The sequence below is a fragment of the Schistocerca gregaria genome, chromosome X (assembly GCF_023897955.1).
Source record: "Schistocerca gregaria isolate iqSchGreg1 chromosome X, iqSchGreg1.2, whole genome shotgun sequence".
Lineage (NCBI taxonomy): Eukaryota > Metazoa > Arthropoda > Insecta > Orthoptera > Acrididae > Schistocerca > Schistocerca gregaria.
The window spans coordinates 386,028,252-386,172,430 of record NC_064931.1 but is presented as its reverse complement, the minus strand read 5'-3'; the positions used below and the strand labels follow the sequence as shown (position 1 = coordinate 386,172,430).

The window sequence follows — 144,179 nt, the reverse complement described above, 5'->3', positions numbered from 1 at the left end:
TTTCAGAGGATCATTCTCAGCCTTCAAGGTCTGGGCAATCGCAGAGGGTGGGCTTATTGGTAGTTGGGAGCTCCAATGTTAGGCGCGTAATGGGGCCCCTTTAGGATATGGCGGCTAAGGAGGGAAAGAAATCCAGGGTGCACTCCGCGTGCATTCCGGGAGGACTCATTCCTGATGTGGAAAGGGTCCTTCCGGATGCCATGAAGAGCACAGGGTGCAGCCAGCTGCAGGTGGTGGCACTAATGACGTGTGTCGCTTTGGATCTGAAGAAATTCTCTCTGGATTCCAGCGGCTATCAGATTTGGTGAAGGCTGCCGGTCTTGCTTTCGAGATAAAGGCAGAGCTCACCATCTGCAGCATCGTCGACAGAACCGACTGCGGACATTTGGTGCAGAGCCGGGTGGAGGGTCTGAATCAGAGGCTCAGACGGTTTTGCGACCGTGTTGGCTGCGATTCCTTGACTTGCGCCATAGGGTGGTGGGGTTTCGGGTTACGCTGAATAGGTCAGGAGTTCACTACACTCAGCTGGCGGCTACACGGGTAGCGGAGGCTGTGTGGCGTGGACTGGGCGGTTTTTTAGATTAGAAGGCCTCGGGAAAGTACGGGGTGGGCTGCAATGTCAAAGGGTGCATGGCAAATACAGGACGTGCTTGGATCAAGGAACAGTCGGAATTATAGTTGTAAATTGTTGTAGTTGTGCTGGGAAAGTCCCTGAGCTTCAAGCGCTAATAGAAAGCACAGAAGCTGATATCGTTATAGGTACAGAAAGCTGGCTAAAGCCTGAAATAAGTTCTGCAGAAATTTTTACGAAGTCTCAGACGGTGTTCAGGAAAGATGGATTAGGCAGAATTGGTGGTGGAGTGTTTGTGTCTGTTAGTAGTGGTTTATCTTGTAGTGAAGTCGAAGTAGATACTCCGTGCGAATTGGTATGGGTGGAGGTTATACTTAACAGCCGAACTAAGTTAATAATTGGCTCCTTCTACCGACCCCCAGACTCCGATGATACAGTTGCGGAACAGTTCAGAGAAAGTTTGAGTCTCGTAGCAAATAAATACCCCACTCATACGGTTATAGTTGGTGGGGACTTCAACCTTCCCTCGATATGTTGGCAAAAATACTTGTTCAAAACCGGTGGTAGGCAGAAAACATCTTCCGAGATTGTTCTAAATGCTTTCTCCGAAAATTATTTCGAGCAGTTAGTCAACGAACCCACGCGAATTGTAAATGGTTGCGAAAACACACTTGACCTCATAGCCACAAACAATCCAGAGCTGATAGAGAGCATCATGACTGATACAGGGATTAGTGATCACAAGGTCGTTGTAGCTAGGTTCAATACGGTTTCTTCCAAATCCATCAGAAACAAACGCAAAATTATTTTATTTAAAAAAGCGGATAAAGTGTCACTAGAAGCCTTCCTAAAAGACAATCTCCATTCCTTCTGAACTGACTATGCAAATGTAAATGAGCTGTGGCTCAAATTCAAAGATATAGTAGCAACAGCAATTGAGAGATTCATACCTCATAAGTTGGTAAGAGATGGAACGGATCCCCCGTGGTACACAAAACAGGTCCGAACGCTGTTGCAGAGGCAACGGAAAAAGCATGCGAAGTTCAGAAGAACGCGAAATCCCGAAGATTGGCTAAAATTTACAGACTCGCGAAATTTGGCACGGACTTCGATGCGAGATGCCTTTAATAGGTTCCACAACGAAACATTGTCTCGAAATTTGGTAGAAAACCCGAAGAAATTCTGGTCGTATGTAAAGTACACAAGCGGCAAGACGCAGTCAATACCTTCGCTGCGCAGTGCCGATGGTACTGTTACCGACGACTGTGCCGCTAAAGCCAAGTTATTGAACGCAGTTTTTCCGAAATTCCTTCACCAGGGAAGACGAATGGAATTTTCCAGAATTTGAAACACGAACAGCTGCTAGCATGAGTTTCTTAGAAGTAGATACCTTAGGGGTTGCGAAGCAACTCAAATCGCTTGATACGGGAAAGTCTTCAGGTCCAGATTGTATACCGATTAGGTTCCTTTCAGATTACGCTGATACAATAGCTCCCTACTTAGCACTCATATACAACCGCTCGCTCACCTATAGATCTGTACCTACAGATTGGAAAATTGCGCAGGTCGCACCAGTGTTCAAGAAGGGTAGTAGGAGTAATCCATTTAACTACAGACCTATATCATTGACGTCGGTTTGCAGTAGGATTTTGGAGCATATACTGTATTCAAACATTATGAATCACCTCGAAGGGAACGATCTATTGATACGTAATCAGCATGGCTTCAGAAAACATCGCTCTTGTGCAACGCAGCTAGCTCTTTATTCGCACGAAGTAATGGCCGCTATCGACAGGGGATCTCAAGTTGATTCCGTATTTCTAGATTTCCGGAAAGCTTTTGACACCGTTCCTCACAAGCGACTTCTAATCAAGCAGCGGGCCTATGGGATATCGTCTCAGTTGTGCGACTGGATTCGTGATTTCCTGTCAGGAAGGTCGCAGTTCGTAGTAATAGACGGCAAATCATCGAGTAAAACTGAAGCGATATCAGGTGTTCCCCAGGGAAGCATCCTGGTACCTCTGCTGTTCCTGATCTATATAAATGACCTGGGTGACAATCTGAGCAGTTCTCTTAGGTTGTTCGCAGATGATGCTGTAATTTACCGTCTAGTAAGGTCATCCGAAGACCAGTATCAGTTGCAAAGCGATTTAGAAAAGATTGCTGTATGGTGTGGCAGGTGGCAGTTGACGCTAAATAACGAAAAGTGTGAGGTGATCCACATGAGTTCCAAAAGAAATCCGTTGGAATTCGATTACTCGATAAATAGTACAATTCTCAAGGCTGTCAATTCAACTAAGTACCTGGGTGTTACAATTACGAACAACTTCAGTTGGAAAGACCACATAGATAATATTATGGGGAAGGCGAGTCAAAGGTTGCGTTTCATTGGCGGGACACTTAGAAGATGCAACAAGTCCACTAAAGAGACAGCTTACACTACACTCGTTCGTCCTCTGTTAGAATATTGCTGCGCGGTGTGGGATCCTCACCAGGTGGGACTGACGGAGGACACCGAAAGGGTGCAAAAAAGGGCAGCTCGTTTTGTATTATCACGTAATGCGGGAGAGAGTGTGGCAGATATGATACGCGAATTGGGATGGAAGTCATTACAGCAAAGACGTTTTTCGTCGCGGCGAGATCTGTTTACGAAATTTCAGTCACCAACTTTCTCTTCCGAATGTGAAAATATTTTGTTGAGCCCAACCTACATAGGTAGGAATGATCATCAGAATAAAATAAGAGAAATTAGAGCTCGAACAGAAAGGTTTAGTTGTTCGTTTTTCCCGCGCGCTGTTAGGGAGTGGAATAGTAGAGAGATAGTATGATTGTGGTTCGATGAACCCTCTGCCAAGCACTTAAATGTGAATTGCAGAGTAGTCATGTAGATATATTTGTAGATGTAGATACATCCACAGATCCCTTCACTGCAATAACTTAAATTAGTTGATAACTATATAAAATATACTTTACTTTCGCCGCAGTGTCGCCCTAACTGCCGTCTGCTTCACGTCTGCTGTGCAGCGAGCTACCTTAATTTAAGTATTGACTGTATTTTTCTTACTTGTTACTTCTTCTTCCGTGTATTTTTGCTTTTAGGAAGCTTTAATAGTCGAGTGCTAGTAATAGTGTTCCATAGATTTCGTGTTTGTTTTGAATACAGTCAGAGAGATTCCCTTTAGTCAGTCATAGTGCCAGTAGTGCTAGTGTTTGTTTTGAATACAGTCCAGAGACAGGTAGTGCTATTTTCATTGTTTTCTACAAGAAGTGGTGAGCAATCACAGTTTAGTCAATAATCACCGCCTTTAGTGAATTAGCAGTCTAGTTAAAAGTTGATTAAGTCTCTTCAGTAAATTGATTCCTTAGGATGGATAGGATGTGTGACTGCTGTGTACGGACGCAGGAGGAGCTGGCCACTCTTCGCGAACAGTTGAGCGTGTTGATGGCCATGGCGAGATCTTTTTACGAAATTTCAGTTTCCAACTTTCTCTTCCGAATGTGAAAATATTCAGGCTGCTGCCTCGGAGTGTAGCGGCAGTGGGGAGTCTGGTGCGTCGCAAGGTACACCCCAGGTGTTACATGCTTCACCCACTGTCCCTGCTGTCGAGACATCTTCGCGGGTACCTGGCGCGGTTGGGCCACCCTCTCCCCAAGGGGAGTGGCGGGTTCAGCGGCGTTCGCGGCGCACGAGGCGGAGGGTAAATGTGGAGGCTGGCCGTGTGGCATCGCCCGCTCTGCCTGTGAGTGGACATGTGGCCACTCCTTCAGCACGGTCCGAGCAGGCACACGGGGGAGGGGTTTATTAGTTATTGGGAGCTCCAACGTTAGGCGGGTGATGGAGCCCCTTAGGGAAATAGCGGAAAGGTCGGGGAAGAAGGCCAGTGTTCACTCCGTCTGCTTGCCGGGGGTCTCATCCGAGATGTGGAGGAGGCCCTACAGGCGGCGATAGAAGGCACTGGGTGCATCCGACTGCAAATTGTTGCTCATGTCGGCACCAATGACTCCTGCCGTCTGGGTTCAGAGGTCATCCTCAGTTCGTACAGGCGGTTGGCGCAATTGGTGAAGGCGGAAAGCCTCGCTCGCGGGGTGGAATCAGAGCTAACTATTTGTAGTATCGTTCCCAGAACCGATCTGCGGTCCTCTGTTTTGGAGCCGAATGGAAGGATTAAACCAGAGGCTCAGACGATTCTGCGGAGAGCTGGGGTGCAAATTTCTCGACCTCCGCTAGCGGGTGGAGAAATGTAGGGTCCCCCTGAATGGGTCAGGCGTGCACTACACGCCGGAAGCGGCTACAAGGGTAGTGGAGTACGTGTGGAGTGCACATGGGGGTTTTTTAGGTTAGAGAATTCACTCCCTAGGCCCGACAAGACGCCTCCTGAGACGCAGCAAGGTAGGAGTTGGCAAAATGCAACAGGGAATAACAACATTAATGTGCTAATAGTAAACTGCAGGAGCGTCTATAGAAAGGTCCCAGAACTGCTCTCATTAATAAACGGTCACAACGCCCATATAGTACTAGGGACAGAAAGTTGGCTGAAACCAGATGTAAACAGTAATGAAATCCTAAACTCACATTGGAATGTATACCGCAGAGACAAGCTGGACAGTGAAGAGGGAGGCGTGTTTATAGCGATAAGAAGTGCAATAGTATCGAAGGAAATTCACGGAGATCCGAATTGTGAAATGATTTGGGTGAAGGTCACGGTTAAAGCAGGCTCAGACATGGTAATTGGATGTCTCTATAGGCCCCCGGGCTCAGCAGCTGTTGTGGCTGAGCACATGAAGAATAATTTGGAAAATATTTAGAGTAGATTTCCCCACCATGTTATAGTTCTGGGTGGAGATTTTAATTTGCCGGATATAGACTGGGAGACTGAAACGTTCATAATGGGTGGCAGGGAAAAAGAATCCAGTGAAATTTTTTTAAGTGCTTTATCTGAAAACTACCTTGAGCAGTTAAACAGAGAACCGACTCGTGGCGATAACATATTAAACCATCTGGTGACAAACAGACCCGAACTATTTGAATCAGTTAATGCAGAACAGGGAGTCAGCGATCATAAAGCGGTTACTACATCGATGATTTCAGCCGTAAATAGAAATATTAAAAAAGGTAGGAAGCTTTTTCGGTTTAGCAAAAGTGACAAAAAGCAGATTTCAGAGTACTTGATGGCTCAACACAAAAGTTTTGTCTCAAGTACAGATAGCGTTGAGGATCAGTGGATAAAGTTCAAAACCATCGTACAATATGCGTTAGATGAGTATGTGCCAAGCAAGATCGTAAAAGATGGAAAAGAGCCGCCGTGGTACAACAACCGAGTTAGAAAACTGCTGCGGAAGCAAAGGGAACCTCACAGCAAACATAAACATAGCCAAAGCCTTGCAGACAAACAAAAATTACGCGAAGCGAAATGTAGTGTGAGGAGGGCTATGCGAGAGGCGTTCAGTGAATTCGAAAGTAAAGTTCTATGTACTGACTTGGCAGAAAATCCTAAGAAATATTGGTCCTATGTCAAAGTGGTAGGTGGATCTAAACAAAATGTCCAGAAACTCTGTGACCAAAATGGTACTGAAACAGAGGATGACAGACTAAAGGCCGAAATACTAAATGTCTTCTTCCAAAGCTGTTTCACAGAGGAAGACTGGGCTGTAGTTCCTTTTCTAGATTGTCGCACAGATGACAAAATGGTAAATATCGAAATAGATGACAGAGGATAGAGAAACAATTAAAATCGCTCAAAAGAGAAAAGGCCGCTGGACCAGATGGGATACCAGTTCGATTTTACACAGAGTACGCGAAGGAACTTGCCCCCCTTCTTGCAGCGGTGTACCGTAGGTCTCTAGAAGAGCGTAGCGCTCCAAAGGATTGGAAAAGGGCACAGGTCATCCCCGTTTTCAAGAAGGGGCGTCGAACAGATGTGCAGAACTATAGACCTATATCTCTAACGTCGATCAGTTGTAGAATTTTGGAGCACGTATTATGTTCGAGTATAATGACTTTTCTGGAGACTAGAAATCTACTCCTTAGGAATCAGCGTGGGTTTCGAAAAAGACGGTCGTGTGAAACCCAGCTCGCGCTATTCGTCCACGAGACTCAGAGGGCCATAGACACGGGTTTCCAGGTAGATGCCGTGTTTCTTGACTTCCGCAAGGCGTTTGACACAGTTCCCCACAGTCGTATAATGAACAAAGTAGGAGCATACGGACTATCAGACTAATTGTGTGATTGGATTGAAGAGTTCCTAGATAACAGAACGAAGCATGTCATTCTCAATGGAGAGAAGTCTTCCGAAGTAAGAGTGATTTCAGGTGTGCCGCAAGGGAGTGTCATAGGACCGTTGCTATTCACAATATACATAAATGACCTTGTGGATGACATCGGAAGTTCACTGAGGCTATTTGCAGATGATGCTATGTTGTATCGAGAGGTTGCAACAATGAAAAATTGTACTGAAGTGCAGGAGGATCTGCAGCGAATTGACGCATGGTGCAGGGAATGGCAATTGAATCTCAATGTAGACAAGTGTAATGTGCTGCGAATACATAGAAAGATAGATCCCTTATCATTTAGCTACAAAATAGCAGGTCAGCAACTGGAAGCAGTTAATTCCATAAATTATCTGGGAGTACGCATTAGGAGTGATTTAAAATGGAGTGATCATATAAAGTTGATCGTCGGTAAAGCAGATACCAGACTGAGATTCATTGGAAGAATCCTAAGGAAATGCAATCCAAAAACAAAGGAAGTAGGTTACAGTACGCTTGTTCGCCCACTGCTTGAATACTGCTCATCAGTGTGGGATCCGTACCAGATAGGGTTGATAGAAGAGATAGAGAAGATCCAACGGAGAGCAGCGTGCTTCGTTACAGGATCATTTAGTAATCGCGAAAGCGTTACAGAGATGATAGATAAACTCCAGTGGAAGACTCTGCAGGAGAGACGCTCAGTAGCTCGGTACGGGCTTTTGTTAAAGTTTCGAGAACATACCTTCACCGAAGAGTCAAGCAGTATATGCTCCCTCCTACGTATATCTCGCGAAGAGACCATGAGGATAAAATCAGAGAGATTAGAGCCCACACAGAAGCATACCGCCAATCCTTCTTTCCGCTAACAATACGAGACTGGAATAGAAGGGAGAACCGATAGAGGTACTCAGGGTACCCTCCGCCACACACCGTCAGGTGGCTTGCGGAGTATGGATGTAGATGTAGATACTAGGTCCTTTAATTCTTCCTACTTGTTCTCTGTCATTTTGCCATACTCTCCCAGGATTAGGTGGCCTAATTTATATTGATTGTTCCCGATTCCTGTTGTTATCCATTCCACCCTATCCTTCGTCATACCGTTGACGAGTTTCTCTATTGTCGCCCCATGATGCGCTATTACTTTGTGGCTCCCATCTTCGTTCATTTTGTTGCCTAGTACATTGTTCCCATTAAGATATCTGTGGTCCATATTTTGGTGAGGCGGCCTATTTACATTGTCTTGCCAATTATGGCCTCCATTATTCTCTCCGCTGTTCTCCCTTCTTTCACTTTGTACATCTTTCTGCCTACGTTTTTCTCTCGCCTGATGCTCGTTGGAAGCGAGCTCCAACTCTCTTACGATACCCTTGAATCCTACATCATTTCAACATCGGGTGACGAGCGTTTGCTGGTAGAAAATTGGCAGCTTCATGTAACACAATCTTATGATCTCAGCCGGTGTGTATGGGTCGTCCAGATATTGATTTTTCTTGGTCAAGTTTTCGAAATACTTCACCAGACTACGGAACCCTAAACCAGTCCTGTGTCTCCGTGGACCAGTATTTGCTTAAAAATGCGCCATGAAACTCTTCGTATGACGTGCACGTTTTTGCCATGTTCCGCATCCATTCGGCAGATGTTCCCTCGACATGTGAACATAAGAAAACCAGTTTGTACATCAGAGGCCAGTGAGGAGGTAATGATAAATCAAATTGTCCAATAAAAGTTTTTGTGTATAAAACATTACCCTCGCCCTTGTAATGCTGTAATTTTCGTACAGAGATAAAATACTTAAAATCGAAAATTTCATTAGAATTTCTTCCCGCTGAGCCTACCACATTCTCACTTGGCTCTAACGTTTCTTGTCAACCGTTACCTTGGGCATCCTCCCTTCTACTCCCTGTCACGTTTTCATCACTGGAAAAGTGTTCCGTGGTGCGCATTATCGGGCAACAATAATGCATATGAAATATCGCATTGCTGTTCTCCGTATTCGCAATTTGCGACCCAGTTGTGCCCTGTGTAGACGTGGGGGCCATATCTCTACCGATATTTCGTTGCTCCGTTGCTGTCAGGGAAGACATCAAGCATGGAGGTGTGCAGGCGGTCCGCAGTAATGTTTACGTAATCCATAGTTGTCAGTCGATTACAAGCAGAGGTCGCATGGAAGCGCAGGATAACGTCCCCACCTACTTGCAACCTTGGCACAGCTCATATTTCGAGCAGTCGTTCGCCTGAATGACGGCGTATCCAGACACGACTATTTACAGGATGTAACAAGAAACAAGATTCCTTGGTTTCCCCACATCGCTTAAGCCAAATCCTGGGGCGGTTCCTTTGAAAAGAACACCGCAGATTTTCTTCCCTATTTCTTCACAATCCGATATTGCACTCCGTCTCTAACTACCTTGTCGTCGACAGGTCATTAATCCCTAAACTCTATTGAGATACGCTAAATATCTTTTCGGAATTAGATGTGTTAATAGCTCAAACAACAAAAAACATTTTCTTGTTTTGGTGACTAAGCAATGCCGAAGAGTTTTATCTAGTATGTACCACAGTGGTTGACACACTAGACACGCATTGGGAACACTTGAGGTCCACATCAGCGTTCGGCCATCCAAATTTAGGTTTTCCATGTTTAATCTTAGTAGCTTAAAACACATGCTGTGATGGCTACTTTCGAAAGGACACAGCGTTTTTCTTCCCCGTCCTTCCCCAAAGCACAGCATGTGCCTTTTCCCTAATGACCCTCTCAACGACGAGGCATTAACCCACAATCTCCCTTCATTTCAAGGAGATTTTCTGCTAAAACTACTATTTGACTGCAACGACAGTGGTTCTGTGTCAACACCGACAGTGAACAGAGAAATGTTCGCAAGACGTATGAAGCTGTGGCCGTGTCTAAATCCCCGGTGTTGAATGACCAACACAATCATTTGGGATAATGTTATCACTATTTCTCTATGTCTATTTAAACTACAAGAGGAAGACGTAAGTCGTATAAGAACCCTGCCAGACAATTGTAAAATCCATTCAAAATAAACGGTTTTCTGGTCGATCTGGGACAGTAACCTGAAATTAGAGCCACTACTGAGTCCTTCTTGGAAATGCGGGTCAAACTAAGGTGCAGTAGATGCGTCTTAAAAGATTGAATGTTTAAGTCCAGCGAAAAAGGCATGTGCGATGTCGTTATCAATCTTTCTCAGTTCGTGTCGCTGAGATAACACGTTTTTACTATAGTCTACTCTCTCTTGGGTTTCGAAATATCTCTGATGCATCAATAATTATAACACCGACATTTTTAGAGTGGATGCACCAAATAGCTGCTTGTATTTACGACAGACTGTTTCGGCTTTATAGCCATTTTCAAGCTTCTAGATTGATGGACTGTTTTATAACTGTCACTGCTTTAGTAAGATGGTAAATTATGTCAAGATGTTGAAAATAAAATGTTAATTACGACGTGACAATCTTTGTAAACATACAGCGTCGTAAGAGTAGAACTGTTAAATTGCTGCCACGTCGTAATTAACATTTTATTTTCAACATCTTGACATCATTTACCATCTTATTAAAGCAATGACATTTACGAAACAGTCCAATAATGACGTAATATGGATGCCAGATCAATCTAGACGTACCTCAAAGTGGTGATAAAGCCGAAACAGTCTATCGTAAATAAAGATTACTTATTATAAGCAGCTATTTGGTACATCTACTCAAATAATAATGTCGTTATCAGACATATATTATACTGCTGACCCTAAAGAAGAAAAACAACAATTAGAGTTAAATCTTTCCCAAGTGTACTAAATTTTTGTGTATGTGAGACGATTTCTCAACAAGAAGGTATGTTCGTAATAAGAACTATGAGCTTTCTGGCTGCACAAAACTGCAGCAAAGGCTCAATAAACTATTTTTAATTAGGTTCACCTAATCACTCATTCAACACACAATTTCACTTTATCCTCTAGAAAGTAAGTTATAGAGCCCAAACATTAAGATCGGATTTAAAATGAACAAAATATATACTGAAGCGCTAAAGAAACTAGTATAGGCATGCGTATTCAAATACAAAAATGGTTCAAACGGCTCTGAGCACTATGGGACTTAACGTCTGAGGTCATCAGTCCCCTAGAACTTAGAACTGCTTAAACCTAACTAACCTAAGGACATCACACACATCCATGCCCGAGGCAGGATTCGAACCTGCGACCGTAGTGGTCGCGCGGTTCCAGGCTGAAGCGCCTAGAACCGCTCCGCTACACTGGCCGGCATTCAAATACCAAGATATGTAAACAGGCAGAACACGGCGCTGCGGTCGGCAACGCCTATATAAGATAAGTGTCTGACGCAGTTGTCACATCGGTTACTGCTGCTACAGTGGCAAGTTATCAAGATTTAAGTGATTTTGAACGTGGGGACACAGCATCTCCGAGGTAGCGATGGAGCGGGGATTTTCCCGTACGACCGTTTCACTAGTGCACTCTGAATATCAGGAATCCGGTAAAATAAGAAATCTCAGAAATCGCTGTGGCCGGAGAAAGATCCTGCAAAAACGGGACTTGTGCAAGTCTTCCGCAAATTGCTGCAGATTTGAAGGCTGGGCCGTCAACAAGTGACAGCGTGCGAACCTTTCAACGAAACATCATCGATGTGGGCTTTCAGAGTCGAAGACCAACCCGTGTACCCTTGATGACTGCACGACAGAAAGCTTTACGCCTCCCTTGGGTCCGTCAACACCGACATTGGGCTATTGATGACTGGAATCATGTTGCATGCTCGGACGAATCTCGCTTCAAATTGTATCAAGTCGATGGACGTGTACGGTTACGGAGACAACCTCATGAATCCATGGACCCTGCATATCAGCAGGGGACTGTTCAAGCTGGTGGAGACTCTGTAATGGTGTGGGGCGTGTGCAATTGGAGTGATGTGGAACCCCCGATACGTCTAGGTACGACTCCGACAGTTGAAATGTATGTAAGCATCCTGTCTGATCACTTGCATCCACTCATGTCCATTGTGAATTCCGACGAACTTGGGCAATTCCAGCAGGACAATCCGACATCCTACACGTCCAGAATTGCTACAGAGTGGCTCCAGGAACACCCTTCTGAGTTTAAACACTTCCGCTTGTCACCAAACTTCCCAGACATGAACATTATTGAGCATATCTGGGATTATTGCAACGTGCTGTTCAGAAGAGATCTCCACCTCCCCGTACTCTTACCGATTTATGGACAGCCCTGCACGATTCATGGTATCAGTTCCCTCCAGCACTACTTCCGACATCAGTCGAGTCCATGCCACGCCGTGTTGCGCACCTCTGTGTGCTCGCGGGGGTCCTACACGATGTTAGTCAGGTGTACCAGTTTCTTTGGCTCTTTAGTGTAGAGCCTGACAACACCATCGATGGTTAAAACGTTTGCGTTTATTCATTGACTGTATGTTCACATTACAATGTCCACCAGGAATTCATGCAAATGTGAAGGAACAGACTGTTCTGACTATTAAGGCTGTGGTAAATATCACCAAATAACATTTAGGTTTACCATGGTTCCACTAAAAGGCTTCCAGCGAATGCAGGGTATAAAACCGAGTTCCCATACGCAACTGAAGTGACGCTACAGCTCTTGATATTCTGTAGTGGCAACATGGGGTACCGTTCACACAGGATGTCACAAATGGTATGTAGTTTCACAGCTTTCAGCACGGTGTCAGCTGAAATCATGTTATAGTGCAGGTTATGACACTAAGTAAGGGGAAAACTAAGCGCAAAAGTTGGACCTGAAATAAATTTCGCGCTGGAATAAAATGAGGGCACCAAACAGATTTATAAAAGAAATAACACTGTAAGATGAAAATGCTGTCTGCTGTGGAAAGCCAACCAAACTTTAGCGTACAGTAGGCATTTAGGATACGGAACCACGCAGCAGCCACATCACAATCGGGGCCTATTACCTACATACAATCCATAATTTATGCAGTGCTTGGTCTCTCAAACAGAGCAGTTTATAAGGTTCGTTTTGTGATTACATATTCAGTTTATTTATTGATTCATCTAAGAATCTTTCAAGGCTGTGGGATACGTCATTTGTTTGCAAATATTGTGCACACACACACACACACACACACACACACACACACACACAGTTACTGCAACTGAGAATTTAACAGCACTACCAAGTTGTTCTTATTGCAATTCCAGAAGATGCGAAAGTGTACCTTCCGCCCACTGTTTCAACTTTTCTTTTCAGTAAGAAAATGAAATCGCACTACAATCGAAAAGAGTACAGCAGAAATCATTCCACGAAAACTACGACAGAATTCTGGTGTTTCGAAATATAGCCACCAGAAGGCAGTCGAATATTGCTATTCAGTGGTGGGGGAAGGCTGGTGGATTAACAAAGTACAACAGAGTTGAACTTTTTGTGGTATGACCAAAGTTACGTCACTTGACTGACGCCATTAAAAACGGGGTGTTCACATATGCAAGTGCAGTGCCACTGCAGTATGCTACTATTTAGGGTGTCACTTTAGTTGCATGTGTGAACACTGCTTAAGGGTACAGATATCGATCCTACCTCGGTCGTATCCAATCTACCCTTACGCACTTTTAATCCAACGTGTTAGCATGGCTGACAGGGAAGCGACATTGTACTACAAGGATACTGTTTGGGGTCTGCAGTTGGCGACGCGTGAATGTGTCTGTCCTCCCCGAGACTTATTAAAGAAAGAATTGCGAGTGTGCGCGAGGTACGCGGTCAGCAATAAAAGTCTTTAAGTTCTGGAACTAAAATTATTAAGACAGTCAGGGAATGATTACCGTATATTATTGACGATCGTAAGGAACTTACCGGCAAACTCGATTCAAAAAGTAAATGCATGAATGCGACTGCAGAGCGAGTGGGATTAGACTCGTGTGAATATTCTTTCTTGTGATTAAAGTACAATAAATCGAGTGATACCAAATCACTGTGAACTGCATTTAACGCGCTCATTCTAACAATAGTATTGTGATGGGAGTTTTGATTAAAATTATAGGAATTGTAGATAGGACACGATGTCAACAGGAACACGGCTAGACTAGCTCCTTTGATTTGGGAGTAAGTTCGCTCTCCATGCTGTGGTGACCATGAAGTCCAATTCGCTATTAACATTCAGACGGCCAAAATACGCGAGTTAGTTCGTCTATAATAATCCCCAGTATCGCCAGGATGCTAAACTCTAAACTTCCTTCTTCATACTTTTGTTTCCTGATTGATGCATAATGTGTCGGAGCTGTTTTACACTGAGGTAACTTGAAAACAAATATAGTGGTGTGCACCTAAGAATGTGGGTAGTGGGGCGAAGCCAATGGCAAGTTCCGGTGTACCACCTGACGCTCTAGCCAGAAGGATTATTCTGCCAAGTCTAATTGGAGCGTGTACTTCAGGGTGTACATAGAGCATTTACTGTTGATTTTCATCTTACTTTAGGTATAGTGAAGGAACTTAGCTACTGTACTGTTCATAATAGCTGGCAGAAAGCAAACATTACAAGTATTAGATTAATAAGTAACAGCAGTAGTTTTCCGAACAGATAAATTTATCTATGGAGAGTCCGAAGCAGAAATAGAGGCGAAATATGGCGCTTGCCAGTTACTATTGATGTTAGGCAACGGAGACTGTGGCTTGGGACAAAGAGAGAACACTGGTGGCGCCGTAAAGTGTGCTCCGTCCTTCCCTGCACACAACGCACATGCGCCCGCCGTCCTACTTGCACACCACTATAAAAATAGGTGTGCGTGTGTGTGGAAGGGGTTGAGTAAGTCAGACACGCACATGTCGTATATAGCAACAAGCATGAGCGTTAAAGTCAGCTATTTTGTTGGAGATAGTATCTCTTTTTTCGTGGAGAATATAATAATTGAGCGTGTTACATAGGTGGAAGGGTATTCCAAGTCCTAGTTTGTGCAGATACTTTTCCTTTCAGATACATCACATTAAAGGTTACAGTTAATACCTCGAGTGGAGAAAAAACCCCACTGCAAGAGGTAACTGCAGTAGCCAACAACATGTTAACGGTAGGGGTCGCCACCACAACATCCAGAACCTCCTTCCCACTATGGGACATACTAGTTGTTCACTTTAACAGGATACTCGGCACCATGTCCGACGGCAGTGACTGTACCAACAGAAGTCAAGTGGCCGGAGTCGCAGCTTTCTTGGCGTTGTGAACCCAGTCATCTTCAGCTAGCAGACGACAATGTGTTCAGTGTGTCTACAAACGCAAAATGAAAGCAAGAATATCACATGTAGCTAAAAATCACAGAACTTATTTAAATTTGCTTACATGTTTAGTAAAAATTCAATTTGCACCCAGTATTGAAAGCTAAGTTTGATAGCAAACGTAAACAACTATTTATCGGTCTGATGTCACACCGTCTTCTCACTTCTGTCAAAACAGCCCCTATGCTCAGACTCTTCATAGAGTGAACGATTAAGCCACAGCACCACTGGTGTCCCTTTGCTCATTGCGTGTCTCAGAACATTTCGTAATACACTATTGAGAAAATTTAGCGAACAGGCATTTCCAGCTGACTGCAGAACGATTCTGCTGCGGCCAATGTGCATTTCGCGCAAACACCAAGAAGACAATATAAAATGGTTCAAATGGCTCTAAGCACTATCGGACTTAACATCTGAGGTCATCAGTTCCCTGGACTTAGAACTACTTAACCTAAGGACATCACACACATCCATACCCGAGGCAGGATTCGAACTTGTGACCGTAGCAGCAGCGCGGTTCCGTACTGAAGCGCCTAGAACCGCGGCCGGCAGACAACATAAGAAATGTTAAAATGTGCGTGAATTCCTAAGAGACCAAACTGCTGAGGTCATCGGTCCCTAGACTTACACACTACTTAAACTAACTTATGCTAAGAACAACACACACACCCATGCCCGAGGAAGGATTCGAACCTCCGGCGGGAGGGGCAGCGCAATTCGTGGAATGGCGCCGTAAACCTCGCGGCCACTCCGAGTGGGACATAAGAAAAGTAGGGCTCGTCCAGACGCATATAGACATTTGTTTTTCTCTCACTCCGTTTGCAAGTGGAATAGGAAAGTAACTGGCGAGCAGTGGTACCGTATATGTAGAGCTGGCAGATGTCCCGGATTTCCAGGACAGTTCCGGTTTCACATTACAAAACAGGTGTCCCGAAAAATACTTTCGGGACGGCAGTTTGTCTCAGAGAAATATTCTCATACTATCTATTTTTTCTCCAGAGTCTTGCATCGATCTGCATTTCAACTCCAGCTTAAGTATTTCAGCTCCAGCTGTTAAGCTAATTACTGAAAGTTTTTATTAACGCACCTCACTGAATCCTTTAAGGAGCGCAGTAACGCTGCCGAGTTTCCGTTATTGACCCTTATCTCAGTTCACTTCAAGCTTTGCACCAAAGTGGTTCTCCATTTCTCTGTCTGAGTCGTATCGAGGTTAATTTGTTATTAAAGTATTTGATTGTTTCAAATGAACTCAGAATGTCAAAGCAGAAGTGTTCATTCCAAGAAATAAATTCAGAAAAATTATTCTTCATAAAAGGAGAGAGAAGTGCCTGTGAAGTAGAACGTGTAATTTGTGCTATGTTTCCGTTGCACATGGGGGAAGAGCAGATAGTAATGATCATTTGGCTAGTGTAAAGCATAAATCAAAAGTGTACTCTGCAGACACTTATTAAAACGGTAAGTTATTTTGTTTCAAGTTCATTTAAACAAGGCAAATTAGTGACGGCAGTGGAATTAGCAATGTTCTATGATACCGCTAAACATCATATGCCTTTGAAATCAGGCAATTTTCAAAATTGTTTAATAAATCTGAAGCAGGAAAAAATGTTGTGTTGGACACAACAGAATCAAGAGCAGTTGTGAAATCAGTGACAGACGGTAGTAATCATAAAGCCGAGAAAATATTTGCATTAACTAATTCACTTTTTTAAGCTTAAGAGAAGTGTCCCAGTTTCTGCTTCCAAATTACGTCCGTTTTAGTCAATTTAAGAAAATTGTCCCGGTTTGTCAGACAGAAATTATGGCAACCTCAGTATGGTATCCTCAGTATGAAGATGGAGACGTAGACACAGAAGTTAGTATGAGTGCAGAGGAGTACAGACGCATAGCTGTGCAGCGACTACAGGCGCATAGCTGTGCAGCATGCACTTTTCTCGGCTGCGGGGCGGAAGAGAGGCGGCCCTCGTATTAGGTAGCGAAAGTTCCCGAGGATGACCAATACTACTTCGCGTAATAACACGGCCGCACGGATGGAGCACGTGGCCACACAGTGCTCACTCGGCTGTGCCAGCTTGCACATAGATTGCGAACTCGCAGAATGTACACTCGTGCAGGCACGATGCGCTTCATTTACTTCGTGTTGGGTTGTCACATAGCTCACCGCTGTTTCCTTAGCCTGTTGGGTCGCACTTGACGGGTGCTCACTCGCGTAATGGAGTGAGGCCAATCCTGAGCGGTCCATTCGGCATGTTGTTGGGCCCATCTGTACCGCGCTGCATGGTGTCGTGGTTGCAAAGATGGACCTCGCCATGGACGTCGGGAGTGAAGTTGCGCATCATGCAGCCCATTGCGCACAGTTTGAGTCGTAACACGACTTTCTGTGGCTGCACGAAACGTTATTGAACATGGTGGCATTGCTGTCAGGATTCCTCCGAGACATAATTTGTAGGTAGCGGTCATCCACTGCAGTAGAAGCTCTTGGGCGGCCTGAGCGAGGCATGTCTTCGATAGTTCCTGTCTCGCTGTATCTCCTCCATATCCGAACAACGTCGCTTTGGTTTACTCCGAGGCGTCTGGACACTTCCCTTGTCGAGAGCCCTTCCTGGCACAAAGTTACAACGCGGACGCCATCAAACCGCGGTATTGGCCGTCTAGGCAACACGAGCCGTGTACCTGCTTCCTGGTGGAATGACTGGAACTGGTCGGCTGTCGGACCCCTCCGTCTAACAAGCGCTGCTCATGCAATCTATGTTTACATCTTTGGGCGGGTTTAGTGACATCTCTGAAAATTCAAAGGGACTGTGTCTGTGATACAATATCCACAGTCAACGTCTATTTTCAGGAGTTCTGGGAACTGGGGTAATGCAAAAGTATTTTGATGTGTGTACTTTAGAGCTGTTTATGTAACATGTTGACAGTTAACACTTAACTTCGTCGGTCGTGTACCATCTTGTCCCTTGAAAACAGAAGAAGGTCATATACAATGGAACACACATCTATTTTTATCGCGACGTTCCTAAAATTCACAAAGTGCCAATCTTGGTTAAATTCAAACACTGAAGCGAGAACACTTACCAGCCCTCACAGCACCTTAGTCGGATCCCCATCGCCGCGAAAAACTCTGCGTCTCTTAGCAGTCTGCATGTTGTCAACGACGGAGCATCTATCTACTCTTCACAAGCCTCAGTTTCTTAATTTATACCTGTGCAGCCTCGGACATCGAATGTCTTCTCCATCAAAATCGGTCCATGAACACTTTCTGAACTTTTCGTCTCTCTAATTCTGGAGTCTCCCCAAAATGACAACCTGCATCAGCCAACCAGGGCTCATGGTTATTTTTTGAGCTATCAGAGAAGGGAAAATAATCCAATCCTCTCTTCTGATGAGTGCCAGAGAAGTCCTTGGCTATGTACTAGCCGTCAGTCGATGCTCTAGTCTTGTCTTTAGCCTACGAGATAAGAGGAAATGCTGGAGACTCCCAGTTCCATTCGGAATATTTTCGAAACATCTTAACTGTGTCAAGAAGAAGAGCGCGCATACCCATGGGTCAGAGGCAACCGCCACCGAGGCAGACGTGGGAGGTATCCCAGCGTCAATCACAAGGCTGTCTTCTCTAGCGCATTTTATCGTGACGGACTACTGCCATACCTGAAAGGAGTGAGCGAGCAACCGTCCGACTCAGTGTTGCCTGTATACACTATGTGAAGGGAGTCACTACTGTCTGAGAAACACACAGGCCGTTCTGCTCAGGAGACACACGTCTCCAGTGAGAACCTTATCAGGCGAAGAATTACTCCAGACGAAAATACTATTATTTTAATAAAATCTTATCTGTTTATTGCTTACCATGTTTAGATTACCATCGAATTAGATATATATAAATGGGGCTGAAAAGGGATCTAGCTACTGAAACTAGATTAAGCTCCGTCCGAAGAAGCCGCGGAAGGCCACACGGTACCGACCGACCAACGTGTCATCCTCAGCCGATAGAAGTCACTGGATGCGGTTATGGTCAGCACACCGCTCTCCCAGCCATTGTTAGTTTTCGTGACTGGAGCCACCACTTGTGACTCAAGTGGCTCCTCGATTGACCTCATAAGGGCTGAGTGTAGTCCGCTTAACAACAGCACTCGGCAGACCCGCATAGTGGCCCGCCCAAGTGTTAGCCAAGCCCGACAGCGCTTAACTTCGGTAATCTCACGGGAACCGGTGTTCCGCTGCGGCATCGTTATTAGCACTTCTACTATGCTGATCGCAATTACTTCTACACTACTTACACTTACGTTGAAATAACTGGCGGAAATTTAACAACTTTTCATTACCGTAGGGGTAAGTGTCACTCGAAATAGTGGGACATACTCCAGCATCTTTCTATGTCCCCTATTTAATTATTTATCTCTTTCTTATCTGTTTTCCGAATGAATTTCCTTATTAGCTGGCTCGCGAAAGGAGTAAGGGCCCCCATCATTCTTTCTTTATCATGAAAACCTAGAGGCGAAAGTTTGAAAAGTGTACCAAGGTGCAACACTCTCTCCTACTAAGGAAACGAGTCATACGCTGTATATCATAAATCGGTATCATGGGGTTGGTAATAATGACGGGAAGTTTGATCCTAAAGGTAACGTAATCCAGTGGTATTCATACAGAAATGTAGGCGTTGGGTACTAAGTAATTATACAGAACCGGAAAAAAATTCGCCTGTTTGAGCAGAGTCTTGCTGGAGGTGCTCGAGGTTGGGCAGTTAAAGCACTGGAAGGATGCGATACTTTCAAAGAGTAAGTTAAGCTGTTTAAACCTAAAAACTTGTCGAAAGATCGAAAAAGAAAGGAACGAAATACTCGCGATTCCACGAGGGAATATTGTGTTAGATTGAGTAGCATTTTGGATCTCATTGACCGACCGATGTATGAGGAAGATTTAATTTGTTCCATACACCAAAGGTTACCAAGAAAAATGCAAAAACACGTTAGTGTAACATACATTGGCTTTCATCCGTTTTTGAGTCGAGTAAACGGGGTAGATACGTGGTATAGTAAGGAACAAAACCGGCATTATTGGGAAGGAGAAAAGAGCCAGAGACTGGAGACAGGATAATGAGTTTGCAATAAGATCAGTTTAGATGACTAGAGGGTGTTGTACTGAAATGAGAGGATAAAGAGGTCGAGGATATGACAGGTGGTAGAGAATACAACGCGGAAAACAATTCATCGGTAAGGGGCTCAACTGGGGCAGAAATCCACCAGTGGCCTAGTAATGTTTACAGCCAATGTGTTCTGATAAATAGAAGGAGCAGGTCAAAAAATCCCAACACCAAGAAATAATTAACGTAGAGTAATGAAATTTCAGGAATACATCTGTCTGGGCAACATATTTCAGTGATCTACGCTGCAAGATTATAGGTTCATGTAAGCGCGAGAAAATCCATTGCAAATGTGAAATGGTGGCATATTAATAACAGGTGTAAAAGCCAACATGTTGAATGCAAGCATGCAAACGTGCATGTATTGTGTCATACAGGTGCGGATGTTAGTTTGTGGGATAGCGTTCCATGCCTGTTGCACTTGGTCGGTCAGTACAGGGACGGTTAATGCTGCTTGTGGATGACTGGAGGTTCGTTGGATGATGTCCCATACGAGATTGATTGGAGAAAGATCTGCTGATCGGTCAGGCCAAGGCACCATGTCGACACACTGTAGAGCATGTTGACTCGCAACAGTGGTACGTAGAAAGCTGTTCATGAATGGCAGCACAACAGGTAGAATCACCAGAATGACGTACAGATTTGTTGTCAGTGTGCGTGAGAGAACAACGAGAGTGCTCCTGCTGTGATACGAAATCGCACCCCAGACCTTAGCTCCGGATGTAGGCCCAATGTGTCTAGGCCGCCGACAAGTCGGTCGCATGCGCGCGCCTGGCCTCCTTCCCACCACCACACGACCGTCACTAGCACCGAGGCAGAGCTGACTTTCATCCGAAAACTCAACAGACCTCCGCTCCACCCTACAATGAACTCTCGCTTGATTCCACTGAAGTTGCAAGAGGACCGTAGGTTGACACCATGAGAGGGAAAAATTGGAGAGGTTTGGAAATTATCAAACAAACAAGAGTACTGAGAGATCAAGTCGTACAAAGGAATCATGAGGAAATGTCCCTAGTGCAGAGATAAATGAAAGTAATCGATATGAGATGTTAGAAAAGGAAATTATGGAGGAAGAGCTGAATATATGTCTACCCATAATACAAAGGTATACAGCAAAGCAGACCATGAGTTAGTCGACTCAGCTAGTGAAATATCAAATATTCAGGACCTCTCTATGAAATTTTGAAAGACGAAGCAAACTTAACAGAAATGCTGGTAATCAATATCATCGTCGCGGGGGTGACAGGAAAATTCAGTAAGCCCATTATGAACAAAATGGTTCAAATGGCTCTGAGCACTATGGGATTTAACATCTTAGGTCATCAGTCCCCTAGACCTTAGAACTACTTAAACCTAACTAACCTAAGGACATCACACACATCCATGCCCGATGCAGGATTCGAACCTGCGACCGTAGCGGTCGCGCGGTTCCAGACTGAAACGCCTAGAACCGTTCGGCCACACCGGCCGGCCCGCCAAAGAGCCGCAGCGAACGTTGCTGGCGAGCCCAAGTACGGGTACAAAATTATTATCCACCAGCAGACAGGTAATCTCATGCTAGAGCCTAATAGTGCATAATGAAAATTTTAGTGCCGGGTGAGCATTCGAACCCATTCACGCGCAATATGTAGTCGAGCTGTGTTGTCACAAAGGGATCAAATTCCGCGTTAATGGCGGTCTGAGTTGCTTTCCAAGTTCAGAACCAATTTTCAAAAAATGGTTCAAATGCCTCTGAACACTCTATGGGACTTAACATCTGTCGTCGTCAGTCCCCTAGAACTACTTAAACCTAACTAATCTAAGAACATAACACACATCCATGCCCGAGGCAGGATTCGAACCTGCGACCGTAGCGGTCCCGCGGTTCCGGACTGAAGCGCCTAGAACCGCACGGCCACCACGTCCGGCCATTATGAATAGATATTGCTGGAGTTTGGACTAGGAGAACTTAGTTTTTAGCGTGAATTTTTAGTCATCCCTCTGTTGAATATGAATGTTACGTTAGGAAAGAACTGGATGCTCAGTACAAAGCACAAATTAACTGTGAGATCGGTTGTTTACAAGTTAAAGAGAAGGAAGGAGTAGCTGGGTGGATTTTAACTAAATAATAGTAAAAACAGAAGAATGAAAAAGAGTACAGTCGTTGAAATTATTGTCCATAAATTGAGGAAATGAAGATGTTTTAGAGTCGAAAAAAATTAAACCTCTGCTCGATCCCACGAGCAATACTAGAGTCGAAGGCTGGGGTTCATCACTTAAAGGATCTCTCATTGCAACACCCAAGTCAGGAGCCAGAACCTAACTGACCTAAGGACATCACACACATCCATGCCCGATGCAGGATTCGAACCTGCGACCGTAGCGGTCGCGCGGTTCCAGAATGTAGCGCCTAGAACCGCTCGGTCACTCCGGCCGGCGGCCAGAACCAACAATCAACTATACCAAATAAACCATTCACCCTTTACCGTTTTGGAAGACTAGAGATTATATGTATTTCACCACGTACTTAGAAATGCATCCCTGGTCAATTTCAAATACGCTGAAGCATAACCTCATATGGAGACCAAGAACTACATACAGCAAGTGACCCGCTTTAACCATCACCGGATGTATCAGGCATTAGCTCCACCTCAATTTAGAATTGTATTAGGGCCTTAAACATGAAGTGCGCCACCACTGCTATGTTAAAAAGCGAAAAACAATCGCAACAATACTAACACTACAACATACGTCATCTCTAGCTGGATACACCAGTGACTGTCCTGCTTAACAACTTCGAAAACTAGTGATCTACAGATAAAACTAACTGGAAAGCCACTGAAGCACAAATAATTACTCCAACTTAGTGATAAAACAATAAATATGAACAGCTGAACCTAGTGATGTATTAGAAAAATTTGGTGAACTAAGCCCACTCAATTCTGCGTGTGCTGCAATATAACACAGAGAAATGTTACCCTATTAATGTTTACTAACATGCTATTTAAGAAAATACTTGCGACCAAAGGCAAACCCCTTCAATGGATGTACTTATACAGGAATTGAGCCCGATTTTCATGAATATTTCTAACACCAAGATGGACTCATACATGGTAAAATGATGATGACGTATCATCAGCACACCACACTTGATATGTACCAGGATAATCGGTACAGCACTTAAAACAATATAAATATTTAAATAACAACTATACTAATGCAAACCATAGATTAACAAATAACAAAAGAATTCCTCTCAAGGAAAAATACACAAGCACAACAACATATCACCAAGAGTGACAAATTATTAGAACAACATCTAACGCCAACAGAAAAACATAAGTTCATTGAACTCACAAACTTCAATGGCTGGAAGCTAAATAAGGCAGTCAGCGATCTCTAACTACACAGTTCTTCAAGACCATCAACCAAAAAAACGAAACCACTTGTAGCAACTCTCACGACGATGGCCTACCACACGTACCACTGCAAAGGCTCCGTCGAACTTAACTGGCTCCACGGCAGGCCCCCGCCAGGGCTCCCCTGATTATTGCTAGAGGGTTTGAGAGGTGGCATGAGCCGCCTCTCATATTTCTATCTTCTCTGAGTAATTCGATTTTCCTCTCTAAATGCATGCGGTGAAAAGTTGCTATTCCTTCACACGCGGACTTCCCACACAGCGTCTCTCGTCACCCAGGTGGTCCGGTGACAGGCTGGTTCTGCTGATCATGAAAGGGTTAAGCCGACAGGTGTGAGGGAGTTGGGTGGATGCTTTCCAGACGCTGACATTGTCATAAGAGCGGGGGTGACATGCCCACAGAGGCCTGACGGAGCGGCTGGGCTAGAGACTCCGTCACTTCGCAGAAACTTAGTGAAAACACTTTCTGGCGGGCTACCAACGAGGCGTGGGAATGACTTGTGTTCCCAGGCAGTCTTGGCGGGCAAAATCATGACCGTGATTGGCTTGCTCAGGGGATAGCTCCGTGACGTAGCAAAATCAGCGCAGAAATTAGCGCCAAGTATCTCCATTGGTGGCATAGTAGTGCGTCGGCAATAGAGTGGAATTTTCCGCCGGTTTTCGAATTGCTGATTGGAACGTTTAACCACGGCCATTGTCGTGGGGGCGGGAATATTCTGTGTTCGGCTTGTACGGGTGCCCTTGAGGGTGTCGGCTCTCGCCTTTCGGTCGGAGTAGGTTACAAGACTGAGCTCTCGCTGCTCTGGACAGCCTGCCTTCCGTTGGCTGTCTAATATACTTTCATTTAATTATTACTGTTTGACGGAGTTGCTTAGGTTTTGACTTCAACGTAACTTTCCGAGTACAGTTGGCAATTGAGTGTTCTGCGTACAAGCGGACTATGTTGTCTGTCTTGAGCAGTTTTGGCTAAAGTTGACTGTATCGGAGTTGCTGTGTGACTTTGCTTGTTAAAATCAATCACTGTGCCGTCAGTGATTGTGTGGCGAGCCTTCTTCTTCTCCCTCAAAGGTGCATTTGTATTGAAAGGAAGTCTTTAGTCTGGAACAACCAGACCAGGATAATTTGTTTCAGGCTATACTCATGACATTGTTATCACCATGACTGGACGTCGAAGCAACCAGCAATCGCTTCTGGTACGCCAGTCGTGTCCTTGCAGTTAAGAAGACAGCTTGGTAATGTATGTCCGCAGCACCGGCGGATTAGGGAATTTTGCTCTGTGATAATCAGAGCTCAGCAGAGCGCGATTGTTCCCGTCTTTTCTTACGTGGTTCTGTCTTGGGTGTTCATTGTCTGAGTTCTCACTACTGTAACAGCAATTAATGTTGGGTTGGCTGGGTGTTTCTCTTAAGATTTGAGTTGCAAGGAATTGGCTCCACATACCACTTGGTCATAAACGTCACAAGCTAGTTTACGGACAACTTCACCTTCACAGCATTTATTTGAGTATCCAGTTTGACGTATTGTAAATGTTTCATGTGTTGTGTTTATTACTTTGAGTTTAGCCATAATAAATCAAATTGTTATGTTGGACAGAACTTCCATTCTGTAGATCGGTAGAGCAACCATTTCATTTCTCACCACGTTAATGAAACTTATTTATCAAATTAATTTCCATCAAATTAAATTACTGCAGGTGGCAAACTCTTTTTTACTCCACTTGCAGGTTTTTTTCTTAATCCATGTGCAACAGCAAAAGTCGTAGTTAGAAAAGGGCGGCTTAGAGCATCATTTCTATATGAATATTCTAGAAGAATTTAGTGTTAAATACACTGCTAGCCCCTTCACCTCGCAGGTTTTGCCTTCTTACCTGTTACACAAGATGTTGAAGCAGTAGGAAACACGTCATCTAGGACAGCCGGCACGGTAGCTCAGCGTGTTCAGTCAGAGGGTTAGGTACCCCCTGTAATAAAAGACAGAGTGAACGGCTTAACGAAGAACCTGAACGCATGTCATCGGAAGTCCGCCCTGAACAAATTCAACGATCAATGTAGAACAAAATGAGATGAAAAAAATGGATTGCGTCTTTGATTCATAATCAAAAAGTCTTCGGTCCCGGGTCGAATCCCATCGGGGTTTACATTTTGATTAATAATCAGCACTGGCGGCCGGAGACTTCCGGAATAAGAAGTCACCCTCAGACTCTGTCAACGGCGTTGCCAAAGAGCGCGGAGGAGTGGTCAGGGGTTCAGAGCACTCTCTTGTCCGACGGGTGGCAAATCAGCAATGATCAACGGCATGAGGATTCAGCAGGCAATGGAAACCACTGCATTAACGTGTATCCACAGGACATGTGGCCTGTAAGAGACGAACTGCCATGATGTTCCCTCCATTGGCAAAAGATTCCGGAATAGTGCCCCATTCGGATCTCCGGGAGGGGACTGCCAAGGAGGAGGTTACCATGTAGAAAAAGACTGAATAATCAACGGGAGCTTGGGCGTGGTAGGGAAACTAGAAAATCTGAAAAGGGAAACGCAAAGACTCGATCTAGATATAGTAGGGGTCAGTGAAGTGGAAAGAAGACAAGGATTTCTCGTCAGATGAGTATAGGGTAATATCAACAGCAGCAGAAAATGGTGTAACAGGAGTAGGATTCGTTATGAATAGGAAGGTAGGTCAGAGAATGTGTTTCTGTGAACATTTCAGCAAACCAACACTGACAACGATAGATCAGGTATATATGCCGACGTCGCAAGCTGAAGATGAAGAGATAGAGAAAGTGTATGATGATACTTAAAGGGTAATACTACATCGTAGTTCATTACATGGCCACGGTGGCGCGTCGAGTAGTCCCCCGTTCGAAATGCCGGAGCATTACATTGTTGCCAATTGGGTTTTCAATTACAAGTTATGAAATATTATCCTGTCCTACCCTCGCAGCATGGCAGTGGGGTCCCTCGTGCCACTGGATATTGAAGGACCATTGAGTAGCGTGTCGTAAATTATTATTGTGTACACATTTCCTCTAATTACAGCGCCATCTGTGGTGTAACGAAGAAAATGCTCCAGACAAAACGCATGTACATTTTGTCATAGAATCGTAATCTGCAATAAAAAACGGGGATTCTCATTGAAGATTTCAAAGTTGCCCTCCTCCAACCACGGACGGGGTGGGATGGGTGGGTAGAGTGTGGTATCGTATTTTCTCCTCCGAGACAAACAAATTAGAATTATAACTATTTTTGATCTGATGTGTAGTTTTCAGTGCCTTCAGTTAAAATAAACACCCTGTATAAGTAGTCTATCTGGTTCCAGCCTAGTAGCCTGTATGAAGATGTATGAAAGCAACGATTAATTTCTTTACTTAATCAAGAGACAGTTTCCAATTAATAAGTGAAATCTTAAAATTTTTTATAGAATTTACCACTAAAGCAGTGACATGCGAAAACTCATAAAATAATGTCATAATATATGGACAGCATATGAGCTTCTATGTAACATACGGCATGATACGCTGTGTTACATGGTGCCATCAGCAAAACAGACAGTATATATGTATGTGTAGATTTACATTTATTAGTTCAAATGATGATAATTGTTCTAACAATAGTACTTATATAATTCTTCGTGTGACCAGTAGATGATTCATCGTGTTAGAATCACATGCCTATGTGGGACGTGAATCATCCATAGTGTAACTGATAAACAGATGACAGAGCCGGCCGAGCGGTTATAGGCGTTATAGTCCGGAACCGCGCGACCACTACGGTCGCAGGTTCGAATCCTGCCTCGAGCATGGATGTGTGTGATGTCCGTAGGTTAGTTAGGTTTAAGTAGTTGTAAGTTCTAGGGGACTGATGACCTCAGAAGTTAAGTCCCATAGTGCTCAGAGCCATCTGAACATATGACAGAGTAATACTCAGTACAGGCGTTCCTTGAGCCTGCGGGTGCATCTCTTCGTACATGTTTTGAATTTTTCATCTCATACTTTGTTAGCGGTAGGACGTGTCATATTACTGGTGAGATGAAAACAATGAAACAATGATGTCCTAAGTATTACTACATGACCAGAACAGTGGTCAAATCTGTAAGTATTAGGGAAGTGTTCATAAAGATAAGACACAGGGCCATACAGATCGAAAATAAAAAATTATATTTTGTTCACAAGGAATTTTGCAAATAATATGAATACATCTATTCACAAAAGATCCGTAGGGGCAGAAGATACAATATTCGTTCCCATGTGAAATGAAAATGCGGGACGTGAAATAAAACGCTAAATATGTGCGATGAGAATCCAGTGGTAAAGTAACAAAATGTTCAAATGTGTGTGAAGTCTTAAGGGACTTAACTGCGAAGGTCATTAGTCCCTAAGCTTACAGACTACTTAATCTAAATTATCCTAAGGACAAACACACACACCCATGCCTGGGGGAGGGCTCAAACCTCCGACGGGACCAGCTAAAGTAACAGTACCGGTGTTTACTGAACTGGACAGTTGAGGTCGTATCACGAACGATATTAACAAGTCGACGTGATACGTAATCTTTGAACATAAGAAAGGGAGCCATTTACCTTACTCAAGCTTCGCTTGCAGTGTAGTCGTGTGATTCATCCAATGACAGCCTCTGCTTTGGATGAACTCGGGATACTCTATAACACACGAGCATATGTAAACACGAGACAGTGAACGAACTCAGCAGTTGATCCCTTAGGTGTGCCACAGTACCAGCTGCATCACACTTAATTGTCGTCTCCAAAAAACTGTATGCATGTGTTCCACAAAAATTTCAAAAAGTGTGATGAAACAACTAATGACTAGCTCTTCAGAGACATGTGTAATGAGCATTTAATTTCACCGAGCGAGGTGGTGCAGTGATAAGCACACTGGCCTCGCGTTCGGGAGGACGACGGTTCAAATCCGCGTCCGGCCATCGTGGTTTAGGTTTTCCGTGATTTCCCTAAATCACTTCAGACAAATTCCGGGATGGTTCCTTTGAAAGGACACGGCAGTCTTCCTTCCCCATCCTTTCCTAAATCGATGGGACCGATGACCTCGCTGATTGGTCCCCTCCTCCAAACCAACCAACCATTAAATTTCATGAAAACGTGCGAATGGACTGGGTAAAATGACACAGAAGTGAAAGACAGTTACGTTGACATGTTACATCCGATTTTAAAGCTGGCGCACAATAAGCAATCCTGGCAAATGAAGTAGGAATGCAAATAAAGTCCCCCAGTCTAACAAGGATGTGTCTAATATGCATGATAATTAAGTCATTTTTAATGTATTTCATAGAAAGTTGAACATAATAACAAATATTTATTTCAGAACCATTTAGATTAAGCTAAATATTATGCATCCCTGATGTTGTTGGAAAAATTTTTCCTGTACACTGCTGATGAGCTGCCTGACGTCACTATGAATTTTCTACAACCCTGTCCTCCACTAGCGTATGCATCGCCTAGAGCCACGCCCTTCCATCGGGGGTCCTGAGATCGATTACCATCGCCAGCTCTCGCCGTATGTTCACCTCACCTCATCACACCTAACACCACATGTCGGCAGCAGCCAAAAAATGATTTCAATACATTGTTAAATAGCACTCATTTTAAATAAGCTGCGAAGTATTTATTGTGAAATTAAGCATTTTTTATGAATTTCTTTATCCACAAAACTCTGTACATGAACATGAAAGCTTTTATAAATTGTATCAATGAACTATCAACACCAACAAAGAAATATACTTTTACCATATCTATTTCAATACATATAATACAATACTGGCCATTAAAATTGCTACACCACGAAGATGACGTGCTACAGAAGCGAAATTTAACCGACAGGAAGAAGATGCTGTGATATGCAAATGGTTTGATTTTCAGAGCATTCGCACAAGGTTGGTGCCGGTGGCGACACCTAAAACGCTCTCACATGAGGAAAGTTGCCAACCGATTTCTTATACACAAACAGCAGTTGACCGGCGTTGCCTGGTGAAACGTTGTTGTGATGCCTCCTGTAAGGAGGAGAAATGCGTACCATCACATTTCCGACTTTGATAAAGGTCGGATTGTAGCCTATCGCCATTGCGGTTTATCGTATCGCGACATTGCTGCTCGCGTTGGTAGAGATCCAATTACTGTTAGCAGAATATGGAATCGGTGGGTTCAGGAGGGTAATACGGAACGCCGTGCTGGATCCCAACGGCCTCGTATCACTAGCAGTCGAGATGACAGGCATCTTATCCGCATGGCTGTAACGGATCGTGCAGCCACGTCTCGATCCCTGAGTCAACAGATGGGGACGTTTGCAAGACAACAACCATCTGCACGAACAGTTCGACGACGTTTGCAGCAGTATGGACTATCAGCTCGGAGACCATGGCTGCGGTTATCCTTGACACTGCATCACTGACAGGAGCGCCTGCGATGGTGTACTCAACGACGAACCTGGGTGCAAGAATGGCAAAACGTCATTTTTTCGGATGGACCCAGGTTCTGTTTACAGCATCATGATGGTCGCATCCGTTGTTTGGTGACATCGCGGTGAACGCACATTGGAAGCGTGTATTCGTCATCGCCATACTGGCGTATCATCCGGCGTGATGGTATGGGGTGCCATTTGTTACATGTCTCGGTCACCTCTTGTTCGCATTGACGGCACTTTGCACTGTGGACGTTACATTTCAGATGTGTTACGACCCGTGGCTCTACCCTCCATTCGATCCCTGCGAAACCCTACATTTCAGCAGGATAAATTCACGACCGCATGTTGCAGGTCCTGTACGGGCGTTTCTGGATACAGAAAATGTTCGACTGCTGCCCTGGCCAGCACATTCTCCAGATCTCTCACCAGTTGAAAACGTCTGGTCAATGGTGGCCGAGCAACTGGCTCGTCGCAATACGCCGGTCACCACTCTAGATGAACTGTGGTATCGTGTTGAAACAGCATGGGCAGGTGTACCTGTACACACCATCCAAGCTCTGTTTTACTCAATGCCCAGGCGTATTAAGGCCATTATTACGGCCAGAGGAAGTTGTTCTGGGTACTGATTTCTCAGGATCTATGCACCCAAATTGCGTGAAAATGTAATCACATGTCAGTTCTAGTATAATATATTTGTCCAATGAATATCCGTTCATCATCTGCATTTCTTCTTAGTGTAGCAAAGTTAATGGCCAGTAGTGTAATTAATTCGATAAACATTAATTCAAAGTTGTACAAATGTTCATCCAGTGTATATCAGTTCCGCCATAGCCAATCCCAAGCCCGGATGAGAAAGGAGGTGGTAGAGGTGTAAAACCTCGTTAAAAAACCTTGTCTCACATGGACCAGGTGATAGTACCTCGTGAGGGACCGTTGCCGGGCTAACGGTGAAGACCTCAACGGCAGTGAAGACGAGGTTGAATATCATCGGTACGGCGGATCTGGAGGATGAGGCAACTTTGCAATCCAAGGTCCACGTCATAGGGGGTGGTCAGCTGGCGAACTGGGTAGGCTGGTAACGCACAGCAGCGAGCATCAGTATCGACTTGATGCACAGAGCAAATGATACTTTAGATGGATTAAGATCGAAAACTCATAGGCGAAACCAATCTTAGACTGGTTCTTCGGCCGTGATACAGCGATGTGGAAAGGAAATGTAAATACTACCACATTATTATATTTCCTGAACGTCGAAAGACAGAGAATGATAATGGCAGTTCCTGGAATAAAAAATTCCGGAGGAAAAGCTATGACAAATGTCCACGAGAGGCGCCCTATATCCGGTGGCCAGTAAGCGATTGCCGAGTTAGCAGACGCGCACCCAGGTGCGTACGTGAGACGCAGCTCGGTGCACCGCCACTATTACGCCGTTCGGCTCTCCACGTGGGGAATGTCATCAAAAGAGATATCTATTTTAGCATCTCCAGGTGGGGAGTACTTCAGCCGATGTCATCAAAAGAGATAGCTATTTTAATTTTGGGATCGGGTCACGGAACGTTAAAAACACTTCGAACAGCAGGAAAACTGGAAAATCTGAAGAGACAAATGGACAAATGTGAAGTGAACATAATGGGTTTAAGTGAAGTAAGGTTGGCAGATAGTTGTAAATGGTGTTAGGTAATTACGCAGTGTTTTATTCCAGCACAAAAAGTTTTGAATGTGGGGTAGGAATAGCGATGGGAAATCATGTAGTTCAAAGTGTGACTAAAGTTGGGTGCCATGTTTGTGAAAATAATTGCAGAACCAGTGGACTTTGTGATAGTTCAAGTGTACGGGGCAACATCAGACCATGATGACGAAGAAGTGGAGAAAATGTACGATGAAATAGAAGACATCATCCACTCTGAAGGCAGAGGAAGATAATTGCGGGCGACTGGAATTGTGTGCTTTGACAAGGCAGTCAAGCAAACATTGTGGGTCAATATGGGTCAGGAAGAAGAAACGGCAGAGGAGGGATGATAGTGGAAGTCTCTCAGCGAAGTAAATTGGTGCTAATGAACATTTGGTTCAAGAAAAGGAAGTGTAACTTGTACACATGGAAGAGTCCAGGAAACATTAACAGATATCAGGTAGACCACATACTCGTGAAACAGAGATTTAGGGGCAGCGTGAAAGATGCAACCTTTTGGCTGCACACATCAGTACAAGCCTGAAGAAGATCCAACATTATGAGAGAAGAAAGCAGGGACGGGACATGGAAAAGCTAAGCGAGAACAATGAGGCAGCACGAGAGTTCTTGGAGCAACAATTAAGTGAACTGAGAGATGAGTGGAGTTGGGAGGGAACCAAAGAGAGCGTGGAAACCCTGGATCACCAATGAGATGCTGGAGAAGATGGGAGAAAGAAGAAACTGTAAAAATGTTAATGAAGAAGAATACAAAAGAGTTAACAACGCATTCAGGAGAGAAACAGACAAAGTGAAGGAAAAGTACATAGAATAAATGTGCTAGGAAATAGAGGAACTAAAGAGAAGAGAGAGATAGGACCTCGTGTACCAGAAAACGAAGGAACTGGGAGGGAGAGGGAACAAAGGAGTAAGGCCCTTTGGAATAGAGGACTCTAGAGAACAAAAGGTTACTGAGCAGGCGGAGGTGCTGAAAATATGGAAATAATACGTAAAGGAATTCTACGATAAGGAACAACGTCCGCAATCCATCGAATTAGAGATAGAGGAGACTATGGACAAAGACGAACATACTGACAATGGAAGTAGAGAAGGGGGGGGGGGCTTATGGACGCTCGACATCGAGGTCATCAGCGAGTAGAGAAGGCGATCAAGGGCGTGAAGAGGAGGAAAGCTACCGGAGACTATGAGGTACCGGTGGCTTTGCTGAAAGGAATCGGAAACGAAGGTTTGAAGACGTTCACGCCACTCATCAACACAGTCTACGAAACTGGAGAATGGCCTAAGGACTTTTTGAACGTCACAATGGTTGTTCTTGCAAAGAAACAACAAGCCAAGAAATTTTGTGATTGCAGAACAGTTAGTCTTATCTCTCATGTGGCGAAGCTCATCGCAAGAATACTCAACAGACGGCTGGAACACAAAACTGAAGAAGTAATGAGAGAGGACGAATTTGGTTTTAGGAAGGAAAGGAAAAGGAACCAGAGTAGCCAACGGCATGCTGAAGATTTTGTCGGAGAGAGTTTTGGTTGTTAACGAAGAAATTTGGGCTCGTTTTAGAGACTGGCAGAAGGCTTTCGACATTTGGACAGAATTGATGAATGATGAATATCCTCAAGGAGATAAGAATCAACAGGAGAGAGCGGAGACTAAGTCTCAGCTTGTACCCGGGACAAGAGTAAAGGCGCGGTTGAAATACGGAGACAAAAACAGCGTGGAAACAGAACGAGGCTAAGGATGTTGTCTATCGCTGAGCCTTTTCAACCTGTATCGAGAATGGATGGCGAGAGAAGCTTTGAAAGGATGCGGAAACTTCGTGATAGATGGACAAATCAACAACGCCATCGTAGATGACCTGGTACTGCTTGCCAAAAATCAAAGACAACTGAAACACCTGATGAACTCGTTGGTGGAAACTGGAAGGAAATATGGCATGGAAATCAAAATTGAGAAATCAAAAGTGATGCAGATACCAAACCAAGAAAAACCGATGAGATAACGGTCGGCAATCGAGAACTGGACAGTGTGACGCAAGCTTACTGAGAAAGGATACTCACCGCAAAAACGAAATTCGAGCAAGAATCGCCTTAGACCAGGCTCATCCAAGGCGCGGGCGCAAGACAGTGTAGTTCAGCACCCCGTCCGCGACCGTGTGTCGCTAGTGTCGCCATAGGAGCGAGAGAGAGCTGCGGAGTGAGTGAGACCGCGCAGCACTGCTCTGCGCTGGACTGTCCCACGGTCAGATCCAACGTAAACAAGCTATTCTTTTTTTAGGATTAATTTTATGTAACTGATACAGAGTTTCATTCTTACTGTTAGTAGTTACAAGTAAGTATTTTTTGTTATGCTTCGTGCTACAATTTTTTATATCCTTTCAGAGATTAGAAATCCGATCCTTAGTTTGCAGTTTTGTACGTAATAATTTTAACTGACCAAGTTTGAAAACTTACTAAAATAGAATTAAGGTTATAAAGCTCTTTAATTCTTACAGTCAACATTGTTAAAGAAGACAATTAACATTTTACACGTTTTTCTTTTCCGAGGAAACGATTTTATCTAGACTTGGTACTATATTCCGTGAGACTGCTAACCTCAAGGAATTGGTCTAATTTTTATCGTCAATGAATGAACGGTTCTTAGTTTTAGCAAGCTTTAAAAGAGAGAAAAAAGGCTCACAAATATATGTGGAAGCAAACATTAAGAGAACTTTGGCCGCTTGCTTGTGCAAAAGAGGCTATTTATCTCGTGGAAGACAGCTGTAAAAGTCATGCAAAGTTTTACACATAAGAAAGCGGTCCTTCAGGTGGATATGGCACTGTAGGTCAATCAGTTCTAGTTGAAGCACTTGTGAGACGTCCTCTACCCGAAGGGAAAACAGGCGAACAAATATATCTATCGGATAGCCTTCGGGCGGTCCGCACGGCCAGCTAAGCGGCACGGCTCGGCCACTGCAGCAACACACGAATTCGCCCGGGGTGCTGGCCGCGGGCGATCGCGGGCGCTAGCGCCCCAGGGGCACAGTTTGGACAAGCCTGCCTTAGACAAAGCCGTATTCAACAGCAAGAAGACTCTGCTGACCAGTAAGTTGAGCTTGGAATTACGGAAGAAACTGGTGAAGTGTTGTATCTGGAGTGTTGCACTATACGGAGCAGAGACGTGGACCAAGATGAAAATAGAGAAAAAATACCTGGAAAGGCAACATGTTCTCAGTCAACAGTCCAATGTCGGTGATGATGGGCCCAGGCGAGGCGTAAAGTTTTGTGTCGTGCAGTCATCAAGCGTACACGAGTGGGCCTTCGGCCCCGAAAGCCCATGTCGATTATGTTTCGTTGAATGTTTCGCACGCTGACACTTGTAAATGGCTCAGCACTGAAATCTGCAGCTATTTGCAGAAGGGCTGCACTTCTGTCACGCTGAACTATTTTCTTCAGTCGTCGTTTGTTCCGTTCTCGCAGAATCTTTTTCCGGTCGCAGCGATGTGGGAGATTTGATGTTTTACCTGATTCCTGAGACTCACGGTTCACTCGTGAAATGGTCGTACGGGAAAATTCCCGCTTCAACGCTACCTCAGACATGCTGTGTCCCTTCGCTCGTGCGCCGACTATAACGCCACGTTCAGACTCACTTCAATCTCGATAACCTGCCATTGTAGCAGCAGTAGCCGATCTAACAACTGCGCCAGACACTTGTCTTATACAAGCGTTGCCGACCGAAGCGCCGTATTCTGACTGTTTACGTATCTCTGTATTTGAATACGCACGCCTATACCAGTTTTTTTTTGCGCTTCGATGTAATTTGAATGATTTTAGGGGCCTTTGTAACACTTATGTTCATGCCAAAAGAATTTTTTTGAGAATTTTAGTGATGTTGTGCAATAAGGGGTCAAGGGGCCAAAACTTGATGTCTTAGTTGCAGTGGTGTCGTGCACCAAGGCCGGGGGGGAAAAGTCAGCCCTGGTAACAAGCAAGAGGACAGTCAGTGGTGGAAAGGTAGTGATGGAGTTTTAGATAGCATGTATCTAAAGTTACTAAGGAGCACTTATAATGTTGGCCGGGCGGTTCTAGGCGCTACAGTCTGGAACAGCACGACCCCCACGGTCGCAAGTTCGAATCCTGCCTCGGGTATGGATGTGTGTGATGTCCTTAGATTAGTTAGGTTTAAGTAATTCTAAGTTCCAGGGGACTGTTGACCTCAGCAGTTAAGTCCCATAGTGCTCAGAGCCATTTGATTTTAATACTGACTAAGAGGGAAAAAGTAGATACTAATCTAAAATGGTAAATATGGAGTGTAAATTATTTCATAAACAAAGCAAGCTTACATATATTAGAAAAACGGGCGGCCAAAACAACTAACCAATGAACTGGTGGGGGAAGTCTTGGAGGAAGCGACGTACGGTCGGCGCTAGTGAGAGAACTGCTGCGGAAATGCTGGTGGAATGTTGACAGTGTTATCTTCATGTTAGAAGGTGAGCGACATGGGGTAGCGATGGACACTTCAGAGGGCTGCTACCATTCATCTCGACCTCTAACAGAATGGTCCATAACGCAGTCATCAGCCGCCACCATTGGCTAAACGTCAGCTTTCAGGTTAGGAGACTCTAGCCAGAAGCATGAGAGAAATCAGCTCAAGGCATACAGCCTGAATAAGAAAGCATTTCAGCCATAAAATGGTCAGCAGTTTATTCCAGCATAACTTCTTGTTGTTGGAAAAAGGGCAGTAATTCCAGAGAATTGCTGGGACATAATCTAATAACAGCCATTAACAGTGCAATGTCTTGCTTTGGTGTTATTTTTTCAATTAATGGAGAATATGGTGCTCAGAATTGGTATCTTGAACTAATATATTTTATGTCCTCAACACTTTCTTATAGTATTAATAACCGCTTCAGCTGTATTTAGACCTTTATTATTGGGTCACAACAGTTTTCGTGGCACCAAAAGCCACATATTCACTGCCACGAAACCGGTTGTGATCCAGTAGTAAAGGATTAAATGCAGCTGAAGCGGTTATTAATACCCAAGATGAATACTAATAGCTGTGGTTGCCCCCTGCCCCCCTTCCCTCTCTTCAAGGTTGTCCGTACTTTCTCGTGGAATTTTGCTTGGGGCACAAAACAGGAGCAGGTAGAACATAGCCTGGTTTGCTGCATTGAGAGCTTCACCCTCAAGCTGACGAAAAGTAAGCAGACACTAACCTTCCTATATCTGCAGTCAGTTTCTTTCACTTCTACAATTCTCTTTCTGATGTGGCTTGCTGATGGAGCCGTCATTACTCTCGTTGGCCTTTTTCTCAGCACTGATAGTACTGTAAAAACCAGTATATGCTATTAGTATATTTGACTCTTAGTGCACAAGTTGGGCTTGACTTCTTCTGTAGAGTCAAGATTGGTGTTATGGCGTTACTATTCTGCCAATAGTGTACATCATTATTGCAGAGAATCAGAAGTGGCGGTTTTGCATGCAAGAAATTATGTGTTGCAGGTTAGCGGGGACAGGCCGGAAATATTTTAACGCTGTAAGAAAGTGAGAGTGTTCTGGCTGACTGTCTACGGACATACAGTGAGGTAGCTGTACCATTTTACAGCTCTGAGCGGATGGGCGAGGCACACGACATGCCGGCTATTCGGAAATGGGTACTGAGAGTCGCAATGTAGGCGACAAATGCGCTATGGTGGGAAAATGAAAGAAGGTTCAAATAGATCGAAACATTAGGAGTGAAGAACCAAATCAGCCACTAATTTTGATAGAATACTTTGTTGGTATGTCGACCAGGCTCCCACACAGGTCAAAAGAAGAGCATACAAAGTTACTGTGGATAGACCGGTGGATCCTGGTTTGACTTTTACAGAGGAGAAACAATGAATAACTTACGTACTCATGTAATCATAACGGAAGATTGTAATTGTATTCAACTTTGAGATGATCAGACGTAAAACTTAGATTACTGTGAGGTAGTCCAAACGTTAACTCAAGGACTAAAACTGGTCGATACTATCCAATATATGAGTAAAACGTGACACCATACGTGCACGTAACGGTAATGACAGCAAGTAGGCTCCACATGGTATGTGTACGAGAAGATCTCAAACTTATCGTAGGAGACCGCCAACTGTGGCCTGTCAACACTTCACCCAACAGTGGCTACTATACCCTGGTTAGTCACACGTCTCACAAAATATATGGATGACGAGGATTGTGGCAGTTCAGCCGAGAGCCTCTCAAAGAGTGAGTTTAGAACATGTACTGACTCTAGAATGGAATAAGTCTTTAATGGCACAAACAAAATACATTACATGAGTACCTTGGCGGACACGCCACTACAAGCACAAACTACTGAATTGCCTAAATCAATACGTAAATCTAAGGGCGACCAAAAAGTTTAGGTTTGAAGGCCATACAGTCCAAAATCTGTATGCCAGTCGGACAAAATGGCTATGAGTATTGAGGCAATCATCCTATCAACGCAAAAGGTTGAAGATACCCGTTTGATAACACAATGTGTCCTTCTGCGTGAAGAAGTGGAATCGTCGACCCTTCAAGACCTCTTTTAAGGTACCGAAGGCGTAGTAATTTCGTGGGAGGAGATCAGGAATACACGGCGCGTGTTCGAATGTCTCTCACTTGAGTTGATATAACTTCTGCTTAATGTGTGTTATCGCAATCAACACGAAACTTGGTGCACCATTTCACAGTGGTGGTTTTCGAGAGACATGCATCCCCTTAATCATTCTTCATTCTTCGATGGATGTTTACCGGTGTTTGTCCTTCGCCAGCCAATAAAAGAATAACAGCACGTTGATTCTGTCTGGACTCATTTGGTAATAATGTCGGCATAGTTCACCTTTCCACATTTCCTACACATGTATCAGGAAGACACAAATTCTACACTAATTCCTTAGCTACATGATGATGCTTATAAACTCTATCGAAATTGCTTCATTGTGCGTACAATGCAGCATCGCTATCAGACATAAACTTTTTGATGGCCCCTTAATATTCACATACTTGTATACTACTTCATGGCATTGTATGTTTTAAGCTGTGCTGTTACCCTTACTACAAATGTGGAAATGATGTATGGTAAAACATAATAACGATTTATTGAAGATTCATACACTTTGAGGAGATCACTAGTAACATACAACTTTACAAGGCAACATCAAAAGTGAACTGAGATAAAGCTGTCACTTCACACAACACTTAGCTCTGCGCTTAGTCGCTCAGTCGATCTTGTGGTCGCTACAGTAGCTTTACTCCCTTGAGAAAGTTGTAGAAGCTGCAGCTTGTAATAACGGCACGTTGCACTTCATCTTTCTTCTGCTCTCCCCGAGGACTTTAGGGGAGGTGTCCGACACATGCCCATGGCAGGCTGCCGCAGTGGGGACATGGATGTGCACCTTTCTCGAAGAAATTGTGGGTGGAAGAAGGGAGTGGCCGATAGTGCACATGTGGGCAATTAGTGCAATTTTATTACCAGTCAGCTGGCCAACATCGTCCTTCTGCTTCCTGTCCATGCGATAGCTTGGTGTACCTGGGACATCTGGGAACTAGCTTTTGTTGTATCTGTCTATGTGTATCATTGTAGGTGTAGCAGGGCGTGGGCCAGAAGTTACGCCTCCCAGAGCAGGTGTTGCTGGCTGCAGAGCAGAGTGAGGCATTGCCACTGGTGGTTATTGTGTAGGTGCAAGCGCCAGTGAACTGTTTAACCAATCATATGTTGAATTGTGAATGAAATGCAGTTGAAGTCGCTCAGCTGAATCAGTCTCATTCGTGCTGCCTTTTCAGGTGACGAAAGTGTTTGTTCTTTTGATATCACCCGTACTCTTGTATGACAGATTCTCACAGCTGGCTATTTGCAGTCTTCGCCCAATCCACCATTGTTGCGCTGACTATGTTTCTAGAAAGACAGTCAACCACAGTATTGTCTTTGTCTTTTATGTATCGAACATCCGTTGTAAATTGTGTCACAGATTCTGTATGTCAGTATTGATGAGGCTGATGTGTTCAGTTGGCCACTGTAAAACAGAAATAAATAGTTAACAGTCTGTAAATACTGCAAAGTATTGGCCTTCTAAAATGTGTCAGAATTGTTTAATAGCTAGTTCTCTATCTGTAGCGCTTCATTTAGTTTGTACTTCGGCAAGATGCCTGGAGAAAAATGCCACAGGTTGCCAAGATCTGAGGATCTGTTGCTGTAAGAAAGAGCCCACTGCTACCTGCCTGCCATCAACAAAACGCCCTACTAGTGCGCTAGGCCTCGGATGTGTTAGTAGTGTTGCCTTAGACAGTACTGTCTTAAAATCTTCAAACGCTTGAGATGCTTCCACAGATCACTCAATTTTTCCGTTGCCAGAAGTCTTTTTTGCTGGTGACAAGCAGGTCGACAGGGTGTTGCACAACTGCAGCTTGTGGTAAAAAGACACAGTTAAAGTTAATCATGTCAATAAATCACCGAAGGCCTCTGTACATAGTAGGGTGCAGCACATTTTGAATAACTGAAACCTTTTCTTACACTTGTGCCACTACAGTGCAGGAGACCTTGCAGTCCAGAAAAGAGATCTCCGCTTTTGCCAACATACATTTCTGTGTATTAATGAGGATGTCAAAATCTTCAAGGCATCGAAAGAGTTGGCTTACATGTTGTAAACCGCCATGCAAGGACTCAGAGAAAATCAAAATATCGTCAAGATAGCAAATGACAGGCAGGACGTCACGTAACATACGGTATATAAATCTCTGCCACGTCTGCACTGTGTTTCTTAATCTGTACAACAAAAAATTGTAATGGTATAGTCCAAATAGTGTCTTGGTAGCTGCTTTCTTCGTGTGTCCCTTGGCCACAGGAATCTGTGCAAAACACCTTAGCACAATCGACGACACTAAATATAGATGCATAGCTAATTGCGAAGTTAAAATCGGTGGGTATTTAACGGTCTGTAATCGCCGCATAATCTCCATATGCCATCTTTCTTTTACTCTATACAAAGTGGAGAGGCCCAATCGCTATCTTCTGCTAAGATTTTGTTCATTTCCTTTTGTGTTGCTTCAAATTTCTCTGGAAGCAGACGCCATGGAAGGCAAAATTCAAGCTGCCCAGGCATGGTTTTTTGTTATACTGTGTGTTATAGTAGCGTTTTTGCCGTGCATGAACTGCATCTTTTAGTGCAGGGAATTCATACAGTAACAGTGCACAGATAGCGTCACTGGAGATGGCACATAGTTCACCTGTCACAGATAATGTAACAGAATAAACGGGTTGCTTCTCGCGATTCGCACTTGTGTGTAGTCCGCATTTTTTGAAGAATGAGATTCGTTGACCAGTTAACGTGCCACGGAAATCTCCATGTTGGCTGCACACACTTCTCGAACCAGCATGGTCTACATGTCATGTGGAAAATTATTTATGTCAGCACTCACTAAACAGCCATTAACCACATCTGGCATCACTTTGAAAAATCTTACAAAGTCAGTTCCAATGACTGGGCAAAACATCAGACATGACGAACGTCCACATCAGCATGAAAGTATTGTAGAAATGTAACGAAGCCTCCCGTTCTTCACACGTGTCAATGCTGGTGTTGTTTACCATCGCCAAGTTATGGCATGTGGCTTATTTTGATTCAGAGCACAGCTGCCATGGCAAAACACCAATTCCTGAACCAGATTCTACCAGGAATCTGTATCCAGTACTTCTGTCTGTAATAAACAGCCAGTTACAATGTCTTAGTGCTGCAACTGTAGTGTTGTTGCACTGTACTATTTTTGTTGTCTGGGCGGTGTTTATCTGCATGATGAGCATGGCCACCTACCAACGTCCATCGCTCCCATTTGAGTAATTACATGGCACTCTACATTGTCTTGCACTGCATATTTTTTGGTCTTTTTATGCGACGCACTTGCACTGACTTCGAATTTTTGCTCTCTGTACACATAAGTTTTCTTTGTAGGTACTGACCTGTGTGTGAACTGCCACCGATTTTCACTGTGCGAGCTGTTTGCCAGTAGTTACTGCGACATCTTCCTGATGAAGTCACACGGTCCAGCGCCTGTAGCATATACTGAGGTTTTCATGTGTATTCTGGGACCAGGAGCACCTCGTTGTCCAGCATGTATGTTTTGGCATTGGTCTCCAGGTAATTAGCCATTTCGTCTGCCTTCATCGCTAGGTCTGCTGATCGCAGGCTATTATCCGCCTTCAACAAAGAATGTATTTTTGTGGGAAGTTTGTTAAGCCATATTAGATGTGATGCAGTTTCTGTCAAGAGATGTTTACGTGCAAACGAATGCAGTTCTCTCAGCTCTTCAGATGGTTTCGGTTGCATGTAAGTTTGAGCTGAAAGCAGATTTTTCAAACGTTTCTGTTGCGGCAGGGAGTAATATTCAGTCAAAATGATTTTCACACGATTATACGATTTTTCAATTAGCACATGCTCAATATTTTTGACGTGATCATTGTCTAATTGTGCCAAAACCAATACATACTTGTCGAAGTCACTGTGAAATTGGTGTTGTTGAAAAATCCATCCATAAGAGGAAACCACAATTGACTCTTTGTTGGCCAGGCTGGCAGGAGTTTCACATTACCAGTGTTTAGTGGAGATGAAGCATTTTGCAGATCCAGATTGGTGTGGAAACTCGACAGCACGTTTGTAGTCAGAGTTGAAGCAGCTGGAGTAGAGAATGATATGTTTCCTTGTTTAAGTGCTGTAGTTAGCAGTGTCGATGGTATCCCCTTTGTCAGTAACAATGGTGATGTTGCCTCCATTATTAAATTGCAATGTTGGGTTTTAGCTTTACTGCTATCTGAACTACAAATCAGGACAATATACAGTAAAATACAATAACGATTAATTAAAGATTTATAAATTTTGAGTAGATCGCTAGTAACATATGACTCTACGAAACAACAAGCAACACCTAACTGAGAGAAACATATCACTTCACACAACATGTAGCAGTGCACTCAATCAGTCGATCAGTCTTATGGTCACCACAGCATTAAGCACAAAGATGCTTCCAAGATTATCTGACATTTTTTCAAAGTAACATTAAGTCGTCAGCTGCAGAACTGGAATATTTTATTCTTGGTACACCTAACTTGGATATACACAACACATCTAGCCATACCCTTTCTGAATTTCCAGAAGGCTTCTGACATGACTGAATACGACTACCTATCGAAAGCAATGATTGAACCTTATGCAACAAATGTAATAAAATGTTACATGTGGGGAATGCATACTATATTCATAGTAATTGCTACATTAAAAAAGAAGATATCCATTAAGAGAGCTTTCAAGTAGGGACACACTTTGTCAATAGCCTAAGAGGCTGTAACAACAGAATAGCTTTCACAGAAATCACATGAAGCTAAACTAGGTTTTCGACTCTTCGTCATCAAAACGGTTTGTCAGAAATATGCAAACAAAGTCAGATAATGACAAAGAGGAAGCAAAGAAAATTACAATGTTGTATAAAGAAGCTAGCTGTACCCAATTGAAAGCAAAAAAGTCGGCCATTTTACTTTTAAGATCAAACAAGGACCACATGGATCATCCTTGGTTGTATCCCCTAGACACCAAACAATAACTTGGAATGTACATTTCCCTGTGCCCTCAAGATTTAACCAAACTAAACTGGGAACTCAAAGTACAAGCACTACATATAACGCTACAGGAACAGAAATCAGGATACCTCAATTGTCTCCAAGAGGTATTTACACGAATTATTAATTCTAAGATAAGTACAACATATTGAAACAATAATTTCAATGCACAAAACTACAGTGCACAGCATCCTGATTGTGGCATGTTGGTAGACAATATATGTGGGAGCAATATCTGTTTAATATATCATTTATAAATATTGCCACAAAATACAATAACAGTGGATTTGAACTCAACAGTTCACAGTATCATTCCAAGGCATTATATCTCAAGACAACATACACAATTATTATTACAAAAATCGACTGTATCAAATTCCCACACTCATTACACTGCCATGTACTTTATAGAGAGGCCAGATACATCAGAGGTGATACCTTGAAATCAACAATAACAGAAACATATTGAACCCTTATAAAACATTTCTCTCCCATTCCAATAATGATCAAGTATTTGGGAATGACTGAACTGGATCAACATACAGAACAAGTTCTTATCAACTTCCAAAAGGTGACATGATATGAAACAATTATAAAGACCATTTCAAGACCTTTGAAACTACACAGCAACAAGTCCATGTTGTAACCAATGTCTTACAGTAGTCTGTGTCATGTACATCATTATACGCAAACAACAAATACTGGTGTGGAGTAAGACTTGAAGAAAAATATCGATTCTGGAAATGACTGCTCATCAGCAAACAGCAACGACATTCTTAGACCTAACTGGGAAAAGTTTCCAGCAGCTGTATTCAATGCCTATACTTGCTTTGCTGAATACTTCATACACTAAATAACTAGCACCATAGTTGTCGTAGATCAGCAATGGAACTTCAAACAAGATTTGGAGAGCGATGCACAAAACTTTTCCGTTTCTTTCCATTCGTTATCAGGGTAGAAACATTCCAACACAATGGTCCTGTTCAAGACCTGTGAAGAAAAAAGAACCTACTATTCAAATTTCTATCTTGCATGTTCTTTTCTTTAGATTTAAAGAAGTTTTTTTTAATTACATATATCACAAAATCTCATCCACAGTAAGTTACTTTAGAATTATCTATTAATCTGACCACATCCTAAGATGGCATGAAGGAGAAATGTCATCCTTATGAACCACATTTTAAATCCTTTATTAATTCACTACATCCTGAGAAGGTGATATGATTCTGTTTCTCCTCAAGTCAAGTTCATCACAAGAACTTAGGCGCAAAATGGAAGAAATATCTAGTGTTTCCCAAGAAAGTGTTATAGGCCCTCTGATATTTCTGATCTACATAAACGATTTAAGAGACAATCTGAGCAGCACTCTTAGACTGTTTGCAGATGATACTGTCATTTACCATCTGGTAAAGTTATCAGATGATCAAAATCAATTTCAAAATGATTTAAACACGTCATCCACGTGAGTATGAAAGGGAATTCGTTAAATTTCGCTCCCATAATAAATAGCACAAATCTAAAATCTGTCAGTTCACCTAAAGACTTTTCGATTAGAGTTACACATAACTTGAATTCCAGTGATCATGTAGATAATGTTGTGGAGAAGTCAAATCGAAGACTGCGATTTATTGGCAGAACCCTGAGAAAATGCAACGGGTCTATTAAAGAGACTGGTTATACTACACTTGAATGAGATTTTCACTCTGCAGCGGAGTGTGCGCTGATATGAAACTTCCTGGCAGATTAAAACTGTGTGCCCGACCGAGACTCGAACTCGGGACCTTTGCCTTTCGTGGGCAAGTGCTCTACCAACTGAGCTACCGAAGCACGACTCACGACCGGTACTCACAGCTTTACTTCTGCCAGTATCCGTCTCCTACCTTCCAAACTTTACAGAAGCTCTTCTGCGAAACATGCAGAACTAGCACTCCTGAAAGAAAGGATACTGTGGAGACATGGCTTAGCCACAGCCTGGGGGAGGTTTCCAGAATGAGATTTTCACTCTGCAGCGGAGTGTGCGCTGATATGAAACTTCCTGGCAGATTAAAACTGTGTGCCCGACCGAGACTCGAACTCGGGACCTTTGCCTTTTGCGGGCAAGTGCTCTACCAACTGAGCTACCGAAGCACGACTCACGACCGGTATTCACAGCTTTACTTCTGCCAGTATCCGTCTCCTACCTTCTAAACTTTACAGAAGCTCTTCTGCGAAACATGCAGAACTAGCACTCCTGAAAGAAAGGATACTGTGGAGACATGGCTTAGCCACAGCCTGGGGGATGTTTCAAGAATGAGATTTTCACTCTGCAGCGGAGTGTGCGCTGATATGAAACTTCCTGGCAGATTAAAACTGTGTGCCCGACCGAGACTCGAACTCGGGACCTTTGCCTTTTGCGGGCAAGTGCTCTACCAACTGAGCTACCGAAGCACGACTCACGACCGGTACTCACAGCTTTATTTTTTTATACTACACTTGTCCACCTTCTTCTGTAATACTGCTGTGTGGTGTGGGATCCGCAGGAGATAGGATTTACAGAGGACATTAAAGAAGTTCAAAGAAGGGCAGCTCGTTTTGTATTACCACGAAATAGAGGGGTGAGTGTCTCAGATGTGATATGTGAATTGGGGTGAAATTTCGATCCCCAACTTTCTCCTCAGAGTATGAAAATATTTTCTTGACACCCATCAGTAAGAGGAATCATAGCTCTTGCAGAAAAATTTAAGTGTTCTGTTTTCCTGCGTGCTGTTTGAGAGTGAAACACTAGAGAAATAGTTGGAAGTGGTTTGATGAATCCTCTGCCAAGCACTTAATTGTGAATTGAAGCATAGTCATCAATATGTAGATGTAGAAAATAGTAATGCTCGAATAATCACGTGACATTTTACTTACGTGGCACAAGGGTAAGAGGGCGGCAGTGGAAGAAGTAGATGGGCAGTAGACAGGTAGAAAATGATGAGAGGTGAAGGTTAAGGACTGAGGGAGGGGGAGGAGGATATGCGCAAAAGGAAGGGGAGGAGAATATGCACAGAAGGAGAGAGCGAACGATATGAACAGAAGGAGGGAAGGAGGATATGTGCAGAAGAGAGGGATGAGGATATCAGTAGACGAGCGAAAGAAGGATGTGGACAGAGGGAAGAGGAGGAGGGCATGGACAAGAAAAGGGGAGAAAGAGACAGAGTGGTAGAGGGCAGGGGGGGAGGAGAGGTGGACACAAAGTGGGGGAGGAGGAGATATGTGCTGTATATCTGCCAAACGCATACGCTAGTGCAGCCATGTGAAATGACTATTAAGAACTTAAATTGATGAAGCAATTTTCATTAAATAGTTTATTATTGAGTGAAAATATCAGTTCTGTTGAAGGAGAGAAACACAGTTGTTTGTCGCGATATTTGCTACATAGGGGGAAAACATTATTGATAGATTAGACAGGCTTTATATATGCCCTTTTAAATACTATTTATGTGTTTGTATGTATATACTTTCGATAGCAAATATATGTCGATATTATAAAAGTTTGTTTCATTTTTCAGCAATTTACTATACAAAGCTGATAAAGAACATCCGTTATGAAGCTTGCTTTGGCCATTAATAAACTTTATAGTTGTTAGTTCCTCAGTTTCGATACTAAACCGATAGAGGTACTCAGGGTACCCTCCGCCACACACCGTCAGGTGGCTTGCGGAGTATGGATGTAGATGTAGATATAGATGTAAACTGCGACTTACTGCATTACTGATGGTACAGCATAACTTCTCTTTCACTGTTCGATATGGGCTAAGCGAACTGATGTCGCGTTGACACTCTGTCTTCATTGTTCGATAATTCGCTAAATGAATCGACGTCATATTAGAGTGAATCTTACAATACCTGACGGTGATGTGACGTGACAGCCGTTCCATTCCGTTGAAGTCTAATATGACTCGGTATTTACATTTGATGTGTGCGTGTGTGTTGTTCTGCAGAGCACATACGCAGATATCACATACAATACTAAGTTAAATAATTAACACTTGAAAATAGAAATAAATTTCTGAAATACGTCGTACTCTGCATGCAAAATCGTATGTAGTACACTGTTTTATTATTTAAATCGTTAAAAACAGTTTCAGTGTTTTATTATTCAAATCATTAAAAACAATATAAACTGAATTCAAGTTTCGATAAGTTTATGGACCTGGAAATAATTGAAAAATTTAGGAAATATTTCAAGTAAATTTCCGGATCTGGAAATATCGATTAATATATCAATCATGTAGGTGTCGATGTTTCTGACTTTTGGATTGTGGTTCTATCTTTGATTGTAGGCTGCGCGGTGATGTTTGCTTTGTTGTGGTTTGGTTTACGTGTGTGAGATCTGAGACGTGTGTTGTAAGTTGTGTGGTTGACAAAGTGAGGGACGGACGGCGAACAGTTAAACTTGTATGTAGTCATGTGAGCGTACACATAGCATTTATTTGCAAAACGTTTTAATGATCCGTCGTGTCCAGAGATTTTGTTTTCTGTCATTTTAATTCAAAATATCGTCTACAGTACAATACCGGCAAAGAAACAATGTATCGGCCGCTAGAATTGACTATAGGGCAAGTGTCTAAGTGTATTTTTTTAAAATTGTAAACATAGATCCAAGGAATGCTTGAAATGAGAAAATCTATGTGACTTCGTGTATATTTCGTCTTTTACAGACCTGTTACCAGCGATGTAGTGTTGGTAATACAGTACACAATTCTATTTTGTTACAGTTTCTGACCATGTGCCGACGTTTTCTACATTATTAGATACTTAAGCACCCGGTTAAATGTTACACATTACAAATCACCCTATTATATTACACGTCACATCAGTATCTCATTTCTAGTCATTACTCTAAATGGTTGTTGCTGGTTACTGAGGAAATAACTATCGTGAAATTCTGATTTTACAGGTTGTGTTTCGCTGCAACCATTGCTGTCTCATATCTAGCTTCACAGTTCCTAAAATCACTAATAGTGATGGATCAGCAAAGATTAGAGCCGTCAGGTCTTTATTTAACTTTAAGTGACAACTGGGTTACACGACTGATGTTAAACATTCTTGGGTATGCCACAGTGTTTGTCCCTGGATTTTTTATTTTTATGTATGTAAAGAGGAGTAAACATTTAGAACTAGAGGGTATGCCTGTTTGTCAGAATATGCTACTGAAATGTTTGTTACATAGTGTATCACAGCGATAATCTTCCTTATATCCTTCTTTTTTTGAAAACCAGGTCATAGTTGTGTAACGAGATTAGTGAAAGTGTGCTTTCTTGGGCCAGAACCATTGCTAGGAGTAGATAACAAACAGAGTGGTCAGTCGGCATCGCATGCTCCTCAGCCACCACGCACCATACTTCAAGAAACATTATTAATTGTTTTCTGCTTCATGGGACTTCAGACTACATATCTGACATGGGGAATTCTTCAAGAGAAGGTCATGACTCAGGTAATTTTCATTTATGTTTATAGTTATGCTTTCACCTATGTGGACAGGGTAGCTGTCTTGATATTAACCAGCCGTAGCTTTGTGAGTATATTCAGCATGAGGGATCTATGTTCTATGAATATTGTGAGAAGCTACCATTGTTTCTAAAGCCTTTGTAGGTGTACAGAGGTCATAGAGTGGTACCATTGTGTATCAGGTGTTTGTATAGATGTAGCAAATACATTATCCTAACTTTTCCCCATTTTGGAGGATCTAGATGTGGAAAGCTATTATGTTGTCGTATGACCAGTGATAAAACTAACTTGAAATAAGTGATATACACAGCTGTAGATGAATTTATAAATTACTGGGTGGCTTGGTAAGTCTGGCTGAATACAGAAATACCATTGAAATAAGGCTTTTCCATTTTAATACACTTGTTCTGGGTAGCCTACAGAATTTTTTTCTGTATTCTTTTCATTCAACTTTTTTCTGCATTTTGTAAGGCCTTGTCACATCAAGCTTATGTTTGACTAACATGTTTTTTATGCCTTCAGTACTGCCTTGCCAACTCTCAACCACACTGTTACCTTTCAATCTAACCTTTACCTTGGGATAAGCTGCAGATCAGTCTGTCAACACAGCGTGCACATCCCTTATCATGTCTAATAGACACTCAAGTTTTTATATGTTTGAAGGAGTTAATAACGAGAAAATTCTGGGCTCAAAATTGTGTATTCCCATGAAAGTGTTGTTAGTTCACTAGATTTTATTTTGGTAATGTTATCGTGCTAGTGGTGCTAGCTGTTGCCATTTCTGTAGATGCACATCTCTGCCAGTGCTTCATCAATCTGTCATCCCTGCATTGAGTTGTTAACTAATCTGAAAGATACAATGTAAGCCACCAACCACAAGAAAAAAAATACAGGCCCATATTACAAACAAAATATAAAATCAACATTTACAACTGAAACATACAAACAGAGACAGCCCAGTCCATACTTAACGTATGTAATAGCGCTTCAAACAATGTACAGTTGGCTCATGTTGTTCACTAGACCTCAGAGGTTATGTTCTTGTTCACTGGGATGATGTAAAGCTTCGGTAATAGTGTTCTACGTGTGTTAAAGTTGATTTCCACTCCTACAAAGGGTAAATTGTGCAAAGTTGAGCTTGGGGTGTGTCTATTGTAATATATTTGGTCGTAGTTGGGTAAGATAGTTTGTGGCACAAGCCCGTGGCCAGCCTATTGGCCTGACTGTAGGTAGTTGCAAGGCCCTTCATGCTGGCTAGCTTATAGAAAAAAAAAAAAAAAAAAAAAAAAGATCCCTGGCACTCTATCAACAGCATGCTGCAAATGGGCAGTACTGAAAGAACTGGAATTTCCAAGACCCAGCCCCGAATTGAACCCAGGACGTTCAGGGCCGAAGTCTAGTGTTACCCACAAGACCACCATGGCCACCGTAGTTGTGTAATTTGAATTAAATATAATGTCTCCATCATATGTACTTTTTGCAGTATAATTGCAATACTTGTGGTAGTGAATTGTAGAAATCATGACAATTAATGTCTACTACACAACTTTGGCACTAGAGACACTGTTGTACCTCTATAAACTCCACTGCTGGCTGCCATTACAGTGTTATTTATGATACTTTCCTGTTGTAATTGGTAAAGGATTATTTTGCTGATGGAAGTAGTCATCCTTGGCAGTTGCTGCAAGCAGTGGTATCAGACAGGCTTACTGTCTGGGCTGTGAGTATTATTGTTGTAGACATGACATTTTTAATGAATTCAATAAATAAAACAATATTATTGTTCAATTGTTACAGCAGTAGATAACTTCAAGTTGCGATTCTATATAAATATACAGTATATACACAAAAAATATTAGTTCATAAAACCTTAAATTACAATAAATTTCCAATGAAGTACAATATTTAAGCTAAAACAAATTGATGAATGTGTCTTACATTAATGCTGTTGAAGAAATTCTGGTGCAGTGTCCAAATGATTACCACTGTGTTGTCTCATTTTCACAGTCATAAAATTCATTAACTGAGTAATAATGATTAATTGATAAACAGCTGTATCGTATGTGATTAAATCAGTTGAATTCTATCCATTCTAGAGACAGTTTGTTGAACATTTTCAACCCCCCACTCCATAGCTATTCGATGATTTAGATAGACTACAGTAAGGTATGTCAGTATGCCTATTATTTCTAGTGCCATTAGAGTGCAAATCCTGTCTAAGCTGGTATTCTGATAGTCTTTGTATACAAGAGAGCAGAGTAAATATACAAGTTTATTACAATGAAATGATGGTTAAATCAAGACCCTATGCTGCCTACAGGCATTGACATATATCGAGGGGGACAGTTGAAAATGTGTGCCCTGAGCGGGACTCGAACCCGGGATCTCCTGCTTACATGGCAGACGCTCTATCCATCTGAGCCAGCGAGGGCACATAGGATAGTGCGATATCCCTTGCACGCTCCCCTTGAGGCCTATATTCCCAACTTCAGGTCCACACACTACGTTCGTAGTGTCCCTACCCATTACTCACGGCAGACAACCTTATCGGGTCCCATAAGAGTTCGAGCAATACGTGTGCATTTCCACAGAAGGAGGTCAATGGCTGGTCAGCCTTAATTATATGAAGATGGTATCTGTTCTTTCGGACATGTCTGATACTATCTTCATAAAGTTTATTACAGTTAATATTTTTAAGTCAATAAACAATGGTGTGCACTGGGCAAGTTTTTCTGATATTTCGATAATCCTAATAACTTTCTTTTGAAACACCAAAATATGCTGAACATGTGTGCTATTACACCAAAATAAAAGTCCATAGGATATAATATTGTGAAAAACAGCAAAATATGTGGATCTTACATAAGCTAAAGTGATTACAAAAAATAATTCTTAGCAAATACATCACTCTAGACAACCTGGCACTGACATATATTCAGTGTGTGGATCTCAAGACAATTCACCAAGTGAGGTGGCACAGTGGTTTGCACACTATACTCGCATTCGGGAGGACGACAGTTCAATCCCACGTCCAGCCATCCTCATTTAGGTGTTCTGTGATTTCCGTAAATCACTACACGCAAATGCCAGGATGGTTCCTTTAACAGGGCATGGCCGTCTTCCTTCCACGTCCTCCCCTAATCCGATAAGACCGATGACCACGCTGTTTGGTCTCTTCCCCCAAACAACGCAACTCCAACCTGACAATTTCTTATCTGTGGCAATTCTGAAAAACTTTACACTGCCTAAACAGTCATTTACTGGTAGATATCTTAAGCTAAATACAGTTTGTTGAGTTTTACTCTCACTGGGCGAAAATCCATTAGTTCGAAACCAGATTGACAGACCATACTTGCGATTGAATGTTGTTAGTTACAATTTGAAGGGTATCAAAGTCTGATCTAACATTGAAGAAAGTGGTATCATCAGTCGAGAGACTAGCATGAGTGTTTATATAAAGTGGCAAATAATTTATCTTTAGATTAAATAATAAAGGTCCCAAATGCGAACCTTGTGACATACCACATTTAATTTCAGCTACCTGAGATCTCTCCTTCTCAAGACAGTTTGCTTGCAATTATTAATAAATGATTCAGAAATGTCATCTACATTGTTGTTAATGATTTCATAGTAAACTAATTTTTTGATAAGTGAATCATGCTGTACACAGTCGAAGGACTTGGTAAGGTCGCAAAAAGTAGCCTGAACAAAGTTTCTCTTTTCATAAGCATGAAGCACCTTTTTAATCAAAAAGTCATTAACATAAACAATAGATTTGCACGTTCTACAGCCAAAGTGTGCAGCAGAAAGAATATTATGGTCCAAATAACTACATAACTGGTAACAGACGACATATTCTAAAACTTTAGATAAAACCAGTGTCGGAGATACTGGGCGATAACTAGAGGGGCAACTTCTCTCCCCCTTCTTATAAATGGGCACAGCTCTTGCTAATTTGAACCTCTGGAAATACACTTTCATTTAAACATTTATTAATACAATAACTAAGGGGAAATATGATACAACCATTTGTCTAGATTAATCATATGTATCTACACCATCAGAAGACCTAAAATTTTTCTGGTGTTACTTCTTAGAACAAAAATTTGTCTTTCAGTGCACAGCTTACATTATGACATTTTATGATATCAAATACAGTTTCACGAGCCTATCAGTGCTTTCACAAATTTTGTTAATAGGCTGTATACAAAAGTTATTAAATTCATTTGGTGATACGGCTACAGTCTCTTTTGTTTGCTTTTTGCCACTGAATTCATTACACTACATGCTTTCTTGCACTTATTTTGAAATGACTCTGTATTAAACAAGTTATGTTGTTTTATAGCCTCATTGACTGTATTTTTATAATACTTTCGTGCTCTTAAAGTATCTTAGCTTAGCCATATCTGTTTTGTATAGTCCACAAAAATCTAAATACGTCAACACTGTGTTTTTCATATTGGCTAATTGAAAAGCATACCCCGTGTTCCTGTGTCAATGCTTATTTGTGTTACATGTGTTGAGATTGACTTTACATTTGTACTGAGGAAAGTTGGTCTCACAAATATTTAAGAAAGCATAAAAAAATCTATTGAACATTATTGTCAAACAGATCTTTTCAGTCATGATTATTGAGTGAAACCATAAAATTAGACATTTTTGTCATATATTATTGATCTTATAATTGCCAGTGTAGGCACTTTGAGCTCTTTAGGCTATGTATTAGGCCTACTTATTTCTACCCAAACTGAATCAGTCTAAGAAAGCAAAAACGACTTCATCAGAGCTCATTAAACTTCTAACATTTGTAAGTATATTCTCAACACAAGTAGTCTCTCTTGTAGGTCAGTAAAACCAAAATCAAATTGTCTTAACAGATTTTTAAAATCATTTACATTCATTTGTGTTGCCACCAATCACTATACCATACTATACTATACTTTCTCCACTGAGAACAGTGAAAAGAAGTCAATAATTTCTCAAGATTTTTAAATACTAGTGGCTTACCATTAGGTGACCCATAAAGTGATGCAATAACAATCTTAAATGCTCGAAATATATACCTGACACTTCAACGTGCAACTCGGTACACAAGAAACCTAGATCTAATACACTACTACTGAGAACTTAATTAATATAAATTAACAAACCCCAATGATTATCCTGCTCTCTGCTGAACCTATAAACTAACTGAAATCATCTAATACAGGAAAAGAAATTCAATTTCCCTTACACCATTTCTTGCTCAGGCGTAATGAATTGAGCATATTCTCGTTTGCAAAATCATTTAAAACTACATGTTTTCCACTCATACCTTCAACACTGAGATCTGTCTATCTTAAATCGGAAAGCTGATAAGTAAGTTGTATTATAAGGGCAATCATTATGCCTGCTATATTTCTCAGAACAGATTAGACCACATCATATGGTGAGAAACTGTGTACAAAATTCCTAATGCAAAATTGGTTCTGACCTTTAATATTTTCCCTAGCCATCTTCATGGATCTAGTGCAGATATTTATGAAATCTTGCTTATTTTGAGTTGGTTTTACAATGTGAATCTTTGTTTCCTTTAAAAAAAACTACTTTCCTGGACATTAAGTGTAGTTGAATCTAACCTATCAGTTTATGCTAAGCCTAACTTACCAGGTAGGTTTATAATTTCCTCACCCACTTTTTACAGGCATTTACATGCTTATAGCTGAGTTTACAAGAATGGGTCAGTCAGCTGTGGCCTTCTGACAGGAACTCTGCCAGCATCTACTTGAAGTAATTTAGGAAAACCACAGAAAACCTAAATGAGGATGGTCAGATGAGGATTAGAACCTCTGCCCTCCTGAAAACAAAGGCAGTATGTTGTTAACAGTTTAACCCCTTTCAGTTTATCCTTAGTCTACTCTACAATACTGCTTTTCATACAGCTTTTGTTCAGTGTCGAGCAATTCTTCAGTGCTAAGTGTTTGTGAATTGCTCCTTGCGAAATCTGCAAAGACCAAGATGGTGTGCAGCTAGGGTCGGAAGCTTCATAATGCAGACGTTTCCAGATGATTACACTTGATTCAGTACCCAAATTAATGAAGCATAATTTGTCCAAAGTGTTTAAGATGTATTATAGATGTGTGTGCCTTAAAAGGACTCCAACCAAGGACATTTAACTGTTTCATTTGCATAAGTGTTTCTTGTCATTCCATGCCTCACACATGTAATAGAATATACTGTGGATGTTACACAGGTGGTGTTTGTAGTAATATTATTAGTGTCAAGAAGTCATTGTTTTGTTACTATCAGTATTTAATTTGTAAATTTGATGTAGATCTACATACCTTAATGACAGTGTCAGTATAGAAGCAGGGATTAGTGATCATGATCTCACAAAGTGTTGATGGTTACTAAAGTTAATTAATTTCATCAAGAAGGCTAGGAGAGTATTTATGCTAGAAAAAGCAGATGAGCAATTGTTAGCATCCTACCTAGACAAGGAGTGGACATTATTTAATTGCAATATGATAGATGCAGAGGAATTGTGGGCAAAGTTTCAACTGATTGTTAATTATGCTCTGAACAATGTATGTGCCAAGTAAGTGGATTAAGGATGGAAAAGACTGTCCATGGTTTAATAATCAGATGCAGAAGATGCTGAAGAGACAGAGGTTGTTAAACTTTCAGTTCAAAAAAGAATGCACAAATGTTGACAGATGAAAGACGATCAGAAATTCATGCATCTGTAGGAAGATCAATTGACAAAGCAATCAACTTCCACCATCCTACCTTAGTGAAAGATCTTGCTGAGAACCTGAGAAAATTATGGTCATATCTAAAATCACTAAGCAGATTGAGGGCCTTTAATCATTCATTGGCCAATCTTGTGTGGTGACAGGAGACAGAAAAAGTAAAGCTGAAGTTTTAATTTGCATGTTTAAGAAACCATTCATGCAGGATGATTGTACAAATGTACCATTGTGTGACTATTGGACAGACTCCTGCATGGAGTACATAGAAGTAGGCATCTGTGGCATAGAGAAGCAACTGAAGGAGTTGAAAACAAATAAGTCACCAGGCCCAGGTGGAATCCCGATTAGTTTTACAGAGAGTACATTGTGGCATTGGCTCCTTACTTGGCTTGCATTTATCACAAATCTCTCCCCCAGGACAAAGTCCTCAGTGACTGGAAAAAAGTGCAGGTGACACCTGTATATAATAAAGGTAAAAGAATGGACCTGCGTAATTATGAATCAATATTGTTAACATGGGTTTGCTGCAGAATTCTTGAACATATTCTCAGTTAGAATATAGTAAAGTTCCTTGCAGAAAAACTTCTCTCCACAGATTGACACGGATTTAGAAAGCATCACTCGTGCAAAACTCAGCTGGCTCTTTTCTCACATGGTATTCTACAAACCATGGATGGAGGGCAACAGGCAGATTCCATATTCCTAGATTTCAGGAAAGCATTCAGTGTGTTGTCCTCAATTGTGAGTGTTCATCAGAAACAAGGGTATCGTCGAGACTGCCCCAGGGAAGTGTGATAGGCGCTCTGATATTCTCTGTATACATAAATAATCTGGCGGACTGGGTGAACATCAATTTATGGCTGTTTTGCTGAGGTCACTGTGTTGTAAGAGGAAGTGTCATCCTTGAATGACTATAGGGGGATAAAGATAAGTTGGACAGAGTTTGTAGCTGGTGTGATGAATGGCAGCCTGCTATAGATGTAGAAAAATGTATGTCGGTGTAGATGTAGATCTATTAATAGGTACTTGAGACTTTCACACATTGGCAATGTTGAACAGGATACTATAACCACACAGTTGTATTGTGTAAATTGAAGATGGCAAGGGGGGGGGGGGGGGTTGGAAAGGGAAGTAATTAATAATATCAGCTGCATCAGGACTTTTTGTGGAATCAGCAGCAACTGGAACGTAGTATCTTCTGCTTACTAGGCAGTTGCATTAATCGCTGCACCACCTAGACACAGTGTTTATTGCAAATGTGCGGACTGTCTTGGCACACTCCTGGTCAAATCACTTTCTCACCTAGCGCAACATATTGCAGTCCATGTCCAACTTAGTTGCCAATTTTAGTTAGATTCCCACTGGAGGTCAAATGTAAATGTGTATCTGCATTGAAGATTGTGGACTCATTGCCTATTGAGGCAAATCAGTTATGTATGAATGTGTGTTGTCTGTTCTTTCTGACATCTCCAAAACCACAAATACCATGCATTTATACACAGTTGAACAACAGTAAAGCATATAAAGCAGCTATTTAAAACAACTGTGGTATAAGCAACTTTTGTCCAGAGCAGTTGCCTTCCTTCTAATGCTCAGTTAAATTTAGCAGGTTTAAGTGTGTATGGTTTTAATAATATAATGTTAGTGTATTGTTAAGTCAGTGTACTGGTTGAGTGTGTGCAGGTTGCCTTCGTTTGTTAATATATAACTTAAATAAATCCTCCTACATCCTGTAAGACCACCACCTTGATGGGATCTGCCAAACACTATGAACAACTAAATTTGAGGTGGAATTCTTGCATTCTGTGTTGCTTATGTGGTACAAATTATGAATCCAGAAATCTGCTTTTTTCGGCAGGGCAGTTGTACTGCCTCAGGCTGCCTCACAAGCGAATAAATGGGTTAAATTTGTTATATATTTTTGTGGAGTGTGGAAGATTCCTGTGGCTAGTCAAATAGGGCCAGGGTTGGGCATTGTTTGAATAACTTTCTACGTAGCTAACTATTTGAATAAGAAGTCCGTTGAAAATAATTATTCACAAGACAGTATTCAATGCTGTGAATATAAATAATTATTTGTTATTTATTATTCATAACTTCAACTAATGAGTAATGTAGTCTACCACTGAATTATCTGTGTTTACTTCTGAATTAGTACTCTCTCACGTATATCCAATGTTTGTTTCTGTGGCTTAGTGCAGCCTGTGTTTGATAAATAACTTATTACTGTTATTTATAGAAGTGTGGATCATTGGATAAGAACCAGACTATAAATCAAAAGGACTGAAGTCCAATCTCCTGTTATTCAATGATTTTTTTCTGTCACTTATTGGTGCTTTCATTTATGGCAATGATTTGTTAAAGCCTACTTTATACTAAAGTGAATGGAAGTGAACAAGTATTCCCAGATAAATTGCCAGTATTAATTCACCACTATTCACTGGAACAGGTGTTTACACAGAAGAGATCACGAGATAACAAGCATAGCCTATAACTGGTGGATTATTGTTTCTTGATGCTGATAGTCCACACACAAGATGCAACACCATACAGTTAGTCATTATACAAAACTTTGATGTTCAGAGACAATTATTTTGCATGGGGAGCAAATCATTTTTGACATCATAAGGAAAATGGTGTAGGAAATGAAAATTTGTGGTGTCTGAATTTGTACATAAATGTGAAATGCTTGGCGGTAGTGCACTTAACACTAAATTTTAGCTTTGGTTTAAACCAGACATCACATGAAAAATGCCTACTTGCGCTTTAGTTCGTAGTCCATGCTGAGCATCTGGTCCACCTGTAAATCAGTTTAAAAGTCAGAGTTATGCAAAAACATACTACATTCAATAGGACCATGCCTAGTAAAACCCTGTGGAGTTCAAACTGATTTTTGAGTTCAGCATGAGTAAACTTACTGTACAGTGTAACAGATGAGCCATAAAAATGCTTCACAAGCAATTGGCCTCAGCAGTTACACTCTACCATGACCTGTTTCAACTGACTCTGCATTTGCAAATACTTCCTCCCCTTCCTTGCTGTGTCAACAGTTGGAAGATGTGCTAATGGTAACAGACATGGATCACATTAATATAATTATGCAGTTCCCTTGTGTTTGTAGCGAACAAGATGCGTAAATGAAGTAAGGACTCGTTGAATGGTAATAGGCAACCTTCAGCAACTTACATGAGGGTAGTTCACTTGAAAATGGATCACCATTGTCACAGACCATAATTCAAAGTAACTTTTTCAGTCTTAATACTGAAAGTTCAAACTGAAAATGTATTGTGGTTGTGTATTTAATGAATAATATTTTTTCTCCATTTGTTATTAGTCATTCGAATCAATTTTGCTCAACTAGGATTGGGGTGTGCTCGGCTAGCATATGTGATAACCCAAAAAAGATAATTATCTGGGTTCAAGACTTGATCCAACACTTCACTTGAACTTGATGCATAGCTCATGAACAGCTTAACATGTGAATGAATTCATCTGTAAATGACAGTTCTTATATTGAAGTGATCACAGAATGCCTCTCAGCTGTTTTTAAAGTGTGAATTCTGCCAAGATGGCCATTTGTTTGTGTTTGGTCTGTTATGTAATGCTAAAAGTGCAATGATAATCTGAAAGTGACTGAGACATTTGTGGGGTCAAGTCTTACTGCATTTGGTTGAAAAACCATTTTATATATATTTAATGATTTGGTGGTGCATTTACTAGAAATGCTATTGAGTGTAACTCACAAAGTCACAGTTCACATATAAAAATTATGTGACAAATAGCCTGTATGTGATATGTTTCACTATGAGCAGAACAATGCATACTTCAGGGATAGTCCATCCAGTTCATGTTCTGTTGCGTTTATCGGAGGGTATCCGAATTTTTTTAAATTTTTTTTCCAGGATTACTGTGAGGGTGTACATTTTCCCAAAATTGCGGCACAGTAAAATGGTGTATTTATATCTGTTGCTCATGTCCTTATGTGCAGAAAAACAATATTGTTTACAGTTTCTCCTTCCCCAGTAATATACAACTCACAAAGTGTAGTGACTAAATAAAGTTGTTAATTTTGCGCAGGCCAGCTGCAGCATCCAAATGACTTGATATTTTAACGACTTACTTACTGAAGATTCAAATATGTATTACATCAATTGAAGACACATGATGGCCTGAAACACATACTAACATAAATAAAAGTACATAAAAAAGTGGCTGGTTGCTATATTTCTTAAAATAAAATGATATTGTTCACAACAGTGTCTGTGTTGTGAATGTTGTCTTCACCTATATGAATGTTATGTGAACTCACACCACTTATTGCCCGAACCACTCGTTTCTGAGCCAAAAATATCCTTCTAGAATGGGAAGAGTTACCCCAAAACATAATACCATACGACATAAGTGAATGAAAATAAGCAAAGTAGACTAATTTACATGTCGAAGTATCACTTACCTCCATCTTCATAAATTTTTGTTCCTACTCTTATCATACCACCATGCCAGAGTATTTGACTGTGCATTGTTCAGTATCTTGGTGGTATTTAATGTAAGATTGTTTAGAGATGGGGCTTGCTTATTGGCTTTGAATATTATGGGTGTTGTGTAGCGTATATTTTATCAGTCATTTTACAATATTTTATTCTGCAGAGCTAGTATCAAATTTTTTATTCTTCTTGGTGTTTTATTTTCTCAAGTTCTTGTTGTTTGTATGTTTAAAATTTTCCAGGAATATGAAGCCAGTGATGGAACCAAAGGACATTTTACTGACTCCCAGTTTCTGGTATTTGTCAACCGGATACTAGCATTCCTTTTGTCAGGCACATATATACTTACAACAAATCAAACACGCCATGCAGCTCCAATGTACAAATATGTATACTGCTCATTTTCCAATATAATGAGTTCTTGGTGCCAATATGAAGCCCTCAAATATGTCAGCTTCCCTACTCAGGTATGTACTGTTGATAAATGAAACAGAGAGCTCATGCACTAGAATAGAATAATTTGTTACATGATGTGTCATATACAATATATACATTATTTGATTGAAATTTTGATGATTTATCAGTGAATATAGTTCTGTACCTGCACAGGTATATGTAGGCAGAATTCGATGCCATGTGATAGATGGGTCACCATGCACTCCACTATACAAATCCAACGCCTCTCTCTCTCTCTCTCTCTCTCTCTCTCTCTCTCTCTCTCTCTCTTCTCTCTCTCTGTCACACACACACACACACACACACACACACACACACACACACACACACACACGATGTATTTATCTCTGTCTCCCTCTCTCTTTAATACAAAAGTAATGTTTCCAAGAAAGGGTATGTGACACAGCCAAATTCCTAAAGCACTTGGAAAGTAAAATGATGTTTCAATACAATCGCGGATAGAAGACGAGTCTCATTGCCAAACAGAAGACATATTTTTCCTTTCATTAATAGGAAACATTAAATAAGTGCTGTCCCTGTACTCTAGTAGACAACCATTTTCATAAAGAAAGCATACAAAGAACATTAAACATTTACAGACATAACTTGTCATACTTTTCACTTTTTTGCAACAGAAACAAAATTATAGTTGTTGATCAGCAGTAAGTCACTAACGGATGTGATTGGCTTGCGGCGATTTGTTACTAACATGCTGGCTTTACTAAAGCATCTTTCGCTAGGTGCACTTTTTGCTGGGATACATAAAATACATCTTGCAACTGCAGCCAGGCCTGGCAAATCTGTTTAATGTCTTCTCCACCACTTTAAGATGTCATCGGGATGAAGATGTACTTCATCTGCTGCGGATGATTTGTTGTTCCTCCATTCCTTTAAACTATCTCTCTTTCTGGGTGGTGATGACACAGTACTTGAAGAATCTATGATAATAAACAAAAGAGACAAGTAATACAGAACTGATGTGGAAATCATTGAAACGTTCTCGTAAAAATGAGGTGTTTTACGTTAATGAAATATTATGCGTATTATAATATTCCAGTTTCTCTATAATACACTATCCACTAACTATGCAAAAATGATTATGTTAATGATTACATGTTGTATCTACGTAAGTGGCACACATTTGTCGCACATTGCTAAGAATTACCTGGTTTTTCATTCATTTCAAGCATATTAAGATCACGGAAAAAAGGCAAAAGAAACGTAGCAATTTTATGTCTGGAAGTGATCACAATCTTCTCACAAACAAAAGTGAAGGCTCGATTTTTAATCCTTTGTGCCTTCTGTTAAAAAATACATATCTGTTAGTACACATCATTTAGACTAGTTAATTATAAATCTATCACATATCATAATGAAACAGTGCTTTTAGCTGCAGTAATTACTCACGTGACAGTCAGTGTCATTGACACTGTAAATTTGTTGCACTTTGTGAAACCAAAGAAGAACTAACTAGATTGTCGGTTCTTTTTCGCCTTCTAATTCATCTGTGGCCTCTTTAAATGGTCTCAGAAAGTGCACAATTTTTTCTGCAAGCTCATTATCATATCTTTGCAATCTGTAAGTGGAGTTCTTTCCCATCAGCACAGCAGCAACTTTGTTATACTGAATGTGTAAGGATTCCAGTATAGTGTACAAGCTGTTCCTGCGTGTGCAGACCTCTTGTTTCAATGACGATTTCAAAGATGAGCAGAAGCCACTTTTCTTAATGTACTTTACAATGCATTTTGCAGTACCGTATTTATTGTTGATGCAATGTTCAAGGCATGATTTAACAAGAAGTTATCTTCATCGAAAGTATGGCTAAGTGCTGTGTTTATACAATGAGCAGCACAAGGAATCCTTTCGTGATTTTCCAAAACCTTTATTACATTGGCACCCTGGTCGGAGACAAACAAAACTGTGCAACATGTCCGGCGAAATGTTCTAATCAGCCATCCTCTTTTCAACTTCTTTCATAATATTTACTCCCATCTTCTTAACGTCCGGGAATATTGTTGCAAATAAAACATTGTTCACTAGAGACCAATCTGTGTTAATGTAATGTGTTGTAAGCGTCAAATAGTGCACCTGATTATGCAAATCAGTCCACATATCAACTGTAGCAGCACATGTTTTATTAATAACTTCCGCAATAATAGAAGGCATTATGCTGTTTCATATTGCATCAGCTTGTTCTTTGACATGTCTGCGTATAGTAGAGGGATGTGGCATGAGATCTGCCACGTCAACTTCTCCATAATGCGCACCTAGATGTATTAATTCTTGGCCTAGTTCTCTGAAACCTTCACTGGAAACAGCATTAAAAGGTCTCATGTCTTTAGCACACATTGCAGCACACTTTGCTGTAATACTATTTTTTATTACTGACCGTATCCCTGAAGGAGCTGTATCTTTGTGAGGTTTCTTGCAACTGTGTTTGTTTAAATGAGTGGTTCCCAACTGGAAACACTATAATGTGGAGCAGTTTATGCACGATACGTACCCAGTAGACGAACTGTTCTCCTTACTTGACTTTTTAGACCTTCCCGTTTCTTCAGTGTGTAAACATTGGTTTAAATCTTATGTCTTACTGCAATGTCTTCCTCGCACTGTATGATTACAGAGAGAGAGAGAGAGAGAGAGAGAGAGAGAGAGAGAGAGAGAGAGAGAGAGAGAGAGAGAGAGAGACCACAAATGAGAAGCCCTTACTGACTACAGTCTCACACGGATAATGACACATGTAAATTGTTTGAAGTTACGCGCTACGTATTCGGTCACTAGAACTAGTGCGGGCAGCCTATCCAGTTAGGGTGTGCTCGCCCCATCTCGTATTTAGTGCTCGCTTACTCGGTCATGCAGAGCTCTGATATGTTTCTTACTGGATTTGTCACATGCTGTTATGAAGGGGAAATCTGCATTGAATATGCTTGTGAATTCTGATACAAAATCACTCTATTTAGTGGTTACTGAAAACTAATTTTCAGTTTAGAGACAAATATATTCACATTTTGCTGGCTAAGGTTCCTGACTCTTTTTTGCTGTATGGGTTTTACCTTAACTGAGCAAAGAGGCAAAAAGGGCTGAGTGGTTGGACCTCCTTAAATCTAAAATGACATCATAATTCATACTGCTTACAATATTGTCTGAACATGTTACAGTCTCTCCTGTTACTTCAGTATATTTTCTGAAATTTAGTAGTAGGCCATCGGTAGATACCAAGTCCTTCAGACAAGTGGCAAATCTGTCATCAGCTCTCTTATCTATGTTGAAGTCAGCTCAAATAATGACTTTTTGATACAACTTTTTTGTGCAACATATTCAGCAAATTTTCAAATATGTTGAGCAATGCAATACCAGGGATATGGTGTATGTATGCTAACACAGGATGTATATGCCCCGGGAAATCTGGGAAGAACTCGGGAATTTTCTCATCCAGGAGAAAACCGGGAAAAACACTGGAAGTTATTAGAATTCCAGCAATTTTTCATTGTTTTAGGTTTCAGTTAAAGTTTTGTGATTTTGACTGATAAGAACTGATGATCTAATAAAGAATTTTGCTTTGGCTCACTACTGCAAAATAATATGTAGCAATAAAACAAATGAGAGAAACACACAGAAATAAAACTTAAGTTGCAAAGAAAATGCTCCATTTATGACAACAAAATGCAGTGCACTCCTAAACGTCTGCCGACAGCAAAACATGCCAAAGGCTTTAGGACAAAGACTATGCAATACTTCAGTACTTTGTAACAAGAAGTTGCTTTCAAGTAGCATGATGTCACAACTGTCTACATTTCTAATAAGTCACAGGAAAATACTGTGAATGGTGATTTGAGAAGTGTTACTTTCAAAGTAAATTTCCTTTTGCACAAGTTGAATTATGTTAAATGTGAGAATGTGTGATGACTTTCTTAAATCATGGAGCATTTTACTATCATTCAAAACTTAACACTTTGAAGAACAGCCACTTAGCAAAATTTCGGATCCAGAAGACCAGACATTCATGTCATTATTTAAAGTGTTACTGACACGTTTGTGTTTGATATATCTTAAAGGATAACACGTGCAAAAAAAGATTTATGTTATATGTGAAAACTTAGAATTTTTTGTAGCTAGACTCTATGTACATAAACTTATAAAAAACAGTGATGTTGCTATATGCTGACTACATCATATGTCCTATGCTCTGAATATCAGCTGTCATTGCCTAGTGAGATCACGTGACATGAGCTGTGATTGGATGACAAAAACGCATCGACGTCTTGATTTCATTGCTTTGGAAACTAATGTGCTTTGCTGGGTGGACTTCATATTTATACTTTGGTAATATAAAAAATGCAGTGTACATGTTTTTGTGCGTCAAAGATCTTCCCAAAACATGTCCTTTTTGTGGTGGGTTTCATTTCCTAAAGTTCTGGGATGTGCTGCACCAGTGTATAAATCACTTACTATCCAAAGGATTGAGAAATTTCCTAGTTCTGAGGGAAAGTATGCTGTCAGTTGGAATGGAAAAAGTGTTGTCTTAACTAGAATATCCATAGAAAACTGTGGAACTTTTATTTTTTCCTTGTCCGCGTGTACATCCTGTAATATACTATCATCATCATCATCATTTTCTTCCTTTCAAGGATTAGGCTGTTGCCTGTTCCAAACTCTCAAACAAAATCATTCCCTTTCTTTTTCTAGGTCTTTCAATATCTCTTTTTCCCATTTAGCTTGTAGTTCAGGATCTTCAAAGGAATTCTGTAACCTAGCATTCACATGAGGTGTTGTTTCCAATCTTCACAATATTTTTGAATTTTTTCATTCATGCTGTAAATGTTCAATTCTGTTCTAATATCTTCATTTCTAATCATATCTTTTCTTGTGCAGCCTATCGTCTTTCTTAGGAACCTCATCTCTGCTGTCTGAATTTTATTGTCTTGTTATTTTAAAAAATGGTAACCCAGCTTTCACTTCTGTAGGCTAACACTGGAACTGCCTTTACTTTATAGAACTTCATGATGGTTTCTTTTTATACAGTTTGGTACAATGTTCTGCTAATGGTACCACAGACAGCTTGGAATTTGTATATTTCATTTTCAGTGTCAGGGTCCAAATCAAAACTTACGGCACAGCCTAAATAAGAGATTTGAGACACTTGTTGTAATACTGAATTATCCTCAACAATTTTTGATTGACTGGATATTTTCCTCTGAATGCTATTATTTTTATTTTGTTACTAGAAATTTTGAAGTTTGCTTCTTGCAAATTTCGTTTAGTTGGTATACTGATCTGTGCAGGTCATCTTTATTCATTTTAATAATAACAGTGGCATCAGTAAACAAAAGTACATTCAGGTATTCCTAATTCATTATCTCAATTCCTTTGTTTACTTTGCGTTTCCATATGCAAGGAATGAAATCAATGTAAATATTAAAAAGGGTAGCTGATAGTCCACATCCTTGTCTAATGCCTAGTTTAATAATTATTTCTTCTAATTGATTTCTACCTGTGTTTCGTAGAGAATTTTCACTACCTCTATTAGGTGATAGGAATATCCACATTCAGATATAATCTTCCATAGACTATCACAGCTCTTACAGTTAAACGCCTTCTTAAAGTCTATAAAGGCCATATGAGTTTCTATATTAAATTCTCTGTGTTTTTCTATAATGTTTTTAGCTTCAAATGCATTGTCTGTGCATGAACGAACTGATGTAAACCCATTATGTTCCTCAGAAATAATAGCTTCTGTAATATTCTTCAAGCAGTTATAGATGATCTTTGAGTATAGTTTGTAGCCATTGTTTAGAAAACTTGTGACATGATGGCTTTTCAGTCATTACGTTTCCCTTTTTTGAAAAGAGAGTACGTCTGGTGTATACTAAGGGTCTGGGATCTTGCAGTTAGTCCAACATTTATTTATTGATTGTAAAAGTATTTTATCTATTGGTCCATATTTAATTAGCTCTGTGTTTATTCTGTCTGTTCCACTAGCTTATCTGTTTTTCATGCTTTGAAAGCCTGTTGTAGTTTGTCCATAGTAACTGGATCAACTGTGTCATTGTATGTACTTTCGCTATTATCATCTTCAGCCTTCTGTGTATACCACAAATCTGTATAATGATTTATGTATTGTTCATTGGGTATAATGTCCAGTGAGACAGTGTCTGTCTTCCTTGTTGAGAGCTTTCATGACCTTGTATGCACATTGCTGTCTGCCATATACGCCGTGTTCTAAGATGCTTGTGAATGAGTCCCTCGACTCATGGTGTGCAACTGATGCCCATTACAACATTCAAGAAAACACAGCATTCGGCATTTACATGTGTGGCCGGTACTGTAGCAAAATGGAGACTTATGGCTACTAGGTTTTGATATGTTGCTTGAGGCAAAAACCACTAGGTGCCAGTAGCACCTGTCTATTTAACTTATATAAAGTCTACATGTTCTAATAAGGTTTTAAGGAACAAGATGTGAAGGTATTTAAAGTTTGATAATTGAAATCTACTCTGCAAATCACATTTAAGTGCCTGGCAGAGGGTTCATTGAACCACCTTCACGATTCTCTATTATTCCAATCTCGAATAGCGCGCAGAAAGAATGAACACCTGTATCTTTCCATATGAGCTCTGATTTTCCTTATTTTGTTGTGGTGATCATTCCTCCCTATGTAGGTCAGAGTCGACAAAATATTTTCGCATTCGGAGGAGAAAGTTGGTGATTGGAATTTCGTGAGAAGATTCTGTCACAACGAAAAACGCCTCCTTTTAATGATTTCCAGCCAAAATCCTGTATCATTTCTGTGACACTTGCTCCCATATTTTGCGATAATACACAACATGCTGCCTTTCTTTGAACTTTTTCGATGTACTCCGTCAGTCCTATCTGGTAAGGATCCCACACCGTGCAGCAGTATTCTAAAAGAGGACGGACAAGTGTAGTGTCGGCAGTCTCATTAGTAGGTCTGTTACATTTTCTAAGTGTCCTGCCAATAAAACACAGTCTTTGGTTAGCCTTCCCCACAACATTTTCTATGTGTTCCTTCCAATTAAGTTGTTCGTAATTGTAATACCTAGGTATTTAGTTGAATTTACAGCTTTTAGATTAGACTGATTTATCATGTAACTGAAGTTTAACGAGTTTCTTTTAGCACTCATGTGGATGACCTCACACTTTTCACTATTCAGGGTCAACTGCCACTTTTTCCAAATTGTTTATGTAGATAAAGAACAGCAAAGGGCCTATAATACAACCTTGGAGAACACCAGAAATCACTTCTGTTTTATGTGATGACTTTCTGTCAATTACTACGAACTGTGAGCTCTCTGACAGGAAATCACAAATCCAGTCACATAACTGAGATAATCCAGTCACATAACTGAGATGATATTCCATAAGCATGCAATTTCAGTACGAGCCACTTGTGTGCTAAAGTGTCTAAAGCCTTTCAGAAATCCAGAAATACGGAATCGATCTGAAATCCCTTGTCAATAGCACTCAACACTTCATGTGAATAAAGGGCTAGTTGTGTTTCACAGGAACGATGTTTTCTATACCCATGTTGACTGTGTGTCAATAGACAGTTTCCTTCGAGGTAATTCATAATGTTTGAACACAATATATGTTCTAAAATCCTGCTGCATATCGACATTAACGATATGGGCCTGTAATTTAGTGGATTACTCATACTACCTTTCTTGCATATTGGTGTGACCTGTGCAACTTTCAAGTCTTTGGGTACGGATCATTAGTCTAGCGAACAGTTGTATATGATTGTTAAGTATGGGGCTAATGCATCAGCATACTCTGAAAGGAACTTAATTGGTATACAGTCTAGACCATAAGACTTGCTTTCATTAAGTGATTTAAGTTGCTTCACTACTCTGAGGATATTTACTTCTACGTTACTCATGTTGGCAGCTGTTCTTGATTCGAATTCTGAAATATTTATTTGGTCATCTTTTGTGAAGGCATTTCGGAAGACTGTGTTTAGTAACTCTGCTTTGGCAGCACTGTCTTTGATAGTATCTCCATTCCCATCGTGCAGAGAAGGCATTGATTGTTTCTTGCCACTAACAGACTTCACATATGACCAGAATCTCTTTGGATTTTCTGCCACATTTCAAGACAACGTTTCATTGTGGCAACTGTTATAGGCATATTGCATTGAAGACTGCACTAAATTTCGAGCTTCTCTAGAAGAACGCCAGGAGATTTTGCGTCTGTTTAAATTTGGCATGTTTGTTTCGTTGTTTCTGCAAAAGTGTTCTAACCCGTTTTGTGTACCAAGGAGGATCAGCTCTGTCGTTTGTTAATTTATTTGTTATAAATCTCTCAATTGCTGCCAATATTATTTCTATGAATTTAAGCCACATCTGGTGTACACTTGTATTATTAATTTGGAATGAGTGGAGATTGTCTCTCGGGAAGGGGTCAAGTGAATTTTTATCTGCTGTATATTATTTGGGGATTACAATATTCAATCTCGCTACAACAACCCTGTGTTCGCTAATCCTTGAATCAGTTTTGATGCTCATTATTAACTCAGGATTATTTGTTGCTAAGAGATGAAGTCTGTCTTCACAACCGTTTACTATTCGCGTGGGCTCATGAACTAACTGCTCGAAATAATTTTCAGAGAATGCATTTAGCACAATTTTGGATGATATTTTATGCCTACCTCCGGAATTAAACTTGTCTTTCTGCCAATATATCGAGGGTAAATTAAAGTCACCACCAACTATTATCGTATGAGTCGGGTACGTGTTTGAAATCAAACTCAAGTTTTCTTTGAACCTTTCAGCAACTGTACCATCTGAATTGGGAGGTCGGTAAAAGGATCCAGTTATTATTTTGTTCTGGTTGCCAACAATGACCTTTGTCCATACTAACTCACAGGAAGTATCTACTTCAATTTCGCGACAAGTTAAACTACTTCTGACAGCAACAAACACGCCACCACCAATCGTGTTTAGCCTATCCTTTTGGAACACCATTAGGTTCTTTGCAAAAATTTTGGCTGATCTTATGTCTGGCTTTAGCCAGCTTTCAGTGCCTATAACGATTTGAGCATCAGTGCTTTCTATTATCGCTTGGAGCTCTGGTACTTTCCCCACACATCTGGAATAATTCAACCCGGTATGGACACGGAGTGCACATCGGTTTTGTTACCCTTCTTGTCAGCCAAGTCCCTAAGGGGCCCCATAACGCTCCCAACGTTGGAGCTCCCAACTACCAAAAGTCGCACCCTCTGTGATTGCCCAGATTTTGCAGGCTGAGTGGTTTCCTCTGAAACAGGACAAGTGACAGCATCTGGCTCAGCAACATTGTCAGCCACAGACAGCACCTGGAACCTGTTTGTCAGACAAATGGGGGAGGCCTTATGTGCGGCCGCTTGGGAAGTCTTTTGTCGCCTGCTTCGCTCTAGGGTGACCTCCCACTCGACCACAGGTGAGTGGTCAACCTCAATGCGAGCAGTAACTGGGCTGCCCACCGGCGAGGACTGATCGGAGAACTCTGGCATACTGGACATCTGTAGGATCCCCATGGCCGGCGCACAACATTAGTGCCCATCCACTGCAGCCTCAAGCTGTGTAACTGAAGCCATCACAGCCTGAAGCTGAGAACAAAGTGTTATCAACTCGGCTCACATCTGCACACAACAATAGCATCCCCTGTCCATAATAAAGACCGTGGAAAACTAAACTATGCAGATAAACAGACTATCTGCATGTGCTGCACAACTCTACTGTAGACTCTGACAAAAATGCACGAACTGTGTCTAGTAGTATGCAGATATTCGAAAACCTAACTACTGAAGCACTCAGGTGAAACTAAATAGTTTGCCCCTGATATAAGGAACTTGTAATATGTCACAAAATTGATTTACTTTCTGACACAAACGAAAACGTGTGAACTGTGGCTATTAGAGTTCAAATCTACATGCAGAAACTTAAGAAACTAAACTATTAAAGCACACAGATATAATAAAATTCACTCCTGGATAGGAACTCGTAAATGTCACAAAAGCGGTTTACGTATCTGTTGCTGCATCTGTCGCGGTCGGCTACTGCTGCCTGACTCAATACAGCTCATCTTATATTTAAACCAACACGACTTTAATAGTAATATTGAGGAGGATTGAAGTCTGCTGGCACTATATGAACCAAACGATATTATTTGATGTAATAGTTTATCTTGTTGATACATTTACAGTGGATTACCAGCCTTAGCCACTGTCTCAGTATATAAGGAATGTCGCCAACATTCAATAATATGGACAGACCACAGTTAGGGTCAGACTAATGGCAGACAGTTTTTCCATTATTGTGACAGTAATAGGCAATAACAACAGATTATACAATTATTAATCTAAAAAGAGTATAAAATGTGTGACAATGTACATGATAAAAGAACAACATTTTTTAATGTAGGACATGTAACATGACTTGATTTATATAATACCAGAGACTTCTATAATGCTAGTTATTATCGCTAAAGTCTTGTTGGTTTAATTATAAGATGAGCTGCATTGATATCAACTATTTAGTTTTGAATATATTTACATATTGTTCCTTAAAATCTTATTAGAACATATAGATTTTGTATACACCCTATAACCAGCTGCTAACACCTAGCTGTTTTCGCCATTGTTGATTTGACCTCTTGTACTTATGTGAGAATCCTCTTGGTGAGTAATTTTGGTGATAGCCTGATGATGTGCCCATAGAACTTCAACCTTCTTTTTCTGACATCTGCTGCCATGTTTGACATCTTCTCTGTAGTTTTCCTAGAGTGGAATCTGTATCCCTCGTCTGTCAGCTCTGGGCCGAGAATTTTCCTCATGATTTTCTTTTCGTACTTCAGTAGATTTTCCATGTTACTTTTTGTATGGGCATTTTTTATTATATACGTGCTGTGTCTTGTCGCCGAACGCTCTATTCATTTTTTGTAGTCTAGTGTTCTGTACAATCCTGTAGGTTCAAGGATTTCACATAGATAATTGAAGTGTGCATCTATGTTTATTGTGCCGTATTTTGTGTCTAATTTTGTTATGTTTAATTTTGAGCAGAAAAAAAATCAGACTTCCGAAAGAGATTTGCAACCTAACTTTTCTGTGCATTCTTTTAGTGCCTCTATTTGTTTGGTTGCTGTTGCTTTGCTGTCTGATAATATGACCAGGTTAAAGCTAGGTTTGATATTTCTCTTTTGTCCCAGCATATTCTTTGTCATGTTCGTTTCCAGAGTCCTTGAGTTTTAAGTTCTTTTTCCCTTTCTCTCAGTACTTTGTCCGGGACCTGGTTGAATAATAGTAGGGATAGTCTGTCATCTTGGCACACTCCAGTTTTGATCACGAATGGATCAGAGATTTCACCCATGAATTGTACCCCTTATTCTCACATTATGATGGTTGACCTTTCCATTTAAATGGAATGTTGCCTTGTCACTAAACACAAAGTGTGGAAGAAAACTGTCATCCTCCATCTGGCCAAGAATGATATTACAGAACTCCACATGTTGTTGCTTGTGTCATGCTTACGTAGAGTTAGCAGTAGCTAAATTTTGTATGGTTTCATGTGTAAACATCAATGCACCCGCCAGATGTACATCGGGCACATGTTGAGCTTCACGGCGAATGGATTTCTGTGGACACCTTGTGAAACTATGGCAGATGCCGTCAACATCTGTTTCTTGGAATTGTTCATGTCAGTGTCTAATGTTCTGTGCTGTGGAAGGATCCACGCCATACCTAGTACAAAAGTCACACTGAACAGTTATTACTGACCCTCACTGGGCAAAACGTGGAACACAAACACTTTCTCTTGTTCCTAAACCATTTTTAATAGAACTGAAGTGGGTACACACTGCTGCTAGCTAGCGGGAACCATGTAAAACTCTAGAGGTTGCTCTTTCCAACAGTACATTGTTCACATGCATATTTCGAATAATATAATAGTTATGATTTTTTTACAATCGGATGCTTCTTTTCGTATTCTGTAATTATGCATATACTCTTGAACCCTGCTACAATCTTATGTTGATAACATGAGAAAGTATATGTTTTATATCTTACATCTTAAAATGGCTAGATTGTTAACCAAAACTAGTAATCCATCCAAATAAAGATGATTTAATGTACTATTTTATCTTAATTGGTTTTCAAACCCCAATGTAAATAAATAAAAATATGAACGTTATATTAATCAGTTTTAAGCTAGTGTTTATTTAAGCACATAACTTTTAAAGAATTTGTGTTACACAGGAATACTTCCAGTTCGTGAGCCCTGTTGACAGGCCGTCTATGCTTGGATGCATTATGAAGCTATTTTTTACAAACTAAATTAATCAAATAACCTTACATTGCCCAAAATTTCTGGTACCTGTGTGTCTGTATTTCTATGTTACATTCCCACACTGTAAGCTTTTAAACAAAATGCGATGAGAATTGGTCTACTGTATTAATTTTTCTGTGTAGGAGCACTGAGTGCAATAACATTTATTTCTGCTTTCATTAATGAGAGATGTCTCCTCAAGAGTCCTTATTTCAAAAGCTAGCACTCCTTTGCCACATTTGTTGAGTAGCACACCATACAATGGGAAACAGTTCCTTTCGTAACTACTAATGTTTAACAACTTAACATTTATAAATTTTGCGCAGAGGCTTTTCAGATTCAAATTAGTCTATTTCTTTGTTTATGCATGACTAGTAGGTCATACCATAGAAGCAAAGTTGTTGCAATGACATTGCGGAAATGCAGAAACTGAAACATGAGGAAGAATTTTTTTAATGAAGGAACTCTCTTCATTTCTGTAGATGTTATTAGCATCTTCTAAGAGAACAACACACACATTTTGTGTGGGATCAGAGTATTCTTTGTTAACACTCATGGTGACACTGTCAAAATTTGCTCCATGTTTTACAATGCTAGAAATATGAAACAATGTGATTAACATGGTTTGTCAATAATTCTGATATGTTACGTGCATGATTGCCACAAAAAAAAATCTACTTTCTTTTATAGCCATTTGTCGACTGCTGAAAAGCTGCTCATAGTGCATTTATCACATGCCTTTGAAAAACTAATATGACACAGCTCTTGAAGACATTGATATCACTGTGTGAATTTGAGATGTTGTTCAAAGATTCCTGGTGATTAAAACTACCGTCTTTTTGACAATATACATTTTGTAGAGTGAATCATCATGTTCATTTTGTTTACACCACATTTTTGATTATGATCTTCTTTTGATAGAGAGACACGTATTTTCTTTACAAAAAATGTGACCTTATACTTCAGAGCAGTAATATATTTTATTTATATTTTTTATGCTTACTTTGGAACATTTCTAATGGGACCAACGTTAACAGTTGCTACACTAAATATCTTTTATCATTTTTGTGTCACATATCATGCAGTTGTACGCACTTTTGGATTCATTTTTACTGGTGCAGTTTTCACTTAACACTTTCCCTTGGAATGCTATCTTTTCTCAGTGGTATATTTCACTGTGCTATTTCTGAAAGTAATTGATTTAGTATGAAATTAAACAATTCTGCAATTACTTGTATCATTCAGAATGTAAGACATGTAGGTTGTGGACTAATTAATCAAAATGCTAACTCTACATCAGCAGCATGCAAATGAATATCCAATGCATTATAGTGTGTCCTGAGTTATTGAACTAGTACTTTGTTGTCTTTGTATTGTTCACTGCAGAGTCTGTTGTTGTTATCACCTTTAATCTGAATAGTGATTTCATGCAGCTCTCCATGCTGCTGTACCCTGTGCATCTCATCATAATCTCCAAAAAACTACCGCAGTCTATATCCATTTGAACTTGCCTACTGCATTCATATTTTAGTCTCCCTCCACAATTTTTACCCCCAACACTACCATCCTATACTAAATTTGTGACTCCTTAACGTCTCAAAATGTCTCGTATCAATTGACCCCCCCCTTTTTTTTAAGTGAAGTTGTGCTCCAAATTTCTTTTCTTCCCAGTTCTATTCAGTACCTCCTCATTAGTTAAATGATCTACCGATCTCTTAATCTTCAGCATTCATCTGTAGCACCACATTTCAAAAGCATCCCTTCTCTTCTTCTCTGAACTACTTCTCATCCACATTTCACTTCCATACAAGGCCATACGCCAGACCTGTAGAAAAGACTTCCTGATAAAATTTATATTTGATGTAAATAATTTTCACTTCTATTCAGAAACTACTTTTTGGCCATTGACGGTCTACATTTTGTATCCTCTCTACTTCTGCAATTAGTTATTTTACTGCCTAAATAGCAAATCTTGTCTGTCACTTTTAATGCCTTATTGTCTAATGAAATTCCCTCAGCATTGCCTGATTTAATTCAGTTACATTCCATACTATTATTGTGTTTCTGTTGATAATCATCTTATATCCTTCTTTCAAGACACTGTCCATTCCGTTCAACTACTCTTCCAAGTCCGTTGCACTTCTGACGTGATTACGAGGTCTTGGGTAAAGCACAAAGTTTTTATTTCTTCCCCCTGAATTTTAATTCCTTCTCCAAAATTTTCTTTGGTTTCCTTTAATGCTTGCTTAGTGTATGGATTGAATGACATTGGGGATAGAATGCACCCTGGATTCTCTCTCTTCTCAACTGCTGCTTCCCTTCAATTCATAGCCACTGTCTGATTCCTGTCTAGTTCTAAATAACCTTTTGCTACTTGTATTTTACCCTTGCTATGATCAGAATTTCAAAGAGTGTATTCCAGTCAACATTGTCAAAAGCTTTCTCTGAGTCTACAAATGCTATGACCATAGGTTTGTCATTCTTACAAGTCTTAGAATCAGCATTGCCTTGCGTGTTCCTACAGTCAACTGGAAATCAAACTGAGCTTCCCAGAGTTTGGCTCTACCAATTTTTCCATTCTTCTGTAAATAATATGAGTCAATATTTTTAAGCTGATAGTTCGGTAATATTCACACCTGTCAGCAACTGCTTTCTTTAGAACTGGAATTATTACATTCTTCTTGAAGTCTGAGGGCCTTCCCAGTAGCATATCTTGGATGGCTCTCCGAAGGATATCAGCACTCCTGAGGGAGTGTTGTCTACTGCAGGACTCTTGTTTTGACTTAGGTCTTTCAGTGCATAATATTACCTTCATGTTCATTTTCCTTGTATAGCCCCTCTATATACTCATGTCAGCTGTCTCTTCTTTGCTACACCCTGCTTTTCCAACGAGCATTTGATATTCATACAGCTGCTACTCTTTTCTACAGAGGCCTCATTTATAGCTGATACAGCTTTCATCTGGTTATACATACCATTGTAGTGTTGCATTTGTCCTGTAGCCCAAGGGTGGGCAATTGTTTTGACTCGGGTCCACACTGTGGAAGTGGAGTTTAGCAGAGGGCCACTCTTTCTAAAATGATTGCATTCATTAGTTAACATTTAATTTCAGGAAAGGTATAAATTTTACCATAAATCAACAAATATAAATAAAATAGTGGCTGTTTTAACCCTTCCCTCTGGTGCTGTGATTGTTGCATCGTGCACTGTGGACGAGCGCCAGGCCGTGCCCGCTGTACGGCGCATTTTTCGCACTGCCCGCGGCGCTAGTCTGTCCTGCTTTCACACTCAGTGTTATCACAATTATTGGACTTCGTACTATATATTTATTTGGGAAAGTATTTATACAAATAACACATGTTTTTGATATTGTGTGTTGCGTCAGTGCGCAAATCCAAGTCGGGGGATGTCAATGGAACAGCTGGAGTAGCACGTTTACCTGATGAAGAAGCAGCTGCAATAGGTGTTTCATGTTCATAGTCAGATTCGATGATGATTTGCTTTCATCTTCAGTCACTACCCACCATGAGAGAAAAAGCTTCCTCCACAGTATATCGCTTATATGCCATGTCGCTTCTAGTGGAAACTAACTGAGGTTAACAAAATGTCATTTCAGATTAGAAACAATGCGGGAAATGAGCATTGCAACTCATGTGAAACCAACACTTTGAAACTGACTGCAACTGCCATCTAGTAACACTGTTCTTAACTACAGACTTTGAACAAAGCCCCTAGATGGTGCATAGGTCAAATTTCCACACAAGTCGAGCCTAGTGAAGTGGATAAACATGATTTGAGGTGGAGCAGTCCACCAACTGGGCAGCATGGGCTGCACGTGACATTTGCAGTTGTCCACAGGCTGAGCAGCACATTTGCTCCTGACTTCTATAGAAGTTCACCGTATCGAAAGGGTTAATCAGTTTATTTATCATGCTAATTTAATATCATCTATAGCTGCAAGCAGATTTAATCTTAGAAACAATTTAATGAGGCAAATGTATCCTATTACTGTTTTCTACATTTTATTTTATTTTATATTTAAATCATCAGTGAGATTGCTTGTTGAGATCTCCATCACAGCTTGCGAGTTACTGTCTGTCAAAGGCCACCTGGGAGCCTACATTTGCTCTTCTTCTTGTTGTTCTTTAAGCAAGAAAAACTTGCTTCACAAGTATATGTAAATCTAGATGTAGGAAACATCTTTCCAGCAAATTTCTTCATACATAGCATTTTTTTAGCATAATATTAAAAGTCACATAATGCCACAGTATTAAATATGTCTTTCACAGTGTGATCTGACTGCATGCCAATAATTAAATGGAAAATGCCTTTATAATAACTCCCATAAGCTAGTATGCCAAGTGTTAACTTTGTTTGTGTGATTAGTCTCTACAGTGCACATGTGTATTGACATGGCCGTCCAAGTGGAAGTCCTCAGTTGCACATGAGAAGGAAATCTGGTTCAAGGGTGATCTTGCTGATTGTCTTGGCAGGTCACGCAGAAACCCTTAGTGGGCTGCACGTGGCCTACATGCCACCAGTTGCCCTCCCCTGCTCTAGTCATTTCTGCTTACCCATTTGAACTTTGTCAGTCCTATTTTTTAGACATTTGTATTACTTTTCACGTGCTTCGTTAGCTGCATTTCTATATTAATCCTTTCGTCAATAAAATTAAACGTCTCCTATGATATTCAAGGATTTCTACTTCACCTTGACGTTTTACCTGTTGCACCCTCTGCTGCCTTCACTATTGCATCTCTCAATCATTTTCCATTGAATTCCTTTCCCCTATTCTAGTCAATTGTTGCCTAGTGGTCTCTTTGAAACTCTCAACAACCTCTGGTTCTTGTTGCTTATCCAGGTTCCATCTACTTAATTTTCTACCGTTTTGTAATTTAATCAGTTTTAATCTACAGTTCATAACCAATAAACTATGGCCAGAGTCCACACATGCCTCTGTGAATGTCATACATTTTGAAATCTGGTTCTGGAATTGCTTTAAACACTTATCTTCCCTCCTTTCTTTCAAATCTCTGTCTTACCATTATATAATTGATCTGAAACCTTCCAGTGACTCCAGAGTCTGCAGTGTCTATTCAGTTAATAATGTGCACTCTAGAGAGGATACAGTGTTTGATTGAAGTATATATTTTCACAGCTTGTGTGTAATATGGACATAGTGGTTCAATAATATTGAGATCATTATTGTGCTAGAAAGAGGTGGTGAAGAATTTTATCATGTTCTTCAAACCACAATTGAAAAGCTGCAAGTGTTACATGCAAATGCAGCATCTTCGTTCAAGAACAGTATTTGTACAATTTTATATACATTTTTCTTTATATGTTTCCTCATAACTGCCAATAATTAATTGCTTAAAAGTAAAGTTTAGATCAACAGAATACTGTAATATTTTGGCCACATTGTTAGCAACCAGTATCCATGCATTTTAGTGGCAGTTAACTAGTCCAGTTCATAAGTATCCAGATTTATTTACCTGTGCACAGTAATTTATCCTTAGATCATTGGATTTTAGTAAAATATTTAAAAAATAACAGTATGTAGCTTTAGTAGAACCAGTCTTTTTTCCCCATTAAACTCTGTTGTCAAAGTTTTTGAGGCAATACTCTCAAGTGTATAAGGAAAAAAATATCCTTCAGTCTGGCTACTGTACCCATCCTGTATATCAGATAACATTAGTAGAAGCTCCTGGTAACACTTGTCGACAGTCTGGTTTCAGTGTGACATTGTTCCCCGTTTTACATAAGATACTTAAAACCACTTGCATACCAGTGATTTAAATAAACTGTGTATGATACAACACTGTATATAAAACCAGTATGATATAAAAATACTGTTGCAGTGAATGGTCATTCAAAACTACCAACTTGATGAAAAACCTTTCCAGTAATAAACGGTCTTTATTGTTTCATCAGTTCCCCATAGCTGATACTGCAAGGGAATAAAAATAGAATTTATCATCTCATTGACAATGAGTCCCCAAGAGACAGAGCACAAGCTAAGTTGGAGGAGGATTGAGGTGAATAGACATTATCCATGGCCTGCTTAAGGTATTTGCCTGAAGTGATTTAGTGAAACAATGGAGAATCCAAATCATGATGGCTGGACAGGTATTTCAATCACTCCTGTCAGATAAAGTGCCAATGTTCCTCTGTGATCATTAATAATAATAATAATAAGAAGAAGAAGAAGAAGAAGAAGAAGACAACTTGAAAACAACTTCATCTTTTTTAGTACAGGGCCATTGCCTTCCACCTGCAGTTTCGATTGCTGTATCATTTATTACATAAACAGGTGAACCCACACATCATCCACAGTAATGAAATGGCTTACAAAAATACTCTGATTCTTTCTAAATATCCCATTTTATTCTCATGTATACTTTTGGTCAGCATTCAACAATGGCCTCATAGTGACTTCTTCATATAAAATGTTCCATATAGTTTCTCCTGATATGCTTATTGTATCAGCTGTCATACAGCAAGATTGGCCAGACTGTGTGTGTGTGTGTGTGTGTGTGTGTGTGTGTGTGTGTGTGTGTGTGCACGCTGAAGACATATAATTTTTATTAGGCACAAACTGTCAGCAAAAGGACAGACACAGACAATTTCACAGATTTTTATGCACCCGTCTTGCCACAGAATCATGACTTATTTAGTTTCAGAGTCATAAAAAAAAGCCTTTCACACACATATGTGGCTCAAATATTTTATCATGACGCAACCTCTTTCAGAAGACATGGAGAAACTTCCCAAGGAAAACAACATAGAACTTCTGGGCAGTTTTAATGTAAAAGAATTTGTCTTTTAAACAGTGATTACTTTGCAGATCAGTCAGTTCCATCTGCACATGTACAGGGACACTTTCTACTGAAATGGCAAATGGTTTCAAGAAAAGATGAAACATTGGCAGTGCCTTCAAAATGTTTACAAAATTATTGTCATAATTATTTCAAGGCCACACTCATTTCTTCAAACCTCATGTTATCTTTGACACCAGTGAACTTGCAGAAATGTGTGGTATTTTATGCCAGAATTTGGCCCTTCCACATTGTTTCTTTTTAACTGCATCCTTATCAAACCAGAAGTAAATGGTTTCTCATCTTGTACTACATTACTGTGGACAGCGTTCAGCCAAGTCCTCTTAAAATATGAGGTCTGCAATAAATACCGGACATTCTAATTTTCATTCGTAAATTCAATAGTAGTGGATTTTAAATCAAATAATCATTCCAGGCATGTCCCTTGCAGTAACCAGTGTTCTTTGCAGTCATATTTAAAATCTCCGTACTCTTTATTTAATTCCATCGAAAGCTGTTACAATTGACAGTGGAGTAATGTATGCAACTTCAGAAAATTATCTATTCATACCACCAATTGCATCACATGCTCAATGGCTTGCAAATTTAGCACAAAGTGTTGCTCGATGTACAGAATAATGAATTTCATCTGTCGCTCATTGTAATTTTTTACTCTGTCGTCGTCTTTGTATTGCATAATAGACGTTGAGTGAGCATTCATATCTTTTCTCCTGTCATTACCATTTATTTTAAAGGCTTGTGATGATAGATTGCTAGACTCCCTCTTTTTGTGCAAACAGCTACTGGACCTGTGAACTTCTTTTATACTATGAACAAATAGAGAAGGGTAAACAGTGCTAACACTGTGACTATGCCAAACTACAGAAAGTCATGCTGACCTAAAAATGGCTCACCGCAATGCTAAACGAAAAGTTGTGCTGTACCACTTACTTCCAAGAGGTATGGAGCAAAGCTGAGACAAGCTGAGATGTGCCGTTTGGCACGCTGTGGCTAATTCTGTCACACAGCTTTAATCACTGACTGTCCAATTCCAGTTTGTGCACTTTCTCAAGAGTTTTCATCGTAGTTGTGGTTTTAGAATTTTCTCCATATATCATCTTCAAGGGAAGTATGGGCAAGTTGAATTTAGTTGTCAATTTCTTAATCATTGAAGATGATTGACCAGGATCATAACAAATCCTCACCAACTTCATGGTGACACTTGAGTTATTGTGCAACATATACCAGCATAAGAAAAACCAAATTCAATTATTTTAGATGTGGTGCATGGTTTGAACACTGGACCTGTGTTCTGGAGGAGCTGAGTTTAAATCCTCATCCAGGTATCCAGATTGTTTTCATTAGTACTCTTAATTGATTAAGGCAAATGCTGGGATGGTACGTTTGGAAAGGCTGCAGCTGGTTATTTCTCTGTCCTTGCCAATTTGATCTTATTTCTTCCCAAGTTCCAAATGTGACTGAAATGGGAGATGAACGTAACATATGGTACAATAATAATCACTGTCTGCCATTCACTTTGATTTGCAGATTGTACATATAATGTAGAAATGTTCTGTTCTGATTACTCCATTTTGACTGTTAACATTTCTTTTATGGTTCTATAAAAAGTTATTTTCATATTTCTTATAGGTACTGGCCAAAGCTTCCAAAATCATTCCAGTTATGATAATGGGAAAGATTGTTTCCCGTGCAAAATATGAATATTATGAGTATGTCACAGCATTCTTGATATCACTAGGCATGACTTTCTTCCTATTAGGAAGTTCAGATGATAAAGGTATATGTTCCATCATTCTTAGTTTATATTTAACATGCTGATTTTTAGAAATACAGTTAAAAGTTATTTATTTTTGATGATTTTTTATTTTTGATGATTGGTGGTAGTTTTCCTGAATTTGCACTTTGTAGCACCAGCTTTTGTGTATATTTTTTTGTCTTAAAAATTGCATTTACTGGGATGAACAGGTTTTGTTATAATTCCCTTCAGATTTTTGGCTGACATAAATGAAAGAAAAGAGATTCTTAGTGCTCCCATTTTATTTCCAGTTTTTATTTGACGTGTAGCTAACCAGTTTTTATTCCTGTGAATTCACTGTCCTACTCCCTCTCCAGCTGCTCATCACATTTTTTACCAATTCTTTTCTTGAGAGATTTGGAGCAGGGTGGGTAGAAGTTGCTTGAAAAGACTTTATTATGGGAACTCCAAAAATTGTTTATCACCTGAACTTTGAGTGTTAAATTTGTTTAATGACTGTACCATATAATGCTCCAATATACTGAAACCAGAAAAGCAAACAAAATTATGGTCTTGCGCTTTTATCCCATGACTACAATATCATTGAGTCACAATTGGAATCAGTCAACTCATTCAAATGCTTGTGTGTAAAAATTTGTAGGGATACAAAATGGAACAATCACATAGCTTCAGATATAGGTAAAGCAGCATGCAAACTTTGGTTCAGTGGTAGGATACTGGGGAAAAGTACAAAGGAAATTTCTTACAGCACACTTGTGTGACACAGTCTAGAATATTGCTCAAGTACATGGGACCCATACCAAATAGAGCTAACAGGGGATACTGAATGTATACAAAGAAGTGCAAATGGTCACATGTTTGTTTGACATTCAGGAGAGTGTCACTGAAATGCTGAAAAACCTGAACTGGCATATGCTTGAGGAAGATAAATGCCAACTATCACACAAAAGCCAGCCTACATAGTTTGATGAACTAGCTTTAAGTGATGAATCTATGAAAATACTATTTCCCCCTACATATCAATCCAATAAGGACAGCAAACACAAGATTGGACTAATTATCATGTACGCAGAGGCATTTAAGCAATCATTCTTCCTGCACTCCATATGCTAGTGGAACAGAAAAGAAGAAGCCCTAATAAGTGGTACAATGGGAAGTATCTTCTGCCATGCACTTCACATTTGTTTTGCATAATGTAGACATAGACGTAGATGATTATTCCTGCTTATGTGTGGGACATGTAGCTACTCCTGATTGGGAGCACATCATTCAGCAAAGGGATTGGTGAGTATAACTTTCCTGAAATACGTATTCATGATGAACCTGAAGCCTGTGTTGTAGGATTCACATTTAGGGGCTTGTCTTCCACAACAATTAAGAAATGATCTCATCTTGTAATATCTCATATGCCAACTGAATTCTGTGGAGATAAAAATCCAAAGAATTGTCACTGGAATTAGCATACATTCAAATGAAAGGTTACTAAAATCTTCTTTGAGTAATTGTCACTGTTTGAATGTGAGTCCACAGTCGTAAAATTACACTTTATTGTATTTTCCACTTGACTTACTGTCTTACTAATAACTGACTGTCATATGATGCCTTTTTTCCTCTTACTACAGTAATAATGAATGGTTAGGTGTACTCCAAGCTGACAGACATGGTATTACTCTTGGTATGTAAGACATGGTATTAGCCTCGGTATGTACCAGGATACCTCAGCTGGTCCCCCAATAGGTTTGGCCAGCTAGTGCTGATTCAGCCTGTGTTACAGCTCAGTCTTAACAGTTTTACCCATATACCCTGAAAGTTTGTCATTGTGTGTGAGAGAATTTTAAAATTTACCATATTTTCCCGAGTATAAAACAACCTTCTTTTTTCCAAGAATCTTCTTGAGAAAAATTTATTTTTAACATATTCTGACTAATCAAAATTACAAACTGTTTTATTGACATAAACTATCTGCCTAAGAAGTTGACATAATACCTATCCTAAATTTAAGCCATTTATTGATTTCCACATTTTGACAATACAAGGTGAAATAAAATAAATGAAAAGGGATGGTTTACATTAATTTTCAGGCCACTTTCTTTTCCCTATTTTTTGCTTACTGACCCTGTCATCTGTAGTATCACTATCTTTCATCATCATCATCATCATCACCCTTATAGCACAGCTGGGAAGTTTATTTCTTCATTGTCACAAGTATTGGCTATTTCTTCTGAATGTGTTGTGATTTCTGAGGTTGTGCTTACCATGGGACTTGTGAGCACAGCTGGTTTCATCTGAGTACATATTGGATTTCATTTCTGTACTGGTTTGAGAAAGTTACAGTGTCTCTTGTTTGCAAATATATCATCTGTTCGGCACTCTCTCATAAAGCCAGCAGCTAACTCCTCACCTCTCTTGTTGTATCTTATGTCACAGTTGGCATTGACAGCACTTCAGCATGAAACATATAAGTATGCTACTGGCCCCCATGGAGACTTTCAACACCTCTTGCTGAAACAAATACTCTTGTTGAGCATTTGTCCAGTTCTAAAGCCAGTTCCACTCTGACTACAAATGGATTCAGGTAAACTGCAGTGTAAAGATGACAGATGTTCCTAAGAAGCCAAAGATGCAATATAGATTCTCATGGTTGGCCAACATGACGTAATTTGCCACCCACTCTTTACTCCGCTTCCTGCACTCAAGTTCTCAGCCAAGTTGGTCTCACTGTTGTCCCTCCAAGCCTTTCATAGTGCTGTACTTGAGCAACTGTGAAACATGAACTGCAATATCTTCCAGGGTGCACATCATATATAAAACTGCAACTAATATATAAATAAAAAATCACAATCACACTCCCTCCAGTTAACAAAACGTGTGCTCATGCCACCATTTACTGATGTCTATTGGTACCATCTCCAATACGGGTCTTGCCACTGTCATTTATTTTTGTAACAACAATTACAGTCAGTTTAATAAGATTAATTTTTTTGTTAGACATTTCATTCTTGATAAATTTTTGTTGTTGTTTAAACTGAATGTCAGCATGATGTTCTAAAGCTGGCAACATTTTTACCTGGTATTCTAATTTGTGAACAGTGACCAAATTTCTCATTTGCAACCCTTGTTATAAATCATTACAATCTCTCATAACCAAATAAAATACTGATCTAGGCTCAGAATCATGTAATGTTTTTTGAAGGTCAACATTTTCGCTTTTGAATGTTACCTTTACTTCAGCAGTAGCATAATGTTTGTACATGGTGTCTGTACATGTATGAGAACTTTTGTTGCAAACATGTTCAAATACAGTAAGAATTTGTAAAATGATGGAATGTGGTGCTATTTCCTCCAATCTTTCATAAAATTGTCAAATTTTAAGCTGAGCCATTGATTGTTGTAGTGGCTTGTTCATACTTTCTCGCGTATCCCTTGCACTAGCACCAAATGAGTCAGATTTCACAACCGAGCGAGGTGGTGCAATGGTTAGACACTGGACTCACATTCAGGAGAACGACGGTTCAATCCCGCATCTGGCCATCCTGATTTAGGTTTTCTGTGATTTCCCTAAATCGCTCCAGGGAAATGTCGGGATGGTTCCTTTCAAAGGGCACAGCCGACTTCCTTCCCTATCCTTCCCTAATCCGAATAGACCAATTGCCTCGCTGTCTGGTCTCCTTCCCCAAACAACCCAACCCAACCCTCAGATTTCACGTGATTGATTGAGCAACGTCAATAATGTGTCAAGTGCTTCAGAGCATTGGGAAATATTGAGGTTGTTTGAAGGTGAGTATCATTTGCGCAACCCTGCCCTTCCAAATAGATCTTCATGTGACCTCAATAGCCAAAGCTTCATCTGTAAATGTAAGACAACCCCTATATGCATTGTTAAACAATGTAAAAATGTTAATCTCAGCAGCAATAGTTTAATCTGCAAACATAGGATGACACTGTCTCTTTCAAGTGACAAACTGGGGGGATAAAATCTAGTCTTATAATCACATAGATATGGTACCTGTATCTTTCCATCAGCCAGAGAAATGCCAAACCACTAAATGAACAAACATACCAAATTTCACACAGGTGGTAACACAAAAAGAACATTATTATTATTATTATTATCATTATCATCATCATCAGTAGTAGCAGCAGCATCAGCAGCAGTATCATTATTGTTCTTATAATGGAATGTCTGTAATCTCCAACTAAGTTTTACTCTGCTCTTATCTTGTGTGTATATTTTCTTCTTTTATGTAACATTTTATTTTAGTGGAAACACATTTTTGCAGATGTCTCCACATTTTATTACATTTTTTCACCAGGTCTTTTCACTTTCTCTCTAGTTTCTGTTTTGTTTATAGAAAACCTTTCACATGCTTGAGCTTATTCAGCAGTGTATTTCAAAAGCTATCCTCACAAAAGTATTTCAGTCCCTCACTCTTCAATCTTTTACATTCACTGCTTACAATAATAGCAATGTACTAACTCCACATTGAACTTCTATGAACTTCTCTTCCATATTACATTAGATCCCCATCTGGCACTCAGTTCAATAGGAAGTTTCATGTCAGTGCATGCCCCACTGCAGAGTGAAAATTCATTCTGGAAATGCTGTCCCAGGTTGTAGCTATGCCATGTGTCCTCAATATTCTTTTTTCCCCGTAATGTTAGTCCTGCGAGCTACCGAGGAGAACTTCTGTGAAGTTTTGAAGGTAGGAGATGAGGTACTGACGGAAGTAAAGTTATGAGGACGAGTTGTGAGTGATGCTCAGGTTACTTAGTCAGTAGAGCACTTGTCTGTGAAAGGCAAAGGTCCCAGGTTTGAGTTGTGGTCCAGCACACCGTTTTAATCTGCCAGGAAGTTTCATATCAGTGCACACACTACTGCAGAGAGAAAATTCATTCTGGAAACATGAGATCAGTTACAGATAATTTTTTCTGTTTTCAGAAAATTTGCATCTGTCCTGTAAATCATCAGACAAGGTGGCACGGTAGTTAAGAATTGTATTCAGGAAGAGCACTGTTCAAATCCCTCTCTAGTCACCCCAAGATAGATTTTTCTGTTGCCACTTCAACCAAATACGGCTGTTGTTGAAACAAGCCAATTTGAGCTAGTGCTCAATCTCTGATGAATTAAACAGTACACTGAATTTTCTCTGTTTCTTGTAACTGTCTTAAGAATAATGTGAATGTCCATTTTCTTCGCCCACTTACAAGTTATCATCATCTTGAACTGCCTCTGCTCTCTGTATTTTTTATGCAGACCGTTACCCATATTCCCACTTCTCTAACCATACTTCTGTTAAAATATGGAATCACAATATAACATTGTCCTTTAAAATTACCCAGGCAATTTTAATATGTTTGTTAAAAATTCATGTAACAGCAATCTTGAAGTATCGTATCTATTTTTCTCTTTATATGGCTGACTGCAGCCAACACACAGAGAGATTATTTTAACTGATTACAAAAAGTCAAAAATGTATTCAAATCATTGAATAAGTCAGTGGTGCCCTTGAATCTCCATTTATTTAGGTCACAGTGTTATCTAGTGACGCACAAAAATTTTCACTTAGCAAATTCACATGAAACATGTGAACAGTAATTACCAGCTTCAATACCCATTTTTTATTGAAAATGTCAAACGCTTACCAATCTATTCACATGCAAAATTTTACAGATAGAAGGTTATTCAGAAGTAATCTTCATTCAGAAAAGATGGTGTAAAGTTATGTTGATGTGGGCTTGATTTTTTATTATGTAATACTTTTAGAGTTGCCATTTATTATCTGTTGATTAAATCTTGTCCTATTTGATCAGAACTGATTCTGCAACTACTAGATGGTGCAGTAGCTTGCAGCTGCCATCATTTTGCATGAGAGACCACTCCAAATGCCAATTAAGTATGGAACAGATAACATTCATACCTTCTGAGAACTTTCCTTGCATGCATGTCTTAAATTGTTTAATTTATATGAAAGTGATGATATTTTGTTGTCTAACATTGTTCTCTGAATTCTGATCGCAACTTGTGCAGTGGCCCGTAAATAAAATTACCAACATGTCAGACAAGTCATCCAGCTGTAGGTACTTAATGCCACCCCTGTGAAGCTGGAGCGGCTTGATAAAGACTCTCCAGTATAATTTTACCCATCTTTGTGGCCCATTCTTAGCAGTCTCTTACTCGAAACTTTCATAACTCTATATAAGCTTTCTTATCTGTCAAATGCTCCTCCACATTATCCATTGTTGGTAGTATAGTGCTTTGTAATGTTGGCCTTTCTCATGTCCTTTGTGCTGACTTTTCTCATATTGTCACTATATGTCTCTCCCATTCTCTTTGTTTATTCTACTTTCATACAGATTTTGTCATAGAGGTGGACCATCTAAAATAAATATCTTGACACAATGGTACTGAATACATTTGTCCTTGTTCTATATCATTTCACTCAGTTCTTCTTTTCTCATAATCAGTAGATTTCATCTAGCAGTAAATAAATGTCTAAAATACCTCTATGTTGAACCATAACCAATTCCTCTATTAAAACAAAGAAGGAAGGAAGATTTAGTGTCAAGGTCATTAGACATATCACAGTCTCAGAGCGGGGGAGAATGGGGAGGAATTTGGCCTTGCCCTTTTCAGTGGAACCATGCCAGCATTCATCTTTATCATTTTAGAGAAACCACAGTAAACCTATATCTGGATTGTGGGATGGATTTGTACTCCCATCCTCTCAAAAATGAGGCCAGGACCTTAACCATTGTGCTATTTTGTTTGACATCTTCTTTTCTGACTGGTAAAGGCAACTGTAAAATCAAAATTTGAATTACTTCTTCATTTGTTACCAGGTCCTACAAATAGGAATTTTTTCCTCAATTTCATTTTTTATATTCCATTAATAAACAGTTGATAGGTTAATGTGGTACTGAATTTCATGTAGTTGACTTCACTACCCATTGTTTTGTTGACAACCAGTACTGCAGTTGAAAAAATGTGTCTACTTTTTGGTAATTTTTACAGTATTATTATGCAGCCTTGATGCCCAAGAATTTGCTTTTTTCTGCAGGTATCCACCACCCAAGCCACTTTCCATTTTTTCCCCCATAAACTCAAGAATGCACTGCAGAACTGTTTTATGAATGCTACAGAGTGATATTACGCAGTTGCTTGAACTGCTGAAACTTTTGTACACTAAGATAACTTGTAGCTGCATTCTCGGTTGACAAAATAATGTGTCCCTGTTTGTATTCCTCAGTAATGACTTGCATTTATTTTAATAAACCCTTCCACACATCTTACATTCTGTGGATACTGCTCTGCCATTACTCTTACCGCAGATATCTTTCCTCTTAATGTGTCTCCTACAGCCTTGCACTTCTTTTTCATGGCATTTTCAAAAGACTTTCACATATATTTATTCTGTTTGATGTCCTGTTCTCACTCTATGGTTCTAAGATTTCTCCATAAAAGTGTATTACTTCTGAGATGACAGTCAAATGCCACCTTCTGAAGACTTTGGTTCTGTTCCTCCAATTGTTAAGTTCAGGTTACAATGCCCATGAGTCCCTGAAGTCCTTGCTAATTCATTCTGGACAGACTTTATTTTGAACCTCTTCTTGTTGATACTGCAATTATTCCAACTCATTACTTAATCCTTTTTCAGTTTTATGGCTTCTGTTCTTCTTGATGCAGTGTTCAGTGCTGAATCTGAAAAACTTGAGTTGCCAGTACACAATTCTTTCCCTGAAAAAGTGAGATAGTAGGCACTCTTCCAACCAGATAGATGTTTATACACAGATGTGGTAGACATATATCAGCATGTAGTATGTGAAACATTTAACCTTATCATGAAATGACTCCATTAGGTATGCCTAGAGACTGTAAAGGAACATTATTGTAACTCAACTTTGAGTGGGACATAACCCCAAAAAATCTGTAACTTCCTATTTTGATAATTAGATCCCTCATGTGTAGTGCTTGTGGCATTGTATTTTAATAAGGAGTGTCAGATATACAGGGAAGAGAAGACCTCTTTGATTTCCCAGTCATTTTAAATGAAGGTAAGGTAAGTGTTTGATTTCTCCTTATATTATCGAAAGAGAAAAAGAAAAAGGGGTGGGGGGACTTAGTACTACATCCCTTTTCATTTATTGATCACATATGAAGCTCTGTTGGAGTTTCATTGTACAGTCATTGGTGCTTGTACTTTTTTCTTCTTTCTGTATTTTATGTATAAACTGCTATTAAATATTTAATTTGTGTTGTATATTTAACACTCTGTAAAGCCTCTCCTACGAGTGATACTGTATTTAGTGTAAAGAGCATATAATGATGGGAAGGGGTGAAAAGTTAGAGGATATAGTAGTAGTAGTAGTAGTAGTAGTACTAGTAGTAATAATAGTAGTAATAATAATAATAACAATAATAGCTCCATAACTTTTTGTCACTGACATTTTGTGTAAGTTATTTCTTATGTATACTACCAACAATGTGTTGTTCTTTTCTGTGCAGGTACAACAGTTACTACATTTTCTGGAATTATACTGTTAGCTTCATATATGATCTTTGATAGCTTTACGTCAAACTGGCAAGGCTCTTTATTTGCTCAGTATAATATGAGTTCAGTACAGATGATGTGTGGTGTAAATCTCTTCTCCTGCATCTTCACTGGTGTATCACTTTTTCAGCAGGGTGGATTTATCAGATCTGTCAATTTTATGGCACAGGTAAGGAACATTTAATGTACGATATTCTGTTTAATAATTAACATGTACACTGCTAGCCACTGAACTTTCAGCATCCTAAGAGCAGCATGCAGCAATTGTCAAAATGGCATAAAGTGCACTAACACATTTGGATGTGCAAATGATTATCATTTCAATGAAACTGGACAAAGTAGATAAGAGTAAACACATCTGTATTCTGTATATAAGAGAAAGACTTCACAAAATGTTTCTCATGCTGAAGTTGTCTGCAACTCGTGGTCTAGTGGCTAGCATTGCTACCTCTGGATCACGGGGTCCCAGTTTCAATTCCTGGCTGGGTTGGGAATTTTCTCTGACCAGGGACTGGTTGTTCGTGTTATCATAATTTCGTCGTCATGATCATTCATGACAGTGACTAGATTGGACTGTGTGTGGAAAAAAAAAGAGAGAGAGAGAGAAAAAAAAGGAAAAGGAAAAAAAGGGACTTTGTAAAAAATTGGGACTGATGACCGTGCAGCTGAGCATTCCACCAAACAATCATCATCATCATCATCATGCTGAAATTGTGGCTAAATGTTGAGGAAGATGGTGCTATGCCTCACGTAAGAAGGAGACACAGTTACTAGTTCACATCGCAATTTGACAACAGCACACTCGTGACCTATCAAGACAACAGTTTATGACTATACAATATTGCTGCCCGTGTGTTTTGGTATCCTGTGGCCATAAGGTGAATATGGATCAGTGTTTTGAGGAAGATTATACTTGGCACCATTCGGGATCTCAATTGGCACCAGATGACTATCATCTGTGAGGACACACATGTTGTATGATTGGCCGTGCAGGATCATATAGGTACTTCCTGTACCTTGAGTCAGGAAATGGTTTTGGTTGCAGAAAGACAAGTTCTCACACAGGTAGTGTAACAATGTCTGGAACACCATGGACTGTCAGCAAGGTGACCATTGTTGCAGCTTCCCTTGACATGACAGCAGTGTGAGGTGTGCCAACATTGGTGCAGAGAGAGAGAGAGAGAAAAAAAAGGAAAAGGAAAAAAAGGGACTTTGTAAAAAATTGGGACTGATGACCGTGCAGCTGAGCATTCCACCAAACAATCATCATCATCATCATCATGCTGAAATTGTGGCTAAATGTTGAGGAAGATGGTGCTATGCCTCACGTAAGAAGGAGACACAGTTACTAGTTCACATCGCAATTTGACAACAGCACACTCGTGACCTATCAAGACAACAGTTTATGACTATACAATATTGCTGCCCGTGTGTTTTGGTATCCTGTGGCCATAAGGTGAATATGGATCAGTGTTTTGAGGAAGATTATACTTGGCACCATTCGGGATCTCAATTGGCACCAGATGACTATCATCTGTGAGGACACACATGTTGTATGATTGGCCGTGCAGGATCATATAGGTACTTCCTGTACCTTGAGTCAGGAAATGGTTTTGGTTGCAGAAAGACAAGTTCTCACACAGGTAGTGTAACAATGTCTGGAACACCATGGACTGTCAGCAAGGTGACCATTGTTGCAGCTTCCCTTGACATGACAGCAGTGTGAGGTGTGCCAACATTGGTGCATCCCATGACAACATTGGACACTGGAGTGGTGCCATGTTGTATCTTCATACAAGTCTCAGTTCTGTGTACACCATCACGATGGAAATATGTGTGTGAATGCTTTGAGGAGAGTGAAAATTGCCAGATTGCATCTTCTACATGATGGGCCTAGCACCTGCCATGGTGATAGGGGATACCATTTTGTACACAACATGGCGACTTTTACTTCGAATAGCTGTTTATTTGGGCAGCATCCAGTTCATATCTGACTCGTTAAGGCTGATGCTGCCCCCTACTTTCAAAGTATCGGTGAAGTTATCTTTCAACAAGACTTCATGTTGCCTCTTTCTTTTGCTGTCCTGATCTACTTCGATGCAGAGGGTGTTTGATTGTTGCCGTATCCAGCATATTCTCTAGTTCTCTCACCCACTAAAACCACATGGTCATGGGTTGCCATACGATTGGCGTGCAAAGTCTCAACATATACTATGATTGATGAATTCTAGCATAGAGTTGAAGGAGCATGAAAGACACACCTGTATCTGTCATCCAAGCTGAATTTGACTCTATACTTAGCCAGGTTATAGACATTGTTGCTATCAGAGGTGGAAGATCTGAATACAAAGTTTTGCACCATGTATACTCCCAAACCACCTACAAATTGAGTCATGTATTCTTCCTACTACACTGTAGCTACACAATAAGAAATATTTTGTTCTTTGATGTCCTTCCTGGTATTGAAATTTTAATGGTGAATAGTGTATATTGTGTTGGAATGACTGTGGGCCCTTTTTCTCTTGATCATTGTGAAAATTTAGTGTTCCTCTATCATTTTAGTTTATTTTTCTTAATGACTGGGCATATGATTCTGTATGTTCTTTAATGTTTGTCCACTGACTCTAGAGTTTGGTAGATATTGTTTTGTCCTTTTTAGATAATGTTAACTTGATTGAATACAACATAACTTTGGGCATAGTTGTCCATTTCATTTGTACTTTGTTATAAAACATAATTTTGTGAGTGAATAGCTTACCATCCTTCATTCACAGTTGTTCATGTCATTGGATGAAATTTTCAAATCATTTGAGTTGTTGTTTACCGAATGTGCCAAGATACGAATGAAATATTTATCTGTGAGTAATATTAAAGTAATTTTACATACTGTGTTACAGTTACAAAAAACTCACTGTAGTTTTCAGTCTACAAAGAAATGTAAAGAAAGTAAAATTCTCTTGTTCAAACTGTGAAATTATCATCCATCAATTCGTCAGCAGAATAACAATTTTCCACTAGAAGAGTAAAGAGAGATTTCCAGTAAAGCAAGTTACATGTTGAATGCACTCTTGCCTTTATTTGATTGGCAATTTTTAACCCTGTATGCTCAGTTGTCTGAGCACAGAGTTTTAAACAGTGTGCAGAAAATCGGACATCTCTCTGTGGTGAGTGCTGTAATTGTTCTGGAAACTCAGTTAGTGTGTTTTTACATAAGAAAATAAAGATATCATAAATGTACATGGAAGGAATGGGTACTGTTTTTAAGTTTTTTTTTTTTACAAGTGTATTATGATTTGTTTGATAATAAGCAAGTCCTTAATTGTTTTCTCCCCCCCCCCCCCCCCCCCCCCCCTGTGGGTCCATGGGTTAGAATAGACCTGAGGTATTCCTACCTGTTGTAAGAGGTGACTAAAAGGAGTATCACATGTTTTGGCCTTTATGTGATGGTCCCCTGTTGGGTTTGAACTCCATTCAAAATTTTCCATAAGAGCGAGCCAATTGGGGAAGAGCACCTTACATGGTGCATCATGTCCATCGTACATTGAGATCTTTAGCCCACTTTCTCATCATTGCATTACAGTCCCACCCATTCTCCATCTCTTGGGTGAGGACACCTTCCTTGTTGCATTTCCCACCATGCACTATGCAGTGTCCCTTTGTGCATCAATAACGACTATGGACTTCTTTGGACCTGATATCCAGCACGGTAGCCAGGCCGTTGTGGTGGGGCTGCCATGTACCCTGTTGGTTGTAGCCCCCTGACCACCCAGGGATTGCTCTGCTGATGCCTGTGTTGTTAACTCCCCACGTATGCCAAGGGGTAGGTGCCCATCCTGCTGGGGCATTGGGTCTCTCGGCAATGGCCATCCTGCCTATGGGGAGGGCCCCTGGTCAGTGTGGGTGGCGTCAGGGCAGATGACATGCAATGAAGCGTAGCCCATCATCTCTTGCTGGTGGTGAAACACCAGCAGTCTCTAAGCAATCATGAGCTCAATTTGACGCACAGGAGTATGACCACAAATCGTTTCTCCCTCTGGCCACACCATGGGAGGAACATCAGGCTAAGGAAGGCAGCGGATCTTATTTGCGCCGGTAGCTTGTATGTTTGAGAGCTGATAGAGAATCTTTCATGACAATGAAGCCTCAGTTTTTTGTTGAGAATTTAGAGGACAAGTTTGGGGAGGTGAGAGGGTCTTGTCCAAAATGAGATCTGGTTCAGTCTTGATCAAAACCACATCCTGTTCCCAGTCACGGGAGTTACTCACTTGTGACAAGCTGGGGGATGTTTCTGTAACCATCACGCCCCAAAAGAGCTTTAATGTGTTCCATTGTATCATATTTCATGGCGACCTTCTTCTGCAGTCCAGCTGCGTGCCAATTTAGAGTGGCGAGGTGTACATTTTGTCTGGCTTGTCCACCAGGGTCCGAGGGATAATCAGGTTGCCACCGGTGCCTTCATCTTGGCCTTTAAGGGTGATACATTGCCTGAGAAGATCAAGGTGATGGTCTACAAGCCCTATATCCCTTCCCTGATGTGGTGCTTTAAGTGCTGGAAGTTCAGCCATATGTCTTCCTGCTGTACTTGCAGCATCACATGCTGAGATTGCGGACGCCCATCACATCCCAATACTCCATGTGCCCCATCTTACTGTCACTGGCCCAGTGTCAGGCCCATGGATGCCTGCCCAACTGGGCTTTAAACAAGGCTGACTGGGCAACTTTCACCTCTGCTGTCGCTGTCACCATTGAATCTCCCTCACGCGGTAACATCGATGTGATGATTGAGCAGGTGACTAGAACAATTGTTCCTGTGGCAGAAAACACGATCTCTCACTCTTTAGAGTGCCCAAGGTGTAAGGCAGGCACTTGGTGGTCACCGTAAGTCACTGAAGCAATTAAAGAGCGTCAGCAAGCTCTACAGCGGCATAAGTGGCATCCTTCCCTGGAGCACCTCAGAGCCTTTAAATGGCTCCATGCAGGAAGCAGGAGCATTGGGAAAGATATGTCTCGATGGTTTGGTGTCATATGTCACCTTCCCAAGCCTGGGCAAAGATCAAACATCTTTTCGGGTACCAGACCCCAACAGGTGTCCCTGGTGTTACCATAAATGGTGTGTTATCTACCGAAGCAAATGCAATAGCCGAGCAGTTTGCTTGAGCTTCTCAGTCGGAGAATTACCCCCCAGCCTTTCGCACACTCAAACAGCGGCTGGAAGGGAATGTCCTCTCATTCACTACACTCCGCAGTGAGTCCTATAATGCCCCATTTACAGAGTGGGGGCTCCCAGTGCCCTTGCACATTGCCCCGTCACAGCTCCTGGGCCTGATTGGGTCCACAGCCAGATGATTCAACATCTCTCATCTGACTACAAGCGACATCTCTTCATCATCTTCAACCGGATCTGGTGCAGTGGCGTCTTTCCATCATGATGGTGGGAGAGCACCATCATTCTGGTGCTCAAACTTAGTAAAAAACCCCTTGATGTGGAAAGCTATTGGTCCATCAGCCTCACCGAGGTTCTTTGTAAGCTACTGGAGCATATGATATGTCGGCGGTTGGGTTAGGCCCTGGAGTCACGTGGCCTGCTGGCTCCATGTCACGGCGGCTTCCGCCAGGGTCGCTCTACCACTGATAATCTTGTGTCCATCAAGTCTGCCATCCGAACAGCCTTTTCCAGATGGCAACACCTGGTTGCTGTCTTTTTTGACTTACGTAAAGCATATGACATTAAGGGGACCATGAACGTGTGGAAGTCCTCGATGAGGGCGTGTCACAGGGACTCTGTGGTTCTCTGCAGGCTGCGCATTGACCATGCATTGGTGACCCACAGCTGCCTCCTGCTCCGTGAAGACCCACCTCAGTGTTGGTGCAGCACTCGGTTGACAGTGGCCCATATTCTTGTACTATGTCCTCCTTTGGCTGCCCTGCGACTTCATCTTCGGTTACCGGACTTGTTATCATGATTTTAGCAAACACCACCTCATTGGCTGACTTAGTTTTATGTTTCATCCGTGAAGGTGGGTTTCATCATTCGATCTGAGTTTTAGTGCATGTCTTTTGTCCCTCAGTGTCCTCCACCCTAGTGCTTTTAGGGTGAAGGTTTTAACGTGTTGCAGGGTGGCTGTCTCTTCCTTTTAATTTTCGTTGTCGGCCAGCCACTGTAATCTGCTTCCTCGTTTTACTCTCTTCTAACTGTTTCTTGCATCTCTTTGTTGTTCTCTTGTCCTCTTTCGTTCCTTTTAGTGTTCGTTGCCTATCCTTCATTCTTGTGGTCTTTCCTTTCCTTCAATTTTGTTTTATGTGTCTCATCTATTTTATTCTCACACTTGTGGCATTGTTTTATTAGGAACAAGGGACTGATAACCTCATAGTTTGGTCCATTTCCCCTTCTTTTAAACCAACCAACCAATTGTTTTCTTTTGCAATACTCGTATCCTTGTGACATTTGTTAAATCCCCCTGTAAGATTATACGACAATTAATAACTGTCTCAATGTGACAGTTACAGATTACCTTTCTGGTTTCTATGCTTGTGACAACTGATAAAATACACAATGCAGATGCTAAACTATAAAGTTTATTTGCTAAATGGTCTATGTAGTCATTTCAGGTAAATATTTTGTCAAGATTTAGGCCTAAAAATTCACATGGTTTGCTTTTGTTATCTCCTGGGTGTTATAATTTGTTTTTGTGTGTGGTATTTCTATTGATTCAGTTGCAAATTGCATCATCTGGGTTTTAGTGACATTTAATTTTAGTCCTTTTTGCTGTAACGAGTATTCAAGCTTCTCGACACATTCTGAAATTTTTTCTGGTATCTCATTTTCATACACAAAAAGGGGCCCAATATCGAAAACTGAGAGACTACCAGGAAATTGTTTTTCACCAGAAGAATTTGATGTTACAATTACTCTTCATTTTCTGTCTGTTTAAGTATGAGCTTAACCACTGTAAAATATTGTCTCTGGTTCCATGCATCTGTAATTTGTGGAGAAGTAAGGAGTAAATCACTGAATTGAACGCTTTTGTCAGATTACAGTCTATTCCTATGACACTTTTTACCCTTACCTGATGTGGAGCATATATTTTAAGTAAGTCGCTGATGACACTGTAGTGCTTCTTCCTTGCTGGATGCCAAACTAGTGTTTAAAAATTGTGTCACTGTAGCACATTTTTCAATTTGTTTGGCTGCAGTGTCTTCAGCCACTGTAGAGAAAACTATCGAGAGAGATGTAATTCTCAATATCATCTGTTGATACATTTGAATATTGGTTTCATCTCGAGGAATAAAGCTAACAACTCGCTGAATAGTAAAGGGAGGCATTGAATTGTTGACATGTACACAAGATGAGTGAAGTTATGGTCCTGTAACAAGGTAGTGTTGGATGTGGAGGAGTAGACTAGTGGAGATTGAGGCCAGATAGATTACAGGAATGGAGCACATGGGGATAACTCCCATCATCATAGTTCAGAAAACCAGGTGCTGGGGAGGGCAGGAAAAAGGGGGGGGGGGGGGGGGGAGATGCAGGCAGCATGGGTTGTAAAGCAGCTATGGAAATAAAGCATGATGTGATGAGAATGTGTTCTGCCACTGAGTGGTCAGTATGGTTTATGGCCACAGCTTACAGAGGCCATTCATTCGGGTGACAGTCGGTTGGGAACATGTCTACTTAAAATACTGTGCAAAAATTGCAGTATCAATGGGCTCTTCATTGACCACACACAGCGAACCATATGCCACTCGCATCTCCGCAAGAAGTGATACATTCAAACATACTGCCAGTGTGCCTATGTGAGCTCTGCTCTCTTCAGAGTCTACAATCTCTTATGGGTGGTGCCATGGATGCTACCACAGGATGTCTTCACATCACCCACTGCATTCATCTGTTCCATCAGCAAGTTGTCTTATGACAACACACACGGAACTCCATCCACAGATCTTGGTAGACCTGCAATGAGAATACGTAAATATAAATCTTAACAGCTAGCCAATGATTGTATCTTATAAACACTATTAAGTGTACCAGTTTGGATAAAGGACCATTCAGAAAATGATGTTTCACAGCAACACTGAAGGACTCATGGTGTACCTAAGTTATGTGTATCACATATTTCAACTTGTGCACATTGTAAAGAAACATGCGAATATTTTATTCATTTCATAGATGTCTGATGTGTGCTACTTCATCAACTTAGGACACAGCGGAAATTGCAGCAGTTCTGGTATATGACGTGACTGCTTTCACTGGTTGCCCTACTTCTGATGGGATAGAATAAGCCAGTTACAGGCCTTGAGTAACATGTGCTGGTTGCATGGATCAGACAGGCCTTGCATCTGGTTCTAAGACACAGCCCATGTGGTGATTGGTTGGGAGTGGGTGTGGCATGGGGGATGGACCAGGATATTGCATAGATTGGGTGGTCCGCAGAATATTGTTCTTCATATCTGGGCACGATGATAAATACTTGAAGCCCTGGCAAAGGCTGTGATTGAATTTTTCCAGTCAGGGATGATTCTGGATGATGAGGTTGCTCCATTGAAGCTGGTTCTTGGGGGTCTGGGAACTAGGTTTGGGCAATATGTGTATAAGGAATGAGGTGGTGGGTTTGGAGTCAGAAGTACATTGGGAAAGGTAGTGTTAGATAGCAACAAGGCTGTGAGCATGGAGGATGTTGGTGTGTAAGGAGCGGCCATCGGTAGTGATTAGGCACCGAAGTGATAATGAAGTGAAGTGCCAAGTGATAATGAAATAAATTGGGGTTGGTTGCGACACAGTGAAGGAAGTGGTTTGTATCTTTAATGTGACAGGCTAGGTGGCAGGAAATTGGATGGAGGTGTTGGTTGGCAAGAGGAGAGATCCTCTCAGTTGGTGCACAGTAAATAGCTACAATTGGACGGTGAAGATTTTTGGGTTTATTCATTTTGGGAATCGTGTGGAATGTTGGTGCTTGGAGGGGGTTGAGAGGGGTTTGAGGAGGGAGAAGAAATCGGATAGTTGGTATGTGCCTTCTGTCTGGTAATCATGACAGTAGTGGAGCATTTGTCTGTAGGGATGATGATTAAATCAGAGTTTTTCTTGAGGCTGTGGATTGCTGTCCTTTCTTCCCCTGGGAGTTTTCTGTTCTTGGGAAGGACCTGGAGAATGATGGTGAGGTCAGGTCAGAGGTAAGGTGGTATATCCATGAGTAGCCAAATATCAGCATACATGTCAGATTGCAGGAGAGAAATAGGTGAAGTTGCAAGGCAGAAGGACCACCTTTGGAAGAGAACACAGTACAAAGTGGTAGTCAAGCTAAACGTGCTAGACCGATAGTGGAAAAGACACAGACTAAGACAAGCCCAAAGCAACCTGTGCCACAATGAGGTGCAAAGTGAAAGCCGTGGTCATAATGTCTGCAGGCCATGAACAAGGAGAGAGACACTCTACAACATGACCAGATAGAAAACTGTAGTAATCAAGTACTACATGCGACCAGTCCAAGAACCACAAATATGGCTTTATTCATGAACGTTGGAACAGTAATGGAAAATAGACACTAGTGGATCCCCACATAACAAGACACAGTACACTAGTGCGAATGGCACACTGGCATGACATGAAAGAGAGGGTCAATTGGCACTGCTCCACGCGTATATATGCACGTGTCACTGCCAGACGGCACAGCAGAGACATCACCACGTGGACACCTTCCACAGGTGGCCGCCAGCCACTGGCCTGTGATGATACAGTTGGCAGCTGATTCAATCAAGTATGTGTGGTAACACCATTCTCGACTAGGCAAAGTTTTTTTAATTTTTGGAGGTTTGGGCTTTGTGGGGCATTGGGAGGCGTTTTGGGGATGTGGTAGATGAAAAAGGTCGACAAGGCAGGGACTGGGTGCTATTCATGCCTCAGAGCACCACCACCAATCGACACATACCTACCTCCAGTGAACCACCCCTCATCACTAGGAGGTTCACCGGTGAAACCCATACCCTGATGTCCTGACTTTTTCCATGTGTCACAGTCCTCGAAACTCCTTTCCCAACATCACACAAAACCCAGAACCTAAACAAATCCAAAACACTATTGACAACCTATCCACTAAATACATCAATATCACAGAAGTTTCAGTCCTATCCAAGAAAACGAGGAACGTCCTACCTACAATCCTTGCCTCCCCTCCCTCCCCAGAGTAGTACTCCGCTGCCCACCCAGTCTACACAATATTCTGTTCCATCCCTATGCCACACCCACTCTCACATGGGTTGTAACCCGTACCCAGGCGCAAGACTCATCTGATTCACCAACCCAGCACATACTACCACAGACAGGTCACAGGGTTATCCTATCCATCAGAGACCGCACCACCCATGAAAACAGTCACATAATAAACCAGCTCTGCTGAAATTGCTGCATGACCCCAAACGAACTGCCTACCCAAATGAATAACCCCTGCCAAACTGTAGCCAAGAGCAGTACTGACCAAGCAGTGACAGAACATGCTTCTGAGCACAACATGCTCAATTTTAATGGTTACTTCACAACCTGTGCCGTGTGGATCCATCACTTCAGCATCATATTTTCTGAACTATGCAGATGGGAGTAATTTTTGCAACACACTTCCCCTTAATTCACCTGGCTTCAATCTCTGCTAGCCACCTGGCACTCAAAGCTATTTCAACCATGCCACAGGACCCTAACTGCATTCATCTTGCATCCATAATCTGTTCTCCCCCACTACCCTCCCCTTCTCATCTCCCCTTCCACACTGTTCTGTCACACCATTCCAGTGTACTGCCCTCACATCATTGTTATCATGTGCTGCACAAACTCACCAGTGCCAGTGCCCCTGCTACCTTCCTCCAAGATGTTAGCCAGCCTTCCCCAACCCACACCTGGCCTCCTCCTTCCCTTCACAGGGTCCACCCGGCATGGCCTCTCACACCCCAGTCTGTGATGGTGGTGATATATCATATGCATCCTTGACTACATAAATGTGTGTTACATCTCATCCAAATGAATTTTTATTTTGAAGGATGGTATTGTATTCTCCCCATCACTTTGTATGACTTTTCAGCCTTTTGTTCTTGTTTTTTGTTTACAAGATGTGTTCAGATTCTCGTCCAAGCTTACGAAAATTACCTTGTCTGATAGAATGGAATTCATTGAAACAATTTGACATCTTAACAGTAATAAGTATAATATCATTTTGAAATGTAATTTTCAAACTCACTTGACTTTTGATTTTTATCTATTATTTGCTAGTTTCTTAGCTAGCAATACTACTTTGATGATGCTAGCCATCACTGCAAGCTCAACTTTCTCCAGTCCTCCCAGTTTCTTGGAATTCTTTTCGTAGCTGCATATTATGCATTTATCCTGGTGTTGTCAGTTAACTTGCATCTTCTTCTACCTCTGGTCCTCTTTGTAGACACTGTTGATTGAAGTGCATGCTTCTTATCCAGTGTCATAACCAATTTCACTTCCTTCTCTGAACTCTTCCATCACTAGTCTTTTCTCATTCACTCCTTGTAACAAATGCTCATGTCTCATTTGATATGTCCATTTCACACCTTTCATTGTAGATTGACATCTCAAAAGTCACTAAGCATTTCTCCTCTCTCTCTCTCTCTCTCTCTCTCTCTCTCTCTCTCTCTCTCTCTCTCTCTCTCTCTCTCTCCACTGCAGTTTCTATGTATTGGCACCCTACAATACAGGGTAATGCTCTGTATGAAACACTTCACTTATCTTTTGCTGGACCACATAAAATACCCCTACAGTAAAACTTCATGATTACAGCTTTGTAGTGTTTAGCATACATATAAAATCAGGGTTTTTGTTAGAATTTAGCTCATTGTGGAACTCTGTTTCTAGCACTGGAGATTTTTATTACTGGTGTAATCCATTTATATTTACTGTTTACTTTCTCCTGCCTAGTTCGGCAGGGGGGGGGGGGGTCAGTTGACTACATGTAAGTCGTCGTCCCCACCCCAGGTATCGGGTACTGTTGTGAGTTGACACTCCAGTTGTGACTTTTTGGTATTATAGTCATAGGATACTATTTTTTTTTCATTTTTTTAAGTTCATAGTGTTTCATTTTCAAGGATTTAAAACAAATTTCCAATATTTGTATCACTTTCAAATCTTATCAAGATCCATCTGAATATTTTTGTAGCTTTTTTCAGACAGCACTTCATTGTAGATAACTGCATCATCTGCAAAAAGACTGAAGCTACAGCTATGTTGTCTGCATCGTCGTGAATATAAAATGTGAATAGCAAGGGCCTAATACCCCTTCCTGAGGCACACCCGAAATTACTTCTACTTCTGTTAATGACTTTCCATCCAAGGCAACTTCCTGTGTCCTCCCTACCAAAGAATCCTCAGTCCATTCACAAATTCTTGCTTGATACACTTTATGACCATACTGTGGATAATAAGCATTGGTGTGGTACGGAGTGGAATACACTTTGGAGATAGGAAAACTCTGCATCTACCTGACTGCCTTCATCTGTGACTTTCAGGGTGTCATGTGAGAAAAGTGAGAGTTGAGTTTTACATGACTGATATTTTCAAACTCCGTGCTTGTTCACATGAAGAGGTCACTATATTAGAGATACCTCTTTATGTGTGGTCTTAGAAGATTTTCTGAGATTCTACAATAAATGAATGTCAAGGATATTGTGAATCACTTTTGCTGCCCTTCCTGTAGATAAGTGTGACATGTGCTTCTGTCCAACTGCTGGGCACAGTTTTTCCTTTGAGGGATTACAGTTAAAAGGGAGTAATTCAGTTGCAAATTCTGTATCAGATCTGATAAATATTCCATTGAAGTTTGGAGCTTAGTTCAGTTTTAGCAATTTCAGATGCTTCTTAATACCAATGACATTAATATCTAGATCACTCATCTTTGCAGTGATATGATAAGTAAATTGGGGCAGTACTCTTAGATTTTCATTTGTAAAGGAACATTTGAAATGTGAGTTCATTGTTTCTGCTTTTGCTTTGGTCCCCTCAGTTTCAGTCCGTCTCATCCATGAGTGCCTGGACAAAACTTCTGTGCCACTAACAGCCTTTGGATATGACCAGAATGTCTTTGGGTTTGTGAGAGATTCTTTGATAATATTTTGCTACAGTAGTTGTTGAAGTCTACATGCTTTGTTCTCTAGCCAGCCAAACATTTTGTTCATCATTGCTCTATCTATAGTTCTATGCTTTTTTACATTTATTATGCACTAGTCTCTGTTTCTTTAGAAGCTATTATTTTTTTTACAGTGACTGTATGCCACAGAGATGTCCATCCAGTTATGAACTGTTGTACTATGTACATATCTATCAAGTGCATGATCAATTATTCTTCTAAAGCTGAGCCATCATTCTTCTATATGTTCCTCTTCAGTGCTAAATGTTTAGGTTTTCTAATTGAGATACAATACTGGTGCCTTTTTTATCTATCCTGATGAACATGTAAATCCTTCTACTTTCTGTAGTTGCCTTTTGTACTTCAGTAATCATTGTTGTTATAACTGCTTCATGTTCACTGATGCCAGTTTCTATGTGTACATCCTCAAAGAGGTCAAGTCTCTCTGTCGCTGTTAGATATACATTCTTCAAGACTTTGGTTCCTGCGCTTCCAGCAACTCAGTCTATATAGATTTTAGTGGTCAGAAACATTTAGGACTAAGCATTAGTTACTTGTATTATCAAATTAGTAGTTTCTAATCATATTATCAGTGCAGGTCACTGATATCCTGTTTCCTCTAGTACCTTAATGAAACTTGACAAGAAACCTTATTTCTGAATTAAGTCATGAAATTTTTTGGGTTCACTGCCTTCACTAACTCATTTGGGTTGAAGTCTGCTCTGTCCCCAACTGTTGTTTTATTTACTGTTTGAAGTTTTTCTAGTAGACATTTGACTTCAGCTAAGAACAGGTTTGTTATAGCGCTTCTGAGAAGTCCATATATTGCTATAATTAATGTATTCAAATCACTTAACAGTTCAGAGGAACTCTCAGCCACACTTTTTTCATTTAAATAATTTAAATCCTTTCTTACTTTATAACTTTTTGTGGCATAAACAAGAATTCGGGGGTTTCCATGAGATTTATTTCTCCTACAAAACCTAGTAGTTGCCTTAAAATCATTAATATCACTCACAATCTTTGTACAATGCTCTATTAACAAGCGTTCATTTAAGCTGATTATTTTGATGTTTGCACACTCAGAAAGCACCTTTCAGTAGTTGCAGGGGCAACAGTCTGGATGATTGACTGATCTGGCCTTGCAACATTAACCAAAACGGCCTTGCTGTGCTGGTACTGCGAACGGCTGAAAGCAAGGGGAAACTACAGCCGTAATCTTTCCCGAGGACATACAGCTTTACTGTATGATTAAATGATGATGGCATCCTCTTGGGTAAAATATTCCGGAGGTAAAATAGTCCCCCATTCCGATCTCCGGGCGGGGACTACTCAGGAGGATGTCGTTATCAGGAGAAAGAAAACTGGCATTCTACGGATCGGAGCGTGGAATGTCAGATCCCTTAATCGGGCAGGTAGGTTAGAAAATTTAAAAAGGGAAATGGATAGGTTAAAGTTAGATATAGTGGGAATTAGTGAGGTTCGGTGGCAGGAGGAACAAGACTTCTGGTCAGGTGACTACAGGGTTATAAACACAAAATCAAATAGGGGTAATGCAGGAGTAGGTTTAATAATGAATAGGAAAATAGGAATGCAGGTAAGCTACTACAAACAGCATAGTGAACGCATTGTTGTGGCCAAGATAGATACGAAGCCCACACCTACTACAGTAGTACAAGTTTATATGCCAACTAGCTCTGCAGATGATGAAGAAATTGAAGAAATGTACGATGAAATAAAAGAAATTATTCAGATAGTGAAGGGAGACGAAAATTTAATAGTAATGGGTGACTGGAATTCGAGTGTAGGAAAAGGGAGAGAAGGAAACATAGTAGGTGAATATGGATTGGGGCTAAGAAATGAAAGAGGAAGCCGCCTAGTAGAATTTTGCACAGAGCACAACTTAATCATAGCTAACACTTGGTTTAAGAATCATGAAAGAAGGTTGTATACGTGGAAGAACCCTGGAGATACTAAAAGGTATCAGATAGATTATATAATGGTAAGACAGAGATTTAGGAACCAGGTTTTAAGTTGTAAGACATTTCCAGGGGCAGATGTGGACGCTGACCACGATCTATTGGTTATGACCTGTAGATTAAAACTGAAGAAACTGCAAAAATGTGAGAAATTAAGGAGATGGGACCTGGATAAACTGAAAGAACCAGAGGTTGTACAGAGTTTCAGAGAGAGCATAAGGGAACAATTGACAGGAATAGGGGAAAGAAATACAGTAGAAGAAGAATGGGTAGCTCTGAGGGATGTAGTAGTGAAGGCAGCAGAGGATAAAGTAGGTACAAAGATGAGGGCTGCTAGAAATCCTTGGGTAACAGAAGAAATATTGAATTTAATTGATGAAAGGAGAAAATATAAAAATGCAGTAAATGAAGCAGGCAAAAAGGAATACAAACGTCTCAAAAATGAGATCGACAGGAAGTCCAAAATGGCTAAACAGGGATGGCTAGAGGACAAATGTAAGGATGTAGAAGCTTATCTCACTAGGGGTAAGATAGATACTGCCTACAGGAAAATTAAAGAGACCTTTGGAGAGAAGAGAACCACGTGTATGAATATCAAGAGCTCAGATGGCAGCCCAGTTCTAAGCAAAGAAGGGAAGGCAGAAAGGTGGAAGGAGTATATAGAAGGTTTATACAAGGGCGATGTACTTGAGGACAATATTATGGAAATAGAAGAGGATGTAGATGAAGACGAAATGGGAGATACGATACTGCGTGAAGAGTTTGACAGAGCACTGAAAGACCTGAGTCGAAACAAGGCCCCCGGAGTAGACAACATTCCATTAGAAGTACTGACAACCTTGGGAGAGCCAGTCATGACAAAACTCTACCAGCTGGTGAGCAAGATGTATGAGACAGGCGAAATACCCTCAGACTTCAAGAAGAATATAATAATTCCAATCCCAAAGAAAGCAGGTGCTGACAGATGTGAAAATTACCGAACTATCAGTTTAATAAGCCACGGCTGCAAAATACTAACGCGAATTCTTTACAGACGAATGGAAAAACTGGCAGATGCAGACCTCGGGGAGGATCAGTTTGGATTCCGTCGAAATGTTGGAACACGTGAGGCAATACTGACCTTACGACTTATCTTAGAAGAAAGATTAAGAAAAGGCAAACCTACGTTTCTAGCATTTGTAGACTTAGAGAAAGCTTTTGACAATGTTGACTGGAATACTCTTTTTCAAATTCTAAAGGTGGCAGGGGTAAAATACAGGGAGCGAAAGGCTATTTATAATTTGTACAGAAACCAGATGGCAGTAATAAGAGTCGAGGGGCATGAAAGGGAAGCAGTGGTTGGGAAAGGAGTGAGACAGGGTTGTAGCCTCTCCCCGATGTTATTCAATCTGTATATTGAGCAAGCAGTAAAGGAAACAAAAGAAAAATTTGGAGTAGGTATTAAAATTCATGGAGACGAAGTAAAAACTTTGAGGTTCGCCGATGACATTGTAATTCTGTCAGAGACGGCAAAGGACTTGGAAGAGCAGTTGAACGGAATGGACAGTGTCTTGAAAGGAGGATATAAGATGAACATTAACAAAAGCAAAACGAGGATAATGGAATGTAGTCAAATTAAATCGGGTGATGCTGAGGGAATTAGATTAGGAAATGAGACACTTAAAGTAGTAAAGGAGTTTTGCTATTTAGGAAGTAAAATAACTGATGATGGTCGAAGTAGAGAGGATATAAAATGTAGACTGGCAATGGCAAGGAAAGCGTTTCTGAAGAAGAGATATTTGTTAACATCGAATATAGATTTATGTATCAGGAAGTCGTTTCTGAAAGTATTTGTTTGGAGTGTAGCCATGTATGGAAGTGAAACATGGACGATAACTAGTTTGGACAAGAAGAGAATAGAAGCTTTCGAAATGTGGTGCTACAGAAGAATACTGAAGATAAGGTGGATAGATCACGTAACTAATGAGGAGGTATTGAATAGGATTGGGGAGAAGAGAAGTTTGTGGCACAACTTGACTAGAAGAAGGGATCGGTTGGTAGGGGATCACAAATTTAGCATTGGAGGGCAGCGTGGAGGGTAAAAATCGTAGAGGGAGACCGAGAGATGAGTACACTAAGCAGATTCAGAAGGATGTAGGTTGCAGTAGGTACTGGGAGATGAAGCAGCTTGCACAGGATAGAGTAGCATGGAGAGCTGCATCAACTGACTGAAGACAACAACAACAACAAGGTTTGGAAGTTCTGCTGCTTAGCTGTTAATATTGCAGTGCATCAATATAGCATTTTTGTTCTTGACTGTGATTTAAAGTGCACCTTTCCTTTGATATATATGCTTTTTATTTTCAACTTGCACCTTGTATTTTATCCCCCTCAGTAGAATGCATCAGTTTCACTTGCTTTGTATGATTTTAGGCATGTCTACATTTTACTTAACCGTTCGGCTAAAAGCCATCTTTTCTCAGATATTTGTCATTTAAAAATTTGTTCGGACCTGTGAATATTGCTTCAAGCCTTTTCCTCAGTACCCTAATGATACAATCTCCATCATCATCAATTTGTTTAAATCTGTTTGAAGAAAAACTGTTTTTAACCAGGTGACTTAGAACAAAGGTGATATTGCTTCAATTAACTTGAACATTCATTGTGGAAACATTAACATAATTCTCTCAAAATTTATCCAGTTGAAATTTTTATGGTTGTTAGGATTTCAAATGAAACTGCTGGGTACTATAATAAATTGAGACAGTAGCAGGTTATCGAGGTGATTCAGTTAGCCTCTGCTTTTCCTACTGTTTATTATCTGTGCTCATTCAATTTTAGGTCGCTCCATATGGTTTCTCCTAGGTTTTTTATGAATCATTGTTTTCAGTGAGTTGTTGCCAATAGTACAGTTAAACAGTAGTGAAGTTGTTTGCCTATTTATGCACAATGTTACACTTAGTTACATTCTAGGTCGAAAGCTACACTCTGTGCCACATGTCAATCCTCTGCAAGTCTTCCTGAATTTTGATGCTGTCTTCTGATGTTGCAACATTTCTATAGACAATAGCATCATTCCCTAATAGCCTTATGTAGCCTCCAACATTATTCACTAGGTCATTTTATCTGCCCTATAACACTCCCTTTACATACTCCCAAAATTACTGATGGCTTTGTGGAGTTTGTTCCACTGAAAATTACATATGTGCAAGGAAGTCCTGTATCCAATCAAAAATCTGGTCCGATGCTTGATAAGCTCTTATTTTGTTCACTATATGGCAGAATGGCAATGTACTGAGTGCCTTCTGGAAATTGAGAAACATGACATCAACCTGAATGCCTTTGTCTGTAGCACTGTGGATCTTGTTCCCAAGAGAGCAAGCTGCAGATCTTATAATTAATTTTCCCCAAGACATTTAAATCTCAGTTTTACCTATGGTAATGGTGGAAGCTGAAGAAATGAATTAAAATTTTTGCCATGGCTTGGACTAAAACCTGGGTCCCCTTGCTTAATAGGCAGAAATGCTGACCATTACACCACCACAGCACTATGGTTACCATTGCTGCACGGACTACCCAACTCCAGTGTCCTCTTCAATGCAAACTTCAGTTCATATCTTCAGGTTATTTTCCCCGTAAATCGTCACTATTGCCAGGGCTCTCTGGCATTGGAATACCACCCCAGCATTGGACGTAATGGGGAGGTCCTGTACCCCAGGTGATCTTATAGATATTATGATTAATTTTCCTCAAGACATGGAAATCTCATTTTAATCTACAATAATGAGGGAAGCTGAAGAAATGAATTAAGATTTGTGCCACAGTCGGGACTCAAACCCGGGTCTCCTTACCAGTAAACAAGGAGTCCCGGGTTCGAGTCTCAGCTGTGGCACAAATTGTAATTCATTACTTCAGCTTCCATCGTTATCATGGAGCAAGCCATTTTTCGCTAGGTCTCTTGTCCGCAGAATCAATGTTGACCATTGTAGAAGAGATTTTCCTGCTCCAAGAATGTCATAATGTGTGAACATGTAACTTGTTCTGTAATTCTACAACAGATTTACATCAGAAATGTAGGCCTGTAATTATGCATGTCTGACGGCTTTTCTTGAAAGTGGGAATGACCTGCACTTTTTCCCAGTCGATAAGTACTCTTCATTTTTGCAGTGACCAGTGATAAACTACTACTACTAGAAGGGGAGCAAATTCTTTCAAGTAATCTCTGTAGAACCTCACAGGTATGTGATCTGGTCCAGTGGCATTCCCACTGTTGAGCAGTTTTAGTTTATTTTCTGTTCCAGTCACTTATCTCAATATCTGCCTTTTCAGCCATTGATTTAAAGAGGAACTGCATTAAGTTCTTCTGTAATGAAAAAAATTCATAAGACTAAATGAAGTATTATGCCTTTCCTCTGCCTATTTTGGTGCCAGTGTGAGCACTACACGTGTGAATAGATGATTCTGATCCACTTACTGACTTAAATAAGACCAAAACTCAGTAGGATTTTTAGTTAGACCATTTGGCAAAATTTTACTTCAAAATTTATTGAATGCTTCTTGTACTGCTGTCCTGGTTCTCATTTTGGTTTAATTCAGCATTTGTTTGCCTACCATGCTTGGACTTTTCATAAACTGGTGATCCTCTCTATGCATTCACAGCAACTTTTTAGCCCACTGTCCAAGTTTTACTTACATACAAGGTTACGTTCCCTACAAATGCCTTCAGGAAAGACTTCCAAATGTTTAAGTTTATATTTGATGTTAATAAATTTCTCTTCTTCAGAAAAGACTTGCTACTGCCATCTGATTTTGTATCCTTTCTCCTTTTGCCATTGTCAGTTATTTTGTTGCCCAAATAGCAAAACTCATCTACTACTTTTAAGGTCTCATTGCCTAATATTATTCTGTCAGCAACAACTGATTTAATTCGACTATCTTCATTTTAATTTTGTTGATGTTCATTTTATAACCTCATTTAAAGAAATTACTAATTCTATTAAACTGATCCTCTGCATCCATTGCTGCCTTGTACAGAATTTCGATGCCATTGGCAAATCTCAGTGTTAAATACTTGTAATTGAATTTCAATTCCCTTTCCAAATTGTATGTCTACTGCTCTAGAGGGCAGTTACGGCACCTTCTCGCGCACGTGTTGTGGTCTTCTGTGGCGTGTATAGGGGCCACCGCTTGCGCTGGGAAGTCAGTTCCGGCGAGATCGTGCACCAGCACTCTCACCTGAAGATGGCGGCCAGTTGGACTGCGGAAATATTGTGTCATGAAGACGTTATGATCCGGCTGCATACCCGAGAAGAATATTATCAATTATTACTCCGGGAAAGCCTTCGTAGTCATACCAGAAATCTGTTTGCCTACATCCTCCTAAATGTTGCTTCTATGGGCTTAGATGTAGTCATCATTTACGCAAAAAACATAATCTGATATAAACAGCCGGCCGGTGTGGCCGAGCGGTTCTAGGTGCTTCAGTCTGGAACCGCGTGACTGCTACGGTTGCAGGTTCGAATCCTGCCTCGAGCGTGGATGTGTGTGATGTCCTTAGGTTAGTTAGGTTTAAGTAGTTCTAAGTTCTAGGGGGACTGATGATCTCAGATGTTAAGTCCCATAGTGCTCAGAGCCATTTGAACCATTTTTTGATAAAAACACATTATCTAAAATACATGTAGCAGACCTTTAAAATTGATAACTATCATGGAAACCAATTGTGATACATTAAAAGACGAATACAGTTACCCATATAAAATTATTAAAAGGAAATATTTGAACAGAATAGGACCAATTCTTTTTATGGTGAATTTATGGTCAACAATTAATATACGTAATACATTGCCTGTAGCAACCTATAAATTGCCTATGAAAGATAAAATTTCTATATGACAGCTGAAAAAGGACAGATCAATGATCAGCACCCTCTGTTGGGATGGCCACCAGGATGTTATTTAGGCACGCACCAATCTTAAGAACTTAACCACTAGAGGGCTTTACATAGAACGTGATATGTCTCCCACAGAAAACTTTTAAACAGCATATTAACAGTAAATAAATAAAATTATATAGTCTGCTTATACATTCAATGAGTAGGTGTGACATAATCAGTTAATGTTTGGAAGTAAGGCAAATGCCTACTGTTCTCGACATAAATCATCAAGTAAGGCTAGGTATAAATACGTGAGACATTATTTGGTTGTCGTAGTATGTTATCAAACAAAGCAAAGTAGGCATTGGGCACAAAATCGCTTTGTCCATTGAGTACCCTAGTGGGCTCATACTTTTTCGCTTTATAAATCTCTTAACTCCTCCAACAAGTGAAGAGTATGACCCTTCGCTGCCCTGTGTAGAATGCGATATTGCCTATAGTGTGGCAGGTTTCTGCCATATGCATTCCCAATGCAGTTTTGTTATGTGCCTGCAAATGCTCCCTGAATCTGATTTTAAAAGAATGGTCAGTTTGACCGATGTAAAATTTGTCACAACTACTACAAACGATCTTGTAACCCCAGACTTGTCAAATTTATCAGAATCTTTACTCAAACTATGTTTTACACGGAGTTTCAGAGTGTTGTTAACTTGAAAACTACATATAACCTTAGATTTATTCAAACACTTTTCTGTTTGTTGGGACATTTTTCCGTATTTGCTTTCTGAATTTTTTTTTTTTTTTTAATCCTATTGTATGGCCGCATAACATCTTTAGCTGAGAAATCGTTGGCTACTGCAATTTGCCTTAATATACTAAGTTCTTGGCGTATTTCATTGTCAGCCAATGGTTATCTAAAAAGTCGATGGATCATAGAGGTGAAAAAGGTCGTTTTAGATCGTGGTGGATGGCATGAACTGGCTCCGATAATAGTATCTGTACATGTAGGCTTTCTGAAAATTGAAAATTTATGTCTGTTATCAACCTTCTTAATGATAAGATCTAAATAGTTAATGGAGCCTGCTTCTTCTTTTTCTGTAGTAAGCACTATTTTTTGGTGCATGCTGTCTATGGCTTGAGCAAATGCGGTAACCTCATTCTTGTCCCCCTCTAACAGTAACAAGATGTCATCGACATAACGTTAATAATATATAGTCTTGTCTTTTAGTCATGGAAACATAGCAAAGAACTTACATTCTAAGTGACATGAATTCATGGTGAACTACTACTTCAAAGTCAAAGAAAACTATGAGCAAGGCCTTGACATTTGATCTCACCTGACAAGCTTTTTTGGTCTTGGAGAGCCTTTGAGACCCATTATGAAGGTTGAACCTTGGTCTCAACATCATAACCATAGACCCATATCTCATCACCAGTTATGATTGTCTTAAGGAACATCTTGTTCTCATTTGTGTGATCCAGAACCTCTTCACAGATTGCGAGATGATGGTGTTCCAGGTCTAGACTCATGAGTTATGAGATGAACTTGGCGACAACACAGTGCATTCCAAGATGCTGTCAGAATTTCGTGACATGATCCAACTGAAATGTTACATTCTTCTGCAATCTCTCGGACAGTCAGTCTTTGATTGGCATGCACAATTTCATTGACATTCCTGACATGAGCGTCATCGGTAGACATCAAAGGGCATCCTGAATGAGGGTCATCCTTAACTCCGTTTGGCCATTTTTAAAGTGTATGAACCATTTGTAACACTGAGTTTGGCTTAAGCACTCATCACTGTCAACTTTTGCATCATTGAGTGTGCGTCTATAAAGGGTTTCTTGAGTTTCACAACAAATTTAATGCAGATGCATTGCTCCTCCAACTGTGCCACCTCAAAATTCGCTAACTGTGTGACGCAGCATTCTACTCAGTATAGAACTGAATAATAACTAACAGATGTACAACAATGAAACTTCCAGCAGTAAGTGTATTTTCAGATCATAGTGTTGTGCTGCATTGACAACCTCGCCTTGAGATATGTATGCGATTGTGGTTTAAATGTGAATTTGTTAAGTGGGTACTTCAAAACATCTACATCACCATGGCTGCAATTAGGCAACATAAAAGCTGTCACGTACACAGACAGGAACCAGAATACAAGCAGTACATCATTCATAAGAACTGTATATTCAGGAGACAGATGGACTCCAAAACAGCAGTACAAGCCAGCTGCACATAAGGCATCCAGAGGTGTTTTTTCAGAGACACAGGTCAACCTTACGAAATGGCTGGAGGGATTTGACGAAATCACCAGATACAATAGTTGGGATGATGTGATGTGTTTGGCGAATGTGTTCTTATACTTCAATGGCACAGCTCAGCAGTGGTTCAGAACAGTGAAGAGAAACTCAATATTGGGGTCAAATTTGGGGCCTAACTTAAGAAAATGTTCAGCGACAACAAGTAGCAAGTACACTTATGCTACATCACAAACCCAAATATGACAGAAGTGAAAAAATCTCACATTTGATGAAAGGAATGACAAAACCAATGTACCAAGCTCTTCTGGTAAAGGATGTCATGACGACAGAGGAATTCATCAAGTGGATCCAGATAATTGAGGAAACAACAGAAAAGAGTCAGACAAAAGAGGTATGACGGACAGCCAAATTGTGTCACTATATTAGTTGCAGAAGACCACAATGATCTTGCCTCTCTCATTTACCAGATAATAAGGGAAGAGATTAAGCAGTGTGTGACATACAGAAATGTCTGACAGAGTACACAAGAGATAGCAGTCATGAATATCAACCCCATACGTCAAGAGATAATAGAGAATGTCAAAGAAGAGGTGTATCAATCTTTGGCACTAATCTCTGCCATTAGTCGAATGCTCCGTGAAGTCATTTTAACAAAATGCGGGTGTAATGTTATTCTCATGTGGGGTTCTTACAAGCATCACAAGCAGTCTGAGACTGTGGGAGCTCCAGATTGAGGAAACATTTTGATGAGCACATATAATAAACACTGCTCAGGAAGTTGTTTGTCATCAAAGATGATATCTCACCATTATCAATGAGACGAGTTCCATAGAGACTCTCAGTTAAACTTTCAAGCTTTTATTGATTGCAAAAAGCTACTCAGGCTCACAGAAGAAATCTAAATACCATTGACAGTCATAATCATTGTAGGCGGACAAAGAGAACTTTGGACCACTAATTGTCATGAGGAGCTACAACTCATCTCTAAAGTTATGTGTTTAGGGATAGCAGAACCAATCCAGGAAGGGTAGCTTAGTGTCACTGGTGAAGAATCATGCTATTCTACCACAGCAGGCAATGCAGGGGAGGAAGCTACTACCAACGGTGTATAGGATCTGGCCTGACTGAGGAACAGTATCAGTGGGTGGGAGCCATTCTGCATCAATTTTTGAATGTTGGCATTCATATTGAGTGTCACAGGCTAAACAATGAATAAGTGGGGAAGACATGGCAACATGATATTAGTGAACTGTCTGAGTGGCCTTGTTCCTTTTCTGTGGTCCTTGTGAAGGAGAAGGATGGCACAGGGCATTTCTACATCAACTGCCGATAGCTGAATAAAATCGCGAAGAGTGATGTCTGTCCATTTCCACACATTGATGACACCATAGACTGTTTAAAAGGAGCAAAGTATTTTCCAACTATGGACATGCCGTGGAGCAAAGTATTTCCCAACTATGGACATGGGACATGCCAGAAGTCTACTGGCAAATGGAGGTTGAAGAAGCTAACTGGGAAAAGACTGTTGTCGTAACTCCTGATGGCCTCTGTCAGCTTAAAGTAATGCAGTTTGGACTGTGTAATGCTCCAGCCACCTGTGAACATTTTCCAAAGATATTTGAAGAATATCTAAGCTGTCTGACAACAGCATTGAAGTGTGTTCAGACTGCAGGTCTCCACCTGAATGTGAGAAAGTGCTTCTTTGTTGCCCAAGAAATAAAAATCTTGTGGCACCTAGTGAATGGCAATGGAGTGTATGATAAGTTTTCATGGAATGGGCTCATGCCACCAGCAGTTCATAAAGTACCCCTGTACGAAGGAGCATATCTTTCAAGAACTACTCCAGGGAGATACCAAAGTTTCCTGGAATGAAATACAAGATCGTTTCGTCATCCTTAAGGAGGCACTACAACTAATCTCATTCTAGTGATGCATGGTGAGAATGCTGTGATAAAACTTCACACTGATGCTAGTGGTTTTTGAATGGAGAAGTTTTTGTTCAACTTCAGGGTGGTGTTGCGAAGGTGATAGCTGATACTTAGTAGAGTACACTCCAAATCCAAAATGAACTACTCTACAACCTAAAAAGAGTATCTTGCAGTTGTCTGGGCCATCAACAAGTTCTGCTCATATTTATTAGGCAAACTATTCACCATTGTGACAGACCACCATTCCCTCGACTGGCTGAATAACCTGAAGGATCTGCTGGGTCAACTGGTGAGATGGGCACTGATGCTTCAGGAGTATGTCATCACAGTGGTATACAAAAGTGGATGCAAACATAAGGAAACCTACCGTCTTCCATGGAATTTTTTGGCATAACAAAGCAGCATGGACAAAAATCTCAATCGCCACTGCATTAAGACATTGCTGCTGAACAGAGGGAATATCCAGCACTGCTGAAAATTATATATGTCTTAAAAGAGAAGGAATCACCCCAAGAAGAAATCCAATTAATTAACAAAGCAGTTTATTACAGGAACCATGATCCAGTAGGGCATAGGTGGTTGCTCATTACCTCAACTCATCTGTGGCAAGCTCTTCTGAAGTTTTCCATGATGCTGTGATGTCTGATCACTTGGGATTCATGAGGACTTGAGACAGAATTAGAGGTATCTGTCACTGGCCAGGTCTCTACAGGTTTGTTACACACTATGTAAGCCACTGTAAGGAATGCCATCAATAGAAGCACACAACGCAGTTACGTCTGGGGCATGTGGTACGAATCATGCCTGCAGCAACACCATTCCGCTGAATTGGAATAGGCCTCTCGGAGAGGTTTTCGAAGTTGGCAAACAGGAATCAGTTAATAACAGTCTGCACTTACTACCTCGCCCAGTATGCTTTCGCAAAAGCTTAGCTGTCTATCAAAGCTCTAGAAATTGCAGAGATCCTTGTAGAAGACATCATTTTGAATCACAGAGCACCCTGTGTCCATCTCTGATTGTGGAAAAGTTTTCTGGCTGAGACAAGTATCAGAGGTAATTTCATGTTGTGACATAATCCACTGGGTGACAACTTCCTACCATCCTCATACAAATGGCATTACAGAACACTTTAATAACGATCTGGCAAATATGTTTTTTTATATATTTTGATGCCACACAAAGAGATTAGGATCCAGTACTGCCCATCATGACACTCCATACAACACAGTGATGCAAGGCACTATAGGCTTCTATTGTTCTTTCTGCTCCATGGTTGCTAGGCTGAAATGAAAGTGGACACATTGTTCTGATTTCAAGTGGAGCACGAGAGCTGGCTCATACACAGACACTGGATAAGGGCTGAGAGCACTACTGTACAAAGCGCTGACCCATGAGCCACAGCCCAAGAAATTTTGTTTGGCTTTTCACACCTGTGCAGAAAGTAGGATTATCAGAAAAATTGCAGAAGTGTGACTTCGGGGCATATCCTATCCTTTATCATTTGACAAACAGCACACATGAAGTTGATGAATGTGACCCATGATCAAGAAGACAAAAGTGCAGAGACATTGTCCATGTCTTTTGTATGAAGTGCTACTAGAGTCCAGAAGCACAGATTGACAATGGGAGGTTCAAGAAAACTGAAGACCTGCTTGACGATCATGAAGCTTTGGTGGGAGGGGCTACCTGCGACGCTCATCATAGCAAAGAGGATGTAATAGCACAACCAGAATGCAAGGATCTGCCAATGCCACCATACAGACGACTATTGGCACAACCTAGATCCATAATATTGTAGCTGGCTCTTATGAGGACTTCCAGAACATTGGGTTGCCACTTCTCTAGGGAAGGGAGCATTGCTGTAAGCTCTGGTACAAGCAGTGTCTTTTAGTGGTTAGAGCCGCTGTCTGGTGTGCTGCAGTCACCAGTTCAAACCTGACTGCCAGCAAGTACTTGTTATTTATTAATCATTTCTGGAATGTTCATGAAATATAGTATATTTGTAATGTTTGTATGTCTGGAATATTCTATGTTCGTGTAAATAATTGCACTCTCAATCAAGGAGATCAGTTCTGTTCTGGCTGTATGTTGGTGTCAATAATAAACATGCTTACAGTTCTAAATGTTGTATTTCATTGATGACCCTGCTTTCGGATTTGGACTTAATTGTGGTTTCAACATGACGATCTGAGAATTCAGTAGCAGAGCAATTATTTGAAGTAATTGTAATGCTGCATAAGAAATTCTTGTAGATTCCTCCTCTGGAAGTCATGTTATTGCAGATTAGTGATAAGGGGGAATCTCACTATCTTCTACACCATTTGTGCTGCTATTGTATCAAGTTCAAAATGATTGTGGATGTGCTGGTGGTGGTTCTCTTGTTAAAAGTGTAAAAGGGGCAGTCTGCATATTTACCTTGAAGTGCATGTTAGCAATATGTAGCACGAGAAATAATGGGAATTAAGATAGCCGAAGAAAAGCCCATTTTCAGTAGGCTGTTTATTAATGAGACAATTTTCACTGTGCAAAGAATAACTGTTAGTTACTAAAATAATGACAACCTCAAAATAGTTGTCATCAACTTGTAAGCAAATCATGTATCAGATAAAAGTACAGTTTCTTCCAATGGAAATAGATATAAACACATAGGAAATCAGTTAATACTGTTTGTATGCCCTCTAGTAATCCTTAGCTTTTGCAGTTCTAATATTCAGCTTATTCCTGTTCACACTGCTTGCCTCATTTGCAACAAATAAAACTACCCCCCCCCCCCCCCCCCCCCCCCGACCCAACATAGAATTTGGGCTGTGCTACAGATCAGTCTGCAGCACAATAAGGATACTGTATTTCTGAGAAAACCATTCATATTGATTTCAAGGTAATACATGCAGAATTATGATATATGTTTATAACAACAATTTCACTTGGAGAAAATTGCAGAAATTGAAGGAATGACCATCCACACACAGTGAAGAATTCAATTTTTTTTGTTTTGTAGATGTCATGTGGTTAAAAAAATTCAGCAGTGGAAAGTCCAGGGTGGAATGTGACAATATTATGAAAAGCATAGTTACTACTCACCATATAGCACAGATGCTATAAGTCGCAGATAAGAACAACAAAAAGACAGACTGTCAGAAAATGAACTTTCTTTTTGTTGTGCCCATCTGTGACTCAGAATCTCCTCTATATGATGAGTAGCAACTATCCTTCCATAGTATTATTATCATGTGGTTAAGAGCTTGTCATTTACTAACCATTACCATCCTCCCATTGCTTGCCTCCAAAATGACATAGTGACATATTACCAACAGCTGCTTTATATCAAATTAATGACCCTTATTAAAATTTTGGGATTGACTACTTCCAGTATATATTCTTACGTATACCAGCTCAAAATATGTCATCTCCGCTGCCCCTCCCACCTCCCCACCCCGCCTCCCATAGTGTAGGAAAGTCCGTTCTTCCTTTCTTGTTTCAATGATGAATTTTCTATTTTTCTGAATGATAACTGGCGTAACCACCAGATATGGTTCCTGGCTTGATTTTGGTCAAGTCATCTCTCATTCTGACAAATAATGGCCTGATAATTATTTTGTGTCCTGATTTTGTTTATTTCTCTCAGAAAGTTTGCCCTACTCGCTACTATGTCTAAACTTTGCATCATAATACATATTCCTTTTTTCTATTTTTGGAGTCTGTTTTCATAATCCTGCCTCCCATGTCGTGATTCCCCTGTGAACTAAGTCTTGTTATTTAAGACCTGTGGCTCCCATTTCGATGTACTGGATGTTCACAAGAATAACATAATTCTAAAATAAAGTGTGATCAGTGAGAACCTTCTGGAAATTGGCCACATATTGGCAGTCTTCCATTAATGGTTTTTTGTGACTGGACTTCTCTTCATCAGTGGTTTCCATAACTTGTTCTGCTGCAAGTTTTGTTTAATGACTCACAACATGCCTTTGTGATTGCACCATGTGGTGCTAAGAGGATTTCATTTGGAATATTCTTTTAAGTCACGAAGAAATTTGGAAACCTTGCTATGGCTGTCTATATTTAGCCCTGTATGTCTTGGATTTGAATAACAACTCATAACCAGGAAAAGGATAGTATGTGATCACAATAAAAGTTCCCTCAGTAAACAAAGACAGCTTGGATACAGAAAGTGCATAAGGAGAAGATTATTTACAGTAGAGTCGTAAAACTGTGCTGGTGGCAGCTGTGTGAATCTACTGCAAGATCAGTGTCAGAAATAGTTGTTCATTTGAAAATTTTCTCATTATTGTGTTACTCGGATGGCACCTACAATAAATACAGCACTCACAATAGTGTGCATTTAAAGGTATGGGCTGAGTTATATGCTGGTCATTGGCAGTTACAGGAGGGAACATGTGAGGGGTGAGGAAAGTGACCTTTCTCTCTCTGCTCCATTTTCACTGCTCCCTATTATAGTGAACATGTGTTCTGAGAGTTGCCTGAAAATCTAGAGTAAACATTTTTGTTGGTTGCTGAATTTCTCAGGAATGATACAATGTCACCGGTTGCAGATTTTTGCAGCCAACCACACTGTTACTCTTCGTATAAATGTCCCTTGTCATTATTAAGTACTGTATATTAAACCTACCCCTTTCTTCATGGTACAAGAATAATACTGTACATGTCTAGGAGTCAACACATTAAAATTCCCCAGAAAAATCTCAGAGTTCCATATCAAGTCATCAATTTATTTACACTTATAAATTTAGCCACCTTGTGCACAGTTACATGTGACAGTATTCCTGTGAATGGGACCATCTCATAGATGATTTTAGTTGTGTGCTAACACTGTGGCTGCTATGTTCTGAGCTCCTAGCAGTTAATTCAGGCAGCCAAAGAAATCTTTCAGCCATGAGAGCTTGTGTTACCTCACTTTTGGATTGACATACACACACACACACACACACACAAAAACTAGAACAAATAGAAGACACTGATATTTCAAGGTTACTATTATTAAGGCCCATAAGTTTACTAAAGTGAACAATTCAATACAAATGAACAAATAGCCTGTGCTGTGAAACATATTATAAACTTATGTAATGCTTGCCTACTCCCTAGTCATTGAAAATTTTTCAAGTAGGCACATGGCACGGTTGTGGTACAAGTTCTGTCATCAGGGGTCGCTGATTTATCTGCAGGTAACTTAAAAGGGAACGGGCCAGTCCAACATTTCAAAACCTACCATGAAATTTTTCATGCAGGAGGAATACACTAAATGCACTTCCAAATTTTAGCTGCTAAGATGCACTGCAAGTTTTTTTAATCAGTCTTGAAGTTATTCATTTTTGCCATGTGAAGAACAGCATATAACTGTAGTCTGTAAAGTCCTTCCTGCCTAGCATGTGATCCAGCAAATGAGCAGAAACAACCATGACAAGAGAATGTGGCTCTACATAGTGTGAAGTCTAAAGTGCACACACATGAATTTTAATCACTTAAACCATACCAAGAATGTCTCAAATCATTATTTTTTGAATAACTTGCATTTCATATTGACAGCAAAACTGTTGCAGATGTAATTGTTACACAAGTGACTAGCAGACTGGGTATGATGTAACATTACAGATGACTTCCATCAATCGGGACTTTAATTTGTTGACATTAAATATTTTATAACAATTCCTGTAACACAGTTCTTATGATAATATTTGAATAATGTATATTTTACTGGCAATTAAACAGTTACTGAAGTCATCACAAAAATACCGCGTGTGTATTGAGTGACGAAAACCAACATTTTCCTAACACCAGGAACACCTGATAAAAGAAAAATTAATGCATTCAGGCACTTCACGTTAATCACTATTTTATTCACAGAGCACTGGAATGGAGAAAGAAATTGTCATGGTTATTTTTCTGCATATTATGCTGTGTAACAGGCAAACTCAAACAAATTTGTAAAATGTGGTGATGCAAATTTACAGCACAGAAATAATTAAAGTTTAACAATGCTGTTCCACTGGTAAACCTGAAATCACAGAAAGCTATTGGAAATTACACTCTAAGCAGAAGAAGAAGATGCAGATGCAGACCATTAAGGAGTTATGCAGATTGGTCACAAATTGTTGTTTATACAGGTATCAACAGAAAATGCAAAATTGTAAACTTTGATGGTGGTTCAATGAATGTGTGACACTGCAATGTAGTTTCACTGCACAGCTGGCAGTGATAGTAAAGAGGGGACATATCAAAACCAGGGCATAAAGTCTTTGTAAATGTAATTCCGTGTACTCTGTTGGACAGTGCCTGTGCCTCACAGAAAGGCCAGTGAACAACATACGCATATGCCAGCATTTGAGAGAGGATGTGTAGTTGGACTCGAAGAAGCCACTTGGAGTAATTAACAAAATGCTTGACATTCGAATAGGAGCGGTGCCACTATTCAACGATGTTGGTAGGAATGGGTGGACTGTGGCTGAACACCGCATCAAGAAGGAAGTGTTTGACCTAGAGAGACAGTAGAACATGAGGACTGAGCAATTGTTGGAAAGGCACTCAGAGCCCTGATCAGACATGCAACTTGTGCTTCAGTGACCACAGGGGCCATTCATAGTTGGCTCACCGAAAGGTGGCTGTGCTGCTGGCACCACTTGCACCAACTACCATTGACCACTATACACCAATGTTCCTATTTGCTGTGGTGTTGGGCATATCCAGGTTGGAATCTCATTTTATGAAACAGAACTGTCGTCAGTGATGAGTCTTGCTCTGAATTGAGCCCCGATGACCAGAAAAGATGTGTCTGGAGGTGCCCCAGACAGTGGTAGGATACAAATTTAACTGTCGCTTTCCATACCCCCCAACAGATGGAAGTAATGGTCTGGGGTGCCATTTCTTTTCATAGTACGACCATTTTGGTTGTCACCTGTGGCACCCTAGCACATCGGTATGCCGATGATATTCTATGTATCGCTTTGTTGTCCTTCATGACAAGCCATCCTGGGCATACATTTCAGCAAGATAATGCCCACACATACATGGTGAGAGTTTCTAGTGTTTGTATTCATGTGTGGCCAGCAAGATAGCTGGATCTCTCCGCAGTTGGGAATATTTAGGGCATAATGGGTAGGGCCTCCCAGTCAGCTCGAGATTTTCACAATCTAACGCTTCAGTTGCACAGAATTTTTCACATTATTCCATAGGAGGACGTCCGACGATTTTATCGATCAGTGCCAAGCTGAATAGCTTTTTGCATAAGACCCTTAGCTGAACTAATGTGTTACTGATGTGTTCACTTTGTGAAGCTCTTTCTCTTGAACAAATCGTACAATTTTTTCTGAAATTCTAGCTGTTTGTTTGTACATATACATCACATCTACAGATTTCTGTCCCATTCGTATATTATCTTCATAGTGGCTTTTTTTCTTAGAATGTATATTATCCAACAATTTTCTGGAAAATGCTTTAGACTGTTGAAAAATGTTTTTATTAAGAAGCTGAATCATGCTATTAGTCCTAAATGGAATCCGAATTGATAGCAAATTCTATCTACCTTTTAATACAGCAAAAATAACCTATGATTCTGAAAATCAGAGGTGCCATACATATTCTGTGTTATTTTGGGAAGATATGCATTGCTGAAACCTTGTTCATAGTTGCACGAAAATGGGCAACGTGTAATTCTTGTGTCATGTTGTGAGAAACCAAGACTGTAAACCACAGTGTTAAGGCAGACGTTTATTTCGTGTGGCTCTACTGTAAAAGTCTGAAAGTCCACTTAAATAACAACTCATTTAGCGTGAACAGTTGATTTCAATTCATCAAAATATTGAACCCCAACCCGGAAACACAAAGATTACTTAATGTGCACAGATAATCTGAAAATTACGCTACATTACTGAGCAGCTGAATTACAGATTTCTTCCTAGTAGCATGTAGAATCCTCTTACCCTGCTTACAATAGTGACACATAGTAACAAGGACTACAAGTCACTGAAAATATTCGTGACCACTGAAGTATCACACACGATTTACAGAAATTGTTTGAATATGGACCCAGGCATGTCAGATGTGATCAGTAGGAATGGAATCGGATGATTTTGGGTACACAGAGTACCCTCACATCCATGGTGTAATTCAGGCTGGGAACACCACTTCGCCTTTTCCCTTTGTGCCATGTACATCACTCCATCATTCGAGGTCACCAGGGCAGACTTCCTCCAGCTTATTGGGCAATTTCCTCACCCATTTTTGCTGCTCAGTGACTTTAATGCCCACAATCCCCTTTGAGGCTCTTCCAGAACCTGTCGAAGAGGTGCTCTCTTAGCTGACCTTCTCAGTCAACTCAACCTCATCTGCCTTAACACCGGAGCATCCATGTTCCTTTCAGGCTCCACACACAACTATTCCCATTTGGACTTCTCACTCTGCATTGACCACTTTTCCCGTTGTCTCAAGTGGTCCGCTCTCTCCGACACGTACTCGAGCAACCATAGTGGACCCTATTGTTATCTACAACACCTTGGGCCACTATTCTGCGGAGTTTTTGAGCTCCACCCGCTATAACCCTGCCTTCTTCCATCATAAATGATTGGAGGAGGCTCGGGTGATACCCTTCTTTTCTCAGAATTGTGAGTGCTACAATGCTGCTTTTACTATGAGTGAGACAGATCATGCTCTCAGTTCATCCTGATCCCCTGCCCCAGGGCTGCATGATGTTCAGATTCAGATGTTGAACCTTTATGGTGTGGGCAAGCACTTTGTCCTTCATACAAACAGTTGCATCTGGGCAGAGGGCACATTTCCCAGATGCTGGCATGGAGCCACTGTTATAGCCATACCTAAGCCCGCTAAGGACAAACACCTTCCTTCTGGCTACCACCCTATTTCTGTCACCAACTGTGTTAGCAAGGTGATAGAAAGTTTGAGTCATGCCCAGCTGGTATGGTGGCTTGAGTCTCACAAGTTACTAACCACTGCACAGTGTGGATTTTGAACACACTGTTGTACAGTTGACCATCTTGTCACTTTGTCAACCCATATCATTAATGGTTCTCTGCAGAAATACCAGACTGTGGCCATGTTTTTCGATATGGGGGAAGCCTACGACACCTGCTGGAGGATTGGTATCCTCCGTACTATGTACACATGGGGCTTCTGGTGCCACATGCCCCGTTTCCTTCAGGAATTTTTAACAGACCTAGTTTTCAAGATATGTGAGGGTTATGCCTTGTAGGACACCTTTATCCAGGAAAACAGTGTGCCACAGGGTTCCGTCCTGAGTGTCATCCTCTTTGCTATCATCATTAATCGTATTATGGCCTGTTCACCGCCGGGCAGCTCCGGCTCCCTTTTCATTGACAGTTTTCGTCTTCGGTGCTTCTGACATGGCACATATGACTTTTGTGCTCTAAAACAAAACAAAACAAACAAAATTGAGAAAAAGTTTCATAACAGTTTGAAAATGCGTGTAAAATTTGTTGTAAGACATACACACAGTTACTAAATTTAATACTTGCCTTAATGGATTAAACCTTTAACTTAAGATTGTACCTCTTAATGAGTATGGTATGACAGTATTTTATGTTTCTAAACTTGGTCAATAATTATGTGGACTATTGAAAATAAAATTTTTGTTGGCCCCTAGAAGCTGTTCGTAGGCAACCTGCAACAGAGATAGGATGCGCATGTCGTTCAGTAATATGGAGTGTATGAAGTAGTGCCACTGTTTTCTTATTGTAAAAATTGTAGAGGCATTATATGTTACATTTATAAATAAAAATAAAGCTATGTTTCTGTACTGATTTGTTCTATCACTAAAATAAAAAAAGATCTTTCTTCTTCCAAAGGTTAAATCCTGCTTTATGAATGTTGTTCTATTTTAGGTAAAAATGATTTATTTACATTGTATGTTTCTCATTTTTGCAGTTTCCAAAATTCATATTTGATTGCCTGATTCTATCCGTTTGTTCAGCTGCTGGACAGCTTTTCATTTTCTTCACAATCTCTACATTTGGACCTGTGATATTTGCAATAATTATGACTATTAGACAGGTAAGGGAATTGGCTTTTATTTTATGTTTTACGTATTGCTAGTTTTATTGTGCCATACTTACAATAATGGTTATTATTCCCAGTACATAAAATACATATTGCATCGCTCTCTGTCCTTGCAGTGTGGTAGTGGAGTAATTGTGGTTACAGTGCAATAAGTATGATGATTACGTAGTGCTCTCTCTCTCTCTCTCTCTCTCTCTCTCTCTCTCTCTCTCTCTCTCTCTCTCTCTCTCTCTCGAGGAAGGGGGGGGTGTTGCACTTGTGTGTGTGTGTGTGTGTGTGTGTGTGTGTGTGTGTGTGTGTGTGTGTGTGTGCGCGCGCGCGCATGCATGCATGTATATTTTTCCTTCTCTATTTCTAGTATTTGCCACATTAGTACTATATAGGGCAATTTTAGTAAATAGGGATGAACTGCAGGAAATGATCCATGAGTGGATAAGGTCCAAAAAATGTAATGGTTAAATTGCCAGAAATGTGCTTCAAGGGAGGTCCAACCTCTAGAAGGTGAAGATCCTAAATCTGTGATAGTGTAGGTTTCAGTGATAGACAGCAACACGAGAACCCACAAGGCAAGTGGGAACATTTTGTCTGTTCTTGTGTTTTATCTCCGCATTCAAGAGGCAGCTCTGAATAATCCCTGCCCACACATTTAGGCTGAATTGGTGTTATTGTTCACTGCAACCATAGCATGAGGATTTTTCCATAGCTTACAGGCAGGTTTCGTGAAGGTTGACAGTACTGCCCCTCGTAAGAGTAGCCTCATCTGTGAATCAAGTGGTTGTCAGAAATCGCAGCAACATGGTGGTGTGTGTGATGAACCAGTGGCAAAACCGTCACTATAGAGGCAAGTCTGTCAGTTATAAGGCCTGTATGCTGTGTGAAATTGATACTGGCTGTTGTGGAGAATGTGCCACATAGTCATTTGCTTACCCCGTGGTGGTGGGCCACCGGTTAGGTGCTGATACCAGGGTCATTTCTACAGTGTTCAACATATTTTATCTCTACCTTCAAGTAGCTGTACACCTCGGCATGCATTTCTGGGCATATGTCCGTAATGACTGTGAAAAAAAAATGTAATTTCATTATTGTAGATGATTTCTGAATCAGTGGGTACTTGGTTACTATGTTTGGTTCTCCCCCACTGTATGCTGTCAATTCTTACAGAGAATCTACTTAGCACACAGACAGAAGTAATGAAGAGGGCAAGTAATACATACTGTGATTACTGAGATAACATAATTAACAGTGACAAATTTGTAATGATTAAAATATGGAAACAGAAGGCAGAAGTGAGAGTAAGTGAAAAGATAAAAATGTGGAAATTTTAACAGTGAGAACACTATAGGTTTCTAGACTTGATTGCTAATGATGTAGAATCTGCTTTACTAATAGTTTTTACATTTACCACTATAGACATCCACAATTTTACAATGGTGTCACTTCACTTAATAATATTTACTTGCTGACATGCCTCCAAGTTTCCTTACCATAATAGATTTCAATATAGTTAATTCTGTGAAAGTTGCAACACCAAGAAGGACACGTGTGACTGAATGAAATTTGCCGTTTAGATTAAGTATGTGCAAATACACAAATGATTAAGGCTACAGAACTGCACATGATCTCAAGCATCATGTGAAGCCCCCATATACTGCAGCCAAAGACTCTGAATTGTATAGCATTGAATCAAAGGAGGCCTGAAGGTGTTTCTGGGGTGTCTCCTTCCATTTGATATGTATGAGAGTTCAAAATCCATCACAGTGGTTGGAGCCGGCCAGGGTGGCCGTGCGGTTCTAGGCGCTACAATCTGGAACAGAGCGACTGCTACGGTCGCAGGTTCAAATCCTGCGTTGGGCATGGATGTGTGTGATGTCTTGAGGTTAGTTAGGTTTAATTAGTTCTAAGTTCTAGGTGACTGATGACCTCAGAAGTTAAGTCGCATAGTGCTCAGAGCCATTTGAACCATTTGAACAGTGGTTGGAGGAGAACTGTGATGAACATGTTGACAACCAAATTTGCAGACATGGGCAGAGGGTGACGTATGAAGCAAATGTGCAAGCCAGAGAAGCACTGGTACATTTTTTTCTTTGAAGAAGACATGCACAGTCCATGTCTGTGTGGCCAAACACTGTCCTGCTATAATGTAACATGAGGAGTTTTCCCTCAGGGAATTTCCAGCTATTTCTGGAAAACTTGGATGCTTTGTTGTGCTATCTGTCAGACAGGGGGAAGCAAATTATCATTTGTGGGGATTTCAATGTTGATTCCCTGAAAGAGTGTAATAGGAAGAATGACCTTTTAGTATTACTCAGTTCTTTCAATTTGAGCTCCGTCATTGATTTTCCTACTCGGATAACAAAGAACAGCAGTACATTGATAGATAACTTTTTTATAGACCAAGATAAGTTTAAGGACATAAATGCTTATCCTGTTGAGAATGGTCTTTCAGATCATAGTGCACAGCTTGTTACAGTACATGACATAGCTCCATGCAGTATAATAAATCAGACTTTCAAAGCAGTGCGTTCAATTAACAATATAAATATTGCAAACTTTAGGGAAAGCCTACAGCAGCTAGACTGGGATGAAGTGTATAAGGAACCCGATGCAAACTTGAAATATAACTTATTTCACAATACATTTTTAAGGGTATTTGAAAATTGTTTTCCCAAGAAAATAGTTAAACATAATTCCAAGAAAACATATAAAAAACCTTGGCTAACTAAAGGAATAAGAATATCTTGCAACCGCAAAAGAGAACTGTATCTAACAGCAAGATGGAGTACTGACCCCGAAATTGTTCAATATTATAAAAACTATTGTGCGGTACTAAGAAAAGTTATTAAAAAGTCCAGAAGCATGTGTATCATGTCTGAGATCAGTAACTCTGATAATAAAATTAAAGCAATTTGGAATATTATTGAAAGGGAAACAGGGCAACCAAGAGCACAGGAAGACTTTAGTGCAATAAAATTGAATGACAAGTGCACTAACAAACAATCAGAAATTGAAAATATTTTGAATAATCATTTTTTAAATGTTGTGGAGAAAATAGGATCTAGATCTTCACTAGAAGAGGCAAGGCTATTAATAGAAGAGGCCATACCTGCACAGTTTGAAACAGCTGTAATTCCACCAACCTCTCCCTCTGAAATCAGTAAAATAATAAACTCACTGAAAAGTAAAAGCTCTTACGGAATTGATGGCATTTCCAGCAAAGTACTTAAAGCTTGTTCCCCACAGATAAGTAGAATTCTCAGCCACGTATGTAATAGCTCTTTGGAGCAGGGTGTTTTCCCTGATAGACTGAAATATGCCATTGTAAAACCATTGCATAAAAAGGGGGATATGTCGGATGTCAACAACTACCGCCCAATCTCTCTTCTGACAGCTCTATCAAAAATTTTTGAGAAAGTAATGTATTCAAGAGTAGCCTCCCATATTTGTAAAAATAAAGTACTAACAAAATGTCAGTTTGGTTTTCAGAAAGGCTTTTCAACAGAAAATGCTATATATGCTTTCACTGATCAAATATTAAATGCTCTGAATAACCGGACATCACCCATTGGTATTTTTTGTGATCTCTCAAAGGCCTTTTATTGTGTAAATCATGGAATTCTTTTAGATAAGCTAAATCATGGAATTCTTTTAGATAAGCTAAATCATTATGGTTTGAGTGGGGCAGTGCACAAATGGTTTAATTCATACTTAACTGGAAGAATGCAGAAAGTTGAAACAAGTGGTTTGTGTAATGTTAAAACAGCTGATTCCTCAAACTGGGGTGCTATCAAGCACGGGGTCCCACAGGGTTCGGTCTTAGGTCCTTTACTGTTCTTGATATACATTAATGACTTACCATTCCACATTGATGAAGATGCAAAGTTAGTTCTTTTTGCTGATGATACAAGTATAGTAATAACATCCAAAAACCAAGAACTAAGTGATGTAATTGTAAATGATGTTTTTCACAAAATTATTAAGTGGTTCTCAGCAAACGGACTCTCTTTAAATTTTGATAAAACACAGTATATACAGTTCCGTACAGTAAATGGCAAAACTCCAGTAATAAATATAGAATTTGAACAGAAGTCTGTAGCTAAGGTAGAATTTTCAAAATTTTTAGGTGTGTCCATTGATGAGAGGTTAAACTGGAAGCAACACATTGATGGTCTGCTGAAACGTCTGAGTTCAGCTACGTATGCTATTAGGGTTATTGCAAATTTTGGTGATAAGAATCTCAGTAAATTAGCTTACTATGCCTACTTTCATTCACTGCTTTCGTATGGCATCATATTCTGGGGTAATTCATCGTTGAGTAGAAAAGTATTCATTGCACAAAAACGTGTAATCAGAATAATTGCTGGAGCCCACCCACGGTCATCCTGCAGACATCTATTTAAGGATCTAGGGATCCTCACAGTAACCTCACAGTATATATATTCCCTTATGAAATTTGTTGATAATAATCCAACCCAATTCAAAAGTAATAGCAGTGTGCATACCTATAACACCAGGAGAAAGGATGATCTTCACTATGCAGGGTTAAATCTGACTTTGGCACAGAAAGGGGTAAATTATGCTGCCACAAAAGTCTTTGGGCACCTACCAAACAGCATCAAAAGCCTGACAGATAGCCAACTAACATTTAAAAATAAATTAAAAGAATTTCTAGATGACAACTCCTTCTACTCATTGGCTGAATTTTTAGATATAAAGTAAGTAAAAAAAAAAAAACTTAATCATTAGTGTCATGCAATATTTTGTGTAATGTAATTTCTTGTACAGACATCTTTTATTAACCTGACACGTTCCACATCATTACGAAGTGTCGTATTCATGATCTATGGAACAAGTATTAATCTAATCTAATCTAATCTAATCTAATCTAGTACTTTGGGCTATAAAATCTCTGTGATCCCTTAATACATAAGGGTCAAGAACGCACATTGTATTGAGTAACATCCCAAACTGCCACACTTTATATTGCTTGAAAATGCAGGCTGCCAGAATGCAGTCACCACAGAAGCGTCTAAGCTGTATGTTTTCACTACTGGAGGACAGTTTGAAGCAGCAGTCATCCAAAACCACTTAAGGGAGGTCATGGTTCTGCTGTGGCTGTCCTTATTTGAATACAATGTTTTATTTATCACTATTGGCCAGTTCAGTGTAATGAGGTCATTTAGAAACATGGCTGCCAAGAAGAAAATCCAGTGTGCACTCTGTGTGCGTACTAAGGGAAGTCCCACAAGATGTTAAATGAGTCCTTCCAGATGCCATGAAGAGCACAGGGTGAACCAGCTGCAGGTGGCTTATGTCGGCAATAGTGATGTGTGCTGCTTTAGATCGAAAGAGATTTACTCTGGTTTCAGGTGGCTAGCTGAATTGGTAAAGACTGCCAGTCTTGCTTGTGAGGTGAAGGCAGAACTCACTCTCTGTAGCATTGTTGACAGGACTGTCTGCGCTTCTTCATACAGAGCTGAGTGGAGGTCTGAATCAGAGGCTTAGGTGGTTCTGTGAAAACCGTGACTTGGGCCATAGAGCGATGGGTAATCGGTTTGCGCTTAATAGCTCAGTGGTCCACTACATCCTGGAGGTGGCTACATGGCTAGTGGGAGCTGTGAGCTGTGAGGAGTGAATGGGGGGGGGGGGGGGTTGGTTATAAGGTCCCACGAAAGAACCAAAAGGGTTTCTGTCTCAAAGGATGCAGGGGTGATATAGAAACTATAGGTTTTATTAGTAGTAAATTGTACCTGTGTTGGGAAAGAACATAGAGCTCCAGGTGCTAATAGAAAGCACTGAAGCACAAATGATTACAGGTACTGAAAGCTGGCTAAAGCTGGAGATCAGTTCACCCAAAATGTTAATAAAGAATGTAACAGTGTTCAGAAAGGATATATTAAATACAATGTTATTGAAAATATAGATTACTACTCACCATAACCGTATAATAGAGATGTTGAGTAGTGGATAGGCACAACAAAAATTCTGTCAAACAAGTAAGTTATCGACCAAAAAGGCGACCAGATTACACACACACACACACACACACACACACACACACACACACACACACCATGATCATTGTGTCTGGTTTCTGATGTCTTGCCTTGGCAGTCAGAGATAGTGTTCTTGTGTGTGAGTACCGTTTGTTTGTTTGTTTGTTTGTTTTTTTGTGTGTGTGTGTGTGTGTGTGTGTGTGTGTGTGTGTGTGTGTGTGTGTGTTGTCTGATTCAGATGGAGGGCTTGTTGGCCAAAAGCTTACTTATTTGACAGGTCTTTTTGTGGTGCCTATCTGCAACTCAACACCTCTGCCATATAGCAAGTAGCAGTCTGTCCTTTTCATAATATTGTCATTATTCCATCCTGGATTTTCCATTGTTAGACAGATTAAATACAGTTGGCAGTCATCCGTTAGTTGGTGTTAGAGGTAGTCTATCTTGTAGTGAAATTTATCTGGTAGTTCTTGTGAGTTAGTGTTGTTAAAGGCTATACTGGACAACTGGAATAAATTAATATTTGGTTCCTTTTTCCAATCTCCCAACTTAGATGATACAATTAGTGAACATTTCAAAGAAGACTTGATTGTCATTTCAAATAGGTACCCTGCTCACAATTGTACTTGGTGGTCACTTCAATCTACCCTCAATATGTTTGCAAAAATAGGTGTTTAAAGTCAGTGGTAGGCATAAAAGATCATCCGAAATTGTACTAAAAGCTTTCTCCAAAATTGTTTTGAACAATTAGTTCAGGAGCCCACTCAAAGTGTAAATGGTTGTAAAAACATACTCGACCTCATAACAACAAATAATCCCAAGCAAATAGGGAGCATTATAACGGAGGTTAGTGACCACAAGGTCATTTTAGGGTGACTGAATACAGCAACACCCAAAACCACAAAATAAGTACAAAATATATCTATTTAAAAACTCAGATATAAATTCTCTTGATGCCTTCCTAAGAGACAGCCTCCATTCCTCCCAAAGTAACTATAAAAGTGTAAACAAGACGTGGCTTCGATTCAAAGAAATAGTATTGACAGCAGTGGAGAGAGATTTATGTCAAATAAATTACTAACAGATGGAACATAGCCCCAGGGAACAAAAAACAGATCATAACGCTGTTGCAGAACCAATGAAAAAAAGCAAGTCAAATTTAAAAGAATGCAAAACCCCTAAGATTGCCAAAGTTTTACAGAAGGTGAAAATTTAGTCTGAACATCAGTGTGAGATGCTTTTAATAACTTTTGCCTCGAAATCTGGCTGAAAACCCTGAGAGATTGTGGTCGTACGTAAAGTACACCAGCGGTAAGACACAATCGCTGCCTTCACTGCATGATAACATTGGTGATGTTATTGATCACAATACCACTAAAGCTAATTTACTAAATGTAATTTCCTGTAATTCCTTCATCAAAGAAGATGAATTAAATATTCCAGAATTCACAACAAGAACAACTGCAAACGTGATTAACTTAAATGTAGACATTTTGGTGTAGCAAAGCAGCTTAGATCACTTAATAAAGGCAATGCCTCCAGTCCAGATTGTATAGCAGCTATATTCCTTTCAGAGTATGTTGCTACAATAGCTCCATATTAGTAATTGTACACAGCCACTCACTTATTGAAATATTGATACCTAAAGACCCGAAAGTTCTACAAGTCTCACCACTAACCAAGAAAGAAAATAGGAGTAATGCACTGAATTACAGACCCTTATCACTAACACTGATTTGCAGTAGGATTTTGGAACATATACTGTGCCCAAACATTAAGAATTACCTAGAAGAAAATGATTTATTAACAAACAACCAACATTGATTCATGGATTCAGGAATATTATTCTTGTGAAATAAAACTACCTCTTTATTGTCATGAGCTAATGAGTGTTATTGGCAGGGGATGTCAAATTGATTCCATATTTTTAGGTTTCCAGAAGGCTTTTGGCAGCATCCCTCACAAGCGACTTCTAATCAAGTTGTGTGCCTGTGGAGCATCATCTCAGTTGTATGACTGGATTCATGATTTCCTCTCAGAAAGGCTGCAGTTTGTAGTAATTGACAGAAAATTATCGAGGAAAACAGAAGTAACATCTGGCATTCCCCAAGGATGTAATACAGGTCCTCTGCTGTTCCTGATCTATATAAACAATTTAGGAGACAATGTGAGCAGCCCACTTAGATTGTTTGCAGAGGATGCTGTCATTTACTGTGTCATGTAAAGTCATTTGATAATTAAAACCAATTGCAAAATGATTTAGAAAAGATATCTGTATCATGTGAAAAGTAGCAGTTGATTCTAAATGAAAAGTGTGAAGTTATCCACATGAGTGCTAAAAGGATTTAGCACTCATGTGGATAGCTTCCCACTTTTCATTATTTAGAGTCAAATTTTAGTTACTTGATAAGTCACACAAATCTGAGGGTTGCAAATTCAACTAAATACTTACAGAATACATTTATGAATAACTTAAACTGGAACAATCATGTAGAAAAGTATTTGGGGGAGGTGAAGCAAAGATTGTGTTTTATTGGCAGAACACTTAGAAGATGCAACAGATCTTCTGAAGAGACTGCTTACACTACACGTGTGTGTCCTCTGTTAGAATATTGCTGTGCAGTATGGGAACCTTACCAGATAGGATTGACGGAGGACATCGGAAAAGTTCAAAGAAAGGCAGCTTGTTTTGTATTATCGCAAAATAGAGGAGACAATGTCATGGATATGATGTGTGACGTTTTTCATTGCAATGGGATCTTTTCGTGAAATTTCAATTTCCAACGTTCTTCTCATCGAGCAAGGTGGTGCAGTGGTTAGTACACTGGACTTGCATATGGGAGAACAATGTTTCAAATCCACGTCCTGCCATCCTGATTTAGGTTTTCAATAATTTCTCTAAAATGCTTCATGCAAATGTCAGGCTGATTCCTTTCAAAGGGCATGGCAGACTTCCTTTCCCATGCTTACCTAATCCGAGGGAACCATTGACCTCACTATTTGGTCCCCTCTCCTGAATCAACCAACATTCTCCTTAGAGTATGAAAATATTTTGTTGACATCCAATGACATGGGGAGAAATCATCATTGTAATAAAATAAGAAAAATCAGAGTTCACAGATAAATATATAAGTGTTTGATTTTCACCACACACTCTTAGAGAGTGGAATGGTAGAGAAATAGTGTGAAAGTAGTTCGATGAGCCCTATGCCAGACGCTTTAGTGTGAATTTCAGAGTAATCATGTACCTGCAGGTGTAGGTGTAGATGTACAAGTCTCAACCACACTGATGATAAACATGTTGTTGAAGTTGGCCAACAGTGGCGAATAAAACTTATACTTTTCTGTCCTCTCCCTCTCTCCAGATAATAACAGCCAAAGTGAAACCATAATCTTTTAATCAATATTTGATGGTTGTGGACCCAAGGATAAGAAAAGCAATTCATCTTAAAGAACTTCATTTTGTCATTCAGCATGCCAGCAACGACATTCATTCGGGACGACGACGGTTCAATCCCGTCTCCAACCATCCTGATTTAGGTTTTCCTAAATCGTTTCAGGCAAATGCCGGGATGGTTTCTTTGAAAGGGCACGGCCGATTTCCTTCCCAATCCTTCCCTAACCAGAGCTTGCACTCCGTCTCTAATGACCTCGTCGACGGGACGTTAAACACTAACCACCACCACCAGCAACGACATTCCTGCGGCAGGCTGAGACACTCAAAAGTTTTTGGGCAGTGGAAGCTATTGTAATTCTTGTTGTGCCACCAGTTGAGTGAGCAACCACGCCACCTGGTCAGTGACACAGACAAGTCTGCAACTGTTGAAATGCTCCTTCAGCTAAGCAACGTTCTTCTCATCGATCAAGGTGGCACGCGCGCGCACACACACACACACACACACACACACACACACACACACACACACACCAGACATACATACAAGCAAAATTTTTAATTATATGACAGACCCATTTCCTCAATACACATCATTCTGCTCCATTTTATTTCATTCATGTGCTGATTTTTGTGCCTTTGGTACCAGAAAGATATATTGGCACTTTCTTTCTCATGTGCAAACTTCTTTTTTCAGAAATCTTAATTTCTTATTGCTAGTACATCTTTGTGCACTTTCTGAATTGGAATTCATTAAGTCAAATATTGTCTCTGAGAGTTATTATCAAGACTAGTCTGCATAAGTTGACACTCAGTAAACTTCTTTTTAGGCTTGTAATATAATTATTCTTGTAACACTTTGATATTTAATAATTTGTATAACTGTTTTTTATTGCAGGGCCTCGCCATCTTGCTATCATGCATAATTTATCAACATCATATTACTGCTCTTGGCATTATTGGAGTATTTGTAGTTTTTATATCAATTTTTTTGCGAGTGTACTGCAATCAGAGGTTACGTTCAATTAGAAAGAAGACTCAAGTGGCTGCTGGGATCAAGGTGTAGAAATGGCCATTAACTCATTTTTCCATTGCATCCCAACTTCACTGAGGTTTATTTTATTTGTAAAATTAGTCATTGAAATTATGTAGCAACCATTACTGATGATGTTCTGTATTATTTTGTAAGCCACATTTTAGAAATATCCTTGGGTGGCAGAATGATAGTTAGGCTCAGTTTGTGTAACAAAGTAGCACAGATTAAGCTAACTAATGGAAATAGTAATGATGGATTGAATCACTAATTTTGATAAGTGGAGCAAAGATGGTGACATTGCTGTGATTAAGAGAGAGGAAAAAGAAGTTGAGTTTATCACTACCTTTTCTTCTCTTCCATTTGTAATTAGTTGTTGTCGACGAGACATTAAACGCTAACAGAAAAGACAAATTAATAACAGTCTTCTTTTAAACAAAAAGGCTATTGATATTTGAGGCCAATAATTATTTTGCATCTGATGTAAAATAATGATAGTAATTTAAATGACCAGTCAGTAAGTGCTGGAATGCAGAGTTTTATCTGAATTACTCTTGTGTTGTAACATAACTCAGTATAATGTTTTTGGATATGCCAAGAATAAACTTATACTGAATTTGAGCTATGCAAAATCATCTACAATATATCTTCCCACTTTCTATGTGTTTTTGAGTTTATGGATGTTTACAATCAGAACACATTTATTTTTGTCTTCATTTGCCACTGTTTTGTCCATGTGGTTTATAAATGTCAATGACACTAACTAAAATGCTGCAGATCTCAAATAACCTAACAATTTCATGAGCATGTTTGTGTTAAAGTTAAAATGATCTTCCACAAACTACTATGCTGCACTAAAGTCAGTGTTTGAGACATAGTATACTGTTTCCTACAACAGTAAATATGCTAACATTCCACTGAGTCTGAATGGAAATGCTCTTATTTCCATCTGTCGAAATAGTTGTTTGAAGCTTTCACCTAGCAGATTCACTACCACAGACTGTACAGTGTCATAATTACATTGGCTACTGATTCAGAAAATGATTCTTGAACATACTCACATTGAATGGTATAAACCCAGAAGTAGATAATTCACATACCTGTAAGTTACTTGAATGAATGTCCATGTAGTCTTTTATTTTGTTTTTAATGCAGTCAGAAATTCTGAAAATTAAGAAAACTAGCTCATTATTTTATAAATTTTCCAAGTTACTTTGTGTATTGATGAACTCTTTTACATGAATGAGACAATTTACATAATTTTAAATACCAATTTCATTCTAAGCTCTGGTGCTGCATTATGAAGCTGTTGCCTAGCAAGCCCTTCATCATAAATGTATGTGTGGAATGTGATTGGCTTCAGTTCGCTTGCTGCATGCCATCCACTGGAATTGCAACAAATGGGCCCCCATTCCACAGAGCTTGCCAGTACTTTACTACATGATGCCAAACCCATAAAACTTAGCTTGAAATCAGTTAAGAAAAATAAAATGTGAATGATAATGTGTAGAGGAAAATTGGAGATGGTACAATATCATGTCACAAACAGATGACAGAGCCGCTACATTTCCAGAGAGACTTTGTGCATTGAATTGCACTGTAGTTACTTCCAAACAGGATGTCTAAAGCTTACTAGTGTATACTTGTGGCTTCTGGCTGGAAGGTTCATTAGGTCAATATTTTGTCGACGAAATCTAAAATAAATAAAGAAAATTCAGTTATTATGTTTCTGACTCTCTTCAGAAACCAAACTGTGCCACTAGCCATATTTTATTAAGAACTATTAAGATATTGTATAAAAATTATACAGAAGGATATTTTAATTGTATTCAGATAATTTTTACATGATTATTGTTTCCTTTCTCATAAGCCTTCTGGTTGACTTTAATGTTTGCGGTCTTAGTCAGTCCCTCCCCCCACCCCCACCCACACACCCTATTGTCATTAACTGAATGTTGATAGTTCACCAACTTTCTTTTTATATGACTAATATTGGCAACCTGTTGATTGGATCAGTCTCCAGAGTGATTAGCTGATTGGTCAGTGACACCTTTTAGATTTACAATGGCAATGTTCCTTAACCATACCAGCTGCTGTTTAGCTTTATATTCTGTTTGTGGAATGGCTTTACACAAATGTTAGATGGCCTTTCATTTGCTTGTCATCAACACTGCTAAAATTTTAAAGATGAGAATAACAGTTGTACATGTTCAAATTTAGATATTTGCTTATTCATTAACATGTTTGTAATAGAGTAATGTGTTAGAAAACAGAGCTCAAAAGCATTTATAATCTCAGTTTTTGGTGATTCAATGTATAAATAAATTTTGAACAGTAGTGAGCATGTGTTAAAAAAAAAAAAAAAAAACATTGCTGGTTTTCTGCATAACTTTGGACTGTCTTCTATATGTGATGAATTTGTCAAGACTCCATGGGAGTAATAAATTATTGAATAATTTTAGATGCTCCCAAAGCAAAGGAATTAAAAATAGCCTTATCTCAAAAGCTTTACAAAACTGCAGTATTATTTGTATGATGATGTTTGATAATACATGACCTTTGCCATTACCAATTCCTTACTTTCCATTAATATGCACTGTATTTATCTTTTGTTGTAAATGTTGATACTTTGATTTATGTGGTCATACATTTGTAAGATACTTAATGAAGAAAGTGTGCTATGCTGTTGTGTGTATTGTTTAATTCACCAATTCTCCTGGAATGTATGTGGAAGTGGGAGTTCTAGAAATGTGAATTTATTGTGTTCCATATGTATTTAATGTACACATGCCAAACTATTACTCTCAACAGTCATAATTTTTTAAATAATGTGACAGACTTAGTAACTCCTTTGCCACTGAGTGGTATTAACAAGAGGCTCTGTGTACAGAACTAAAAGTATTTTATTGGAAATGATGGAGACCATGTTGTAAGACTTCAACTAAAATGTGCATTTTTGTATGAAATAACTGCATACATTACTGGATTTCCCCTATTACTGTCTTGTAGACATTCCACCATGGTGGTTTCCAAACCCAGAGTTTACAAAATATTGCAGTGTGTGCTTTCCAGTGCCCTTTTATATATGTTCACAAGGTTTCAGTGCACCCAAAACCACAAACACTGTAACAAATTTGAAGCCTTGCAGTGGGAAAGTTAGTTGGAACATAAACATTTGGATATTGGAATGGGTATTTAGAAAATTAAAGAGAGTATTATAAATTATTCAAGGTTAAGAATCACATTAGAAATTATCCAGTTCCATAATTCCTGTGTGACACTATTGTAGCTTAGTTCATGTAGAAAAGAAAGCATGAAGAAATGATGAATAACAATATATTAAGTGCTAGAACATATGCAATGTTTCTCTAACCTGGAATACGGAGACCACTGTGAAAAAACATTTATAACCATGTTATATTAATGTGTTAAAAACTTTTTATTATATGTTTGAAAAACACAGAATTCTGCCCCAATTTTTATTGTATATTTTCTGATTTTGTAAAATGAAATTTTGATTTAAACCTCTCTTGTATTTTATTTATCATTAGCATGAAAATTCAAAAATATTTATTAACCAAATGCTGTGAGTTACATCAAATAAAAAGATAACACTCATCAAAAATAACGACAACGTCTGTGTCCAAAATTATCTTATTCTACATATGGAACTGTCAAGTTTCGTGAATCATGCAACAAGAACAAGAAAAGCTATAGGTAACAAAGAGTAACAGTGGTATAGAAAATTATTCAGCAATCCTGAGTCAATACACACACGTTCTAATGCATACTCTTCCTTTAAATCACTATATTTAGTCATAGTTAGTTCTTTCCATAATTTTCCTTGTCTATCTTTCTTTCCTTCACTTTCCTGTATTATATTTCTGTCATATTATCGTAGTATTTTTATGTTATACCCATTTTGCATGTGCTACAGCTTCATTCACCGTGTAGTGGCTCTAAAATGTATTTTATAAAGACTGCTATCCAGAAGCAAACTGCATTCTCTCCCATTGCTCTTCAGTATCTGTAGGAATCTTCTCTGTAGCTGAGCCCATTTTGTATATTGTGTTTCTCTCCTTTTTGTTGTGTATGCCTGTTGATTCAAAGTGGTAAAGATTATGTCTTTCTTCCTGCAACTTTTTTTTCATATCTAACATTTAAAAGCGTAAGATACATTACAAACTTTAAGACTTAATTTTTTTCCAGCCAGTTTATTTCTTTACACTACTAAGATGAAGATCAAAGGCACTCCTTCATGTTACTAGGCATTCTTCATATTTTACATTACATTTAATATGAAATCTAACACACACATAGTAAAAAGGAGTACTAACTGCAGTAAAATGTCTGTGAAGATAGAATAATAAAGCTAATTTACAGGCAAGCTGGGGGAAGAGTGAGTGGTGGTGACAGGCCAAGGGCAAACATTGTGAATAGCTAGAACTTTCATTGATTTCAATATATGATGTAGTGAGGCAGGCATGCCTCCCCCATCGTACCTGGCTGGTGCTGGTGAACAGGCGGCAGCTTTCACCCATAGATCCTCAGCTGGTGCCCTGCATAGTTGAGACCGGCACCCTTTGGAGACCAAGGCTGTTGATGTCAGCGGCACTATGTGTTGTGCTGGGACGGTGTTCTGCCTGGGGATTGGTCCCTCGGGCCCACATGCAGCCACCATTAGAGTCCTGCATGACCGAGTAAGCGAGCACAAAATACGAGATGGGGCGAGCACACCCTAACTGGATAGGCTACCCACACTAGTTCTAGTGACCGAGCATAGGAGACATGACTGAATACGTAGCATGTAACTTCACATTACACGTGTCATTATCGTGTGAGACTGCAGGCAGTATGGGCTTCTCATTTGTGGTGTCTCTCTCTCTCTCTCTGTAATCATGCAGCGTGATGAAGCCAGTGCAGTAAGACGAAAGATTGAAACAAATGTTTACACATTGAAGGAACGGGAAGGTCTAAACAGCCAAGTACGGAGTACGTTTTGGTTGGCTGTAGACGAAAACAGTGCATCTACTGGGTACGTATCGTGCATAAACTGCTCCACATTATTGTGTTTTCAGTTGGGAACCACTCATTTAAAGAAACACAGTCGCAAGAAACCTCACAAAGATATAGCTCCTTCAGGGATACTGGCAGTAATAAAAAATAGTATTACAGCAAAGTGTGTTGCAATGTGTGCTAAAGATATGAGACCTTTTAATGCTGTTTCCAGTGAAGGTTTCAGAGAACTAAGCCAAGAATTAATACATCTAGGTGAGCATTATGGAGACGCTAACGTGGCAGATCTCATGCCACATGCCTCTACTATAAGCAGATATGTCAAAGAACAAGCTGATGCAATACGAAACAGCATAATGCCTTTTGTTATTGCGGAAGTTATTAATAAAACGTGCTGCAACAGTTGATATGTGGACTGATTTGCATAATCAGGTGCACTATTGGACACTTACAACAAATTACATTAACACTGATTGGTCTCTTCCGAACAATGTTTTATTTACAACAAAATTTCGGCAGTAAAAATTATAAAAGAAAGTGCTGTATGAATTTAGCTGTGTTATGTACCCATTCTTGGAAACGCTACTTTTGTATTGAGAGAGAGAGAGAGAGGCAGGCAATGAATTTGTACAGTACAGTGCAGCGGGCCGGGGCGAGGCTATGTGAGACGTCAGTGGTGACCGGTCATGCTCGGTTATCCGCGTCTCCGGAATCCGGACAACAGACATGGGGCGAGTACGTGGCCGAGTCGAGTCGAGTGGGGCCGGACAAGAGCGGCTCGATCCCCCCGTCAACAGGCGAGCCGTTACCGGTCAAACATCGAGCGTTGCAGCACTCTAGCCACCATGGCAGCATGTGGTGTTTGCTGTGCTTGGGACTTAACCTGCTGCCCTCAGACTGGAGTTGAACGGCGGCTGGCACTACAGCAGCAAGTCCCATTAGGAACTCAATGTAAGTGGCTGCAAGTTGGCAGGGCTGTGGCACCAAGTCCCGTGAAAGGCTTAGTGCTGGCAGCAGGTGCAGCCCAATCTGGAACCCATGGCTGCTGCCGGCAGTGCCCAGTCCTCTCTCTGATGTTGTGGTGGTGCTGCTGGCTTCCAGCAAAAAATGATGTCTGTCTCAAAATCCATACTTACTTATGTGCCTCTGATGCCCATTTGCTTCACTAAAACCATGAGGGACCTATGACCTCGTAGTTTGGTCCCTTCTCCTGCCTTTAAACCAACCAACCAACTAAAACCATGTGCCTAGTCACATTGGCATAACAAGAGACTCGTCCTCGTGGAGTGACATCGCCCCACTTGCTGCACAGCTACTGCTGTCCAGTACTGTATACTGCTGAGGTCGGCTGTCCTCGCTTCGCAATCCACTGACATGTTTGTTATTGTGACCCATCTGTCGCCACACTGCAGCTGCTGACCTGTGGTTGTTAACACAGTGCTCTACAGCACTTCCATGTTACTTTTTCTGACATTTGTCAAGGACTAATAGTTTTCTGCCCAAAGACTGAGTTGGAGCACTGCACTTGATTGACTGAAAAATGAGAAAAGTAGAAAGTGTAGCTACTCAAAGAAATGGACATCAGCTTCCCTTTTTCTGTGAGAGACATGGCTCTACATAACAATTTGAGTGAAAAGTGATGGTTCCCTGTCATACTCGTGTGTGGCTACAGCCTGAACATTGACGTGCTCAAACGGGCAAATGTTGCAGAGACAACTCTCACAAGCATTCATAATTACTCTTAACCATCTATAGTTCTCACTATTGATACCATATTGGATTACATCACACTACAGGACGTTTGAATGAACAACTGACTGCATACATTTTCATTTCACAATTTGTGGAAACATCTGTAGTGGTGGTGGTGGTGGTGGTGGTGGTGGTTGTCGTCGTTGTCATCTTTCATCCCAAAGACTGGTTTCATAGTCCTCAGGAAATATAATGGCTGTAACTTCCCCTGCCTTACTTTATTATAAATCATTATCAATAAGTGGATTCATTTCGGGAATTTGAGCAGCTGCTGCTTTAATTATTCTTGATCATTGTCATCAGTAGTAGTAGTAGTAATAGTAATAATAATAATAATAATAATAACAACAATGGTTGTAACTACACACCTATGAGATGTGATTAAACAAGATCATGAATGATTTTTTTTATTAGTATCTGCTTACAATACAACCATTTGATGTAATTTGTCCAATTGCCTGAGCTGTCAAAAAAGACAACATCAAGTTGGAACACGTTCTGACTTTTCGATCAGTGTCCAGAGATTTTAGAGTTAGGTTGTTTTTACAGTGTCTATCATGCATCATGGATTTTGAAAGATGCATCAACATTAAGTTCTATTTCAAGTTGCAAAAAAGTGCCAATGAAACTTGTGAAATATTGAAATTCCTGTATGTTGATAACACTGTATCTCTGAAGACTGTTTACAAGTTGTATGAGTGATTTATAAACGAAATGGGACGGCAGAAGACAAGCGACATTCAGCATATCCATTGACCTCAAAAACAGAAGAAAATGTGCAAAAAGTGGCAAAAATTGTTGGTTCAAACAGGCGAACAACTTTTTGAACACTTACCAAAGAACTTAGCATATTGTACGGTTCTGTCCAAAACATTTTAAGTGATAATTTGCAAATGAAACAAGTGGGTTCAAAAATTGTTCCCGGACTTTTGAGTAATGAACACAAGGAAAAATGTGTGTCATTTTACACAGAGTTCATGGATCATCTTCATTAAGATTCGGACTTTGTGTCAAAATTGTAACTGGGGATGGAACTTGCTTCGATCTGTATGATCCTGAGACAAAAATTCAGAGTTCCCAATGTAAATCAAGTAAATCTCCACACCCTAAAAAGGTACATGAGTCAAAATCGAATATCAGAGTCACACTTATTGCTTTGTTTGATATTAAGGGAGTAGTGTGATCAGAGTTTGTTCCAAAGGGAACAACTATAAACAATGAATTTTACAAAGGCATACTGCAACATTTTCAAACAGTTTACAAAGAAATAGACCAGAAAAATGTGTCAGTGGCTTGCTTCTGCATCAGGACAATGTTCTGTGATGCACTTCACTTTTTGATTCATGAGTTTTTAGGCAGAAAACGAATTCCAGTGTATTCACATCTGTCTTACTCATCAGATTTAGCACCATGAGACTTCTGGCTCTTCCCAAAAATTAAAACCGTACATAAACAAAAATGTTTGAACATCATTCCTGATATTGATATTCCTGATTGTTCCAAGACAGAGCAACTGATCACCCTTTCAAAAAGGCATGCAATCATGGATTCAATCTTTGGATAAGGACATTGCCAGCTAGGGACAGTACATTAAAAAACATTAAACCAAATTCCATGGAAGCTTATTAGTTTGTTCCTAATAAAATTATTCGCCATGGTTTTTGATTACACCTCATATGGCAGATTGATGAGTACAGTACAGCAACAGAAAACAGCATTCATGTTAGCTTTTGAGTGCTAGCTCTTTTTCCCAGCAATAGTACATACATTCACACACACACAGACACCCAAATGCACACTCCCGTGGCCATGCTAAGACTAAATATTGATACTTGATTATTGAAAGCAACTGCCTGAGCT

General features: G+C 40.1%; 1 protein-coding gene and 2 non-coding genes across 5 annotated transcripts; 1 reads left to right on the top strand and 2 right to left on the bottom strand.

The window, feature by feature from the left end:
• Window positions 1-45,392: 45,392 nt before the first annotated feature.
• Trnal-caa (transfer RNA leucine (anticodon CAA)) lies at window positions 45,393-45,467 on the bottom strand. Its single transcript has one exon. It is a non-coding gene; the product is annotated as a tRNA-Leu (tRNA).
• A 225-nt stretch (window positions 45,468-45,692) lies between these two features.
• Trnal-caa (transfer RNA leucine (anticodon CAA)) lies at window positions 45,693-45,767 on the bottom strand. The gene has a single exon. It is a non-coding gene; the product is annotated as a tRNA-Leu (tRNA).
• A 1,862-nt stretch (window positions 45,768-47,629) lies between these two features.
• Window positions 47,630-139,079, top strand: LOC126298471 (adenosine 3'-phospho 5'-phosphosulfate transporter 1). Of its 3 annotated transcripts, none has more exons than XM_049989803.1 (8): window positions 47,630-47,919; window positions 48,261-48,487; window positions 48,583-48,797; window positions 60,269-60,493; window positions 81,268-81,415; window positions 89,898-90,112; window positions 125,003-125,128; window positions 135,417-139,079. In XM_049989803.1, exons 1-8 carry the CDS (start codon window positions 47,891-47,893, stop codon window positions 135,582-135,584), a joined length of 1,353 nt encoding a protein of 450 aa, XP_049845760.1. In that variant the 5' UTR covers window positions 47,630-47,890; the 3' UTR covers window positions 135,585-139,079. The 3 variants fall into 3 exon arrangements, with proteins under 3 accessions (XP_049845760.1, XP_049845761.1, XP_049845762.1); XM_049989804.1 differs by having other exon boundaries at window positions 47,655-47,758; XM_049989805.1 differs by lacking the exon at window positions 47,630-47,919 and having other exon boundaries at window positions 48,330-48,413.
• Window positions 139,080-144,179: the final 5,100 nt, after the last annotated feature.

Excerpts from the sequence above, each read along its gene's own strand:
- LOC126298471 (XM_049989803.1), top strand. The coding sequence starts at position 47,891 with ATGTATCGGCCGCTAGAATTGACTATAGG. Across the intron at positions 48,798-60,268 it reads AAGAGAAGGTCATGACTCAG|GAATATGAAGCCAGTGATGG; the intron begins GTAATTTTCATT and ends AAAATTTTCCAG. Across the intron at positions 90,113-125,002 it reads CTGTCAATTTTATGGCACAG|TTTCCAAAATTCATATTTGA; the intron begins GTAAGGAACATT and ends TCATTTTTGCAG.